The sequence below is a fragment of the Tachypleus tridentatus genome, chromosome 9 (genome assembly GCF_004210375.1).
Source record: "Tachypleus tridentatus isolate NWPU-2018 chromosome 9, ASM421037v1, whole genome shotgun sequence".
Taxonomy (NCBI): domain Eukaryota; kingdom Metazoa; phylum Arthropoda; class Merostomata; order Xiphosura; family Limulidae; genus Tachypleus; species Tachypleus tridentatus.
Genome location: NC_134833.1, coordinates 140,125,301 through 140,269,479, shown reverse-complemented (window position 1 = coordinate 140,269,479; position 144,179 = coordinate 140,125,301). Strand labels below are relative to the sequence as shown.

At 33.3% G+C, this 144,179-nt stretch overlaps 3 protein-coding genes across 12 annotated transcripts in view; 1 reads left to right on the top strand and 2 right to left on the bottom strand.

Annotated features, from left to right (window-relative positions):
- LOC143226519 (SPARC-related modular calcium-binding protein 1-like) overlaps positions 1-4,805 on the bottom strand; it is a 107,187-nt gene extending 102,382 nt beyond the window's left edge. For 5 of the 6 annotated variants that reach the window (XM_076457555.1, XM_076457558.1, XM_076457560.1 and 2 more), the window contains exon 1: positions 4,177-4,805. In XM_076457555.1, coding sequence (XP_076313670.1) covers positions 4,177-4,245 — 69 coding nt within the window. In that variant the 5' untranslated portion in view covers positions 4,246-4,805. The remainder of the gene's footprint in view (positions 1-4,176) is intronic. The other variant, XM_076457557.1, reaches the window with a different exon arrangement.
- Positions 1-42,764, top strand: part of LOC143226520 (uncharacterized) — a 142,239-nt gene extending 99,475 nt beyond the window's left edge. For 2 of the 5 annotated variants that reach the window (XM_076457563.1, XM_076457565.1), the window contains 8 exons: positions 30,527-30,681; positions 31,109-31,190; positions 32,615-32,746; positions 33,255-33,360; positions 34,583-34,640; positions 35,860-36,032; positions 36,661-36,767; positions 39,148-42,764. In XM_076457563.1, the coding sequence (XP_076313678.1) occupies positions 30,545-30,681; positions 31,109-31,190; positions 32,615-32,746; positions 33,255-33,360; positions 34,583-34,640; positions 35,860-36,032; positions 36,661-36,767; positions 39,148-39,969 (1,617 nt within the window). In that variant the 5' untranslated portion in view covers positions 30,527-30,544 and the 3' untranslated portion in view covers positions 39,970-42,764. Of the gene's footprint in view, positions 1-20,150; positions 20,314-29,569; positions 29,765-30,526; positions 30,682-31,108; positions 31,191-32,614; positions 32,747-33,254; positions 33,361-34,582; positions 34,641-35,859; positions 36,033-36,660; positions 36,768-39,147 lie in introns of those variants that run through there. The other 3 variants (XM_076457564.1, XM_076457562.1, XM_076457561.1) reach the window with 3 other exon arrangements.
- Positions 42,765-49,542: 6,778 nt separating this feature from the next.
- On the bottom strand, positions 49,543-143,900 carry LOC143226518 (sodium/potassium/calcium exchanger 4-like). Its single transcript, XM_076457554.1, has 17 exons — positions 143,629-143,900; positions 124,154-124,327; positions 109,373-109,524; positions 104,293-104,377; positions 101,168-101,271; positions 98,717-98,791; positions 97,576-97,655; positions 95,835-95,953; positions 91,358-91,454; positions 79,499-79,595; positions 77,295-77,383; positions 65,872-65,924; positions 61,963-62,132; positions 56,902-57,016; positions 55,993-56,105; positions 52,380-52,445; positions 49,543-51,667 (listed from the first exon to the last, which is right to left on the bottom strand). The coding sequence occupies exons 1-17, from the start codon at positions 143,726-143,728 to the stop codon at positions 51,521-51,523; spliced, it is 1,836 nt and encodes a 611-aa protein (XP_076313669.1). The 5' UTR covers positions 143,729-143,900; the 3' UTR covers positions 49,543-51,520.
- Between the last annotated feature and the right edge of the window lie 279 nt (positions 143,901-144,179).

Sequence of the window (144,179 nt, the reverse complement as noted above, 5' to 3'; positions counted from 1 at the left end):
CGAATATTTCTAATAATGGATTAAAATAAGCCTAGTTACATTCTGTAATTAATTATTAGCATGGTTAATAAACGCAAGAACAAGTTTCTTAACAAATGGATTTTTGGGAACTTAAGATTTGTAAAACACTTACGCTCAGTATAACGTTCTAGATGTTAAACTCTTTCAGGTAACACGTTTCCTATATACATATATATATATTTATGTATATAAAACGTATTGAGTTAATTAATGAAGCTGGTAATATCATATTCACCTGTGACCTGTAAGGGTATAAAATACTATCTCCTTTCGTACATATCAACAAAATATACTGTAGTGTCAGATCACCAAGCTTGAATAAATCTTGGATAAACAGATGAACAAATCAATCTTCAATAAACAGATCCCCCAGCTGTCTTACTGAACACAGTCGATCTTGTATAAACACATTCCCAAGCTGGTTTACTGAGCAACTCCTGGATAAACAGATGAGGGATCTGTTTACTGAAGACAGATATGCTCAACTGGTTTAATGGACACAGTCGATCTAGGATAAACACATTTCTAAGCTCGTTTGCTGAACAAATCGATTTTAAATAAACAGATCTCACAGGCTATTCACTCAACAAATCGGTCATGGTTAAACTGACCCCTCAAGTTGTTTCGTGAACAAGTTGTTCGTAAATAAACATCTTAGATATGAAGTATCGTGCAAAGTACTTCATGCAAATTTAGTATTATTATCCAGAGGAAATACTGGGACTAGCAAATCCCTTTTAATGTGAATCTACAGATAGAGAGCAAAGTATTCTATTTCATATTGTAGCAGCAAGACTGCTACACTATTGTACATTTAATTTGAAAACATACCTTTATTTTATTTTTAAACCCTAACTCCAGGTTAGCTAACAATGACCAAATTATCTAATGTAACAAAACATTCAGGTGTTCCTGATGTGAGATGGTGGGGCTTTGAAAACAGTCTCTTTAACATCCCGTGAAAACTAGGGTTAGGACTATTTCATCATGTATTGGCTTTGTCCTGTACAATTTAAAATTACCAATGCACAATCCAATTAAAATAAGCCATTTAATAAATAAACTCTAGTTATGAGCTTGTCAACTAAGCTCGGTGTACAGTGCTCCTTGTTTCTTAACACAAAAAACTGTAAAAAATATCCCGAACCAAGCACAACATTACACACACTATTGCTGCAAGATAGAGGTTAACAGTAATTTATATCAAAAAGTTAACTAAAGCATCCTTTTCGTTGAAATAAAAATACAACTATTCATAAGTAAATATAATGTGTTATATTGTGTTTAATCTTCAGGTAAACGACATGTGTAACACTTAAAATGTTTTACAGAAGTAGTTCTCTTCACGTAAACGAGCGAGTTAGCACCAACATGGACTCTAATCGATTGCTAAAATTGATTCCAAGAAATTCGTCTAGCCTAAATTAATGAGTAGGTTTCGAGTCAGCAGTACCGTTTCACTTTAGAGCTGATAGAGAAGGTAGTTGGTTTGTATTCTAGTCATTGCATAAAACTAATAATATTCTAACTGAAAAACATAAGATTAGACAGAAGGTTGTTACTTTGGTATTTCACTTATAATCTGTTGAAATTATGCAACTGAGTAACAACTATATCACTTAAAACACAATAAAACATGAGGCTAAGTACAATGGAGCATGGTGTTCTAAAGATAACATTAATGATAAATATTGTAAATACATTTTTTACCACCCTAATCGAAATTCAATTTTATTCCACAAAAAATACCACTAAGTTAATTAAGTAGTCAAACTAAAGTAAGCTAAACCTTGGGCTATGTATGAGATAATTATGAGAAGGGAATCATACGAGTTAACCAGTAAATATATATACATACACCGCCTTTGTTGTCAGATGTGGGTGGTCAGTACCCCTACTCCTCTCTTTCTAACCCTGTTTTAACTTAAAAGGGAATATCCTTGTTCTTCCTAGAACCCCCGCTAGATAATCGGGTCTTTAGAAGAGCTTTCGGTCAGTCGAATAACTTTATAGTTCTTAAGAGAGAAGTCTACAAAAGGCGTAGGTGAACAATGAAAGTAACACATGGGCGGTCGAATTGAAAGCTCACGCTGTATTATGTCGTCTTTACAGAACATTCTTTCATTGATCGTTTCTTCTATACCCAGAAGATACGCTTTTATTTTCAAACCTTCAACAACTACCAATGAATAATGGTGAAACGCTTGTCCTGTAAAAGGGATTTCTAGTTACTCTCAGGTAAACCGGTTTTTCTTCACCAAGCCTAAAGAAGCTCTGTTATTGTCAATCCGTCTATATATGAAGAAATATATAAATATATATTTATATACATTTTCGATTTTTATTGAAACAGATAAATGATAAAAAAAGAATCAATGATGATTTTCACTCAAATAAAGTTGGGAGAGAAAACACAGGAGAATTCTGAAAATGCTCACCAGGCTTATGGGCTTCAACGATCTATTTCATTAAAGTCATCAAAAGAAGACAGACATATATTGTTTTCATTCTACATCAACAAAAGTGCTATATTAGTTCATAAATCATTATTCATTTCAACAACTTAGCTCAGATGCTATATTACTTCATAAATCATTATTCATTTCAACAACTTAGCTCAGATGCTGTATTACTTCATAAATCATTATTCATTTCAACAACTTAGCTCAGATGCTGTATTACTTCATAAATCATTATTCATTTCAACAACTTAGCTCAGATGCTGTATTACTTCATAAATCATTATTCATTTCAACAACTTAGCTCAGATGCTGTATTAGTTCATAAATCATTATTCATTTCAACAACTTAGCACAAGTGCTGTACTAGTTCATAAATCATTATTCATTTCAACAACTTAGCTCAGATGCTGTATTACTTCATAAATCATTATTCATTTCAACAACTTAGCACAAGTGCTGAACTAGTTCATAAATCATTATTCATTTCAACAACTTAGCTCAGATGCTGTATTACTTCATAAATTATTATAAATTTAACGACAATGTTATATTTTAACAGATGTTATCCAACTATCTGTTGTATCCCTTAAGTATGTCCTAGCTCAAAAAAATAAAATTGTAGATAACATAAACTGAAAACACTACTGGAAATTTGTTTGTTTTGTGTGATTTATATACTCAAGGTTAGCCGTCCCTAGTTATGAAGTGTTAGATTACTCGTCACTCTTATGATACACCCATGGCCTCAAATGTACGGAGTGCGTTTTTTTCTCTTCAAGAATCCATAGTTTGGTAGCTCGCGTAGACATGGCCAAGCGTGTTAAGGCGTGCGACTCGTAATCCGAGGGTCGCGGGTTCGCATCCCCGTCGCGCTAAACATGCTCGCCCTTTCAGCCGTGGGGGCGTTATAATGTTGTGATCAATCCCACTATTCGTTGGTAAAAGAATAGCCCAAGAGTTGGCGGTGGGTGGTGATGACTAGTTGCCTTCCCTCTAGTCTTACACTGCTAAATTAGGGACGGCTAGCACAGATAGCCCTCGAGAAGCTTTGTGTGAAATTCAAAAAAAAATTCTTGGCCCTCTACTGGAAACAGAAATCATGCTACCATGTTTTACAGTAAGCTATCAGTTATATATGTTGAAGAGTGTTTTGTTGAATTCAAGTTAATAGATGTTTGAAAATGGTATTTCATGAGGCTGCAAGCAGAACTTATTAAATGCTTTATATTTCTTTGATATTTCAATGGAACACCTTTCTAATCACGCATTATTTGTTTTCATCGAAAGTGTAAACCTGCAAATATACACGAGGTCGGCGAAAACAAATTTTTATTTGTGAAGAGACGGAAGTGACAATTTGGGGGCACTTTATATGCTGTGTTGAAACAGTTACTTTTTCCTGATAATTTACAATATTCTGCATGCCACATTCAATGGAGCACTTCTCGATTGAGTCAAAAATTGGGGGCACTTGCCCCCAGTGTACCCCGGTTCTGTAGCCTATGGATAGAGATATACATATATTTTCTGTATAGGTTCATGAACAAATGCATAAGATTAAACACAAGCATATACACATATATATGAAACAATAATAAATTGCATCTTTGCCTGGTTATGTGTTACGGAGGAAAAATAAACAAACGAATAGGCTTAACACTCTACGAATAAACACCGAGTCTGGGTGTCTTACCTGACATTTGACTTCTGATCGGTGAGAATACAGAAGGAGAACCAATAAAGTCGTTCTGAAGACTATCATAGTTTTCTTCGTCAAGTGGTTAAATTCTGGTTTTAACTTCGCACTTTACGAGACACTTCGCGATCTTTGGCAGACAAACACAAACGCAAGGCCACACTGTATATTTATGTAATTTACAAAATACGTGATGACATTTCTCAAGAAGTCTAATTTTGAATAAACAGTACAGTTCTAGATATTTGAGAGCTGTTAGCTTCAATATTCTTTGTGGTTCAAATGGCCACGGCTTATATAATTGTATTTAATTTACTGGTGCACGAAGCAGAAACTGAAACATCGTTTTGAAACATTTAAAAAGAATTGCCTCATTAACATTAAAAGAGATACACTTTTTTTAAATCAAAATTAACAGAAATAAGTACAAATATACATTTTTGCTTTGAAGATTTTCTGTCAGTTGGTTATTAGTAATGTTCATTTTATGGTCATAACAAATCAAGTAGAACTCACGTGCTCTATACACGAGGTAATCATATGAACTGCTCGTTCCCCTGTACGTCGCGTGCCCCACGTTTTCAAACGCGACTGATATACTAATTTGAGACCAAACCTTGTTGTGTGAGGGGTCACCCTAAATCAGCGTCAACTATAGTACTTATTGCGCATGCTCAATTTCCTACTTTTTTCACACATGCGCATTCAGTACGCGGCTCATTGAAAGTTACTGCGATCTAAATGTTCCTATTTTTCAGGGTTATGGTATTCGACAAATTTTAAGAGTCAAACTTCGGAAAAGATAATTTCTATTAAACAAATACAGAATTTACTTAGAAACAAAAGTTATCCTTCTGAAAGGAATATAGTTAGAGTATTTACATGGATATTTAACTTAAATAGTTATAGATATCATGGTTTAAGCGCCGAAACCTGGCGAAGCGTTAAAACTCAATAGGTCTAAATTAGGCCCGGCATGGCCAGGTGGTTAAGGCATTCGACTCGTAATCTGAAGGTCGCAGGTTCGAATCCTCGTCGCACCAAACATGTTTGCCCTTTCAGCCGTAGGTCAGTACCACTATTCGTTGGTAAAAGAGTAGCCCAAGAGTTGGCGGTGGGTGATATGACTAACTGCCTTCCCTCTAGCCTTACACTGTTAAATTAGGGACAGCTAGCGAGATAGCCCTCGTGTAGCTTTGCGCAAAATTAAAAAAACATACAAACAGGTCAAAGTTTGTGATGCAATTCATGTAAGATGCAGATATTTTCGCGGTCATTTCGAACCTGACCCTCTAAAGTCATCAAGAACTAAATCCTGACGTTAAAAGAGAGATATTTTTCCACATTCTTCTTACTTTTACTGTAGTTCACATGATTTTATCACAAATTATAAATATTGCTACAATCGGGCCTAAAACAGTCTTGTGAATAATATATTGTTGAAAGTTTAACCTTGTTATTGGAGCAAAAATACGAAAGTTTAACGTTATATTATTTTTAAAACCTAAAGTTAACGTTCTAACGATTATGCTGGAACTTTCAAGCATTAATTGTAAGAAGTATTTTTATATAGGCAAGATATATTTTTAATCACAATTTAACTATAGTTTAGTAGCAGAATTATAGTCCAGAGTTCGGAGAGATTTTCTCAAAACCGTAAAGAAAATATAAAAAAAAAGTTTCCTGCAGTAACTACAATAATTTTTTGTGTCACGTGAATTGTTGTCCTGTAATTAAACACTATTTGAATAAATTTATGTATTTAAATAAAGTTAAGAAAAACTACCATAACACTCCAGATAAATATAAAATATATTATTTTTTCATTAAACTAACGTTTCGCCTTTACGACTTCTTCAAGGTCGATATATCAGGTCATCCCATAAGTAATGTCCAAAAATTTAATACAGAAAGTGCATCATCATATCTGTCTTTGTAGAAGGCTCTAATGAATAAAATGTGTAGTAGGACGTGTATAAAAATGTTCAGATTTATTCAAAAACCAGGCACAAAACTGAGGTCTATACTATGTGAAAACTACACTGACAAACACCACACCAACATTATTTATAAAATACAATGTGATAACTGCCAAGACTTCTATATTGGAGAAACAAGTAGAAAAATGGAAACCAGATTCAAAGAACATAAAAAGTCACCTTCACGCATTTTCGAACACTGCAAGTCAAATAAACACAACATAACCATAGAAAACACTCAAATACTAAATAAAGAAACAAACATAAACAAACGCAAAATTAAAGAAGCCTTACTTATACAACAATTCAAGCCCAAAATAAACCAATACAAAGGAACACCTTTATACCTATATTAAAAATAATAAAATAAATATAAAACTACATTAAACACAACATAACCATAGAAAACACTCAAATACTAAATAAAGAAACAAACATAAACAAACGCAAAATTAAAGAAGCCTTACTTATACAACAATTCAAGCCCAAAATAAACCAATACAAAGGAACACCTTTATACCTATATTAAAAATAATAAAATAAATATAAAATTATATATTCAAACATCTAAGCACGCCCTCTACATTCCGATACTCAGTTACACAGCTTCCGGTCCGTTACCTCTTTCTTTCTTTGAGAACCCTACGATGACCGAAAAACGTCGAAACGTTGTTCGCTCCTCTACGTAAAAAATTTTCTCAACCTAAACGAGCCGTTTTTACATATATATTTTTATCGACAAGTGGGTTTTCTCGACATCACTGATTAAACCATTACGAAGATAGATGTGTCTAAGGAGCACATTAGGTATATAATGATTTATTAGTTTATAAAAGCCAATAGTGCAGCAGAAACTACACGAAACATTCAAGGTGTTTATGGTGCAGAGTCTCTCAATGAAAGAAAATGTTGAAGGTGGATTTAGAAGTTCAGATCAAGTGACTACAGCTTAAGTGATGTGCCACGTTCAGGTCATCTTGTTGAGTTTAATGATGACTTGCTGCTGGCTGCACTTGATGAAGATTGTGCTGTAACAGTTGAAGAACTAGCATAGAAGCTTAATTCAACCCATTCAACAGTTTACCATCATCTGCAACAGCTTGGAAACGTGTCAAAACTTAGAAAATGTGTCTCCCATGATTTGACTGAAGCCAACTTTAGAGCAAGAGTAGATATTTGCACTTCTCTGCACTCTCGTGAATGCAAACTCACCTTTTTTGGACTGGAGATGAAAAATGGATATTTTATAAAAATGTTAAGCGCCGCAGACAATAGCTCAGTACAGGTAAACTGGCTAAAGCACAGCCCAAAATGGACCTCCATCCTGGGAAAGTCTTGTTAAGCGTTTGGTGGGATATTGTTGGTGTGATTCACTTTGAGTTGCTGCCACTCAATGTAATAATTGCATCAAACTTCTATTGTCAACAGTTAAAGCGCTTGAATGTTGCACTGAAAGAAAAGAGGCCTGCTTTGATCAATCGTAAAGATATTGTGTTACACCAGGATAATGCACGGCTCTATACAGAAAGGATCACATCTGCAAAGATTGAAGAGCTAGACTGGGAAAAACTTCCACATCCTTCTTATTCTCCAGACCTTGTCCCATCTGATTATCATCTATTTCGAAGTTTGCAGAACTATCTTGAAGGAAAAGAGCTTGGAACACATGAAGATGTCAAAACTACCCTCTCTACATTCTTTTCCTCCAAACCCCAAGAATTTTATAGAAGTGGCATTCAGAAGATCATGAATCTTTGGCAGGAAGTAATTAATAATGATGAAACATACATTATTGATTAAATAACATTAAAAGTGTTTGAAATCTCTTCTCTTTTTGTGAACCTAAAATCGGACATTATTTAAGAGATGACCTGATGCATAACTCTTTGACATTAGAGTATTCATTAAACCATAAAACTGCTTGTTATGTTCTATTCCGGCCCGACGTGGCCAGTGGTTAAGGCACTTGACTCGTAATATGAGGGTCGCGGGTTCGAATCACTGTCACACTAAACATGCTCGCCATTTCAACCGTAGGGGTGTTATTATGTGACGGTCAGTCCCACTATTCGTTGATAAAAGAGTAGCTAAAGAGTTGGCGGTGGGTGGTGATGGCTAGATACCTTCTCTGTTGTCTCACACTGCTAAATTAAAGACGGCTAGCGCAGATAGCTCTCGTGTAGCTTTGCGAGAAAATAAAAAACAATCGTTTATAAAGAGTAGTCCAAGAGTTGGCGGTAGGCAATATTGAGTCAATGACTTCTCTCCAAACTGTCAATCCAAAATTAGGGATGGTTATGGTGTAAGACTGTGTGATACTCCAGCGCATGCAAGTTTTAAACTGAAAATAGTAGTGATAAGTGTATTAGTAAAATGTGTTGTTTTATGAATGTTGGTTTAGTTACATATATCTCCCATTGTCTCTGTGAATTTCTGGATTTTTTTCGTTAATGAATATAGCTTCCATGTATTTTCTTTCTTTAAAATCTTTATTTTTTGTAAGAAAGAAATTTTAAATTGTTTTGGGCTTTCTGTGTTTGGTGCACCATGTTTGAATAGGAAGTGTTCTCTTGGACTGGTTTTGTGTTAGACATTCGTATGTAATGCACTGATGTGCTCCGAAATGTGAGTTTGAAAAGGTCTTTCGGTTTCTCCTATATATGCGTTTATATCACAGACTCGACCACCACTACTTCTTGATTTTTTAGAGGTTCCTACTTAATTTACAAACAATATGATGTTTTAGAACAGCTGTTTGTGGGATACCAAATTTATATACAGTATGTGCAATGTTTTGTCTCTAAACAGTGAGGCATGATTATATAGTACCTTAAATGTTGTACGTGATCACGTCTTCCTTTTAGAAACGAAACGTTATACAAAACTAAACATCACTACGTCTGTCGATTACGCCTAGGTATAGGGCGTATGTTGTGTGGTTGTCATACTGTAACATATTTTATAATTTATTTTTTAACTTATAAGTTTATAACGTCAAACAAGTGTTCAAATATACTTTTGAGGATGAGAGAATGGAAAAAATATTTTGTTATAGTGTCAGTGAATTGGGAAGTTGCAAAGAATTCAGAAAAGTATGAAAAAATAGAGGTACTTCAAGACCATTTTTAGAACAACAAAATTTTGTTTGATGGTTTAACAACTTCCTATTCTTCCAACGATACCCCCCTCTCGCTCCGGTGGTGCAGCAAACAGTCTAAGGAGCTCGATTACGCACGGTGGACACAGCAGATAGCCCAATGTGACTTTATTCTTACAAAAACAAACAAATCGTTCCACGATTTTTTTTTAAAAACTAGGTCGTTGTTTTTTCACTGATTCTTTCTTTGGTTATGTTATCAGGTCACAAAACTTCTATTTCGTCAGAATCCATTTGAAGAAAATTAATAATAAATATTTTATATGTCAGTTTTGCAGGAGAAATTGAATTAAACACCGTATTTATTTTAATATTAGTTTATTATTTGAACTTCATCATTATTTTGCTTATTTTATCTTCTTACAAAGTAAACATCCCAATTTTGTTTATTAAGTTTGTAAACATGCTTGTTTTTAATTTCGCTCGAAACTAAACGAAGCCTATCTGCGCTAGCCGTTCCTAATTTAGCAGTGTATGACAAGATGAGAGGAAGGCAGCTAGTCTTCTCCACCCACCGCCAACTCTTGGGCTACTCTTTTACCAACAGATAGGGGGATTGGCCGTCACATTATACCGCCCCCACGGCTGAAAGGGCGAGCATGTTTCGTGCGACAGGGATACAAACCCGCGACCCTCAGATCACGAGTCGCACGCTTTAACCCACCTGGCCATGGCGGACCTTAAATAAGTGAGCTGTAATTATTAGAACTTTTACTTACGTCATTTACATATTAAATTTTTAGGGTAAGAATTAAAAACACCATATCATTTATTGATTTTATTTGTAACATTGATCACTTATTGATTATAATTTTATTTGAATTGACTTTGCTGTAATCCAGAAGAAATGACGAATCATGAAACACATAAGTAAAACATATTAGTACATCATCACTAAAATCAACCATCCACTGTCTTTATGTAGTGATGATAAAGTTTATCGCATTACCTAATTTATTTTTCACACTTTTCTTCGGAATCATCGTCTCTTTGTAGGCCCTAGTACATGTAGGTACAAATGTGTTTCATGGATGACGCAATACTGTCTTAATTATTATATCAGCAACTTTATAAACTGTCTGGGTATCGCATCAGCTATTTTGTAACTATAAATAGAGGTTTTTACCGAGCGTTAGTTTATAACCTTGTCTGCTACAGAATGCACGTGATACTATCATGAACAAGGTTTATGAATTAGCTCCAAGTAAAAACCAGTTGTTTCTTTGAGGAAAGAGAGATTTTCGGCAAGACAGGCTGTTAGATTAAGCAAATTGAATCAGTCTACTCTGAGCCGCTGGGTGAAGAGATATAGAGAGACCAGTTGTGTGGGGTGGCGGAAGCGATGAGGTGAGAAAAAAGTGTCCACAGTAGCTGCCAATGGTCGGCTGTAACGCAGGAGCATACAGAATCGTCAACTGTCGACAACAGAACTCGAAAGAACATGACAGGAAACATCAGGGGTCATTGTCATTCCGCGCACTGTACGGTTCCGCCTCCTTCCAGTCGGTCTCCCAGCAAGAGGAAGATGAGGTTCAAATGGGTCAAAGGTCACGCTGACTGGAGTGAAAGAATGTGGAGAAAAGCGATCTTTACGGACGAATAAAAGTTCGACTTGCATCGGTTTGATGAGAAGCGCTTTGTATAACGTCGATGTGGACAATTGTGTTTTCCAGCATGTTTGAATACAACATTTGCAGGGTCATGTGGTATAAGGATACATTTCTAGCCATGGTGTGGGACGCCCGTATTCTGTCAACGCTGATAAATACCTCAAAAATTCCCAGAAGTGGCTAAAGCCAACGATTCGGGGTCACCTCAGTGTAACTGACCATTGCACACAGCAGGATGAATTTGCTCTATGCCACAGGGCCATCAAGGTTGATTTTATTCCTGAACTCTATGTAGTAGACATGAAACGAAGAGAAAACTTCACTTTGTATGCATTGGAAAACCAGGCAACAACTCAGATCTCAACCCTGTCAAAAGTTGTTGGAAGGAAAATTGATATCAAAGCGCAAAAGAAGAAACCAAGAAGCATCTTGGAAAACAGAATTACATGAATATACTCTCACGTACATTCAGTATCTCGTGCATTCTATACCACGGCGATGTCAAGCAGTTATTAAGGCCAGGGGGCACAACCAAGTATTAAAACGAGAAACAGACTCTGTGACAATTTTTTTGTTAATTACATCAGTGACATTACCTTTACATTTAGGTGTTATTACCTGGGGAACATTCTCGACTTTGCAAATTATGTATTGACCATCCGTTGTAATAGGAAAGTCACAGTTGTTTTTTAGAAGTAGTGGTACATGTAGGTGTTTTAATGACTGAAATGCGTGTCTGTTTGTTTATCTGATTGTGATTAAGCATCATGTTATACATGGGCTATTTGTGCTTTGCACACCACAAGTACTGAAACCCGGATTCAAGCGTTGTAAGTATGTAGACATGCCGCTGTGCCGGCGGGAATATAAGTCACCTTACAAAAAACAATGAATACTTTTGATAAAAATTACAGATCGAACCAAAGTCTACACAAAAAAATTGGTGGTGTAATCATTTTTCCCACGAGAGTATGTTTAAAAGAGACAAGTGTCAGCACGCGTTCTGGAACTGCATGCTCATGTGACGTAAAGGTTCAAACACGAAGTGTAACGACATACCTTTGTTCACAAAAAGTAAATAAAAATAATTTAGATATTTTCTACAATTGTCTTCTAATTCCACGGTCAAAAGACGTTTAATTTCTATTTTATTTTTCTACGAATAAACTTGTTTTAACAGAAACTGTTTGTTTTAAAGCAAATAAGTTGGGATTTCAAGCATATAAGATAATATATGCAATTAGAATTAAAAGTTAATCACTTCTCACTTCAAAATTTAACTGTATATTTAGTATATCCTACTCTGTCATCTCTCAAGACCACAGATACAGTTAGTGTTAAAATCTAATGACTGATATCTATCCCTTAAATAGATGTTTAGTATAGGCTACTCTGTTACCCCTCAAAATCAGGGATGCAGTTAGTTTTAACAACTAATAACTGATATTCAAAGCCTAACTACATATTTTGTACATATTACTCTGTAACGTCTCAAGATCAGAGATGCAGTTAATGTTAAAAAGTAGTGAGTATAATTCAAAACTTGTTTTGATATTTAGAATATGTTATTCTTCTATCTGTGAAAAACACAGGTCCAGCTAGTTCTAAAAATCTATCAACTGATATTTAAAATCTAACTAGATATTTATTATATGCTACTTTGTTACCTCTCAAGGACACAGGTGCTGTTAGTGTTAAAAATTAGTGACTAATATGTAAAACCTAACTAGAACTTTAGTACATGTTATTCTGTCATCTCTCAAGATCACAGATGCTTCTAGTTTTAAAAACTAATGACTGATATTGAAACATAACTATATATTTAGTATGTGCTACACTGTTACCTCTCATGATCAGTGATGCAGTTAGTGTTAAAAACTGATGACTTACAGTTAAAGCATAACTAGATGTTTAGTATAGGGTACTGTCTTACCTCTCATGATCAGTGATGCAATTAGTGTTCAAAACTAATGACTGATATTTAAAGCATAACTAGATGTTTAGTATAGGGTACTGTCTTACCTCTCATGATCAGTGATGCAATTAGTGTTCAAAACTAATGACTGATATTTAAAGCATAACTAGATGTTTAGTATAGGGTACTGCCTTACCTATCATGATCAGTGATGCAATTAGTGTTCAAAACTAATGACTGATATTTAAAGCATAACTAGATGTTTAGTATAGGGTACTGTCTTACCTCTCATGATCAGTGATGCAATTAGTGTTCAAAACTAATGACTGATATTTAAAGCATAACTAGATGTTTAGTATAGGGTAATTTCTTACCTCTCATGATCAGTGATGCAATTAGTGTTCAAAACTAATGACTGATATTTAAAGCATAACTAGATGTTTAGTATAGGGTACTGTCTTACCTCTCATGATCAGTGATGCAATTAGTGTTCAAAACTAATGACTGATATTTAAAGCCTATCTAGATATTTAATATATGGTACTCTCTTACCTCTCAAGGTCACAAATTCAGTTTGTGTGAAAAACTAATGACTGATATTTAACACCTAACTAGATAATTAGTATATGCTACACTGTTACCTCTTAATGTCACAGACGCAGTTAGTGTGAAAAACTAATGACGTAAATTTCAAACCTAATGACTGATATTTAAATCATAACTAGATGTTTAGTATAGGGTACTGTTACCTCTCATGATAAATAGACAATTAGTATATGCTACTCTGTTACCTCTCAATGTCACAGACACAGTTAGTGTGAAAAACTAATGACGTAACTTTCAAACCTAAATAGACAATTAGTATATGCTACTCTGTTATCTCTCAAAGCCACAGGTGCTGTTAGTGTTAGAAATTAATGACGTAAATTTCAAACCTAAATAGATAATTAGTATATGCTACTCTGTTTCCTCTCAAAGCCACAGGTGCTGTTAGTGTTAAATATTAATGACTAATATTTGAAAACTGACTAGATATTTAGTATATGTCATTCTGTTACCTTTGAAGGTCACAAATGCAATTAGTGTTAAAAACAAAGGACTCGTATTTGAAATCTATATGCTACTCTGTTATTTCTCAAAGTCACAGACGCGGTTTATGTGAAAAAGTAATAACGTAAATTTGAAACCTAACCAGATAAATAGTATATAGTACTCTGTTAACTATCAAGATCACAGATGGAATTAGTGTTAAAAATAAATTAGATATTTAAAACCTTACTAGATATTTAGTATATGTTTGTCTGTTATCTCTAAAGGTCACAAATGCAATTAGTGTGAAAAACCAGTAACTGATATTTAAATCTAACGAGATATTTAGTATGTGCTTCACTGTTACCTTTCAAGATCACAGATGCAGTTAGTATTAAAGACTAATTAGTGATATTTAAAATGTAACTAGATATTTAGTATCATCTACTTTGTTACTTCTGAGGGTCACAGATGCAGTTAGTGTTAAAAACGGATGACTGATATTTAAAGCCTATCTAGATATTTAGTATATGCTACTCTGTTACCTCTTAAGATCATAGATGCAGTTAGTGTTAAAAATTGATGACTAATATGTAAAACCTAACTAGATATTTGGTATTTGTTACTCTGTTATCTTTGAAGAACACAAATGCAGTTAGTGTTAAGACTAATGATTGATATTTATAACCTAACTATATAGTTAGTATATGTCACTTTCTCATTTCTCATGAATCACAGGTGCAGTTAGTATTAAAACTTGTGACTGATATTTAGAATTGAACTAGTTGTGTAGTATACGATACTGTGTTATCTTCCAAGGTAACAGATGGAATTAGCCTTAAAAGTAATGACAGATATTTAAAACCTAACTATATATTTAGTATATGCTATCTGCCATTTTCTAAAAAATATGTAGTTTTATTTTTCTTTATTACTTGGACACGAGTTAACCTGAGTACTTGTATTCAGACTATGTATAATAGTGGTATTCAGAACTAATAATGAAATATGATTACAGTGGTCCCTCGCTTCTGGAACGACTCCTTTCTCAAACAATTCGGTTTTTGTTTAAGAAAAAATTGTCTCGGTTGTCGAACATAAACTCGGTTCCCGAACAAAGCTGTCGTGGCTCGAACCCCCGATATAACCAGACTGTTGACCCGAACGACCATTCGACCATTTTCGTCCCACGCCAAGCTTGCCCAAAACATTTTACCTGCACCTGTCGCTCAGACCACACTCCCGCTAAAATCTGCTGTGAACGTTCTCGTTTTTTTTTCTAAATATTCTGATTAAATAAGCCACCATGGGGTCAAAGAAGGATAATGAAAGCAGCAAATTAAAAAGAAAAGTTGTTAGAGTCACAATAGAGGTGAAAATAGATCTCATAGAGAAGTATGAGAGTGGTGTTTGCGTGTCTGACTTTACTACACAGTTTGAAAAATAAAGAGGTTATCAAAGGAGCTGATGTTGCAAAAGGAGTGACAGTGCTTTACGAAACAAAGATAATAAACGATGGAAGAGGTAGAAAAACTGTTGTTGATTTGGGTAAACGAAAAACAGTTATCTGGTGATAGAATTTCTGAGACCATCATTTGTGAGAAAGCAAAGCAGTTGCATGTTTACCTCCTAAAAACACCCATGGAACGAATGCTGATACAAGTGATGCCTTTAACGCTAGTAGGGGGTGGTTTGAAAAATTTAGGAAGAGAAATGGCATACATAGTGTGGTGAGACATGGGGAGGGAGCCAGGCAGAAATAAGCCTCATTAGACAAGTTTTTAGTGAGAAATAGGTCCAATGAGTCTCAAGCAGTTGTAGCGGTGCAAAGAGACAAAAAAAAAAAAAAACCAGAAGGAGAGTTAGTTGATGTTTTTATGGAAGGTGACTTCCCGTCCAAACAATAATCCTCCTATTCTCCACGTTCCTCACCACCTTTGACTTACGCCATCAGCTTTCCTCAGCACAGGTAAAGTGCAGTTAAATTTTCATGTATTGTTTTTTTATTGTCTTTATAGTTTTTGTGGTTGACTTTATGCATGTAAGTATTATTATACAGGTATAAATAAGCAATATTTTTACTTAAAATGTTTCATAATGCGTAATTTTTGGATGTCTCTAACGGATTAATTTAATTTACAGTATTTCTTATGGGAAAAATTGATTCGGTTTTCGAACAGCCTTCTGGAACGGATTAAGTTCGAGAACCGAGGTACCACTGTATAAAGTGTCATGTTCACCGGACCTCAAAATGCTATAAGTGCACATATTCTTAATCTGTTTTAGCTGAGGAGAAGTATATAAATCAGATATGCCATCTAATCTTACAGATCATCTCATGTTACAACTCAGAACATTCCTGCTGTTTAAGGGTTAATATACAGTGTATCCTTTGTTTTTAAGTAGTTTGAAGAACAGATTAGAAAGAAGGAAAACAATCTGATTGGCTTGACGAAATAATATTTACAATGAAAATGTATATCACGTCTTTAGATTCGCTGTTTAGAACATGGGAACAAGAGATAAAAGAAATTTGTTTAGCGATTTTATTGGTTGTGATTCTCGTCGTCGTTTTGATATCTTCTTTCTTCAGCAAAAATTGGAGAAAAACTGAAAATTTCGTTCCTGAGACGTGAAAGGCTACTTTCTTAGCTCGCTCTGACTATCTTGCTGAAAGTGATATCACAGTGACAAATGAAACTTTTCCTCTCAGTAGGAAATGTATATAAATGGGACTTCTCATCTCACTAGGAGATGTACAAATCCAGGACTTCTTCCACCCAAAACTGTACAAAATTGGGACCACTTCCATCACCATAAGATGTATTAAACATAGATTTCTTCTCTTACAAGGAGATGTACAAAACCCAGACTTCTTCTCTCACCAAGAGATGTATAATATTGGGGCTTCTCTCAACAAGAAGTGTACAAAACCGAAACTTCTCATCTTACCAAAAGATGTACAAAAACGAGATGTCTTTTCTCACTAAGAGATGTAAGAAAGGACATCTAATCTCACCAGGAGACGTGAAAACCTGGATTTCAGTCAAAACTCCTTGAAGAAATTCTTAAATATATTTTACAAAAACCTAAGTGATGACAGTCAGCTTCAATCATGTGATTGTGAGTTTTAATGTAAACTTTACAAAATTTATAACCTTGAGGTTATTATTGAAAGAAAGATGTTTAATTTATTATTATGACAACTCATCCAAGAGAAGTGCAACAGACAACACTTTTTAGCTTTTACTTCATCTGAAACAGTTTGAGTGATTTGTGTTTTCATAATGTTTAATTTATAGTGTAACTTTTTGGAACCAGCTGACACAAAACTTGTTTCGGTGTTTATTTATAATGTTTTTTTTCCTTTGGAAATGGATAAGTTTTACTTGTTCTTCTTTTTTTATAAAGAAGTAACACTTCTAGAAGTTAGTTTGTTTTGAATTTCGCGCAAAGCTACACGCAGGCTATCTTCGTTGGCCGTTCCTAATTTAGCAGTGAAAGGCAGCTAGTCATCACCACCCAACGAATAGTGGAATTGGCCATAACTTTATAACACTCCCAATATTCGTTGGTAAAAGAGTAGCCCAAGTGTTGGCGGTAGGTGGTGATGAGTAGCTTTCTTCCCTCTAGCCTTAGACTGCTAAATTAGGAACGGCTAGCGCAGATAGCCCTCGTGTAGCTTTGCGTAAAATTCAAAACAAACCAAACCAATCTTTCTGGTATACCTTCTGTGATGATGTATCAGGTCATTCCATAAGTAATATTCGAAAATTTAATACAGAAAGTGCATCATCATTTCTCTCTTTGTACAAGGCTTTAGTGACTAAAATATGTTGTAGGACGTGTATAAAAATATTCAGACAAATAAAAAAACTAACCCAACTCCCCTTTTTCAGATCATTAATTAAATAAACCCTTATGAAGGTGGATGTGTCTAAGGAGCACATTAGGTATATAATGCTTTATGGGTTTAAAAAAGGCAATAGTGCAGCAGAAACTACACAAAACATTCAAGGTATTTATGGTACGGAGTCTCTCAATGAAAGAAAATGTCAAAGGTGGTTTCAGAAGTTCAAATCAGGTGACTACAGCTTAAGTGATGCGCCAGTTCAGGTCGTCCTGTTGAATTTAATGATGACTTGCTGCTAGCTACACTTGATGAAGATTGTGCTTTAACAGTTGAATAAGTAGCACAGAAGCTTAATTCAATCTAATCAACTGTTCATCATCATCTGTAACAGCTTGGAAAGGTGTCAAAACTTGGAAAATGGGTCCCCCATGATTTGACAGAACCAACTCTGGAGCAAGAGTGAATATTTGCACTTCTCTGCACTCTCGTGAATATAACTCACCTATTTTGGACAGGTTAGTGACTGGAGATGAAAATCTGATATTTTATAAATATGTTAAGAGCCGCAGACAATGGCTCAGTGCAGGTAAACTGGCTAAAGCACAGCCCAAAATTTACCTCCATCCGAGGAAAGTCTTGTTAAGCGTTTGGTGGGATATTGTTGGTGTGATGCACTTTGAGTTGCGGCCACTAAATGTAACGATTGCATGAGACTTCTATTGTTAACAGTTAGAGCGCTTGAACGTTGCACTGACAGAAAAGAGACCTGCTTTGATCAATTGTAAGGTGTTGTGTTACACCAGGATAATGCACGACCCCATACAGCAAGGATCACATCTGCAAAGATTGAAGAGCTAGACTGGGAAAAACTTCCACATCCTTATTCTCCAGATCTTGCCCCATCTGATTATCATCTATTTCGAAGTTTGCAGAACTATTTTGAAGGAAAAGAGCTTGGAACACATGAAAATGTCAAAACTACCCTCTCTACATTCTTTTCCTTCAAACCCCAATAATTTTATTTGAGGTGGCATTCGAAATATTGTGAATCGTTGGCAGGATGTAATTAATAATAATGGAACATACATTATTGATTAAATAACATTAAAAACGTTTGAAATCCTTTCTCTTTTTCTGAACCTAAAATCGGACATTAATTAAGGGATGACCTTATAATTAAATTATCTAACACATTTGTTATTCTATTATTTATTACTTCAGTAAGGATTTTCTAATCAACATCACATAATGCAGAGATGCCAACTATTTCAAATGACTGAACGTAATGATTGTAGACAGAGCCCTTTCACAGTTTTAGTCCTTTTAGATTTGCCAGAAACAAGACAATTTGGTGAACTAGGCCTCTTTTTTTCTATCTTGTGAACGATCGTATTGGTATTTTTATGTCGCTTAGAAAACCAGAAATACCCATCTACGCGAGCACTGATTGGCTGACAAGCACTGATGACGTAACTGTGGATTCCCCCACGTACCCAGTATGGAAAAGCACCGCACTCAAACTATTGGTAGACGTTGGAGATACAAATATTTTTTATTATTTCAAGCACAAACATGATTATCGCAAGTAGCCATTTGGACTATGTCATTTATTATCAAAATTTATTTGTATCTCACTAGAAATTTTCTTTTCACCCCTTTCAAGCCCTGGGGGAACAATTTATCACTTTATTGTATAGGTCTACATATTATATAATAATTTGGGAGTTGCAACAAGGCGTAATATTTGTCTGTATGAGCGTATAGTTGTAATGTATACACCAAAATCGTAATGATTACGCTCAAATCATAATGGTGGGCATCTCTGAATTAATGTAATAGGTCTATAATATTTTATCAAATCTGAATAGTCCTTTTTATAGTGGGGTCTGGCATGGCCTAGCGCGTTAAGGCATGCGCTTCGTAATCTGAGGATCGCGGGTTCGCGCCAAACATGCTCGCCCTCCCAGCCGTGAGGACGTTATAATGTGACGGTCAATCCCACTATTCGTTGGTAAAAGAGTAGCCCAAGAGTTGGCGGTGGGTGGTGATGACTATCTGCCTTCCCTCTAGTCTTACACTGCTAAATTAGGGACGGCTAGCACAGATAGCGCTCGAGTAGCTTTGTGCGAAATTCCAAAAACCTAACCTAACCTTTTTATAGCACGTTAAGATTACTCCTTCATTAAATGTTGAATTATTTAACATATTTACGAATTCTTCACTTTCATTGGTCAAAGTTTTTTATATAAAAGTCTGTTGGTAATTCATCTAGTCCCGGTGTTTTATTTAATGATAAACTGTTTATAATTTTATGTATGTTTGTTTTTGAATTCCGCTTAAAGCACATAAGGGCCGTATGCGCTAGCCGTCCCTAATTTAGCAGTGTGAGACTAGAGGGAAAGCAGCTAGTCATCACCACTTACCGTCAACTCTTTTTACCAACAAATAGTTGGATTGACTGTCACGGCTGGAAGGGCGAGCATGTTTGGTGTAGTTGGGATTCGAACTTTTGAGCCTCAGATTACGAGTCGAGTGTTTTAACCAGCTGGCCATGTGGGGACACAATTTTATGTATTTCCTCTCTATTGAAGGTACTATTTAAACTGTTACCTATTTCGAATTTTGGTAAATGCTTAGTAATCTCTGGCCACGCTTCTTTTGTTTCCAAGTTATGCGTTACCGTTTTACCTTTATCATTTATTAATTTTTAATTGTGTTCTTTTCTTATTTAATTAAATTGTTTATAAAATATTAGTATTCAATTTTTGTCGTCATTAAGCTTTTTACTCCTGCCATAATTATTATACTTTCTAATTTTTCTTTGCATAATTAATTTACTTCTAGTTTTATGATATATATGGATTCCATGAAGTTTTAATCATTATCTATTAATCTTGTTATTTTAGTTAACATTCTCTCTAGCTCTGAAAATATAGTTCTTGTTGATCTATGAAATAGATATTTTCTTTAGTTCTTAGGTTGATATTGTGTGTATTCTGAAACAATTTGAACATAAAAGAAAAACATATATACTTTTTTGCTATGCTACATGACATTAAAGTCATTGTTGGATTGCACTGTTACCAAAATGAACTGGCGTTTCTGGCTGTTAGAAGATGTTATATAAAGAACTATTTCTTTTCTATGTGGTTTTCTCTAGCTTGCCTCATTAAAAAGATGCACACGCGTATTCAGATAATTAATACCCAGATAAGCACCCTCAGGGTCCATTTAGTATGGGTGTAAAATTTCAGTCTTCTACGTTCTTTCCTCTTGGAGTTATAGCAGTCACACACATGCACACATAGAGACACGTACTGTCAAGGAACATAAAATCAAAAGGAAGTACTGTGTTAAAATCAGCAAATCCAAATCTGCGATAAACGACTTTATATCTTTTAACTCGTATAATTTATTACTGTGTCATTAATCAAGTTAAATTAGCACTTTAGTACTAGAATTGGAGCTTCAATGTCAACCTTAGAAGGTAAGTTTATCTTAATTAACCCCAACTGGTAGCATATTATTTCGTTTTTCTTTTGCTCGTTTTCATTTACTTATTCTTCTTTTACTTTGAAGAGCAGTCATCTTTCCGCAACTGTCTGCAGGCAGTAAAGGTGGTATAGATTTTGGACGTTGTGGGCTTGACATTCAAATTTCGCTCTCCTAACGTGTACTTGTTTTGATTATTTTATTTTATTTTATGAATTTCTTCATTAGAGACTGGCGAACGGAGGTTAATTAATACTGATAGACGGTGTATCCCCACTGCAATATGGGTCCTACTTCCATAGTCTCCTCCAACACCTAGGGTACATTTTATATCCCATATTATAGCCTGTGCCTTGAGGATCCTTTTAATTTATGCAGCGTTTACAATTTTATTTCGTTTTTTGTTTGAGTTTGTTTTTATTCATTTGAACACAACGTATTTGGAATGAAGCAAAGATTTAAGTGCTACTAATGCTTAGAATTATCACATCTACTTCTATTCTTACCTTAAGTATGGCTGCTGCTAATACTATTTTGATATTGTATTTAAAAATTGGAGATATAATAGTAAAATAATATTCAGTCTAACTAGGCAATAATACAGCATCATATATTAGTGGGGTATTATATAAAAGTAACAATAAAAGAATAATAGAGTACGTTTTACTTAATGAACACCAAAATATGAACTGTTGGCTTGAAGTACTGTCGCCGATTTAATATTCGTTCAACTGAGTGTGTTCGAAAATTTACAAAGTTCTCTCTACAAACTAATGGAACCTCTTTCCCAGCCCCAACAGTATAACTTAAGGGGAAGATAGGATCCTAGATAAATTACTGGAACACCATATATCTACTGTTTGTACGTATGAAAGTCCTTTTATATACATACACAAAATCCATCACGTTACAACTGACAGTTTGTTATCCTACATAAATCGAGGAAGACCAAGATACGAAATAACATGCAATGACTTTCAGTAATAAAAATAATAATTTCTTCGTACAGTTTACTCAGAGGCTAAAGTAATCTATCAGTGGACGTCAACACCCGGTGTAGACTTTCGCAACAAATGCACTTTGTAAATACAAGCATTTCACTCGTGCAAATGACACGTTTAACTTAAGAAAAGCATTGAGCAGGACAAATGTCATCAGTTAGGTTTGTGGTAAATTGAATTTCTAAAAGTTTAGAAGATGATTACTGAAAGATCCACCCACCTTTTGTTCTAAATAAATTAAATTACTGGTCAGAAGGATTTGCCTTGTTTTCAGTTTCACACAAAGCTACTCAAGAATTATCTGCGCTAGCCATCCCTAATTTTGAGGTCATAGATGAGAGGGAAGTCTTCAACACCCACCGCCAACTCGTGGGCTACTCTTTTACCAACGAAGAGTGGGATTGACCATTAAATTACAACAAACGTACTGCTGCACGTTCAGTTACAGAACTCGAACCCACAAACTGTATATTTCTCTAACCACCGGGCCATATCACACTACCAGTGATAAGATTAGGGACTCGATTCTCTGGGATGAATAGTATAGACACCCTTTGTGTATAACTTTGCACTAAAGAAACAACAACACATAATCAAGCAAGATAATACAATAAAGTGTCTAAATAGCTTTTAATATTGGTTTTCAAAAAAAAATCTTTGAATTAGTGGAAATATAGTAATCAATAATAATAATAATAACAGAATAGTATTACTGGCAAAGTGTTACATTATGATACAGTAATGGTTAACTTCATGCAACTATAAGAGATTCGAGCAGTACATTTTTATTGTTTGTTTTGTTTATTTTTTGGAAGATGTACTTTTTGTTTGTTTGAAGTTAAGCACATATCTGCACAATGGGTTATCTGGACTACGTCAGCCATGAATTTCGAAACCCCATTTTTAGTGATGTGAATCAGCAGGATTACAGTTGAGCCAGTAGAGGGCGTACTTCTTGTCTAAAAATATCTTCACACTTTTTTGTTTATTTCAAGAACTTGCTATTTTGATACATTTGACACCAAAGAACCAACACAATATTTCACAAATTACTAAATATACTTTAGGACTCGTCGTGTAAGACAAGATAATAATTACATCAATAAGAGTTCTGAGACATGATTTTAACAGAATATAGGGAAACTGGTTGATTTGTCCCTAGGTAAGAGAGTAATGAGTTCAAGTACTTACAATGCTAAAACCTGGTTTCGATTCTTTACGGTGGATAGAGCATCGTGGCTTTGCTATAAAAATGAAACAAACAAGTGAAATAAAAGTCTAGTAGATTTATGAAAGTGGCTAGGATGTATGAATATACCCATATAAAAAAAACAAATTCGTTAAATTTCGTATATTGGCTGCTGGTCATGGTAAATAAAACGCAATTACTTAAAGATACTTGAGTTTATTCGCTATATTGTCTTGATAAATGTTTTAATTGGTTAACTCCCTGGTGGGCATCACACTGACAACACATCAATGGTTAGCTCTTGCCAGAAATGTCTATCCATACATAAGGAAGTTAGACAGTTAGCCACACCAGCTGTCACAGTGTGTTTATCTTGTAACCCATCCAGCAACACATAACAGCTCAAAGTTTACAATAATTTAGCCAAAGTCAAACGAAAAACGTAAGATGTTCATAACAAATTATTTAGAAATATCGACCATTAATCGTATTTAAATGTGAACTATCTTTTACGATATTCTTTGAATTTAATGTTACATTCTATTAAGTTACTTGCGCCATGGAGCACAAGTAATACCATATAACGTAACACTTCATTGGCATCACTTAATGGAAAAGGTTATATTATTTGGTCCGATTCTTTAAAATAAAAGTAAGTTAAAACATTTTTTTTAATGTTGCTGTTGCTCGAGCACCTATTTCTGACAACTGTGATTCCTTTTATGACCTTAACAAGACCATCATCAAAGACTATTCTTTGATAATGATCAGCCAGTGTTAGGTAACATGCGAGTGTTTGTGTGACGTCACTATGACGCCAGAGGTAACGGTTTATGAACATAAGACCTTTACAACAGCTCGTTTTCAGTTTGTCTATAACTAAGCACAAAGCTACACAAAGGACTATGCCCGTCACACGCATCGAAACCTAATTTATGGCGTTATAAGTCTGTAGACATACTGTTGGACCAATAGGGGCCTCATTTTCTGTACAAGGAAAGGTATGAGCCTGCAAATGTAATGTTCCTCAAATAGCAACTTGTTAATAAAACTGATTAACAACGAATAAAAACTATCTTTACTCCATTTTTCAACGGGGAAACAGGAGATAGGATATCAAGTGCGTGGCTTTGTGTTGACAGGTGTTGTGCGCTCGATATTGCTTTTGTAAAGTTTTTTTATAGCGCAGAGCAATTCCGGAAATGCTATACAATCTTAGAGAAACAACAACGTGCTTTCGCGTTAGTTTATTTTTTAAGTCGAACATATAAACATTAGTTAGTCGTGTACTTACAGAAATTTATTTTGCTCACATATTTTAAAATAACGTTGACTAATTATACGAATAAAGAACTGCTGAATCTGTTCCAAAGTCAATACACCGTATGCTTTTAAGCTGGCTATTGATGTGAAACATTTACGCTAAAACCAAAGACTAAAAAGAGTACAATGCAACTGAACCAAGCTGTTTCGAAAAATATATAATAACGTGAAACGTCCCCTACTTTAATCTCTCTCTGTCTAACTTTAGCTTGGAATGCCGCTCCACCTACAGTTGTTATTTCCCCGAAAGTAGGCAAAGGCCGCCTGGAGGAATCACCTGTTTTAACCACTCGCTCCACCATAATGTAGTCTGTTGTCTGTTAGTCAGTCAGTAAACTCTAAAATGATTCACATAAGGCACATTGCAATTTTGCTGTTGTGCTGCCAATAAAATGTGCGCGTGCCATGAAGCACGAGAAACATTATGCACTCTGTAGGCTACATCACAGCATGACATATGAATATAAAAGTAAGAACATGTTGCTCTTAATTTTGGTTTTATTTGCTCTTGAAACAGAACACTTTCGGGGACTCTGTTGAAGTAAATCTAGTTATTATTATATTGATAGTAACTGTTTCTGGCTAGCAGACTGACACATAGCTATATCTACTGCATGTTTATTTTCTTGACTAGGAGATTAATGGGGGTCGTCAAGCGTAATTAACCAATCAGAACAAAACCAGTGTTGTAGACCAAGTGTTCTACTGTGTAATCATTCACAGGTTTCCAAGTGGTTTTTTGTGATTTGTCAAAACTATATCTTCTTCCCAAAACACAGCGTGTAATTATATTTAGTTTAAATTGTGTAGATGATACGCAATTGAGATTCCTGACACAGTTCACTTATTTGTTACATACATTTAAATTTATATATAAGCTGAAGAAAACTTTTACAACATCTTTCTGTAGAAGTTATTACACCAACTAAATAACTTATCTGTCCATATTTGTCAGAACTTATAAAATAAAATTATGTTTTATTTTTATTTATCAAAATTTCAACAAAAAAATCCAACAAAGGTTTAGTGAATCATAACAGGTGTCATAGAGAAAATATTTCTCTGTGTTTATTTATTTATTTTTATGTATCTTAGTGATATACATTAATTTCCCTGTGTTTGTTTATTTTTATGTATCTTTGTGATATACATTAATTATATTACACTTTTAATAGGTTGCAGTTGTTGCCTGAATGCAGGCCTACACAATAGGCTATTTGCACTCAGTCTACTGCAGGAAATCAAACCCTGGATTTCAGCGTTTTAACCATTTAGATAGCTTCATAATAACCAATGACAGTTTTTCTATCGTGATATATCCAATACGCTTTATTTTTCTTCGTTTCATATCAATAGAATGTCTGAGATGATTACTTTAAGCTAACAAATACTTAACACGAATATGAATTCATTGTTAAAACAAAAAGTTCATTTGTGTTCGTTTGTCGAATCTTCCGCAAAGCAACACGAGAGCGATCTGCATTAGTCGCCCCTGAAGTGATAAACCAGAGAGAGCCAATTGAACAATACCATATGTCACCAAGTGTTGGGCTACTCTTGTTGACCGACATTTTTATAACACATCTGCAGCTCCAAAGTGAGGAGTATTATTAATTTATGAATTTTATTTTTAGTATTATAAGGAGAGGAGAATCACAGATCCTTCGTTGTTTCACACTCCAGCACGCTTATCATCTGGCCAAAAGAAAACATCTTTACAAAAATATTTATGTGTTGTTGTTAGTATGTTTTTGTATTTATTCACCTTAAGTTTTAAACAGATTAAATTAAAATCACAATTTTTATATTCAATTAATGTGTTATGGTTTTTCGCTTTTGGAACAATGATATTTTCGAAGTAGTGCAAAATCAGTATTCTTTTCCACAAATTAGATCTGTCTCTCTTACCGAAGATATATCAAAGATTTGTTTGTTTTGGATATACATGCAAAATCTGTCGTTCCTAATTTTGAACTGACAGACTAGAAGAAAGGTAACTAGTCATCAGCATTTACCATCAACTCCTTGGCTACCTCAGTAGAATACTGAGATTTAGTCACCACTCGCATAATGCACTTACGACCCCAAATGGTCTGTGCCATGGCCTAGTTATATGTGGGAAAAAATAGGCTAAGAGTTGGCGGTGGGCGGTGTTGACTTGCACTCTGACTTTTAGTCTATCACTTCTAAATTAAAGACATATAATCTTCGCGGTATTAGAAAAACACTTAGGTTCAAGAAGTTTTGACAGAAATGAATAAAAGCCCCATAACCCGAGCACTTTCAAAAGGTGGACTTTTCTCCTTTGGGAGCAAATTGGAGATCTTTCGAAAGGGCTCAGGTTATACAGATAGTCTTCGGATAGCTTTCCTTAAAGTGCAATAGAACAAATAAACAGAACGAGATTTTGTGGTAATATCTTTTGTTTATTTGTTTCAGACCACAGCAGGAAATCGAACCACGAATTGTAATGTTTTAAATCCGTAGATTTATTGCTGTTCCGTCGAGGGACTTATAGCAATAGAACACGAGTCAGAGGCTCTCGAATTTACAGCCCCACTCATTAACCATAAAGGCCTAACGAAAGCTATTCTACTTCATTATCAATAATGATGATAAAACATTAAATGTCTATTTCAAGAAAATTTTTTCTGCGTGTTTTGTCAATTATAAATGCCAAATATTAACTACGCGCTGTGATCATATGAAAACTCAGTTTCACAAGTTACACAAATACAACTAAAACTACAAGTTAAAAATATTACCGTTTGTTTTTGAGCGTATCATACGAATATTCATTCATTTATTCATTCACCATTAGATTCCATCAAGGAACATAAGGCCGCAATCGCTTGCAGATACGAATATTAGAGTCTTGATATCTTTTTTGAACTTGAAAATTTTAGTAGAGACTGAAAAATGTTTTATTATTTTAAATTATTTAAGTTTTTGTTTTGTTTTATTAAAACGTCTATTGAAATTTCGAGTTCACATTTTTACAAAACAGTCTTTTTTTTAATTTCGCACAAAGCTACTCGAGGGCTATCCGCTCTAGCCGTCTCTAATTTAACAGTGTAAGACTAGAGGGAAGGCAGCTAGTCATCACCACCCACCGCCAACTCTTGGGCTACTCTTTTACCAACGAATAGTTGGATTGACCGTCACATTATAACGCCCCCACGGCTGAAAGGGCGGGCATGTTTGGTGCGACGGGGATTCGAATTCGTGACCCTCGGATTACGAGTCGAACGCCTTAAATCACCTGGCCATGCCGGGCCATCAGAACAGTCATAAGCGACTGAAAATATTTTAATTTCTGGAGAGGGCAACAACAATAGGAAGCTCTCTATTTACTATTTTAACTGTGACCACTGACTTTGTTCAAAGTTGAAACATTGGCTGTCTCTGATAATTATTCTTAAGTCTCCATTTTTAAAAGAGTCGCCAATTTTGGAGCACACATCTAGAGTCTGCCCTTTGATCGCCTACGAATACAGAATATTTTATCTTAATGAACTACGTTAAATCCATGTACACAAAACTTGGCCGTCTGTTGGAGGCATACATATATATTATTTTAAAATATAAAAATATATATTTTTAAATATATTTTATACCCGAAAAAATCAGAGTAACTTTACATTTATAATAGAATGAAAGAACAGTCCAACTTCTCCTCTCAGTAATGTGATAATCATTGTCAATCAAACGCTCTTTTCTGTTTCAGTTTACAAATTATACAGATTCATCAAAAGTTACTAACAGTGTAATGTTCAGTTTGTCAAACAACTGTAACTTACTTTACAACCGATATTCGTACTCAGAATGTTATTGAAGATAAAAGTTCTAATTTGTGATACCAAAACCCAACACATATTTTACAAAGATCGTTCAGCATGCAAACCATGCCCTCCAGATGACTTATATAAAAAAGATTCTATAAGATTAAAACTGAAAGTAATTTTGCATTATTGTTCACATAAAATTGATAATCATTCAACGAAAAGACAATAAATTCTCACTTCGTTGTACCACTGTTTGGGAAGCTAGACTTAAATTAAAATAAACATGTGTAATTTTAAAGTATTTCATTAGCTACATACAAAGTAGTTAGTAATTGCTAAATTATATTACTAGTTTAAACGACGCTGTACAGCAAATGTATGTTTTATTTGCTCTTTCAATCGTTGTTTATTACAAAAAATATAGGTTCAGCCGAACACCGGCCTGACATAGCTAAATGGTTAAGGAGTTTGACTCGTAAGCTGATGGTCAGGGGTTCAGATCCTTGTCACACCAAACATTCTTGTCTTTACAGTCTGGGAGACGTTTTATTATCACGGTCAATCCAGCTGGTTTGAATTTCACGGAAAGCCACACGAGGACTATCTGCACTAGCCGTCTCTAATTTAGCAGTGGAAAATTAGAGGGAAAGCAGCTAGTTACCACCACCCACTCTCTTTTCACGTACTTGCAAAACAATTTTCATTTAGTCTTTTTCTTTCACAGAGAAAATGACTAAATATAAATGAAATACTGGAGGGAGGGGTATATTCGGATTCCAATTCAATTATTGGAGCGACACTCCTCGATCTTCACCTCTAACGTAATGACTGTAAGACACTTATAGATTATATATTGTGAACGAAATACACTCTTTTCTTAATATGTGTCTTATGTTACACTGTAATGAATTTTGTCTCCTAGTATTTGTAACGATAAGCTTTTGATTAAATATTAAAATATTGGGCAATGAAATAACAGTTTTAATTTTACTGGAATTGCTGTTGGTCGTGACATAATCAATTAAAATTTACATATAAGTATAAGATTTTATGCAGAGGACGCTTTCCTCTTGTTTTTGCAAATATGTGTAATTCGAAAGTTGGGAAGAAGTGTTTGTTTCTAATTCTTGTAAATTTGGCTTTGTTAAGTTATAGACAGGTGTGTTAATACGGAATTTTAACTTATTCACATTTTTAATGAAAAGTAATATAATTAAGAAGTAGAACGTTTTTTGTTTGATAGGATATGATTGTGAGTATAATAATTCATAAATCACAGAAGCTAGTAATTGTTGCACTTGATTTTAAACTCAAATTATTGAAAGTTGTAAAAAAAATACTTAACACACTGGAAGATAGGAAATATACTGATATTTTCCTGTAACAGTGTAAATTTTAATATACCCTAAATATATACGGAAACATTTTGAAATTGAATAGAAGTTATAAAATCATAAAGTATTGGCAAATTATTAAATAATCGTCAATGTAGCAATAGAATTTTGAGTTGAAGTGTTTACTACGACAGTGTAACTTGTAAAAAATTAAGATAAGTGACTGATTCGAATGTGTACTTGTACTCGAAATGCATCATCATTATCATATTCTGCAAAACACACCATTAAACAATGAACAAAGGATGGAATTAATTATAAAATGTACTTGAAAAAAATTGTTTTTTAACTAATAGTATTTCAAGCTGATGTTGCTATGATGGTGACATCTTCGTATGTACCTTTTTAAATGTTTTAGAGGGTATTTAAATTAACTTTTACTAATGTTTTATCTTGCATACGGAGGTATAGCGGGAAAATACTTTTAAATATATGAAATTAGGAAAAATCTAATTTGTTTGTGGAGTACAGTTTTTCTTAAAACTTATTCAAAAAATCGTATCGCATGTTTCCTTAGGGAAAAAAAATCCCAAAATTTCTTTCAATTCACCAGAATGATGAATAGTGGGTTGCTTTTAGCCACTGTATATATGTGTATGTACGTATTTCTATTTTCACAGGATTTACAGAAGTAGAACATGCCATCATGGTATTATGACAAGAGAGATCTTCGTAACACCCCAACTGTTTTAGATGGTATCAGTATTGAGATAGAACAATGGTACAGGAAGGAAGGAGCTCGATTCATTATTAACATGGGAATTAAAATGGGACTGTATTCTTTATTTGTAACTTTCGTAAGAACGTCGCACTGTTTAGATATCAGTTTGTTTGTGTGTTTATTTACAAATAGCTACTGAACTACCGTGCTTAGTTAATGAATGTTATACAAGTTACCAGAGGTTTTAAAAAAATTAAAAGCCATGAGGGAAAAACACTTAAAATATTGAGTTTCAGCAACATCGAAACTGGCGTCACTTTAAAGTTAAAATAATGTAGTGGGGGGGGGAACCGAAATTATTTTAGGACTAATTGATTCTATGTGATTCTGTACGACGTTTACAGTGTGGTTGAAAATTGCGAGACATGTTTTTATTATTGTTTTCCCTTTGGAGTATACTTAGTAACATAGCTTAGATGGTTTTAGTTGCAAGTTTTCCATGCTTTATTTCCTTTTGAGTATTTAACGAATAATTACTCAGACGGTATGATACAATTGCAACTGGAGTGATGTACTTCCATCGTTTCTACATGATTCATTCATTTAAGACTTTCCCAAAGTATGTAAGTATAATTTCTTTATCGAGGAAAATTTTACCTTGTTTAAACTAGGGTTGTTACCCCTTTTCAAAATAGAAATACAGAATTATCTGCACATACAATTCAAATTTTAAAAAGTTCTAGATATTTTCGAGCTGTTAAATGTAAGTAATAAATCAAATACTTTAAGACACGGGAGTTTTAGTTCTACTTTGACAAGGCATTAAAAGCTAGAAGGTAAGTACAGGAAGTAGAAGATGGTTGACAGCCCTAGTTTAAAACATGTTAACTTTTTCATTACACGTTAAAACTCGTTTAATTTTTAGAATACCATATAATTAGAATTAACAAGGTACAAGAAGTCAACAAAATAGTCAAGGATCAAAAAATTTCTTAGTCTGATTTCAACTGAAAGATGTTTTTCTGTCAATAAGGAAATTTTTAATGATTGTGTATTTTCTGTTACTTCCAAATTATTTTTAACTAGTACTAACCACTAATATAAAATTCCAACATGTTGTGATATGTGTGTCATAAGAATCCATAGTTGACAGAAAGGTCACTTTGTCTATTTTTAAGAACTTTGGTCATTTTTTAACACTTTCCATCCTGTCCTATGAGCTAAAGTTAAATAACAAAAAAACTTTATTTATGTTGAAACCTTTAATTAAAATGGTGAAAGAATTCAACTTTTCAATGCCTATTAATTTGATTAGTAAAAAAAACCTTTAACAGTTAATTCATAAGAGAGTTTAAAAGTTTTTATTGAAATTTTATCATTGTGATAGTGAATTTTGCACTGTCAGGTCTGTTGTAAATGATGAATATTTAGTTATTAGTGGAATTACATTTGTGCATGCTTTAAAGATATCCATTATACCTTTTTATATTGGATACAAATATATTGAGTTGAAGAATAGAGATAACTTATTAATTAGAGGGTGTATTATAGTTTTATTATTCCTCCTTTTTTATTGTTTGCATTTAGCATTATTCTTGAGCTTTCAAAAATATCTGCTGTAAATTTATTATGTGATGTGACATCACTCTAGTATACTGTTTTAACTGTTATTCAGGTTCTTTGTGAATACATGCAGAATAAAAAAACAAAAATTTAAAATTACTTTTTGGAACACGAAGATCATCTTTGATATACATCTTTAATGATATTTAATTTAAAAGTTAGGGTTTTTGAAAGTTGGTACCAGGTTTTACAAATGCAAAAGGTTACTATTTTACAGCATTTTGGTTTATGTCAAGATAAGGAATCTGCTTGTAAGTTAAGCATTTGAAAGATTATTTTCAATGTTATTCTGATAGACATCTCCATTTCAGGTTATTTAAAGATATTTAGCTGTTAATCCTTATATTTAAGTGCAAGTTATCAATGATGCATATACCTTTTTTAATGTTGGAATGAGGTTTTTTTTCCCTAATTTTGTTTTCAGGTAACTGCTTGTAGCTGTTTATTTCTTGCTGGGAAGGTTGAGGAAACCCCCAAGAAATGTAAAGATATAATCAAAATGGCTCATAGCTTTCTAACAGAGCAACAAATTTCACAGTTTGGAGAAGACTCAAAGGTAGAATTACAAAATCTATGAATGAAAGTAACCTACAGATAACTTGAGTTTTGCTTATTTAGTGAAAGTGTGGTGGAACCAAGAATACAGAAATGCAAAATCTTGTGAATTCTGTGATATATTTGTAACATTCTGGTCTCCTATTGATGTAGATATCTTGAATGAATTGAACATGGTTGATGAAACTGATATTTAGTATTGCTCTAAATTTTAATACTTTTCCTGACATATAAAATAAGTTATAAATTCTGTATTGAGCAAACAAATAACATTAAGTCAAATAGAGATAAAATATCTATTTTACACATAAGATAAAAATTTGAAGCAATGCAATTACTGAAAGGTATGAAATAATTGTCTAGTTTGAATTTTTGAGTAAAATTGAACTTTTTACTGTAAAATGGTTTCATTATGAATAGATTAATAAGTACATTTTGCTTTATTACTCATATATATAAATACAATATGCACATGAAATACAATACAGTTTGTGTATATTTTTTTAAAGGAAGAAGTCATGACATTAGAAAGAATTCTTCTTCAGACCATAAAGTTTGATCTTCAAGTTGACCATCCATATAGACATCTTTTGAAATATGCAAAATCACTGAAAGGTAGATTATACTAAATTTTATTTTTTATTATTAGTTAGTTCTGTCATATAATGTGTTTCACATTTTGTAACTCAAAAAATAAGGGTGACTGTATATGAAAAAATACTCCATCAGGAAAAATAAAGTATTTAATAACACTATGTAACACAAATCTTGTTCCTGGATAGTATGCATTACTTCTCAATTGCTTATGTTGTAAAAGTACAGAAAATGGCCATTATTCCCTTCAAACATTGCTTTTGTGACCTGGATAATGAAATTTAGAAATGAATCTATTTTCTATGTAAAAAACAGGCAAATTTGCACATTTTCATTTACATAAAGTCTGAATAAAACAACATACGAATCAAGATTTATGTATTTTTTTTATACTAAAGTTTTACAAAAATGCTTAGAAGTGAGTAGTTTTTTGAGATTTGAGACTAATGTAAATCACTTTCACGTATCAGCCCCCAAATACAGTCTCCCATCATGTTTTCGATACATGCTTCCAGGTCACAAAAGTAAAGTTTAAAGAGAAAAATAGCTCTTTTCCATTTACTTTAAGCATGAACAATTGGGAAATAACATTTTCTGCACAGGAACAAGAAAAAGTAAAAAAATTTTTACATAGTGTAATAAGAAAAGTTAATTTAGGAACGTAACTTTTTCCCCAAATTGTTAGTATATTAGTGAATACAATGTGAAGTGGTTGTGTTTTCGTTTTAAGATAGGTACATGTTAAATTACATTTTTATAATCACCTGGACTTAGCATGTGGTAAAAAAAACTCAGAAATAAATGTTGGTTTAAGTATTTATTTTTAATTAAATAAGGGAAAGTGCTAAGCTGAGAGCATAAAACAAATATTAGTAAAGAGTGAAGTGTACCTGTGTTTCATATAAAGACTGTGTTGAGCTTTTATTTCATATTTTAAGTAAAAAAAAATAATTAAAACACCAAATTTATATTGCATAGTACAAGTCAGTGACTTGATCATAAAATTACTTAAGTCTTTCTCAACTGTGTTTTGAAAGGGCTTGCAATCACTACTGGATGTCTCAATGTTTTATTATAAATTTAAACCTAAAGAAATTATAGCTTTTATATGGATTTCAACTATCAAGAATGGATGAAATTGTATAAAAATTAGCATTAACCTCTCTAAACAGCAAATTTTTTTTTCAATTTATGGAAAAACATTTTGCTAAAAGTGCAGAGAAAGTTTTGAATTTTTACCTAGGTGACAAACAAAAATTACAAAAGGTGGTCCAGATGGCCTGGACATTTATTAATGACAGGTAAGCCTTTTATAATATTTCTTTTTAAGCATGGATAAACATCAGTATTAGTTTTTCATCCTAGTTTTTCTAGTGAAGTTTCAATATTATTTAAAAGATAATATCTTAAATAATTTGTTCAACATCAAAGGAGAAAGTTGACTATTTGTTTTAACTATACTGAGTTAGTAAAAATACCAATTTATGAAATCCAGTTAAAAGAAGTTAAAGTTGGATTGAATGAGATAATATTTGTCTTTAGTTTCTTATTCTACAGTTGTCACACTTATTACTAACAGAAACACTATTCTACTCATAACTTTATTGAAAAAAAAATTAAAACTGAACAATTCCTAAAAATGGATTTTTCTGGAAAACACTATGGAAAGAGTGTTTGGATTTTGCCAATATAAACTAATGTTTTTATAAATTAAAACTGGTAACATTTATTGAAAAAAAGTTTTTTAAGAACTCCTGTTTTTTAGTACTATAATTAAAAATTGCATCACAAAAGGTATAATCAAATCCTCACTTACAGCCCTGGTGAAAGTCGTGTTTTTGTTGTGAGGAGAGTATTTTCATTTAAATTGTTTTACAATAAAAAAATGGTTGGACATGGTTGATTTTCTAATTGTTTGAATTTATCTATATATAGGTAGAATATCCAAAAGTGTGAATTTTTTATGGAATTTTGTTTCTAGTGTTGTTCAATAAATGGTGATACATTGTATTATTTTGGTCACATACATATTCATATATTCAAGCTATGTACATTATATTAAGATTGAACTTGTTCCATCCACTTTAAAAAATATTGAATATTAGATTATATTAACTCTCTGCTTTCAAAATTACTTTCAAACTGGGTGTCTCAGATGAGGAGTGATGGTTAATTGAAATTATTTATTCAAAGCTGAGAGTAAAATCAAAATGCACACTGTACATCAGAAGCACAGAAACGTAAACAGATTTCACTATAGTTTAGGCCTAATGTTAAATATAAGTGACTGTTAATGGGCGTTTTGAATGTCATTTATTTGGAAATGTGAAATTATTTTACTTGTAGATCTTGCATACGTTTGAACTAGAAAAAAAAAGTTCATAGAAAATACTAAACATATTAGTATTATGGCCTAAATAGGCTTACTTTCTGCTTAAGAGTTTTAACCTACAATGTCATGTTTTCTCTTCTTAATATGTACTTTAAAAAATTTTGTATAAATTCTTCTTTTTTTCTCAGCTTGTGTACAACAATATGTCTGCAGTGGGAACCAGAAATAATAGCAATTGCCTTGATATTTCTTGCTGGAAAACTTTCTAAATTTGAGGTCTTGGACTGGTCTGGAAGAACATCAAAACAACAGTATTGGTGGGAGGTTTTTGTAGAGGACTTGACAATAGATGTGTTAGAAGGTCATTTAATATTTGATTGATATGCCTTTCTCTCTTTTTTTTTTTTTCTACTTCAGGAAGATTTCCATTAACTAGACAGAGTTTGATTATGAGGATGCCAATCATATATGCTCCCAACATTTTTACTAACTAGCTTAATAAACTTACATAGTTCACAGAATTAGTGGAAGGCTGCCATCTTCATTAGCAAATATCATTGTTTTTCACAGTTTAGCTAAATATTTTGTGTATTATTTTGACATTTATATTTGTCAGTTTTATTTTAACTTCAGAGCCATGTGCTTCATTTCAGTTATGAACTTGGGACAAAACAAATAAAATTGTAAGTATAATTGTCTTACCATAGAAGGCTGTATGTGAGTTATCACATACATTAATAATGTGTTGTCAGCAGTGTTACTGGTATGTACTTCGAGGAAAGAGACACTAAGATTATGAAATAGTCAATTTATGACTAATAATTGGACGTTTTTGTCAGCAACTGAGTGTATCAAAATTCGTAAGATTGTAGCATTATAAATGTAACATTTAAAGCTAACTACAAAATTCCAGGAATGAATAGCCAAGTTGCATTTTAAACCTTTTTCGATAAAATGAATGTTATTATGTAATTGGTATTTTACTCCAGATATTTGTCACCAAGTTTTGGACTTGTATTCCACACCAACACCAGCTACTCCAGAAAACTGTTTCCCCTCTACATCACCACTGAAATCTGATAAACAAGTACAACCTGTAAGTTAACTGAAATAAAAACAATAACATGTAACCTTTGTATGATCTACATTTTAAATTTAATGGTAAAATAATATTGAAAAAACAAAGCAACAGAAATTGGAATGAACAATGTGTTTTGTAAAAACATTTTTTCCCACATGTAATATTGCATATTTGTTGCATAGTTTAAAAGTTAGTGGAATATTTTCATTGAGCTGTATTTGTTAATATCAAGCCATTCAAGTGAAATCTTTAATAACTTAATCAGTAGTTACAGTAACAGTTTGATTTTTGAGGTAAGAAAACTTCTAGTTGTCAATCGAAATGTTAACATTCCAATCCTGCATGTTGTATATTGGATATATTCTTAATTCTTTCATTTTTCTATGGACTGGACATTTGATGCAAATCAAACGGAAAAATTCAAAAGCACATACAATAAGATGAAGTAATAAAATGTGGATGTTTTAAACACAACTTATAATATCGCATGTATGAACTCTTGGTTGAGATAAAAACAACAACAAAAACATTAAACCATGTTTTCAATAAATAAATAATAATGTTGTTCAGGATTAACTAAACTCCTTTCTTGTTCTTTTAAATTCCATGTTTCACTTGTACTCCAGGGTTGTGATTAGCAGGTTAAGTGTTAAACCATATATATCAGGGACTGATATGCATGATGTATCATAGTCAGAAGACTATATGTAGGGATGGCAAAAGTACTCAGTAGACATAATACAAATATACACACTAAAATATCAGCAGTGATGGGGAGTTTTACTTTAAATGATGGTTACCAGTCACTTATGTTTCATTTCTCTATCCAACAAGTCCTAAAGCAAGGCAAGAGACCATCAAAAATAAGATACCAACCCATAAAATTGTATGTTTTCTTGTTTTAGTCAAGACAACTCTGCACTGTAAAATGCATTCTTGACTTTAATACAGTATTAATGTAGTTCTATACTCCTGATTGTTGATGTACAGTTTGTTTATCATAATATCATGCATACCAGGGTAGCATCAATGTAGTGTCATTAAGAGCCTACAACTTGCATACAAGGAAAATCAAGTTGAATAAAATTGTCTCAATTCTTAGAGTCACTACAAGATCGGTCAATTTGACCTACTTCATAAACATTTTGTACTCGTAAATTTTGCAGTGTAATATAAATTTTAATATTAACCCATGTAGGATGGATAATCTGTATATAGCTGTATCATCCCTATATTTTTGTGTATTCTTTCTTGCCATTGCCATCATTATATCATTTTACATTTACAAAATATTTTTTACTTGTGTGTAAAAATGGGATACAAAATCAGTGTATGTGGTTATGGAGTGAATTGAAATTTCATTATTCCAACAAAGTTTCAACTAAATAAATAAGTGACATTTCCAGATAAATGTACAGAAAATAATGTCAGACTTTATCATTCTGTCTCTTCTAGTAAACTCTTCCATTTGGGGTCCCAGTGATTTCTTTCTTGTACCTAAAAGAATGCTAGTGTTTCTGATGAGTAGTAAATTTGAAATGGTATATGTGCACCCTATGTTTACTTTTGTTGGTTCAGAAATATATAGTTAACAAAAAGAAAACAAGTATAATAACATATTTAGATTTTATGAAGACAAGTAATGATTGATATATTTTTGTTTCTCTGGAAAGTACAGGTATTTAATGTAGATTCTTTGTTTAGGTAAAACGCAGTGTTTGAAAAATGACCTTTGTCGTCATGAGATTGGTAAATGAAATTCATAAACGAAAAGTGTGTGATATTCAAGTGTTTTCTTATATATCTGTAGTAGTGTTAATTTTAGTCAAAAGGGGACAATTTCTTTTTTGAAAATATTTTAAGTTACTCAGTTTTTGTAGTTTTAAATTTCTCGTGTCAGTAATTTTGTAGCATTAAAACTGTTACTATAGCTAGCTAGGCTAGGTATATAATGATTTCTACTTGTCTTTATAAAGTAAACAAATAAATTACTATACTTGTATTAAGTAGCAGTAATAAAGGATATAACATTCATTCACATTAATCATATAAATAATTACTGTTTATTTTGGAAATTCACAAATTCAGTAACAAAAATTCCATACTTCTTTTTTCTTTTTGCTCTGAAAAAGGAAGAACTTAACCCCTGTTTTTCCTGTTGGACAATTAAAACACTTGACATACCAGTTAGTGATTTAAAGCCATAGGTTACATATTTTGTTTTTAATTCAGTTGCTCCTTCCAATAAATATTATTTATTTTGGGTTCCCAAATTCTGACATATGCATTTTTTAAAATCTTTTGTTGGTGGATCTCTATACTATGTTATACCTAAATTTCTATAGTTTATTTTGACTCCTTAATTGACATAAGAGTATAACTTGTGCTGTTTTAGTCAACATCGCCAGCACAACTTTCACTGTCACCACCTCAACAATCTACAAGCAAAGAACGATCTTTGGGCCAGACAATTTCAAAAGTAGAAGAAACTGAGCTTAAAGATTTGAATTTACATGATTCCACTGTGACTACCATACCTCTCACTACAGTGACTGCTTCAGTCTCAACTGTCCAGACTTCTCAAGATTCTCCCTCTAAGGATAAACCTGTCACTGCAAGTATTACCACAGGTGGTAATGAAAATGTATCCACACAGCAGCAGGAGCCAGCCATGAGCGGTGAAACAACAACCAGAACTGTTTCTAATGGTGGATGTCCAGATCAGTCTGCTGTAACAAGTCACTGTTCCTACCCCACTTCTGTTTCTTCTCTTGCCCCAGGTAATACACCTTTTCCTCAAACCAAACATCAATATTATCATCATTCAGAGATCAAGTCTCACTCACAATTACAGTGTTATCCTTTCCCCACTCCTCCATCCAACCAAACACCATATAACTTTCCATGTCCCACTTTGCATGCTCACCCTTTTCTCCCACCCCCACGATTTGCTGATCATTACTCCAGCCAGCCCCAATGTCCCCCACTAACACAGTACAGTGTCCCTCCACCTCCTACAGTACATCCTCAATACCCTCCATTTTCTTCCAACCCACATCAAGTCATGCCTCGCCCGCCACAACCACCTTTACAAGCAGGTCGACCACCAGCTCCACCAACAGGCTTTAGAGGTTACCAGCCATCTATTGTTACTAACTTACAACAGCCACCACCTTCTGCAGGAATCCCTCAAGTGAGAATTACTGGAAGGTTTTAGATTTCAAGTTTTGAAACCTTGTGAATTTAGAATACTGTTATGATACTTTACAAACTAACACACTTTTTTCATTTTTTAAAGAAATTTTCATTGATTCTCTGATTTCATTGGTTAAAATTATAAAGATTAATATTAATTTTTGTTTGGATGAATAAATTAAATGTTTTGTTGGATTGACAAGATGTTTTATAACAGCATAACAAGTTTTCTTGCCAGTAAATGCAATTACATTATATGTGTTATATCTGTAGGATAAATTAAAATGTTATCTTTTGTGAATAGGACATTCACTGGGAGATTCCAGACTGTAACGGTTAATTTAGTAGATCTTGTGTCCTTTTACTGTAAGACCTAAATAAAACTTAGGATTTCTCTATTAGCCTAAGGCATAAAATGTGTCAAGTAACAGGAGGAAGAACAGCTCCTTTTTAAGTAACAGCTACACTCTATCAACGTACTAAAAGTGTTTAGAGCTTATATTCAGTTTATCGTAAAAATAACTTAAACTTTTTTTAAAGGATGTAAGATGCAATATGTACAAAGTATATAATTTATGTAGCTAGTCAAGCAGTGATATATTTTTTCATTAGATATTTTTGTTGTGGTTATTTGAGTTCCAGGTTATACCAGTAAAGTACTTTCTAAAATTTAAGAGTTTCTGGTTCTGTGGTTCTTGAAGCTATAAGAATAAATTTTGTTTGTTTGTTTGTTATGTAGTAGGACTTCTATTTTTGTAGATGTTTGTATAAATTGTTATATTTAAAAATATATAATTCATTCTTGTTTTTCAATAACAAATTATTTATATTATCCACTAAAGTAGGGGAACATGGCTTTTGCACTTCTCTGTATTAAAGTAAAGTTTAAAGTAAGAATTTGTGTACAAGTCTAAAACAAAAAATCTCAAGTTTATAATCTATTGTTATACATGTTTTCATAAACTGCCTGTGTTGGACAGATTTATCAAGTAATATCACTTAGAAGAATGGAGAAACATTTATATTTTTCTTAAAAGATAAATATTTTAACTTAAGAAATTCATAAAATTAAAAAAAAACATCTTATAAACTTTTTAAATATGTTGGAATGGCTTATTAGAAAAGTTGTTTGGATAACAACTTTGAGGTTACTTTGTGTAAAACTTTGATGGAAAATAGTTTTTTATTTTCTTACATGCCCTAAAGGGAAAATTAGTTCCAGTAAAATGTGATCTAGGTTACTTATTAAGCCTAAAAGGCTACATTATCACATCAGTTCAGGAATATATCTCTGAATTAAGCTTTTATTTTAGTTACAATTACAGCATTGTTAATACAGGTATCACATCTACCAAAAAGCTGTAATCTAGAACAATCACTTTGCAGGAATGCCAAAATGATGTACACATGTGAATCATATATGTCAAAATGTGAGCCAATACAGATCTTCCCTTGAAAATGAAACCTTATTTTAAGAAGAAAAATAAACTTGAAATTCTACATTAAAAAAGGGCATTTTACATAGTGTGATACCATAAAATATCTGTGAGTGCATTATACATTTAGTTTATTGGCCTGGACAGTAGGGTGCTGTCTGTCTTATTCCTGATCAGTAATTTAAAATTTGCAATGGGAACAATAAGTCTTAGTAGTATTTTATATTAGTTTAGGATATTAAAAGAAGCCAAACATGAGATTTTTAGAGTATGACATTATCTTTGTTGGTGCCACTGCTATTCTGCATATTAAAATTAGTTTTTATGACATACTAGGTTTACAAATTTCTAGGATTCATACATAGTGTGCTAAACAAGTATCTATGAGGATTCATTTATGTTTATTTTATATTATTGTTTGTGGATTATATAATGCTTATTTCAGTCAGTAAGTTAAAGCATATTTTATTTAATATCAAGCAAGATGTATGTCTCCCACTTATGTCAATTTCATATTAATAAGCTGTGTGTTAGTTACAGGAGTGTCAGCATAATGTTTGGTACATACAGTAGAGCATCTCTTAACGTACATGAGCAGAACCCAGTATAATTCACCGTGCTCTGGAATGATGGTTAAAACACCAGGCAAGGATGATAAACAATGCTTACATCTTAGTTCTCACCAGTTACTTGTAATATTCGTAAGCAATCCTCAATGTTTTTTACATCAGTCAGGTTAACTCATGATGCCTTGATCAGTGTGTATAGTAGGCACACAATTCTCATGTTTAGAGTAAGTCATTATTAGTAACAGATATGATCCAAAGGATGTGAACTTGAATTGCAAAAGATGTTTCCAATGTGAAGGTAGACTGAAATATTTTTGTTTAAAGTATTTTTAAATAGAGAATGTTTTCATACATGTCAAGGGCCATAGTATCCTACTTTACTTTAAGTTAAAAATTAAATAAGATAAATATAATTTTTAAATAAATTACCTGGAAGACTTGTGTACAAAGAACCTTGCAAAAGAAAATCCATTTTTTAGTACACTATACCCCAAAACTCGCAGTTAATGTTAAGATTGATAGATGTCACCCCGTCTGTTATGAGGTGGGATTAGTACAGGTAATTCAATCACTGTTTTCTTCTTTAGGCTGGTAAAAAGTACACAGAGCTCAAATGCCAGGGATAAAACTACAAATAAGATCATTTTATTTTGTTTTACATTACAGAACTGATCTTTTTTTTTGACCATTTATTAAAACTGTAATCAGTGTTTACTTAGCATCTTAAATTTTATCTATTTAATACTACAAAATTAGTACCAACAGTAAGAGACAATAAAGCACCAAGCACTGAAGCTGGATTAGTATTACAATATTTGTTTCCTTGTAATTCCTTATCTGTGGTATCCAAAACACTGAAAACATTCTGGTTTTCTAAAATATTTCTACTAGTAAGTATATTTTAAACACTGGTAATTAACTTTGTGTGACTAGCAACATTTAAAATTAATTTCCATCACTAGGCCAGTTGATTCAGAAATGTTCTTTAAGTTCACAAAAGCAGCATGAATATTTCTAAAATTACTCAAGCTTTCTTTGTCTTTTTTTGTAATATCATATCCAACAATTCATCTTAATTTCATCCAAAACAAACCTTAGGTGTGCCACCTTTTAAGAAAAACATATTTAGCTCTGCAGTGAGTTTGACAGAATAATATATACTGAACAGTTACTTAGAACAATAAATGAATCACATTTTATAAATGTTCATAAAAATAACAGGTAAATACACAATACAGTGTAAATTAATTTACAATAAAGATTAAGTCCAGACTTATGGAACAAACCAAATGTTATGTGAATAACATTTTCAATTATTGGACTAAAAAGGACATGTGAAATGTCAAGATTGACATGTGTGTAAATTTGACATTCTATGAGTGTGAGTTCATAAAAAAAACATCTGTAAACCTGAATTGGGTAAAACAATTAATTTACAATAATTTGTACCTCTAACAAATTCAGTGACAAAATTTTACAGTTGTAATAAGTAATCACCAAGAAATATTAAATTCTAAAACTTGTCTTTCAGTTTTCACTTTAACAATAACAACAAAAATAAATATGTTAATGGCAAACACAGGTTAAAAGAATTTTTGTAAGATACAATGGAGTAATTTAAATCACTTTAACAGTCTTGTGGCTGCATTCTATAACAATGTTTCATTATTCTCACAAATACTATTTTCATAAACATCAATTACATGTTAAATAATCATCCAGACATTATAGGCAACAGTTCATGAACATAACCTGCCATTCTTATAGACAACAACTTGTAACCATTATTCTATTGACAACAAATTCATGAACATAAACTACCATTTTTATAGACAACAACTTAAAACACTAGTAACAACATTTTAACTTTTTCTTGTTCCTGGGCAGAAAGTGTTATTTCCCAATTGCTTATGCTTAAAATGAATGGAAAAGACCTATTTTCTCTTCAAACTTTGCTTTTGTGACCTAGAAGTTTATAATGAAAACATGATGGAAGACGATATTTGGGGGCTGATACATGAAAGTGATTTACATTGCAGTTGCAAATCTTGAAAAACTTTTCATTTCGAAACATCTTTGTATAACTTTAGTATAAATATTAGGTTGAGGAATAATTCGTGAGCGTTTTTAAATAATTTTTCAAGCATTACATGCAAGACTATACAATACTTCAATGCATGAACACATTACACCCAAAACATTTATTATGATACTTTATTTCATGTAATACCTAGGTATATAGTATGCATTGTTTTAAACGAAATTGCAAGAAAAGCAGATGGTGTCGAAAATGCTCGATTTTGTCCACTTGACATTCCATTTAATGAGCTGAAAATGAAAGCAAAAATTAAAGACATATGAAAATCAAACACACCATCTATTAGAGCAAAAAATTATCTACCAAATGACATGAAATATTTTGCAAAAGCGTTTCATTTATGAATATATTTTTTTAACTTGAAAAAACGCTCACGAATTATTCCTCAACTCAATACATGTACATTTTGATTCATATGTTGTTTTATTCAGACCTTATGAAAATGTGCAAATTTGCTTGTTTTTACATAGAAAATAGGTTAATTTCTAAAGTTCATTATCCAGGCCACAAAAGCAAAGTTTGAAGGGAATAATGGCTGTTCTCTGTATTTTTACAAAAAGCAATTAAGAAATAACACACACTATTCAGGAACAAAATTTGTGTTACATTGTGTAATCATTATTCTATTGACAACAGTTCATGAACATGAACCACTATTCTTACAGACAACTTGTAACCATTGTTCTATTGACAACAGTTCATGAACATCAACCACTATTCTTATAGACAACTTGTAACCATTGTTCTATTGACAACAGTTCATTAACATAAACCACTATTCTTACAGACAACAACTTAGTCATTGTTCTATTTACAACAGTTCATTAACATAAACCACTATTCTTCTCGACAACTTGTAACCATTGTTCTATTGACAACAGTTCATGAACATGAACCACTATTCTTCTCGACAACTTGTAACCATTGTTCTATTGACAACAGTTCATGAACATGAACCACTATTCTTATAGACAACTTGTAACCATTGTTCTATTGACAACAGTTTATTAACATGAACCACTATTCTTATAGACAACTTGTAACCATTGTTCTATTGACAACAGTTCATGAACATGAACCACTATTCTTACAGACAACAACTTAGTCATTGTTCTTATTACAACAGTTCATTAACATAAACCACTATTCTTCTAGACAACTTGTAACCATTGTTCTATTGACAACAGTTCATTAACATGAACCACTATTCTTATAGACAACTTGTAACCATTGTTCTATTGACAACAGTTCATTAACATGAACCACTATTCTTATAGACAACTTGTAACCATTGTTCTATTGACAACAGTTCATTAACATAAACCACTATTCTTATAGACAACAACTTAGTCATTGTTCTATTGACAACAGTTCATTAACATAAACCACTATTCTTACAGACAACTTGTAACCATTGTTCTATTGACAACAGTTCATGAACATAAGTATTCTTATAAACAAAAATTTATAATCGTTGTTCTATTAACAACAGTTTGTGAACATAAACCACTATTCTTGAGACAAATTTTGACAGATTTGATTAATATTGCTATGGAAAACAGTTAACACGAATAACTATTTAACATGCACGTTGTTATATGGTGACAACACAATAAGGGTGTGAATTTCCTGTGAGAAATGTGAATTGAACACACAGAATCAATAGACAAAACCTAATTTGTACAGGTGAGGATCTCGGCTATCAATTCTTATCCAATGTGGCAAATAAAGTTGGGAGATGGTTCAAATGGTTACTGAGAGAAGCCTTTCTACAAATCTACAACATTTTGATGCGTTTATGTCATCATAAGGATGATAATATAAACTTGATATATTGTAATTTTATTTTCTATAAAAAGTGGATTCTTCATCCTCAAAATGTCATATACTGCTATTCAAAACATAATTGATATTTGCAGTTGAAAATTGTTTAATATTGATGAGAAAATGGATCCAAAAATAGCATCAAAATGCTTGAGTGTTTTCATACTTGTAAAGGACGATTAAATTTATGCAAGCTGACAATAATTCTGGCTTTGAACCAGAACTATCTGACAATAATTTTGAACACGATATGATTGTAAAAAGAAATGTTTCTGGAAGGTTAATATTCTTATAGAAAAAAGTTATTGATGTGATAACCATTTCTGCAAGCAGTTGTTTATAGATATTTGTATACAGGCCACAAATAAATATAATGTATGAACATAGCCACTTAGTTTATTTACAAAAGTTTATGGACGTGATCACTACTCTTATAGCAAACATCTTGTGGATATAATCACTATTCTTAAAGATGACAGGTTATGGATATAATTATTATTCATATAAACAATAACTGATGGACGTAATAGCTGTTCATGTTCAGGTTATAAATATAATTATTCTTATATATGATAGTTGATAAATATAATCACTATCCTGAGAGACAATAAGTTATGGATATAACTGCCATCCTGATAGAGAACAGGTCATGAACATCGTCAGTATTACTAGGGGCAACACTCAGTCAATATGATTAATATTTCTATAAACAACAGTTATCTAAATTATTTACAATCCAATATACAACATCAATAAACATTATTTTTGTAAAATAATTCAAGAATAATTATTGTTAAATAAAACATTCATCTCCATGAATCAGTGTTATTAATATATCTGTGAATAATATCCACATATTGATCACAGTTTGTGTAAATAGTAGTTTGTAGATATGATCAATATTCAAAAAGATGTTCATCTGTAGAAGTGTTAAACTGTAAACAATAGCTCATCAAGATAATTTATATAGAACATTCAGAAGCATGATTTATTACAAGCAGTTGTTACAGAGGTGGATACCTCTCATACACAAACAGCAGACATTAATATGATCACTGTTATTGTAGACAGGTGCTGTTGATAGTGATTAATATTGTTATAGAGAAAACATGTAAGTATAATCACTGTTATTGTAGTCAGGTGCTGTTGTTGGTAATTAATATTGTTATAGACAACATATAAATATAATCACTGTTATTGTAGACGCCTGTTACTGATCGAGATTAGTATTGTTATAGACAACATCTGTAAGTATAATCACTGTTGTTGTGGATAGATGTTACTGCCGGAGATTAATATTGTTTTAGACAACATCCATTAGTATGATCATTGTTACTGTACACAGCTGTGACTGACAGAGATTAATATTGTTATAGAGAATCTCCATAAGTATGATCACTGTTATTGTAGACAGCTGTTACTGATGGAGATTAATATTGTTATAGACAACACCCATAAGTATAATCACTGTTGTTGTAGACAGGTGCTGTTAATGGTGAATAATATTTTTACAGATGACACTTGTAAGTATGATCACAGTTATTCTACACAGGTCCTGTGATGGTGATTATTATTGTTATAGATAACACTTGTAAGTATGATCACTGTTATTGTAGACAGGTGCTATTGATTGCGATTAATAGCGTTATAGACATTACCCATAAATATGATCACTGTTATTGTGTACAGGTGTTGTTATTGGAGATTAATATTGTTATAGACAACATTCATATGTATGATCATTGTTATTGTATACAGGTGCTGTTGATGGTGATTAATATTGTTACAGACAACATTCATAAATATGATCACTGATATTGTCGCCAGGTGTTATTGATGGTGATTATTATTGTTATAGATAAAACTTGTAAGTATGATCACTGTTATTGTATATAGGTGCTTTTGATGGTGATAAACATTGTTATAGACAATATCCATATATATGATCAACATTGTTGAGGGCATATGTTAGTGACTGTGATTATTATTGTTAAAGATAACACTCATATATATGATCATTGTTATTGTGCACAGATGATGTTGATTGTGATTAATATTGGTATAGACAACACCAATAACCATCACAACTGTTATAGTAGACGTGCTGTTGATGGTGATTAATAGTGTTATAGACAACACTCATAAATATGGTCACTGTTTTTAGATAGCTGTTATTGATGGTGATTAGAATTGTTATAAACAACACTCATAAGTAGACAGGTGCTGTTGATGGTGATTAATATTGTTAAGGACAACACTCATAAGTATGATGACTGTTATTGTAGTCATGATTAATATTGGTATAGACAACACCAATAACCATCACAACTGTTATTATGGACAGGTGATTATAATTATTATAGCTAATACCCATCAGTATTATTACTGTTATTGTGGACAGGTGTTGTCTTGGTTATTCATATTATTATAGACAACACTCATATATATGGTCATTATTATTGAGAGAGGCGCTATTTATGGAGATTAATATTGTTATAGAAAACACTCGTGTATGATAACTGTTATAGTAGACAGGTGCTGTTAATGGTGATGAACATTGTCACAGGCAACAACCATAAGTATGTTCACTATTACTGTAGGCAGGTGTTACTGACAGTGATTAATATTGATATAGACAACTCTCATGTATGATCACTATTATTGTTGACATCTGTTATTGATCATCAGTAGTAACCTTATAGACAATACTCATAAGTAGATAGGTGTTGTTGTAGATTGGTGCTTTTTATGGTGATGAACATTGTTATGGGCAACACCCATAACTATGAGCAATGCTACTGTAGACAAGTACTGTTGATGGAGATTATTACTGTTATAGACACCAGCCATATGTCTCGTCACTGTTACTGTAGACAGTTGCTGTTGGTGGTTATTAATAATGTTATACATATCAGTCATAAGTATTATCACTGTTATTGTTGACTGGTACTGTTGGTGGTGATTAATATTGTTATAGACAACACCCATAAGTATAATCACTGTTATTGTAGATAGGTTTTAATGACGGTGTTAAATATTGTTATAGACGTTACTTATAAGTATGATCACTATTATTGTTGACTGGTACTGTTGATGGTGATTAATATTGTTGTAGACAACACACATAAGCTTGATTACTATTACTGTAGTCAGCTGCTGTTGATGGTGATTGATATAGTTTTATAAAACATTCAAAATTATGATCACTGTTATTGTAAACAGGTGTTATTGATGGTGATTAATATTGCTGTAGACAACACACATAAACTTGATCAGTATTACTGTAGATAAGCATGAATGATATTCATTCATATTATTATATTATATTATATGATATGATAGAAAACATCCATAAACGGTATGCTTATTATTGCAGACAAGTGTTAATAATGGTAATTAATATCGCTAAAATACAACACTTTAAACACGATCTCTATTACTGTAGAGAGGTGTTATAACGGTGGTTAATATTAATATAGACAACACCCCCAAACATGATCAGTATTACTGTGGACGTGTATTAATAACTGCCCATTAGTATAGACAACACACACAAAAATGATCACTATTACTTTAGTAATGTGTTAATAATGGTAATTAATATTATTATAGACAACACACACAAACATGATCACTGTTACTGCAGGAGTATGTAAACAATGGTGATTAATATTATTATAGACAACTCCCTCAAACATGATCACTGTTACTGCAGGAGTATGTAAACAATGGTGATTAATATTATTACAGACAACACACACAAACATGATCACTGTTACTGCAGGAGTATGTAAACAATGGTGATTAATATTATTATAGACAACACACACAAACATGATCACTGTTACTGGAGACGTGTGTTAATAATATTAGTATTATACAGATATTAATGATAGTGATCAATATTATTAAAATACAACACCCATAAACGTGATCACTATTATTGTAGACAGGTGTTAATAATGGCGATTAATATTATCATAGAGAATACCCCTAAACGTCATTAGTATTTCAAGAAACAGTTATTAATGCAATAACATAATTCAATATAGATAACTGTTCATGGAGGTGGTTATTATTCTTCTAAACCCATGGGGTGCACAACTATGACTATATGAACATATAAATTATGTCTGAAAGTACAAATGTAAAAAGAAGAAAGTTTAAGACTAAGATACAAATATTGCTACCTTACGTAACACAGTAATAGTAATTATTTTGGCAAGATGGAATATACAATACATTAACAAGTAGTTCATACGAAGCACGAGGTAGAAGGCGCTATATAACACGTGTTTGAAAAAGCAATGCCATAAAAATTTTGCGCACTACTGATCTGAACAACCACCACAACTATGAGCTACAATAATTTTTTTCTAAAGACTACTATATATATATATATACGTATTTTGTTTGGTATTGTTTGCGGTCATGGAAATAATTATTTTTACACATAGACATTAAAACAATAATTTACATAAGAGGCATGAATGTGATTATTATTCACCCACATTTATCCTTCTATTTTCACTTGCTTCCACCCACATTGGCTTAACAGTAAATCTTCAAGGTTACGATGCTAATACAAACTTGCTTAATTATTATAATTATCTCTTTTCATCGAATTTCGTTATAACTGTCCGAATGACAGATATTTATGCTGTAAACGAAACGCTGTTATGGCTGGGAATTACGACAAACACGGATAACAGAAAACAACAAAATCGTAATAGTTCTGTTTACAATAATCATTTCTGGATAACTTTGACTTGATAATGTTTAGTAATACTGTATAGAGGGCAAACCATGGTAACAAATTATTAACCACTTTTACACACAATTAAGTGGGTTTTAGCTCATACGAACAACTGACATCATTAGTAAGCTGAACATTTGTTAGAAAAGAGTAAAGCAAGAACATTTATTGACCTTTTTTGTTATAGTAATTTGGAAATCAAGTTAAAAATACAAAAAAAAAAAACGAACTGGTTGTCCGCATCTAGAGAATGGTCGTAGTGTTGTTTATATTGTGTTTCGGTCAGTGCTATTGATGTAATGTTACCTAACAGCATAGTTTGTCAAGAGAAAATCGTGTATCAACAACATTAAATGGCCGTTTTGTCAGAAAATTTGGAAACAAAGAACTTAAAAGAAACGTTGATGAAATAAAAAATGTTGTCCACATCTGGACAACGGTCATAGTGCTATTGATGTAATGTTACCTAACAGCATAGTTTGTTAATAGAAAAGCGTGGATTAAGAACAATTACTGGCCGTTTTGTTGGAGTAACTTGGAAACCAATTTAAAAACAAACAAACTCGATGGGATTAATAAAAGGTTGTCTACATCTGGACAATGGTCTATAGTTCTGTTTTCCGCATCTGAACAATGGTCTATAGTTCTATTGATGTAACGTCTTTTCAGAGCAGAGCTCGTCCAGAAACAATAATAACTGAATTAAGTAAGTCGGATTAATTATTCATTGAAGACAAATCCTTCCAAGAACTTGATGTTAAGAACTAAGTCATTGTAACAACTATCGAAAAATGTGACTTACATGGAAAAGAAAAAGTTTACAAGCAGTTAAACCTTGAATAAGTACAAGTAAGAATGTAAGAAAAAATGTAACTATGGTTTTACTGAGGTCACTCGGGACACATCAGTGGGTTAAATCTGCCAACAACGTTAAACTCTAACATAATGGATATAAACAAGAAAATAAAATAAACTCCCAGTGCCAACATCCCAAGTCGTCTTGTAAGCTGCCAGTTGCTCTTGTAAATTCCATAAATCTACAGATAAAACAACGAACTTTTTAAATAAAAATTCCAATGCTCACATCTGCAGTTCGATTCTCAGCGGAGGTACAGAAATCAGATAGTTCTGTGTAACTTTGTGTAAAACAAGAACAAGTAAATAAAAAGCTTGCATCTCTAAATAAACCAAATCATTCCTTCTAGAAACGTTCTTCAGATAAGTCTTAAAATTCAAAACATGAAAACGCGTGTTAAAAATACTCTGTTAATATTCGCTTAAATTATTTGCAGGCTCCACACTTGGTCAAAGGTAATCAACATTATATGCAATTGTAACATTAAACGCTTAGCCTAACCATCATAATATAAAATTAATCAATATTTCGCCTAGTTTTATACAACGAAACTGTTGAAATGGTAAGTATTCTAACTTAATGTTTAAGATTTAACTGGCTTCTTGTAGTCAACATATTATTACTATTATACAATATTGAGTAAAAGGTGTAACACACTGGAGGTGTTATTTTAGAGAAGTCGGTTATAACTCTCTTTAAAAACACAACATTTTGACAATATATTTGTGTCCAAAAGATACAGTATAATTAGAATAATTCGTTTTTAAGTTTCTAATTGAAACTAGCATGTAGAATACATCAGTTTTGTTAAAGAGTAACACTTTTTTTTAAAAAAGATAATAATATAAACTGAGCTAAAAAGTTTTACTGTTAAGGAAATAACTTTTTCTTACCGTAATAATGATCGTCAGGAATAGAAGCACTACTGAATATACCAATCCTTTGCTGTCGATTTTTGCCTGAAAGTTAAGATAGGACTATAAAGAATATTCAATACAATAATTGAAAAAATTTCAAAACTTAAGATGAATCATTTGACAAATAATATCAACCCACTTGTTGGTTTTGTTTGTTTATTTATTGTTAAGCTCAAACCTATAAATGTCCCACACCAGTCATGAAACCCAGTTTTAATATTAGAAGTCTTTAGACTGTACAACTGCCTGGCATGACGAGGTGGTTAAGGCATTCGACTCGTAATCGGAGGATCGCGGATTCGAATCCCCGTCACACCAAACATGCCCGCCCTTTCAGCGGTGGGGGCGTTATTATGTGATGGTCAATCCTACTATTCGTTGGTAAAGGAATAGCCCAAGAGTTGGTGGTGGTGACTAGCTGCCTTCTTTCTATCTAGTCTTACACTGTTAAATGAGGGACGGTTAACTCAGATAGCCCTTGAGTAGCTTTGTACGAAATTCAAAACAAACAAACAATCTTTACTGCTGCGGGACACCACTAGATGGAAGTTTAACAGTACCGTTCAAATGATTTCTTTCTACCATGACGTCAGGGAGTGTATATTTTCCTATAGAACATGAGGAAAAATAGCTATGATATGTTTGTTGTGAATACGTAAGTAAATAAGTTTATGATTTAGGACTAGAAGGCACTATAAGCGACAAGTTTCATATTATTTTTGGTTTTAACCTATCTATACTTCCCCATCTATTTTATCACCACTTTTGTCAACTTTTTATATCGTACTGTTGTTATGATTTTGATTATATTTACCATCTCATAAATATACCCACCACAATTAAGTATTTTCGTAAAGAAAACCTGATTCTGATATTTTCTAGGGCCTGGCTGAGGCACTTGACCCAGGATTAAATCACGTCACCAAAATTATTCGACCTTTCAGACGGGGATGGGGCATTTTTACCATTCTTTAGAGTAACTCAAGATTGACGGTGGATGGTGTTGATTAGCTGGCTACTATTTAGACTGTGTCCTTGAATAGCTTTATTCGAAATTCGAAAAATAAAAACGACCCCTTTGTAGATGTTTTCATACTTCCTTGTGATAGCGATAAAACAAAGATGGCGGTTTCTACATTGTAAACTCGTTAGGATTGCTTAGAAGGAATTTTGTAAAAACAAAAACAAACCTTTTCACCAATTGTTTTATAAGTTTTGTAAAAAGAAAACAATAAATTAAGCAAAAATTTCCATTTGTGATCTGGCAGAGACCAGGTTTACTTCTAGCAAGTAGATTGTGACCTCCTAACTAATGAGGTAATAAAATACCAGAAAGTGTGTGTCAATTGGTTTGGGACATGTAGTTTTATTCTGTGAACTTATCATTTGGTCATGAAGGCATTCAAAGCAATATACAGGATGTCCCAGCATTCTGGACCCATATGGAAAATAGATATTATATTCAAAAAATTTTTGCTTTGTTTGAAATTAAGTCCCAAGTTACCAAATGGGCTATCTGTGCTCTATCGAAACCCGGTTTTTAGTGATGTGAGTCCACAGACATACAGCTGTGTCACTGGGGAGCATTCATGAAGTTAAACACATTTCTCTTGATATAATACCCTTATAGTACAACATACCAAGAATTGATATGCGTGTGGCTGTTAGTGTCACGTAATCTGAGTAACAAAAAATTAATAATATATTAACCCTGTGGGTCCAGACTTCTGGGATGGCCCAACATGGCTAGGTGGTTAGGGCACTCTACTCACAATTTGAGGGTCGCGGGTTTGAATCTCTCAGTCGTGAGGGCGTTTTAAAGTTACGGTTAATCCTACTATTCGTTGGTAAAAGAGTAATCCAACAGTTGACGGTAGATGGTGATGGCTAGCTGCCTTAAATTAGATTAGGGACAGCTGGCGCAAATAATCTGTGTGTAGCTTTGCATGAAATTCAAAACAAAGAAACAAATAAACTTCTGGGACACCCTGTATAAGCAAACAGATGACAAAGACTGGATCAATTTCTAAATCATTCGATCCTTTCAACAGTTTCGTTCTATATCTAAAGGATGCCACAGACTCATTTAAAAAAAATATGTACGAAAAATACATATGGAAATAAGGGTTCACGGATTAAAAATACTAATTAGAAACATTTTAATTACAAAAAAATCAAGTCATTTAAATCATGCAATATATAAAAAGCACTTATATACTAAACCTTCTGTAACATTCAGTTAGACAGTTAGTTACCAAGGCTTTTCTTATACACCTACGCGATAGGTCGATACTACGAAACCAGTAAAACAGTCGTTATTGGACAAATGAAAAACTCTCAATGTCTCATCTGTTTACTGACGAGTGAAATAAATAGCTCGCTAGGTTTCAAGAGACCTGGCTCGTTTAAGCGTTAGTGACAAAGTGCATAATAGAAACAAAGAAAGATCCTGTAGACGTGGATGTAGCTATAATCACGAAAATCCCCTCACGTGCATGTCACCATTCTACTTTTCAGTAGTATCAGAAGAAGCAAAGCTAACCTACCCCAAAGGTTCAGTTCCTTCAAAATTCAGAAATTAATTGATTCTTCAATGAATGTGTTTGTAGATTAGCTTTGAGTAAACAACTCGAGTCCTCACATTCACTAGAGATGGCTTGAAGGTATTTTCGATTTCAACTACAAATAGCTTAAAACGATTCAAACGCTAATTACTGATAGCTTGAAGATAGTTCAAACGCCACATAGTAATAGCTTTAAAGTAGTTCAAAGATTAACTGGTAACTGCTTGAAAACAGCTCAATTTACACATAGTATAAATGTAAATTTTTGAAATTTAAAAACCCCAAAAGTATAATTATTATATAAATCTATCGTTTTTAAATAGACCACCATTATCGATAATATTGTCAGTTTAAATTGTGTACATCTTGACTTTGTTCTTTTCTTCGAATTAAAACAAAAATATACATTTAACACGTATCAGGTTACGAACATACTAATGTTCTATTTCAAACGAATTACCCAATAACCTGTTTATAATAAAGTATTAGAAACGAGACTGTAAAATGATTCAAGAATGTACCGAAAATGGAATATTATTAAATAACTTGTGTATAATAAAGCTCTGTGGCTAAATATTCAGTATTGGGTGTACAAGTATTTTAATATTCAGTGTGTATTGAACAAGTATTTTGATATTCAGAGTGTATTGGGAGTACAAGTATTTTAATATTCAGTGTGTATTGGATGTACAAGTATTTTAATATTCAGAGTGAATTGAGTGTAGAAATATTTTATATTATATATCTTAGAAATCTAATAAGATTATTCTTGAAATGGCTCTAGAAAAGTAATAATATATTACAGAAGTATGAAACCAACCATGTTATAAATCCGATAATTATATTATAAATATATTAAAACCATATTACAAAATTATATAATATTTACCTTAGGGAACGAATATTTTATCTTTGGCAAATCATAATATTTTTCGGTATTTTAAAATATGTACATAGATGAAAACATTAAACATTTACATTGACGTACTTTAAGAAAAATACACAAATTAATACAAAGTATCTACCAGAGATCCGGGTTCCACCATAGCTGTTTGAATAAACCATGGTACGGCCAGGCCAATTAAAATATCAAATACGTTACTACCCATGCTGTTTGACACTGCCATGTCACCTTGACCTGGAACAAAAGATAACCCGAAAGTCTATAAACCCAGGAATTAAGAAACATTACTAAAACATCAATATATGCTGATAAATATGTGTGACATTAAATACATCTAAATTTTGGTGAACTTTATTTCTACCAAATGACAGAAGCCACGAAGTAGGGAACACTTCTCAGCAGTGGACAAAGCTGATAGCCCAATGTGGCTTTGCTTTTAAACAAGCATAGGTTTTTTATCTTAATTTATCCATTTATTAATATGGGAAGTGCGTAATATTTGATATGTTTCATAGTGTGGAGGCATTTCCTGAAAAACTATTTTGAAAATTCTTATAAAAATCGTCTTTCGTCTGCTTTGTCATAGAGATCTTTGGTTTGTGAATCTTGCAAAAAACAAAAACAAAAGACACAATCTCACAAAATATTTTAACAATTTTTCGATGAACGTTGTTAGACGTCTGGTAGTTTGAAAGTAAACCTATTCAAACGTTTAAAAAATGTTGTTCTGCTCCATTGTTAGTGCTTTTAGTGTACGCTAGATGGCAATGTTATAAAAATTTACTCAAACCTCTCCCCGTGTTTATCAAACTGAAAATCTACAACGTTAGCGATTCCCAAGTGTCCTCTCCCACATACCAATATTTATGTTCTTTTAAACAAAAATTACCCAATCAAAAAGTTTTCAGTTATCTTCTCTTCAAATAACCAACTTACACAGAAAGAAGATAGCTTGTTTTGCAGTGCTAGCGGACAGATACAAACCGAATATTTTATTTTTAGTTTTTACTATTGGACAGCTAAAGCTCACCTTGTTTTGCTACTAGAAGACTAGCGAAAGCGTCTGGTACACTGGTTCCAGCAGCCAGGAATGTGATCCCCATAATACTGTCTGGTATTCCCATCGTGAATCCAATCAACGTTACCTAGGAAACAAGTCAATGGTCTAGTGAACGTATAAAAGTAATACACTGTGACCTCAGTTACAAATCGGTTTTGTTTACCAGAAGAAGGAGCTAGCTTTGAAGCATATAACAAAATTTGCATTATTATTCATTGAATACTGAAGTCCAAGCATTTATCGTCAAGTCGGCTAGGTGTACAGTAAACAAATAAAACGGACAATTACTTTAAATGTTGTTAATAAAGGCTTACCATTACTAATTTATCTTATCAAGTTGAAAAAGGTTTATGTCCTCGCTAACGATAGGCTAAATCCAACTTCTGTCAAAATAAGTATTTATTTAGTTGTTTCTACTCTCTGCCACAGTACAGTGTATGGGTGTATGATGAATTCACTCAAAATGCAGTGGCTCGTAGAGCAAATTGCACATAAAGTCCATTGACTTGATCCAATCTGTAAGATAGGTAGTTGCGACCTTACTAACTTAACGCATTTTCATGAAAAGAAATTTTTAGAACATCTAAGCTTCTTACGAATCTTAAGGAAAACTTAAGCTGATGTACTTCGTTCAACGCAGCGCTCTTACGTAACGTCTTATGAATGGATTAGATACGATCGCCGGCCCCTAAGTTGCACCCCCAGGTGTTTCTAAAGTATATTACAGGTTTAGTGACAACCGAACCAGCAGCTCACTAATTGTAAGAGGACACTCACAGACTTTTGTTATTTAATGGTTTAGATAAACGATACGAATCATTATACTCTAAATTAATACTAATCATCTATAGGGGGCGTTGTAAACCACAGGTCTCTGTATTGTTTGAAGGGTAAATACAAGATCAATGTGTACCACAGTTGTGTTTATTTAAACCAATAACAAAAAATAATTTGCTCACTGAAACATCTAACAAACCGTGACGTTGTTTTGAGCCCAACAATATAATAAACTTCCTAAAAACATAATGTTCACTTAAACTGCTTTATAAGCAGTTTTTAACTGTCATCTGAAGTGTTCTGTTAACACATACAAAATCGCAACGAGATATTTATATTATGTAAAACTAAAATTGCTAAAAAATAAAATGACCTAAGCTTATGAGGTTTTGTATATAAAATAAGAATAAATCAATGTAAAATAAATTAACGTCGATTATGTACACCTACCCTGTCCAGTAGTGATATAGACAATATATCCCAATTGTACATTTTTATAGACCCGGTGATTTTAAAATTTAATATTGTTGCAAGTCAATGTTATTAGGTGTCAAGGTTTTTTTTTATATATATATATAGACTTGAATTCTTTTACAGTAGGTGTCTGTGATTTTCTGACGTTAAATTTGAACAGTAAACGGACAGCAGACAATCCACTCATTTAAAAAAAAAAATCAAAACAAGTCAAACATAAGTGTAAAATTCTTTACACTATAGGATATCACAGTCGTATCTGTAACGGATATACTGTTAACATTTATTTTAATATTTATATATATTTACAAATGCATGTAACGTATTGTTAAATGTGTATTGCGAAAGTCCCGCCTGTTCTCTAAATCTGTAGAAAATTCTTGAGCGTAAGAACTAACAATGTACGCTGTGTGTGAAATACTAGTGACTACCAGTATTGTTGTCAGCTGAATTTTTGAGAATCTCGTCTTATGAGTATAAAAGGTAGTCATCGCAACACGTGGAGAGACAGTTTAATCATAGTGTTGATGTACTACAGTTGGGCTCGGCATGGCCAAGTGATATCTCTTGTAGTTAGAACAAGAAATACGCCCGGCATGGCCAAGTGTTTAGGCGCTCGACTTATAACCTGAGGGTCGCGGGTTCGAATCTCTGTCGCACCAAACCTTCTAGTCGTCGGGGCGTTAAAATGTGACGGTCAATTCCATTGTTCGTTGGTAAAAGGGTAGCCAAGAGTTGGCGATGGGTGGTGATGACTTTCCCTGTTAAATTAGGGACGGCTAACGCAGATAGCCCTCGTGTAGCTTTGCGCAAAAGTGCTAGAGTTAGTATACTATAAACTTCGGAAGCTATAATTATAATAAACGCTTAATTATCGGAAAACGACAGATATTTTACCAGGAACGTTTATAAATTGTGAACATTATGGAGGACCGTTTAACTTCGAACGTTAGTATTTTTACAAATATATCAGATATCAGTAGAAAATCACGTGTTAACAGCAAGAAATACATTACCCTTACCTAAACGATAATGTAAGGGGAAGCTTGTAAGTAGCACATTTGCACGGTGGCAGCACAATCGTCAGGTTCCTTCACCTTGTTTGTTGTTGCCTTATATGTCCTATGTAACTTATTTAGGAACATGAAATATCTAATATATAAATACACTGTGTGTATTGTATTTGTGTATTACGACAAATTTTCTTTTTCTCAAGTGAATCATGAACTTTTAAATGGGCGATAATATAGGCCTTGTTATTGATTTTAATGTCATTTAGGCCTAACAAACAAGTATAGGGAAGGTGCATGACGAAACAAAACAATGTCAGTTTTATGGTGATAATGAGCTTGTGGCATTCCTTGATTTTTATACTTACTAAAGCTAGGGTTTTGTCATAAATGAGTATTTTAATTACGAAAGTGATTAATTCATTGTAGCATGCCGGGAACAGATTATGGACAGTGGACACTGCCCTAGTTGAAAGAAAAGAGTAGCTACAAAGTCAGAACAGAAGGCAGATCTTGTGATGAGGTAAATGTATTGATGATATTGTTTTGTATCAAATATCAACCTTTTCTTCCTGTAGATAATGTACATGATAAAGTAGTCATTAATTAAAAATCAGAGGTTACACAGTTGATATGTTGATGACATATCTGAAATTAATTATGTTTTGCCTATTTGGGGCTGTTACATTATATTTAATGACGTCAGTTTTTCATGCAGAGTAATATTACATAATAATACCTATAGTTGCCTGAGATGAATGTAAGTTATTTTTGTATTACTGATAGATTGGAGTTCTATGATCAGAACAGTAACATTGACAAGACTGTACAAGATGACAAGAATCCGTACACCATCCAGACGGATGTTAATGGTTCTGTCAAGGTAAAATTTATCACTTTATATTTCCTGTTATTGTTTTTTTCTCTTCTTTATTTTATTTATTGTTCATCAGACTAAATGTTAAAGAATCCATGGACGCATTTTGTAGTTCGACGTTCATGATATTATACCAAGCTTATTGATTTAAAGATAATATGTAGTACATGTCAGTAACATGTTTTACAGGACTAAAATAGCTTTAAATGTTGCGAAAGTGTCATATTTTCAAAATATATGAAAAGAAACGTATGAATCACTATTTTCAGAATTTATTTCGGTGATGCTAAAATAAGTATAATGCAGTGTACAAAGTTACCAGTTCATGAGCTTTTAGCCACAAAATGTTTTATTTTTAGCGAAGAGAACTTACAAGATGTCTATGAAAAATTTGTGCTGCTGTTCATTAGTTTAAAGTTAAGTTTTATTTTATGTTCCTCGACTTCTGTGGTGGTTGAGGTAGTAGGGGGAAGTAGTAGGTGTCATTTTGTTTGTTTTAAAATACTGGAATGATAATTACCAAAAGATGTTTCACTGTAGTAATCTGTCCGAACGAAATGATCATGGCACACGACACAGCTTGGCCTTAGGATCAGCTCTTCTGATGGCCAGAATCCAGTGTTTTCGAACACTCTCTCTTTCCTTATTCGTATTAGACGGTAATCTTTGCCCACTACAATTTTTGCACAAAGGAACAGAATATTCTGTTTGCGACATACTGTTGCTGTTTTTTTTGTTAAGCTGACACTCTCAAACACCGAAAACAACCGGACAAATACACAGACAAGTATGGCGCTTGGGCCCTCTCGATTGTGCTGTCGCCCCGCGACAACGTCAGAACTACGATTTTACGAGTCGACCATTGTAAATACAACGTGTCATTCATACAGAGTTACGCTACAAAATTTGTCACAACTAAGACTTTTAAAACAATCCATCTTACACGGTCCTGTCTTAAAAGCTAAACAATTATTAAATGTTAAGCCTTATAAAGAGTAAACTAAGTAATAACATTTAAATTGAACAGTCTTGTATATCCAACATTAGAGCTGTATTTTCTAAGTATAATTTATTTTAAATATTGGACAAAAAACCCTTTATACTCTCAAACAAACAGCGACTAATGTATACAAGCCTAGTTTCGACATATGTAATTTATGCGCATGTATAACTATAAAATTATACCTGCTTAACGGGCTTGAGAGTTACACCCTTTGTAATATCTTTTTTAAACCGGTACTGCAGCTAAGTTGGAAACATTTCTAAAATAATTTTTGGTGACAAAAATAGAAAAAACAAATTTAACGATGCCTCATTTATTACATTATATACCTGAGTGGTATATAGGGAGACTCTTAGACAATTATGAGACAATTATCTCTGTTGAAAAAACAAAACAAAAAAAAACAACAATCGATACTTATGTGTAGAAATCTTTGGTTGGCTTTCATGTGTTTCAAAGACAAGTTCATCGAACTTAGAAAAAACCTTCAAAGAAACAGGAAAGCAGCTAACGCTTAAGAAACTACCCATTATGACTGAAATGAAAACAAACAGTTTGCCTCTAAAGAAGAAAGAGATCGGGTTATATTTCTTTACTATCAAGACTTTTTGAACCTACGTTTTTTTTCTAATATCATGAACAAACAAACAAAAAACAATGTTCGTAATTGTAATTATAATTAGATTTGAAAATACATTTTTTCATAAAAAATTAAAACCTTATTATTACACTATTAATCATCAGACTCTTGTCTGATTCTAAGATCCACCAAGTCATGTATTTTATTACTATTGTCCAAATTTAATTATGGCGATTTTACTTTAACAACCTTTACAAGATAGTCCAGTAAAGTGAGAATCTCTGTGCATGGAATATCAGGTCTAACTCACCATCCATACCATGATGTAGGAAAACACAGCTATCCAGATGACGGAAATGAAGAACCCGAGGAGGAACCATCGTTTCCACTGTGGTTTTTTACAGTCCGGTATGGTGTAGTGTAAAGCAGCTAATACCGGCACCTGGACTAACCACTGGCAGGTAAAGAACAGACCGTCCTCTACAACCAAATATTATCAATATTAAACACTGTAAATACATTCCTCGAAAACACAAGTGTATCGCGTCGTACAGACAATTGTTTTTTAATTTATAAAAAAGAATACATTGACAATTCAAGCGTAGTGCTTTCACAGTATATAATACACTACGCGAACGTATACAGGACCCGGCATGGTTAGGTGGTTAAGGCGGTCGACTACTAATGTGAGGATCGCGGGTTCGAATCCCCGTCACACCAAACATACCCATCCTTTCAGCCGTGAAGGCATTATAATATGACGCTTAATCCCACTATTTGTTGGTAAGAGTGGCTCAAGAGTTGGCGATTGGTGATGATGACTAACTGTTTATCCTCTAGTCTTACACTGCTAAATTAGGAACGGCTAGCGCAGATAGCCCCCGTGTAGCTTTGCACGAAATTAAAAAAAAACAAACAATAATGTATTTAATTGTTATATAGACACCAGCAAAAGCTAGTGTAACGTGGATTAAATATATTCTAATATAGATAATAGGGTACATTGTTACTTACGAGATGAAGCATGCCAGGACAGTATCTGTTTTCAAATCAATATCATAAGTTCCTATTTTAAAGTTTTCTTATTTCCAAACAAACTAGTTACTTCACCGACGATAAGATTCGAATTTCATTTTGTAGGTTTCTATAGGTTGCTGGTATTTATTAGTTGTTGTTCCAGAGGTTTTCATTTTGTTTCTGTTTGTTTGTTTTAGAGCAAAGCCATTGCGGGGAACCAAACCACATATTTTAGCGTTGCAAAACGGAAAACTTATTGTTGTTTCACCTGGTGGATAATCACTCCATTTTCAGTCAAGTACTTTTTATCTCTTCAGTAAACTTAGAGTCTTTACCCATACGGCATTGTTTTTATATTACCCACATCAGTTATCTTCAATAGCTATACCTAATGTACCTAATATATTTAAGCTATCCATCAGTTATGCCCAATAACTATACCTAATGTACCTAATATGATTATGTTATCCATCATTTATTCTCAATAACTATACCTAATGCACCTAATATGATTATGTAATCCATCAGTTATTCTCAATAACTATACCTAATGTACCTAATATGATTACGTTATCCATCAGTTATTCTCAATAACTATACCTAATGCAACTAATATGATTATGTAATCCATCAGTTATTTTCAATAACTATACCTAATACATTTATGTATCCCTCAGTTATTCTCAATAACTATACCTAATGCACCTAATATATTTATGTTATCCATCAGTTACCCTCATTAACTATACCTAATCTATTTATGCTATCTACATCAGTTATCTTACAATAAATTACTATAAGTAATATACTGATGATACCATATTCACATATTCTGACTAACTACGCCTAACATTTCTTTGTTAGATGAGCCCCCGCCATGATTTAGTAGTACGTCTAAGGGCTTATAATCCTAAAATTCAGACTTCGATACTTGTGATGGGCACAGCACAGATAATCCATAGTGTAGCTTTGCGCTTGATGAATTCGTGGCATTTTCATAGAATAACTATTGCTAAGAATCACTTAAGTTAACAACTTCTAATATGTAGAAAAGCTAGTGGGTTTTGGTAACACTAAGTTTTAACAAGAATGTATTTTTATATCATGTTGTTTAGCCAAAAAAGTATAACCTAATATTGTTGTTAGTTTATATACTGAAAGCTTAAACTGAAATACACAGACAACAAAAGTGTAATAAATATTTGTTGATTTCTTAACTTACAGTTACCATTTATTAAATAGGCTTGTTTTTTACTATAACATTGATGATACAACAAAAAAGAGCTCAACTTAGAAACAATTTAAGTTTAAAATTGAATCAGTATTTTTACCTTCATGATAATTTTTAGGCATTTGGCTCTTGGCTAAATGATGTCTTTATTTTATGCTGATTATGTCAACACCAACTAGACTTAAAGAGTTCAGGCTCCTCTCTTAAACCTACGTCACTAAAATCATAAATAGCAGCCAGTAATCGAATGTATCTGGATAAATATATTTTGGCTTTTATTATTCCTCCTGTAGCGAGAAATCAAGCGTAATGTGACATACACACTGACTTTTAGATGCATTTGTGTTTTTACTTAGTCTGTAACGGATTTGCCGTTATACGTTTATTTTAATATCTGCGATTGTTTCGGTTTGATGCTTGTGATGTGTATCGTTGGGTATGTATTGTGCAAGTCCCGTCTGTTTTCTAAATCTCTCGAAGATTCTCGAGCGCAAGAATCAACAATATTTGTTTTACGAAAACGTTAGTGTGCTTTCGAACGTTGTTGAAAATTTGAGAATCTCGCGTGATAGGTATATATAACCGACGCGCCGAAAGACAATTGTTATTAGTATTAGTAGCTACAATCAATATACTATAACCCGCGGAAGCTGTAATTGTGAATAACGATTATTAATAGGAGAAAACTACTTAACTGGACCATAAACACTCATAGATTACAAACCGTTCAACTTCAGTGAATTAACTTCGGACATTAGTATTTCTACGAGGACATTCAATATCTTCATCGGTAAAAAGTCAGCGGTGTGAGGCCAATCAAGTTAGCTAGTTTAGGCGAGGTGTGAGAGTATCAACTTAGAATTAATTTGCTCGTCGTGGATTTGGATCGTCGATAAAATATTCAGTTCTAGACTGGATATAAGACTCAGTATTGTCTTTGAGTATGTAAAACTGTTGTATATAAATCACTATTTTTAATAACAGTTATAATAAATTCTCTAAGTTATTTTTATATTAAAAATATATTCGTGTTATAAAGAAAATTGTAATACATATCAATATTCAATTAACTTCTACATTAAAATTAAAAATTTCGATTATTTGAAGTGGTAATGCGTAACGTACGTAACATAATACGTAACACTTCCCTAAAACTAAATATAATATTGTTTTTGTTGTTTTGTTTTATCATATATATATATACACGTATGTAATTTGACTGCTAGTCCTACTGTCAAACTAGAAGAAGATTTAAAGATTTAAAATGGAGATTTTAATCAAACGTGAAATTCAGACAAACAGGATGACATAATTCGACAATTCCACCAAGTTTATCCTATCACAACCAAAGAAGCAAAACTGAGACAGAATGACATAATTCAAGAATTTGGTCATTATAAAACCAATGAAATGAACTATGAGAGTTGCGGCGTTTAAGTGTAATATAGTTTTGTTGGAGATGTGTCCGATAAGCACAGTTGTGGGTTCGAATACCGCCTCCGATAAATTTCTAAGTTTTTGGACTGAGTATCATACTTAAATTATATTAAAGTAATAATGATCGTGTTTAATATTTTCTTGAGTGAGCCAGGTGTGAATTAGTAGATAAAGTGCTCAAACTGTAAACTTGAAGTTTTGTAGTTTGAGGCCCGTTGTCGCAGAAATGCACTCCGCACTTTCGGTCAGACAAAGTTGAATCTGCGTTCTAATGATTATAGTTTTCTTTAGTCTGTCAATTAAAAATTAGAACAGCTATATGTTGCATTCAATGAAAAATCTGGAACTAACATACTTCCCTCGACTGCTCGAACCCATTTTGAAGACACATTGAGTTACTGTTTAATATAAATTTAAAATTAAAGCTTGTGTTTAATGTAGCAATACGTTGCAAATCACATGCTTCGGATGAAGTTTTTAATGTTACAATAATAAATTGATTTCTAAGTATATTTAAAGAAAAGTTAAACCTACCTTTTCTTGGTAATCTCTTCCACGAAGTTTCGTCCATTAAGCCGATGCTCATGCTGAAAAGAAAAGAAATTTGATAAAGTAACTAATTTTCTATCTAGAAATATCAGGCTATTCATTGAGAGAAAAATCAAAGGGAAAGTCTTGTAAGAATTAAAATATCGTTATAAGGATTAAACACCATACTTAGTGTAAAATAAGGATTAAACACCATACTTAGTGTAAAATAAGGATTAAACACCAAACTTAGTGTAAAATAAGGATTAAACACCATACTTAGTGTAAAATAAGGATTAAACTCCAAACTTAGTGTAAAATAAAGATTAAACACCATACTTAGTGTAAAATAAGGATTAAACACCAAACTTAGTGTAAAATAAGGATTAAACACCATACTTAGTGTAAAATAAGGATTAAACACCATACTTAGTGTAAAATAAGGATTAAACACCATACTTAGTGTAAAATAAGGATTAAACACCATACTTAGTGTAAAATAAGAATTAAACTCCAAACTTAGTGTAAAATAAGGATTAAACACCGTACTTAGTGTAAAATAAGGATTAAATACCGTACTTAGTGTAAAATAAGGATTAAACACCATACTTAGTGTAAAATAAGGATTAAACACCATACTTAGTGTAAAATAAGGATTAAACTCCAAACTTAGTGTAAAATACGGATTAAACACCATACTTAATGTAAAATAAGGATTAAACACCATACTTAGTGTAAAATAAGGATTAAACACCATACTTAGTGTAAAATAAGGATTAAATACCATACTTAGTGTAAAATAAGGATTAAACACCATACTTAGTGTAAAATAAGAATTAAACACCATACTTAGTGTAAAATAAGAATTAAACTCCAAACTTAGTGTAAAATAAGGATTAAACACCATACTTATTGTAAAATAAGGATTAAACACCATACTTAGTGTAAAATAAGGATTAAACACCATACTTAGTGTAAAATAAGGATTAAACTCCAAACTTAGTGTAAAATAAGGATTAAACTCCAAACTTAGTGTAAAATAAGGATTAAACACCATACTTAGTGTAAAATAAGGATTAAACACCAAACTTAGTGTAAAATAAGGATTAAACACCAAACTTAGTGTAAAATAAGGATTAAATACCACACTTCTTAGTTTAAAATTTAAAATATTATCTTGTCTTTCAACTGTTATGTTATATAAACAATGTTAAGCCAGAATAGAAACTGTTACACATAACAAACCCGCTGATTGTATTTCCTTCTGGTTTTGGGGGTTATTTACGAGAACTCTATCGCAATAGATGCACCCGATGGATTCTGAAATACCGCCTCAAAAATAGAAGTTTACAGACATACAAGGGCCAGGAGTTTATAGTATAAGTTTATAGTAGAAACATATCTTATCATGTGTTTTTCATCATAGTTTTATACATACATACTGTGATAACAGTAAATCCACTTTGTAAGTCGTGACAGTTGATAAAAGTAGATTTGTCGTTATTATAATTATTATCGGTTCAATAAACGTCTGTACGTTTCGCTAAGTTATAATTATTATCGATTAAACAAGCCTAAGTTGTAATTAGTATCGGCTTAACAAGCCTATGTTATAAGAATTGTCAGTTTAAAATGTCTAACTTATAACTATTATCGATTCAACAAGCCAAGTCACAATTATAATTGGCTCAACAAGCCTAAGTTATAATTATAATCGTTTTAAAAAGCTCAACTTATAACTATTATCGATTCAACAAGCCTATGTTATAACGATTATCAGCTCAACAAGCCTACGTTATAATCATTATCGGTTCAACAAGCCTAAGTTATAACTATTATCTGCTCAACAAGCCTAAGTTATAATTATTATCGATTGAAGAAGCCTAATTTACAAGTATTATTGGTTCAACAAGCCTAAGTAATAATTGTAATCGGTTCTACAAAACTTTGTCCTTTCATCAATTCAGCGCGTTAAGGCGTGCGACTCATAATCTGAGGATCGCGGGTTCGCATCCGCGTCGCGCCAAACATGCTTGCCCTCTCAGCCATGGAGGCGTTATAATGTGACGGTCAATCCCACTATTCGTTGGTAAAAGAGTAGCCCAAGAATTGGCGGTGGGTGGTGATGACTAGCTGCCTTCCCTCTAGTCTTACACTCCTAAATTAGGGACGGCTAGCACAGATAGCCCTCGAGTAGCTTTGTGCGAAATTCCAAAAAACAAATTCATCAATTCAGTTTCTTAGGCTAGTTAAGTTTCATACAGTACAGACAATATGTACAAATTTTAAAAACACGTCACTGGTTTGTGTAGAGAGATATCAATCAGTCGCGCAATTAATAAACCACTTCTATTAATATTATAAATATATAATATCTATATGAATAAAAAGTACCGCTGATGAAGAAATAACGTTCTTAAATTTAGGAAACGAACTAGTCGTTGGTTTATAATAACTTACAACCACGACCAATAACTTCTTAAGAAAAATAAAAACGTTCCTCAAACTTATTAAGAATATGACAGATTGAAAAATTGAGATGAGCTTTTTCTGGACTTCAAGCAGATACTTCTGATATAATAGAGGTAGATACCAAAAATTTGTGTTATACCATTATCATTATAGCAAGAATATTTTACATTCTTGTTTTATCTCACGACTAAACTTGAAATCTATAACGGATACTTTAGGCCTAATTAAACAAAGGTAATAAATTTCACTAAAAGTTATAAAAATATATAAACTATACGATTTAACTGTAAGCGTAATAAACTTAACAAATGCCTGCCCTTAATGTTGCCTGTAAATGATTAGCTGTGATACAAGATTAAAAAAGGATGTGTTGTCTAAGAAGAAACGTATTCTTACATTTTCAGTATTAGTAACCTTAGGGACAGTTTAAAGGCAAGTTTATAATTTTGTAGAATATAAAATATTCTTTTTAAGCAGAAAACTATATACCGTGTTTCTCCGATAATAAGACCTACCCATAAAATAAGACCTAGTGTGATTTTTGGGGATAGTTTTAATATAAGCCCTACCCTTAAAATAAGCCCTAGTTAAGAGTGGCAGGAAGAGGAAAGAAATAAAAAAAAATAATTTATTAATTAGTTTAATAGTTAGTTTATTAGTTTGTTTAAGTATTAATCAGTTAGTTTAATAGTTTAATAATAGTTTATTTTAAATGGTTAGTTTAATAGTTTTACTTTGTAACTTCATTTTTTTAATATATCAAAATAAGACATCCCCCGAAAATAATCCCTAGTGTCATATTTTGGAGTGAAAATTAATATAAGCCCTGTCTTATTTTCGGAGAAACACGGTATATATATATATTCCTGGGGCAAATAGGCTGTAGCTCCAGGCCCGGACTTTAAAAAGATCCGTTATGAGGTTTAGCTTTTCTTACTTTAGTCCTTTGTGGCGACGTAACAGGCCAGTGTATCCTCATGCCCGTCTGACTCTTTTAATCAGCGCCGTGGTGAAGTGGTTAATCCGTCCATGATTAATAAATGCCAATAATTTTTAACATGAAGTTAATATCTCATTTGGTTTGTTTATATGGTGGTGAATTGAGCCCCGTATTTTAGCTTCAATAGTCCGTAGACTCACACTTGTCCCATCGGGTAAGAAAAAGTTAAACTGTGTTAATTATTACAAGTACAGACCTTCCAAATGAGATATTTTAATACAAAATAAGTTATACGAAGATATCTCATTAAAAGTAATTATATTAAACCACCTGGTGCCGAAAAGCACAATTGACATTACATTAATTTTTGGCAAGCTTTTGAGAATGGCAATCTCTGATCAATGAAATAGTGTGCAATTTTTTACATTATATCCTCGTGTATTTTAATATTGATGGTGACTAAAATATCGTCGTTAAAATACATTAATACTCCAGAATATGTAATAAATAATTATAAAATTAACTGAAATATTTAAATCCAGATAAATATCTAATTTAAAACAATGAATTACTTGTGTATATCTGATTAATATGAAATATATAATTAACGAAAATAAAATATCATAAGTACTAACTTAGAACACAAGGGCCTCGAAGTCTCATCGCAACTGACAAAATTGCCTCGTGCTAGCTTTTAATTCCCAATCTTCTTGTGATTATCTTCCCTGCATCCTAGGGAATAAACTCGTGCTTCGCGTGCAATGTATGTACTAAAATATTTCGACTACCAAAACATTGTTTAGGAAAAACAATAAAAAAAAAGAATATAGATGAAATAGAATCCTCAAAGTCCAGTATACGAAACGTGTGCTATGCTAAATGATTGTTTTGGAATTTTGCACAAATCTACTCGAGGGTTATCTGTGCTAGCCGTCCCTAATTTAGCTGTGTAAGACTAGAGGGAAGGCAGCTAATCATCACCACCCACCGCCAACTCTTTTACCAACGAATAGTGGGATTAACCGTCACATTATAACGCCCCCACGGCTGAAAGGGCGAGCATGTTTGGCGCGACCGGGAGGCGAACCCGGGACCCTCAGATTAGGAGTCGCACGCCTTAACACGCTGGACTATGCCAACGAATAGTGGGATTAACCGTCACATTATAACGCCCCCACGGCTGAAAGGGCGAGCATGTTTGGCGCGACCGGGAGGCGAACCGGGACCCTCAGATTAGGAGTCGCACGCCTTAACACGCTGGACTATGCCAACGAATAGTGGGATTAACCGTCACATTATAACGCCCCCACGGCTGAAAGGGCGAGCATGTTTGGCGCGACCGGGAGGCGAACCCGGGACCCTCAGATTAGAGGTCGCACGCCTTAACACGCTGGACTATGCCAACGAATAGTGGGATTAACCGTCACATTATAACGCCCCCACGGCTGAAAGGGCGAGCATGTTTGGCGCGACCGGGAGGCGAACCCGGGACCCTCAGATTACGAGTCGCACGCCTTAACACGCTGGACTATGCCAACGAATAGTGGGATTAACCGTCACATTATAACGCCCCACGGCTGAAAGGGCGAGCATGTTTGGCGCGACCGGGAGGCGAACCGGGACCCTCAGATTGGGAGTCGCACGCCTTAACACGCTGGACTATGCCAACGAATAGTGGGATTAACCGTCACATTATAACGCCCCCACGGCTGAAAGGGCGAGCATGTTTGGCGCGACCGGGAGGCGAACCCGGGACCCTCAGATTAGGAGTCGCACGCCTTAACACGCTGGACTATGCCAACGAATAGTGGGATTAACCGTCACATTATAACGCCCCCACGGCTGAAAGGGCGAGCATGTTTGGCGCGACCGGGAGGCGAACCCGGGACCCTCAGATTACGAGTCGCACGCCTTAACACGCTGGACCATGCCGGGCCTACTAAATGAACCAAGGCACAAAGACATATATTTATTCACATATGTAGCTTTATTATGTGAAATACCACATATATTTACAGGGTTGTGTAAAATTAACCTGAAATTCACGTATGCTGCCGTTAACCAGGAACATGGTTTATCCACCATAACGATAGGGAAAGGAAACTCACATCTCTAATTATAACAATATCAATCCTTTGTTTACATTTCACAATTTGTTTTTTACTTTAAAAATAGGCAACCGATAATGAAAAGATATAAAAAAAGGAGGCAGAAGGATCGCATGTGCCGTCAGTGGTTCCTCAAATAATATCCTAAAACTAAATTTATTGAAAGAACCTACAGACGATATTCACAGAGAAGTGCACGAAGAATGTGCCTGTTAAATCCCTTATAAATTTCATGCCATGCTGTCAGAAGAAGCAGATATGCTCGAATGGATGAAAGCAATAAACAGGAAAATATTACCAGGAAAAGCGCACGTGTGCTCGGGACATTTTCTTGTCGGTCCACCGAGTGAAATAAATCTCTTCCTTGAACTTAAATTGGGATATAAGAAAAAGACAACTGCCTGTTGACGGAAGCTACAGATACAAGAAAGTGAAATAAAAACACACACATACACGACAATAAAACAAAAGATAATTGACATGAATAAACAATTTGATATGGATAATGAAGATGGGTTCATGTTTTGCAAATACTTGTCGATTATTATTTAGTAGTCAATGTGCATGTAAAGAATTTAGTTGTACGTAACTCCAGTGTAAGATTGTTCCCACTTAAACACTGTTGTGTATGTGTAGGAAAATAAATAATATATACATATAAACAAACTTTCAAAATACATAATTACTGGTGCCTAAATATTCATCATTACACATTGTTAGATTGAATAAAACTTAAAGAACCATTACACCAGGAAGGTTCTGAACATTCTACTTAGAACTAAACGATCATTACTTCTTCCATAAACAATTCTGTGCATCGTTCCACGTAAAATGTTCTGAACCTATTAACCTGATCCTGTACGTACTCCTCGATATATATTATCATCTGCACTTTTTCATACAAAGGTTTACATGTTTTACGCCTGAATAGAACATAGTCAACTGTATTTGCAAATAAAAATCCCTAATTCTCTAAATTTTAAGTTAAGTTGTCCGTCTTCAATTTTTTTTTATAACATCTTAGTTACCATTTCTGATTAAACTCTTTCAAATGTGACCGATGTGTTGGAAAAGGACTTTTAATTACGAGAAAGGTGTCACAAGTTATTGTTCCACCTGGATTAACTGACAACGAATTTTCTTGCATGGACTCATACATTCCCTTTTTCTGAACTTGTAATCCCATGGATTGTAAATAACATTTTACAAACGACTCTTGTTGAAGCCCATACTTCGTATGCTTGTTTCCTATAAATTTGGGGTACGAATAAAGTTTTTACAATATGTTGTTTCTTTTATTAGAACTGTTGGTACAGAACCTAAGTCTTCGGCCTGGTATGGCCAAGTGGTTAAGGCACTCTACTCCTAATCTAAGAGTCGAGGGTTCGAATTCCCGTCATGCTCAACATGCTCGCCCTTTCAGCCGTGGGGGCGTTGTAATGTGACGGTCAATCCCACTATTCGTTGGTAAAAGAGTATCCCAAGAGTCGGCGGTGGGTGGTGATACGAGCTGCCTTCCCTCTAGTCTTACACTGCTAAATTAGGGACGGCTAGTGCAGATAGCCCTCGTGTCGCTTTGCGCGAAATTCAAAACAAACCAAACCAATCCTAAGTCTTCGTGCATCTCTCTACAAAGTACTCACACTCTGATCACAGGTATGTTGTTGTAGTTTGCTTTAACTTGACCCAGGGCCACAACATTTTACACAAGAAATCAAGGAGTCATGATGTCCATGAGCCTCGTGCAGAATTTCACTTGTGTATAATTTACAGCTGCAATTTTTGTTTACAGTTAAATCTTTAATGTTAAAAAGTACCAATAATGATGACTTAGTAACCATGTCTTTATGTTCTGCATCTGGACAGTATAAAGGTATATTTATTAGGTATGTTTCTCACCATTTACTTGCAATATGTCCATACCAGGTTTTTGCTTCTAGAACTGAATAGAAGCCTAGGTCCTATGTTTCCTTTACTTTGTCGTTTCCATGTTGCAAACTCATCAGCACACGATATACTCGTCTAATTATTTCTAACTGCGTGTTCAAGCTTTTATAGAACTGCTCGAGTGTCCTTGTCCTGCCATGACATCACCCTTACTTACACATTATTTGTTTTTGATATATTCTGTATCTATAAAATAAATATATATGTATATATATATATAAATCCTTGAAATAACGTAGTTATTGTATTATGTAGTTGGACCTGAACAAAATGAAGCAGAAACGTACTAAGGAGAACATGGAGTTGTTGTAATTAGGTTTAAAGTGAAGAAGTGTAAAAATATGGAATTACTATACAGAAATATCTCTCTCCAGACGACATTTTTATATATATATAAGCACCTTGTCTCTCCGGATAATCGCCATCTTTGATTAGGATCCTGAGATTTTATTTTAATCGAACTCTGTATAAAGTTCTTTATAAAATAGCAATTTTTTAAAAATTATGGCATCAACATTTCTTGTGCGTATATGATTCTAAATTGCATTTGTATATTATCTGAAATGTGTAATTATTTTCTTTCGCGCAATGTGAATGAGGTAGTGGCAGGACTGTACGTCTGGCTGGGCCACTGTTCGTTCGTATCAGGTGTTAGGCCTTTTCCTCCCTCATTTGCAACTTGTATGTTAACTGTTAAATGCTGTACGATTATTTCACGAGACCAGGGCTCAAACGTTAATTTCATTGCACTAATTCTTTTCTCCTCATTAGGGCCACGTCCACGAATGTTAAACTTATAGCATTCAGTGCTTTCTTACCATTTTTCTTTATTTGGTTACGTAATGGTCCTACACCAACAAACAGTTCCTTTGACAAATCACTTTTTTCACTATATTACGTTATCAGACGCGTATTCGACATGAATACACTTTTCACTGCATCTTAGATGTTTTATTGTCTAGTGTATGGACTTTTATAAATGTTTGTTTGTTTTATAATTAAGCAAAAAGCTACACAATGGGCTATCTGTGCTTTGCTAACCACGGGTATCGAAAAACCGGTTTTTAGCACTTAAGTCCGCAAACATAATGTCATACCACTGTGGGGGGAGGGTGCTACTTTTTGTAACGGTATATATTGAGTATGGAAAGATATATTTAGTGCTATCAACATGAAGTACGATATAACGAACTATATCGGTTCATATATCATTTTTATAGAAGTTTTTTATCAAAATACCTGAACCAGCAATCTAGGAGTCTGTCATCGATGATTTGTATGTTTGTGTATGTGTGGTGGTTACTGAGTTCTGTATTCTTTGTAGTTTGTTAACATGCCGAGCAGACATATTCAGTTACTGTACTTATATAATGACTAGAGATTTTAATGCTATTTTCTGGTAGTGATCCATGTAAGTGTAATTCTGGTGGATGTTTATGTGTTTTTATCGATTTCGAGAATAATACGAGATCGGGTTTTGAAACCATTATTTTAATTCCATATTTCTGGCAATATTCAACCGTTCGATTGATTATTTGTAATTAAGCACAAAGCTACACAATGGGCTATCTGTGCTCTACCCAACACGGATATCGAAACCCGGTTTCTAGCAGTGTGAGCCCGCAGACATACCGCTGTGCCACTGGAGGGCTCAATCATATGATGCAAAACTGTTTGTAAATTTGTTCCTGCTTTTGAGGAGTGGCAGGTATCTGTTAAGACTAACTGCTGTGGGTTATATATAACTGGTAGAGTTATGCTTCACGTAAGACGGTTCGGAACGTTTCCCACCACTCGAATTGGTGTTTGTTTTATTATTCTAATTTTTATTCAACTTCTTCATCCTGTTTATATTATTTTGATAACTCTTCAAAATGTTACAAAGTTTTAATTACAAGTAACAATAACATGGGTCTCTCGAGTGATTACAAATATACCTCTACAAGTTATCAGCTTATATCCCAGCTGTTAACATTATACACATGATACTGTTCGTGTAATACAAGTAAAGAAAAACGTTTCGAAAAATGAAATTAAATGTAAGGATGGCTGACATCAATCTTTTAAAATCGATGTTAACAATACAGTAAGGATGACATTTTCATCATTCCTGTTTAATACCACAATCGCACAGTGTAGTAGAATGTTAACAGACAAAAACAGGAAAACATGAATTACATTGTGATTGAATAATTATATATATTGCTTCATGTTAATTCTTGTCTGTGTTATTAAGTTGGAATGACAAAAATATTTACATTGTTTTTGAAATATTGATGTTACTCATTACTATATTTACTTTATTTTTGAAAGTTTTATTTATTTGTTGTTTTACTTCAATGTTTGAACGGAAATAGGAAGGTTTTATTTAAAACCAACTTTTAAATACAGTTAGGTTCAAACTCTGATATTTATTAATAGTTTCGTTTTGTGTTTAATTACTGATTTAAGTCAGATTGCCGAATGTTGATAAATCTTACTTATAGTAGTAGCAGTGACTTGCAATACTGTATATGCTGTTTATTGTTTATCTGTTATTGACTGCTAATTCCTGTTTCGCCCTGAACGCAAGTTTTTTAATGTAACACCAAGTGGATGTAAGAAAGCTAACTTCAAGGGGTAACGATAACATAGCTTACAGGAGAATTATATTACCTTAGTGAAAATGGCTGACACCTTGTTTTGGTTTTTGAGTTATTATCTAATAAGAAGAAATTCAAACTTTTTGCTATGATATTTACATGCATTATCAGAACTTGTGCCTCAGTCATTACAAAGATATTGTTATAAGAGGAAACACTGTAGAGTACTGTAAGGTTCTGATGACCTCTTGAGGAGATATTTAAAATATCTCATAAAATCCCAGTCATCCCTACGTAAGTAGTGTTGCCACCTGCTTGATAACAAGCTGAATGAACATTAGACCGACATGTGTAATTGATTTAAGTTCAATTTTCGGAATATTGGCCCTTTGGAAGGTCGGGCTGAAATTGCGTTCGAAGCATATTTAAATATTAGTCATAACTGCCGACTCTCAGGCTTTTGTTGGATTTTCTTTTGAGATAAAATGGTATTGCGTTACTTATAAACCGAGAATAGGTAAATAAATAACTTAATGTGTTTCTTTTCAGGTTTGTTTATGTTAATAAAGTTGTTGTCTTTAAGTAGACGGAGCAAAGCACCTTAAAGTCATTCATTTTTGCACTGGTATAAACGTAAAAGAATATAGGGTTTCCATGTGAGCTACAACGCACAAACTGAATGACGCGCATTGTTCTTTTAATTACAGAGACAGATTGACACGTTCACTGTTAGACGCTAGAACTTTGAGAATAATTAACGGCCTGTTTTTAACACTTTAAATCAGCTGGTATATATTTTTGATACCTTATGAATTTTGAAACCCAGTTGTAAGTGTTGATCTTGGTATTACAATTTACATCCATTTTTGAAGTCTGACGAAGGTTTGTTTATAGACTTTGAAAAATGTAAACTCGAGGCGTTTAGTCTCATAAAACATTAAACATACAACATTAAATACAGTTTACAGTGTTTTAGTACTAAACCTGAATATTCTGAACTTGTTAATATTACAAAAATGCTGTGACCTGTGGCGTTTGTAACACCTCGTGAGGTAAGATAACTTCAAGCCTCATTTGACAACAATAAAGATAATCTCTTGGGTCAGTGAAACACAAAGATGTACTTTTTGATTCAATTACTTGTTACCCCTTTGTAACTGCAGAAACTGAGTTGAATTCACCAGTGACCGCACTATCCCACTTACCTGATTCTGTAAAAACTGAATAGTGTCTAATAATAACTTGACTAGTTAATTTAACAGTAGGCCCAAAGAAAGTGAGTTAGATCTATCAATGTCATGACAAACCACCTTACCTGATACTCCTCTGGGCCCGAAGAAAGTGAGTTAGATCTATCAATGTCATGACAAACCACCTTACCTGATACTCCTCTGGGCCCGAAGAAAGTGGGTGAAGTCTACAGATGACTGGGAAACCAGTTTTGTTGACTCCTGTTTAATTCGTCGTTGCTACGAAGTTTCAAACAAAAAAGGAAGTCAGTTAACTTTTTATAACTGGAGAACATATATAATGTTCTCCAACATTTTAACTGAAATTGTCATGATCTAATCAAACAAATAGCAGTTTAACTAACTTCTGACATTTTAACTGATTTTTTCGCGTTGTAATTTGACGTATCACATTTGTCTTAACTCATAATATTTTAATAGAACTCGGAACATTTTTTTATCGATTGTATTACATTTTATCTTAACTTGGATATTTAAACCGAATTCAGTGAAATATTTTACACGGGGTTAAAATAGACTGACAGTCAACGTAAAAAAAAGAGATTTTTTAAAGCATTTATGAATTTTTTTAATAGCAAAGCAACATTGGACTATCAACTGAGCCCCCCCCCCGCGGGGAATAGAACCCCCTGACTTTACCGTTGTAAATCCGTAGACTTACCGCCGTACTAGCGGGGCACTATAAAGAAAGAGTGAAAGCAAATTGTTGTTGTTTTGAATTAAGCACAAAGTTACACAAGGAGCTATCTGTGCTCTGCCCACCACGGGTATCAAAATCCGGTTTTTAGCGTTTTAAGTCCACAGACATACCTTAAAGCATTTAACTGGAACTTTAACCGGATCTCAGTTTTTCTGTTTATGGCTTTCAGTGGATAGGAGCGAAAGTCAGATAAGTTCATACTCTTCTGAAGTTCTTTTTGTATATATTCGTTTTATGTCATGTAATTTTGTGATCACATGGGTCAGTACTTTTACTGAAATTGCTAATAATTGTAACAAACGATAGGTTACAATTGTAAGATTGTGCATAATGTACTTTTATTTGTGAAATGTATAAATAAAACTAGTACATGTTATAAAATATGAAGCATTACGTAAAGCACCACTCTAACGTTTGTCTTTCTCATGCATCATCCTCAAAATCTTGGTACAAAAATAATGTTTTCGGGTCGTTTTTCATCTCCAATTCGACTCTGCTTATACAGACATAAAATAGCACAAATATAAAATACGTTTTCTGTGTGGGAGTAAAACAACAAAAGGTGAAGCAGACACAGTGGTACAAAGGGTTGAGTTCGTTATGTTAAAACAAATTTAGAGCCTCACCACGCCATTACCTTCTATGTCGCCACGTCTGTTCATACATTATTTGGCGATCGTGCACGACGACAATAGCCACGGAGCGTAGTTTCCATTACAGGAGGCTCCGTCGTAAGTTTGTCAAGGCTATAGTGCACAATCCTCCTTACTTGCTTTTTCTAATACAGTCATAGTATGAAGAATATAATTTCCCACTGCATAGAATAGATGATTATCTATTTAACTCTCCGAGTGCTTGAAGTATGTGATGGTTGAACTGAAGGTATCACTGGAAGTCTTACCTTGGTAAAACCATAGCATGTTGGTCCCGTTCACAGACGATCCTTGATTCTATTGTCCAGATAACGTGGACAGATTTTGTTATTAACATTTATGTTCATGGATTCTCATTTATTACAAGGACGCTGCTCTTTGCTAACCACTTCTAGTGTTTGCTAACCTGTTTCATTTTCTTTTTTTGGGCAGTCCTGGTACCCAAAGTTGATCCACGCTCCTTTGTTTTCCAATGCCATTAAGTACAAGGGATATTCTCGTTTTAGAAATGCTAAATTTACGATTTGAACCCGATCTGATTACGTGAATATTTTGCCTCTGAAAAAGTTGTTACATATCCTTCCTAAAAGCGCTTAATTTCCGATAGTATTACACTATATCGGTGTAACGCTAAACAATGTCAAAATCTGATTAATACATTCTGTTCTAACTAAACGTTATATTCACATTTTTTTGTCATGCAACTTGCTGACTTCCATGTTCACAATCGTTTTATTACAATGTACTCAACCGTAAAAGTGTTAATGCACCAATCTAATACGTGGATTGACAAAAAGTCAATCAGAACTGTAATAACTGCTTGGAATATTATTAAAAACATTTTTCTTTCCACAGAAATTAACTGTATAATAATGATGAATGTGATATTCGAAAAATGTATTTTAATATATAATACATATTATCAAAAATCAGATAATGTGAACGAATAAATACAACCAGTCTTGAAAGAAAGAATCTTACTTCCAACAAAATTCTACGAAAGGCGCACCGGAAGCGAGTACTAGGGCGGAAATGACGTGTCATCATAATCATCAAGGCAGCTTCATACATGGAAATCCTTAAAAAAAGTATTATTGTAGAATTTGATAAGAATATATCAAAATATTCATAAGATAACAATGGTTGAGATTACGACATCAACTAAATACAAATATACATTGTTACAATATCCCACATCATATCACATCTACTAAATACAAATACAGATTGTTATAATATCACACATCGTATCACATCTACTAAATACAAGTATAGATTGTTACAATATCCCACATCGTATCACATCTACTAAATACAAATATAGATTGTTACAATATCCCACATCGTATCACATCTACTAAATACAAGTACAGATTGTTATAATATCCCACATCGTATCACATCTACTAAACACAAATATAGATTGTTACAATATCCCACATCGTATTATATCTACTAAATACAAGTACAGATTGTTATAATATCCCACATCGTATCACATCTACTAAACACAAATATAGATTGTTACAATATCCCACATCGTATCACATCTACTAAATACAAGTACAGATTGTTATAATATCCCACATCGTATCACATCTACTAAATACAAGTATAGATTGTTACAATATCCCACATCGTATCACATCTACTAAATACAAGTACAGATTGTTACAATATCCCACATCGTATTACATCTACTAAATACAAATATAGATTGTTATAATATCCCACATCGTATCACATCTACTAAATACAAGTATAGATTGTTACAATATCCGACATCGTATCACATCTACTAAATACAAGTACAGATTGTTATAATATCCCACATCGTATCACATCTACTAAATACAAATATAGATTGTTACAATATCCCACATCGTATCACATCTACTAAATACAAATATAGATTGTTATAATATCCCACATCGTATCACATCTACTAAATACAAGTACAGATTGTTATAATAATTCACATTGTATCACATCTACTAAATACAAGTATAGATTGTTACAATATCCCACATCGTATCACATCTACTAAATACAAGTATAGATTGTTATAATATCTCACATCGTATTACATCTACTAAATACAAGTATAGATTGTTATAATATCTCACATTATATCACATCTACTAAATACAAATATGGATTGTTATAACATCCCACATCGTATCACATCTACTAAATACAAGTATAGATTGTTACAATATCCCACATCGTATCACATCTACTAAATACAAGTACAGATTGTTATAATATCTCACATCGTATTACATCTACTAAATACAAGTATAGATTGTTATAATATCTCACATTATATCACATCTACTAAATACAAATATAGATTGTTACAATATCCCACATCGTATCACATCTACTAAATACAAGTATAGATTGTCACAATATCCCACATCGTATCACATCTACTAAATACAAGTACAGATTGTTATAATATCTCACATCGTATCACATCTACTAAATACAAATATAGATTGTCACAATATCCCACATCGTATCACATCTACTAAATACAAGTACAGATTGTTATAATATCTCACATCGTATCACATCTACTAAATACAAATATAGATTGTTACAATATCCCACATCGTATCACATCTACTAAATACAAGTATACATTGTCACAATATCTCACATCGTATCACATCTACTAAATACAAGTACAGATTGTTACAATATCTCACATCGTATCACATCTACTAAATACAAGTACAGATTGTTACAATATTTCACATCGTATCACATCTACTAAATACAAGTACAGATTGTTACAATATCTCACATCGTATCACATCTACTAAATACAAGTATAGATTGTTACAATATCTCACATCGTATCACATCTACTAAATACAAGTATAGATTGTTACAATATCTCACATCGTATCACACCTACTAAATACAAATATAGATTGTTATAATATCCCACATCGTATCACATCTACTAAATACAAATATGGATTGTTATAATATCCCACATCGTATCACATCTGCTAAATACAAGTACAGATTGTTATAATATCTCACATTGTATCACATCTACTAAATACAAGTATAGATTGTTACAATATCCCACATCGTATCACATCTACTAAATACAAGTACAGATTGTTATAATATCTCACATCGTATTACATCTACTAAATACAAGTATAGATTGTTATAATATCTCACATTATATCACATCTACTAAATACAAATATAGATTGTCACAATATCCCACATCGTATTACATCTACTAAATACAAGTATAGATTGTCACAATATCTCACATTATATCACATCTACTAAATACAAATATAAATTGTCACAATATTCCACATCGTATTACATCTACTAAATACAAGTATAGATTGTTACAATATCCCACATCGTATCACATCTACTAAATACAAGTACAGATTGTTATAATATCTCACATCGTATCACATCTACTAAATACAAGTACAGATTGTTACAATATCCCACATCGTATTACATCTACTAAATACAAATATAGATTGTTATAATATCCCACATCGTATCACATCTACTAAATACAAATATAGATTGTTACAATATCCCACATCGTATCACATCTACTAAATACAAATATAGATAGTTATAATATCCCACATCGTATCACATCTACTAAATACAAGTACAGATTGTTATAATATCTCACATTGTATCACATCTACTAAATACAAGTATAGATTGTTACAATATCCCACATCGTATCACATCTACTAAATACAAATATGGATTGTTATAATATCTCACATCGTATTACATCTACTAAATACAAGTATAGATTGTTATAATATCTCACATTATATCACATCTACTAAATACAAATATGGATTGTTATAACATCCCACATCGTATCACATCTACTAAATACAAATATAGATTGTTACAATATCCCACATCGTATCACATCTACTAAATACAAATATAGATAGTTATAATATCCCACATCGTATTACATCTACTAAATACAAGTATAGATTGTTACAATATCTCACATCGTATCACATCTACTAAATACAAGTACAGATTGTTACAATATCTCACATCGTATCACATCTACTAAATACAAGTACAGATTGTTACAATATCTCACATCGTATCACATCTACTAAATACAAGTATAGATTGTTACAATATCCCACATCGTATCACACCTACTAAATACAAATATAGATTGTTATAATATCCCACATCGTATCACATCTACTAAATACAAGTACAGATTGTTACAATATCCCACATCGTATTACATCTACTAAATACAAATATAGATTGTTATAATATCCCACATCGTATCACATCTACTAAATACAAATATAGATTGTTACAATATCCCACATCGTATCACATCTACTAAATACAAATATAGATAGTTATAATATCCCACATCGTATCACATCTACTAAATACAAGTACAGATTGTTATAATATCTCACATTGTATCACATCTACTAAATGCAAGAAAAGATTGTTACAATATCCCACATCGTATCACATCTACTAAATACAAATATGGATTGTTATAATATCCCACATCGTATCACATCTACTAAATACAAGTATAGATTGTTACAATATCCCACATCGTATCACATCTACTAAATACAAATATAGATTGTTATAATATCTCACATTGTATCACATCTACTAAATACAAATATAGATTGTTATAATATCCCACATCGTATCATATCTACTAAATACAAGTATAGATTGTTACAATATCCCACATCGTATTACATCTACTAAATACAAATATAGATTGTTATAATATCTCACATTGTATCACATCTACTAAATACAAATATAGATTGTCACAATATCCCACATCGTATCACATCTACTAAATACAAATATAGATTGTTATAATATCCCACATCGTATCATATCTACTAAATACAAGTATAGATTGTTACAATATCCCACATCGTATCACATCTACTAAATACAAATATAGATAGTTATAATATCCCACATCGTATTACATCTACTAAATACAAGTATAGATTGTTACAATATTTCACATCGTATCACATCTACTAAATACAAGTACAGATTGTTACAATATCTCACATCGTATCACATCTACTAAATACAAGTACAGATTGTTACAATATCTCACATCGTATCACATCTACTAAATACAAGTATAGATTGTTACAATATCCCACATCGTATCACACCTACTAAATACAAATATAGATTGTTATAATATCCCACATCGTATCACATCTACTAAATACAAGTACAGATTGTTACAATATCCCACATCGTATTACATCTACTAAATACAAATATAGATTGTTATAATATCCCACATCGTATCACATCTACTAAATACAAATATAGATTGTTACAATATCCCACATCGTATCACATCTACTAAATACAAATATAGATAGTTATAATATCCCACATCGTATCACATCTACTAAATACAAGTACAGATTGTTATAATATCTCACATTGTATCACATCTACTAAATACAAGTATAGATTGTTACAATATCCCACATCGTATCACATCTACTAAATACAAATATGGATTGTTATAATATCCCACATCGTATCACATCTACTAAATACAAGTATAGATTGTTACAATATCCCACATCGTATCACATCTACTAAATACAAATATGGATTGTTATAATATCTCACATTGTATCACATCTACTAAATACAAATATAGATTGTTATAATATCCCACATCGTATCATATCTACTAAATACAAGTATTGATTGTTACAATATCCCACATCGTATTACATCTACTAAATACAAATATAGATTGTTATAATATCTCACATTGTATCACATCTACTAAATACAAATATAGATTGTCACAATATCCCACATCGTATCACATCTACTAAATACAAATATAGATTGTTATAATATCCCACATCGTATCATATCTACTAAATACAAGTATAGATTGTTACAATATCCCACATCGTATTACATCTACTAAATACAAGTACAGATTGTTATAATATCTCACATTGTATCACATCTACTAAATACAAATATAGATTGTTATAATATCCCACATCGTATCACATCTACTAAATACAAGTACAGATTGTTATAATATCTCACATTGTATCACATCTACTAAATACAAGTATAGATTGTTACAATATCCCACATCGTATCACATCTACTAAATACAAATATGGATTGTTATAATATCTCACATCGTATTACATCTACTAAATACAAGTATAGATTGTTATAATATCTCACATTATATCACATCTACTAAATACAAATATGGATTATTATAACATCCCACATCGTATTACATCTACTAAATACAAGTATAGATTGTTATAATATCTCACATTATATCACATCTACTAAATACAAATATAGATTGTCACAATATCCCACATCGTATTACATCTACTAAATACAAGTATAGATTGTCACAATATCCCACATCGTATCACATCTACTAAATACAAGTACAGATTGTTATAATATCTCACATCGTATCACATCTACTAAATACAAGTATAGATTGTCACAATATCCCACATCTACTAAATACAAGTACAGATTGTTATAATATCTCACATCGTATCACATCTACTAAATACAAATATAGATTGTCACAATATCCCACATTGTATCACATCTACTAAATACAAGTATAGATTGTTACAATATCTCACATCGTATCACATCTACTAAATACAAGTATAGATTGTTACAATATCTCACATCGTATCACATCTACTAAATACAAGTACAGATTGTTACAATATTTCACATCGTATCACATCTACTAAATACAAGTACAGATTGTTACAATATCTCACATCGTATCACATCTACTAAATACAAGTACAGATTGTTACAATATCTCACATCGTATCACATCTACTAAATACAAGTATAGATTGTTACAATATCCCACATCGTATCACACCTACTAAATACAAATATAGATTGTTATAATATCCCACATCGTATCACATCTACTAAATACAAGTACAGATTGTTACAATATCCCACATCGTATTACATCTGCTAAATACAAATATAGATTGTTATAATATCCCACATCGTATCACATCTACTAAATACAAATATAGATTGTTACAATATCCCACATCGTATCACATCTACTAAATACAAATATAGATAGTTATAATATCCCACATCGTATCACATCTACTAAATACAAGTACAGATTGTTATAATATCTCACATTGTATCACATCTACTAAATACAAGTATAGATTGTTACAATATCCCACATCGTATCACATCTACTAAATACAAATATGGATTGTTATAATATCCCACATCGTATCACATCTACTAAATACAAGTATAGATTGTTACAATATCCCACATCGTATCACATCTACTAAATACAAATATAGATTGTTATAATATCCCACATCGTATCACATCTACTAAATACAAGTATAGATTGTTACAATATCCCACATCGTATCACATCTACTAAATACAAGTACAGATTGTTATAATATCTCACATTGTATCACATCTACTAAATACAAATATAGATTGTTATAATATCCCACATCGTATCATATCTACTAAATACAAGTATTGATTGTTACAATATCCCACATCGTATCACATCTACTAAATACAAGTACAGATTGTTATAATATCTCACATCGTATCACATCTACTAAATACAAGTATAGATTGTTACAATATCCCACATCGTATCACATCTACTAAATACAAATATAGATTGTTATAATATCCCACATCGTATCACATCTACTAAATACAAGTATAGATTGTTACAATATCCCACATCGTATCACATCTACTAAATACAAATATAGATTGTTATAATATCCCACATCGTATCACATCTACTAAATACAAGTATAGATTGTTACAATATCCCACATCGTATCACATCTACTAAATACAAGTACAGATTGTTATAATATCTCACATCGTATCACATCTACTAAATACAAATATAGATTGTTATAATATCCCACATCGTATCATATCTACTAAATACAAGTATAGATTGTTACAATATCCCACATCGTATCACATCTACTAAATACAAATATAGATTGTTATAATATCTCACATCGTATCACATCTACTAAATACAAATATAGATTGTCACAATATCCCACATCGTATCACATCTACTAAATACAAATATAGATTGTTATAATATCCCACATCGTATCATATCTACTAAATACAAGTATAGATTGTTACAATATCCCACATCGTATACATCTACTAAATACAAGTATAGATTGTTATAATATCTCACATCGTATCACATCTACTAAATACAAATATAGATTGTTATAATATCCCACATCGTATCACATCTACTAAATACAAGTACAGATTGTTATAATATCTCACATTGTATCACATCTACTAAATACAAGTATAGATTGTTACAATATCCCACATCGTATCACATCTACTAAATACAAATATGGATTGTTATAATATCTCACATCGTATTACATCTACTAAATACAAGTATAGATTGTTATAATATCTCACATCGTATCACATCTACTAAATACAAATATAGATTGTTATAATATCCCACATCGTATCACATCTACTAAATACAAGTATAGATTGTTACAATATCCCACATCGTATCACATCTACTAAATACAAGTACAGATTGTTATAATATCTCACATCGTATTACATCTACTAAATACAAGTATAGATTGTTATAATATCTCACATTGTATCACATCTACTAAATACAAATATAGATTGTCACAATATCCCACATCGTATTACATCTACTAAATACAAGTATAGATTGTCACAATATCCCACATCGTATCACATCTACTAAATACAAGTACAGATTGTTATAATATCTCACATCGTATCACATCTACTAAATACAAGTATAGATTGTTACAATATCCCACATCGTATCACATCTACTAAATACAAGTATAGATTGTTATAATATCTCACATCGTATCACATCTACTAAATACAAGTATAGATTGTTACAATATCCCACATCGTATCACATCTACTAAATACAAGTATAGATTGTTACAATATCTCACATCGTATCACATCTACTAAATACAAGTATAGATTGTTACAATATCTCACATCGTATCACATCTACTAAATACAAGTATAGATTGTTATAATATCTCACATCGTATCACATCTACTAAATACAAGTATAGATTGTTACAATATCTCACATCGTATCACATCTACTAAATACAAGTATAGATTGTTACAATATCTCACATCGTATCACATCTACTAAATACAAGTATAGATTGTTACAATATCCCACATCGTATCACATCTACTAAATACAAATATAGATTGTTATAATATCCCACATCGTATCACATCTACTAAATACAAGTATAGATTGTTACAATATCCCACATCGTATCACATCTACTAAATACAAATATAGATTGTTATAATATCCCACATCGTATCACATCTACTAAATACAAATATAGATTGTTACAATATCCCACATCGTATCACATCTACTAAATACAAATATAGATAGTTATAATATCCCACATCGTATCACATCTGCTAAATACAAGTATAGATTGTTATAATATCTCACATCGTATCACATCTACTAAATACAAGTATAGATTGTTACAATATCCCACATCGTATCACATCTACTAAATACAAATATAGATTGTTATAATATCTCACATCGTATCACATCTACTAAATACAAGTATAGATTGTTATAATATCTCACATCGTATCACATCTACTAAATACAAATATAGATTGTTATAATATCTCACATCGTATCACATCTACTAAATACAAGTATAGATTGTTACAATATCCCACATCGTATCACATCTACTAAATACAAGTATAGATTGTTATAATATCTCACATCGTATCACATCTACTAAATACAAATATAGATTGTTATAATATCCCACATCGTATCATATCTACTAAATACAAGTATAGATTGTTACAATATCTCACATCGTATTACATCTACTAAATACAAATATAGATTGTTATAATATCTCACATTGTATCACATCTACTAAATACAAGTATAGATTGTTATAATATCTCACATCGTATCACATCTACTAAATACAAGTATAGATTGTTATAATATCTCACATCGTATCACATCTACTAAATACAAGTATAGATTGTTACAATATCCCACATCGTATTACATCTACTAAATACAAGTATAGATTGTTATAATATCTCACATTGTATCACATCTACTAAATACAAATATAGATTGTTATAATATCTCACATCGTATTATATCTACTAAATACAAGTATAGATTGTTATAATATCTCACATCGTATTACATCTACTAAATACAAGTATAGATTGTTATAATATCTCACATCGTATCACATCTACTAAATACAAGTATAGATTGTTACAATATCTCACATCGTATTACATCTACTAAATACAAGTATAGATTGTTATAATATCTCACATCGTATCACATCTACTAAATACAAGTATAGATTGTTATAATATCTCACATCGTATCACATCTACTAAATACAAGTATAGATTGTTATAATATCTCACATCGTATCACATCTACTAAATACAAGTATAGATTGTTATAATATCTCACATCGTATCACATCTACTAAATACAAATATAGATTGTTACAATATCCCACATCGTATCACATCTACTAAATACAAGTATAGATTGTTATAATATCTCACATCGTATCACATCTACTAAATACAAGTATAGATTGTTACAATATCTCACATCGTATTATATCTACTAAATACAAATATAGATTGTTACAATATCTCACATCGTATCACATCTACTAAATACAAGTACAGATTGTTATAATATCTCACATCGTATCACATCTACTAAATACAAGTATAGATTGTTATAATATCTCACATCGTATCACATCTACTAAATACAAGTATAGATTGTTATAATATCTCACATCGTATCACATCTACTAAATACAAGTATAGATTGTTATAAAATCTCACATCGTATTATATCTACTAAATACAAAGTATAGATTGTTATAATATCTCACATCGTATCACATCTACTAAATACAAGTATAGATTGTCATAATATCTCACATCGTATTATATCTACTAAATACAAGTATAGATTGTTATAATATCTCACATCGTATTATATCTACTAAATACAAGTATAGATTGTTATAATATCTCACATCGTATCACATCTACTAAATACAAGTACAGATTGTTATAATATCTCACATCGTATCACATCTACTAAATACAAGTATAGATTGTTATAATACCTCACATTGTATCACATCTACTAAATGCAAGTATAGATTGTGATAATATTCCACATCGTATTATATCTACTAAATACTTTGACGTTATGGTGTTCCCGTACTATTTAGTGCAAACCGTGAAGGTCTAAATTCAGAAGTTATTATAAGAACGTATGTAGTAGATGGGGAAAAATTAACTGTTTAGTCATATCATATATTTATTGTTACTGAATATATCAGATAAGGTTTATATATGTCTAAAAGTAGATGAAGAGCTTTTAGTGAACTAACTAGAACATTGAAATCATTCTTCATATAAACAGGTAGTGTTCGTTTGTTTATGACTTCCTGATTGTTGATGTTGTGTAAACAGTTGATCAGTTATTAGTATTTTCAAGCTTCGTGTACTGTTAAAACGTGTGGATATCAGAAGTACACACCACATTTTTACGTACCTTGTAAGTAATGACGTACTGTATTTTTATAGTTAGCTTTCCTGGAGTTAATTGTTATTTGGTTTGTTTTTGTTTTGAATTTCGCGCAAAGCTATACGAAGGCTATCTGCGCTAGCCGTCCCCAATTTAGCAGTGTAAGGCTAGAGGGAAGGCAGCTAGTCACCACCCACCGCCAACTCTTGGGCTACTCTTTTACCAATGAATAGTGGGATTGACCGTCACTGTATAATGCCCCCACGGCTGAAAGGGCGAGCATGTTTGGTGTGACTGGGATTTGAACCCGCAACCCTCGGATTACGAGTCGAGTGCCTTAATCACCTGGCCATGCGAGGTCATCAACAGTGATCAAAATATTTTTTTAAATGTTTTATTCTTACCGATTTTACACTTGTAAAAATTATTTTGCATTTTATCTTAGGATATGACTTTATAAACAGCATACGTCTGAAAATACCTGTGACAACTATTGTAACCAGCTGACAATTTAATGTATTCTATTTATTATAGGTTTTAATTTTTGTATACTGATTAATAAATGATGTACGCTTTTATTTTATTTTACATAACTGGTTTATTAATTCCTAGGTTAAGATTTTCTTCTGTTCCATACACTCGACTCCAAATCTGCAAGTCGAGGGTTCAAATCTCGTCACCTTACATGGTCGCCCTTCCAGTCATAGGGAAGTTATAATGTGACGATTAATTCCACTATTTGTAGGTAAGGAGTAACCCATGGATTGACAGTGGACGAAGTGGACTGTCTTCCCTCGAGTCTATCAGGGATAGTTAGTTCAGAAAGCCCTTGGATAGCTTCACGGGAAATTAAAGAAACCAACAAATATTCATATTGTATTCAAGTTTGATCAGAAGTTATTAAATAGTAAAACGGCAGCTACTTAGGTAACTTCATTACTAACTCGATAACGTTTGAGCTAGCCAGTTTATCCTGATATTTGGCCTGAGTCTTGAATATTATAGATATTTCCAAATAAGTATCGCTATGCAATAAGAAAAAAATTAAAATAGACCATCACCGTCTGTGACAGTCCCGGATACTTTCATCTATTGGAAGAAAGGGTTGTGATTTCACTGTAGTTTGGGCACATTCGTCTATGTCATCATTGAATGGCACTGAAATATAGAAAAAGATACAATTTAAATACTAAGAAATTATTAGTGAAGGTAAACAATAATTTGTAACAGCATGTAATGCACGCTATATCTAATATATTCAGGGCCGACAAGATATTTCGTCCAACATAAATGACATGCTATTTTTGTCGTGTAAATACCATGGAACATAAACATAAATTATGTATAAATTATAAGCAGCCTTATGATATAGTAGTATTTATAGTAAAAACATAGTGTAACGTAAACATAATATCTTATATTAGTAGCCTTACCACGATATGTTAGTATTTAGTGTGAAAATATAGTGTAACATAAACATAAATTCTGATATTAGTAGCCTTACCACGACGTGCTGATATTTATGGTTGAAATCAAGACACACGCTAGTCTGTCGTGCGCCCAAAATAACTGGTTGCAGGACATAGGACGAATAGTTTAGAGATTTTCCACCTACTGTACCTCGAACTGTGTAAATCCAAACTAACACATATTTTCAGTGGATGTACTTTATCTGACTCTTACTTCAGATAACAAATTTTAAGACAATCCATTAAGAAATACCTAAGATATAACATTTCCAACTTTGATTGAGTGACTCCCGTTTTTTCTTCTTTGCACCAAATGTACAGAAACTTTACTTGAGAGAAAAACATACTTAGCTTTTTATGAATGTTTTTGTTCAGATTTGTTACACTCATAAATCTTTTCAACCTACAGTTAGGTGCCTATTTTGATGACGCAATATAAGCCACCTGTACAAAGTTATTCAAAAACACCGCTCAAATTTGTCGAAAATATTAGTGCACGCTCGCGCAAAAAGCCACATAAGCTATCGATCTAACATTTTTATTAAAGCTTCATTTATAAGTAGAAGTGGACAGATTTTTAGCTTTTGCCATTCGGATTACAGACAGGTGATTTAGAGTAGCTAAATTATAAAGTGAGATGACTTGCAGATAAATATATACTAGTCAGGAAATCAAACTAGATGAGATGTTTCTGACTCAAAGTTTCCAAAGGAATCATTCGAGTGGACAGTTATTACTGATTTTTCATTGTAAACTATTCAGCACAGATTTGCCAAAATTTATGCAATTGAGTTAATTAAATAACGTTTAGCGTCACGTGATATTAGCTAAAGCAATTAGCTTAAATAATGGCGCTTGACACTGATGTACTTATTACATGCAGTTGATGACACTGGAAGTTATAAACACTGTCTTAAAGAAGAAAACCACCACCAAATATTTTAAAGAATCTGGTCGGTTCTGTAAAATATAGTTTCGTTCTGAATAATAAGGTTGCAATTATAAAGTTAATGTTGATTACTAATCACATTCTTACTTCCTGTGATTTGTTGGTGTGTATTGACAAAAGTTATGATATCTAATCAAAAACATCTAATGTGTGAAGACAAAGTGTGTCCAAGAAAGGATGAATGAGTGAGTTAAAGAAACGAAATAAAGTTATTAATGCCAGACAAACTGGTAACTACACTTATATTACTAATAATAATTGTAACTGGTAACTACACTTATATTACTAATAATAATTGTAACTGGTAACTACACTTATATTACTAATAATAATTGTAACTGGTAGCTACACTTATATTACTAATAATAATTGTAACTGGTAGCTACACTTATATTACTAATAATAATTGTAACTGGTAGCTACACTCATAGTACTAATAATAATTGTAACTGGTAGCTACACTCATAGTACTAATAATGATTGTAACTGGTAGCTACACTCATAGTACTAATAATGATTGTAACTGGTAGCTACACTTATAGTACTAATAATGATTGTAACTAGTAGCTACACTCATAGTACTAATAATGATTGTAACTGGTAGCTACACTCATAGTACTATAATGATTGTAACTAGTAGCTACACTTATAGTACTAATAATGATTGTAACTGGTAGCTACACTCATAGTACTAATAATGATTGTAACTGGTAGCTACACTCATAGTACTAATAATGATTGTAACTGGTAGCTACACTCATAGTACTAATAATGATTGTAACTGGTAGCTACACTCATAGTACTAATAATGATTGTAACTGGTAGCTACACTTATAGTACTAATAATGATTGTAACTGGTAGTTACACTTATAGTACTATAATGATTGTAACTGGTAGTTACACTTATAGTACTATAATGATTGTAACTGGTAGCTACACTTATAGTACTAATAATAATTGTAACTGGTAGTTACACTTATAGTACTATAATGATTGTAACTGGTAGCTACACTTATAGTACTAATAATAATTGTAACTGGTAGCTATACTGATAGTACTAATAATAATTGTAACCGGTAGCTACACTCATAGTACTAATAATAATTGTAACCGGTAGCTACACTCATAGTACTAATAATGATTGTAACTGGTAGCTACACTCATAGTACTAATAATGATTGTAACCGGTAGCTACACTTATAGTACTAATAATAATTGTAACTGGTAGCTACACTCATAGTACTAATAATGATTGTAACTGGTAGCTACACTCATAGTACTAATAATGATTGTAACTGGTAGCTACACTTATAGTACTAATAATGATTGTAACTGGTAGCTACACTTATAGTACTAATAATAATTGTAACTGGTAGCTACACTCATAGTACTAATAATAATTGTAACTGGTAGCTACACTTATAGTACTAATAATAATTGTAACTGGTAGCTACACTTATAGTACTAATAATGGTTGTAACTGGTAGCTACACTTATAGTACTAATAATAATTGTAACTGGTAGCTACACTTATAGTACTAATAATAATTGTAACTGGTAGCTACACTTATAGTACTAATAATAATTGTAACTGGTAGCTACACTTATAGTATTAATAATAATTAATAATAATTGTAACTGGTAGCTACACTTATAGTACTAATAATAATTGTAACTGGTAGCTACACTCATAGTACTAATAATGATTGTAACTGGTAGCTACACTTATAGTACTAATAATAATTGTAACCGGTAGCTACACTTATAGTACTAATAATAATTGTAACTGGTAGCTACACTTATAATACTAATAATAATTGTAACTGGTAGCTACACTCATAGTACTAATAATGATTGTAACTGGTAGCTACACTCATAGTACTAATAATGATTGTAACTGGTAGCTACACTCATAGTACTAATAATGATTGTAACTGGTAGCTACACTCATAGTACTAATAATGATTGTAACTGGTAGCTACACTTATAGTACTAATAATGATTGTAACTGGTAGTTACACTTATAGTACTAATAATGATTGTAACTGGTAGCTACACTTATAGTACTAATAATAATTGTAACTGGTAGCTACACTTATAGTACTAATAATAATTGTAACTGGTAGCTACACTTATAGTACTAATAATAATTGTAACTGGTAGCTACACTCATAGTACTAATAATAATTGTAACTGGTAGCTACACTCATAGTACTAATAATAATTGTAACTGGTAGCTACACTTATAGTACTAATAATTATACAGTAAATATGATATCGTTCCGTTACGGTGTTTTTATCAGATGTTAGTAGGCTTAACGTGACATGTCAGTATTTATAGTTGAAATATAGTGTAACACAAATATAAACTAAGGTAATAGTACACTTACTGCACGTGTAACATTGACTCAAATATTAGTAGAATTACAAAGACATTAATATTATATGGTAAAAACTCAATGTAACATTAAACATAAACTCAGATATTAGTAGATTTTGTGTTGATATACCACAACAAAGTATATAATTTAAGACATCTAAAATATAATTTCTACTAATATGTATATATATATATATATTTGTATTTTATTTTTCTTATTCTTAGCTAGAAAAACTTAGTTTGTGCTAAAGACTCTTTATTTTTCAAATTCTAATACGGATAATTTTCAAATGTAATGGATTGGCAGTATTCACGTTTTACAATAACCTCTATATTTTTGTGAAAGAATTTTTTGAGGCTGTTGACTTTGTTCTTTCAGTTGCATATGTATCAACACACGTACTCTGTCCAGTTGAGAACAACATTTTCATATATTGTCAGCTAGATAAAAGAGTTTACCAAAAATGACATCTAAGTGTTTTCATAAAGAAGAGTTTGACGTAGATGTAACACAGTATATAAGTTGGTACTTTATTTACCATATGAAAATACGTTGGTGCTTTATTTACCATATGACGATATTTAAGTTGGTACTTTGTTTACCATATAGCAATGCTTACGTTAGTGTTTTATTTGCCATATGACAATATTTAAGTTGGTACTTTATTTGCCATATAACAATATTTAAGTTGGTACTTTATTTGCCATATAACAATATTTAAGTTGGTACTTTATTTACCATATGAAGTGTAGCATTTCGTGTTGTTCGTCTTCGACATGATGTTTATAGCAACAGTTTCGTCTTCCTGCAAGGACGAAACCTTGGTAGACACCAATTGTTTTAATTCGGTGTTAAACCTGAAGAAGTCCAGGAAAACGTAATTAGAACTTATACTCCAAATTTATGAATTTATTTAAAAAACAACTGTAATATAGCGTGAAAGACAAAGCTTTTGTCGAGCGACTCCTATTGGCCGTGACGTCAAACAAGTTTTAACCCTACCTCAGTTGTTAGAATATTTTCTATTTCCAGATTTTTAATGTACATCGTGGCTTTGTTGCATAGAAAGGGTATTACTATTGTAGATACAGGGTATGATACTGGTATACTTGAGCAGCATCAAAGCAGTTTGGTACTGGCAGGACTGGCTCTTTTTTCATGATCCCATAAATTAGCCCACTAGCACGAGTTACAACAGTTGAGAAACGCCTATAAACTGAAACTGTTTGTTTGTCGTTCAGTGCAAAACTTCACAATGGGCTATTTCTGTTGTGCCTATCGCGAGTTTCGAAACACGATTTTTAGCGTTATAATTTCCCAGATTGAACTCTTAGCCACCGAGTGGGTAACATTGTAATTACAATAGATCCATGAAACCATCCTTCATAGCAGTATTCTAAATATGTTGTTTAAATTCGTAATGTCAGTGAGACGAGTATGTTAAATAAATCATTTTCACACAAAAAAAAAAAAACGATACGAGCATTTTCGAAAGCGCTCACGTTACATGGAATGATGTCCTTGTATGTTTAATTAAACGTATTCTAAAAATTTACAATTCTTACAAAACTTCCAAATTTAATTGGTTTCAACAAGCGTGCTACAATGGATTGTGTAAACTTAGAACGCTATATAAAAATTAACAACAAAACTGTGTAATGAGACTGGTTGCTAAGTAACAATTTTTGTGCATTCCCGCCAGAATTAAGCTATGGTTGGTCATTTTGTGTTGACTTGGCATTCATATATGTATACAAGCATACAGTCACTCCACGAGAGACTCCTAAATCGTTCAAATACTTCGAGAAAAAGATGAAGAAGGATGATATACTCAGCTTCATAGATCGCTACATCATACATTATGATGATAACTCTAAATAGAGAAAGAGCCACTTATAGATATCACTTAAATATATCACTTATAGTAAGATATCAAAAGTGTAGTTAATGGGCATTTATATAAAATACGCATCTAACAAGTCAATCAAGTAAAAAGTGTTTATTTCGCCAATGGAGCTGTTTGGGAATCCATTTCTTTGTGTAATAACTTTAAGCGCAACTAATTTTATTCTTCACGGAAGGTCTTATTTTGATATATATATTCGAAAGTGCTGAACCAATGTCGATGTCAAATTAGAAATTTCTAGTAATCGTGTTATTGGTGTGAACACTTGTCTCAAGCTGGCAAAGCATGATTGTAATTAATTAAACTTATCATAAAACATCAATATAAGGCCTATTGCATTTTTAGAACTTCATTCTTTATGTAGTTTTTTAAGGATTTTCAAAGATTGGAAGAGTGTGTAATAACAGTATTCCAACCACGCTCTCTTCGCCATATCCACTGTGGACGACGCGTTTCGCTCAACCTAAAGCTCATCAGGCTGAGTGTGATACACACACACATACAAATAACATACAACATAAAATGTATAAACTTACAACAATACAACATATATCGTTCTTTCACGAAACTTACTTCAACAGCAAAATATAGATGACGTAAAAAATCAACATGACAAGAGACTCGTACCAACTCACTGTGTTGTCATATATGATCTGTAAAAAAAAAACAGAAACCACGATGACTAACTAGGCTTAAAATAAAGTGTATTGAATTCTATTTGATTACAGTTACAAACTAATGTTTCAAAACACTGTAGATTTCCACACTTTACATGATCAACACAAATTACAGAAAAGCATAATTATTCATATCTTGAATTCAAAACATAGCCGATCGAAATATTCAAATAATCTGTAAATAGAGATTTAAATAGCTTATCAAAACCCATACAGAATATATACAGATAAAGAACTGCATAGCCACTAAAAATCTTCAACAAAATTTGTAGATAAAGTTACGCAGCTTGTAAAAGTCTGTACTGAAAATCTGTAGATCGAGAAAGACAAATAGACAGATAGACGTAGAAGTGGTTTCCGACTTCTGTTCCATTTGAAGCGACGTAAAGATGTCGAGAACGTTTCTATTTTTTACTTCTTGCAAACAGCTGAATTCGGGCTTTGTTATCACATAAAATACATTTGATGTCTCTTATTTCACCATTCTGAGGAAAGCTGCCTTTTAGCTTCGTTATTTCATATATCATATTCTCTTTTTTTTCTCTTTTAAATTTTCTATGTTAGTTACAACGTTATTACTTGATATTAGTTATATATTGCATTTACCGTCGATTCTTCTGAAATTACACGTGAGCTCGAACCCAAGCATCAGGTACCAGAGGCTGTCATCTAATCTGTACTATATCAAATATTCGAAGTTACCGAAACACGAGGATTAATTTTTCGGCACGTGTGCTCGTGTGGTAAATTGCTGTTCAAATGAAAACTGATTCTACCATTGAGCTGAGAACGAAATATGTGTTTGAGCTTGTTACCTAGCAACAAACAACTAATATGGAATTTGTTACCGAGTAAAATATTATTAATTAACCTTACGTTCAGTCACATCAACCTTATGAAACAAAAGTTTTATTACGATCTATCTTTAAAGACAGTTACGAAATAATCACACACACACACACACACACACACACATACTTACAATAATTAAAAGACACCTAAGAAATAATCACACATATATATGTTAATATACATACAATAATTAACACAACGACAGTTAGAGCGTAGTAGGATGAGTCTCGGAACAATGGCCACCAGCTCAATATGATGACCTGTAAGTCACAAAAAAATTACCTGTTGAACAGAAATAAATTTGTTATCAGTCAATAATATTGTAGGTGAAATAAACGACAAACATTATTGTCTCTAGGGGTATTATCTTGCAAAAAATCTGAAGAAGGTATTACTTCACGTCTGAGGGTATTATCTTACATAACTCTGAAAGTATTACTTTACGTAAGTCTGAGGGTAGTACTTTAAAAATTTTGAGGACATTATTTTAAGTACGTCTGAGGGTAGTACCTTAAAAATATGAAGGTATTATCTAACGTAAGTCCGAAGGTATTACCTTACGCCTGAGGATATTATTTTACAAAAGCAAAGTCGACTCTAGTACTGAAAGTATTAATCATTTTACATACAAATTAGTTTTATCTCGTCATGTACATATCTAGTTAGGCTTGTATATAAAGAAATAATTATACTCTACAAGAAGACATTAAACACTGACAGCATCATTAAATTAATGGGTGACGTCATATATGCCAATAACGATTACTTCTATTCATTCTTCTCATCTTTAGATATTTTATTGGTTGGATGTAAACAGTTTGTTTTGTTTATGAAATAGTTGAAGGAACGCGCACGTTCAGCTTGATGGATGTCGACTATCATTTGCCACACGGAATCACTTATTGACCATTTTGGCAACATACTAGCCTACAGGTTATTAAATTATATCCGACGCTAATCAATATATATGTTACGTAGAATTTCAAAGTATTAGGTTGTCCAGAAATAAATGTCGTTTTTAAACTGCAAAGTTTGAAAAAGTATAAACCAGTGTTGTAAAACATGCTTTAATCAAAGTAAGCACCATTTGCTTCAACGCACTTTTGCCAATCTGTAACGATGCTGTTTATGGCCCTGCTGTAGAAATCAGAGTTTCTGTGGTCAATGAACTCCCTGTAAGCTTCTTCTGCAGCTGTCTGGTTTTGAAAGCGTTTATTGTTGAAAAAGTACTTGGAAAAATTAAAATTTGTAGGGGAAAGGTCTGGGGAATAAGGTGGATGAGGCAAAGCCTCGATTCTCAATTCGTTCAATTTTGGGAGCGTCATCCTTGACAGGTCACACAACGCCGATTTTGTTGATCTTCAGTCAGCTCACGCGGAACCTACTTGTCCAACTTTTTTGTCTTTCCAAGCACTCAGGTAGTTAGCAATGCATGATTTGCTTGTGCCTAGCTTTTTCTGCAAGCTCACGTACTGCTGTGCGAGGGTCTATTTCAACTGCTTCCCTTAATGTACTTTCATCTAAAGATGGCTTCCTTCCACGACCTTCATGGTCTTCAAGACTTTCAACTCCATGTCGAAACCTTTGGAATCAACACTGAACTGTACATTCAGTAACAGATCCATGGCAGAATGCCTGGTTGATGTTCCGTGTAGTTTCGGTAGCTTTTTGTCCAAGTTTAAAGTTGTAAAAGAAATTCAGACGAATGTCCTTGTCCATGCTGCCTTGAGGGTTGCAAAACTTACTCTGAATAGAGTTGAAACAGCAGACAATTAAGACACCTTGTAAGCGACAAACGCTGGATTAAACCAACTCAACATTCAGCTTCTAAATGTCATCGTGAGAATTTCGACATTTATTTCTGGACAACCTAATAACTTACCATTAACCAATACAAGTTTTAACATACTTGAAATTCCTAGTACAGAATAAAAAAATGTTTAAATGGACTGATATAAATATATGTTTTTGAATACTGATATAAATTTATTTTAAAACAAAGTTACATTGGGCTATTCTCTCAATTTACTGCAGGAAATCGAAACCCAGAATTCAGCGTTGGAAATATATAGATTTACCGGGGGCTACTAATGTAAATCAGTAATATTACAAGATTAGTTGTGCGATTTATGTACTGGCTGGTCGACATCTTGTGGATGTTAAACACCAATAAAAAACGCCTGATAGGTTTAAATTTATCAGGTGAAATGTTATAACTCTATTCTGTAACTTCTTTTTATTTTATTTTTAAAATTATCCTATAGATAATACTATCAATTTTAACTACTAACACTCATATTTGATCCGAACCAATGAGGACAATTTGCGATATTTATTAAAAGCAAGAGAGAATTTTTAATAACTGCGGCTGTAATTAGATCTAAAATTAGTCAAGAGATGTGGCTATGAGCTAAAAGTCTGTACTTGAAAAATTTAGAGCCATTATTTGAGCTGCTATGCTACGGCTAAAAACTGTGGTACAGCTTACTATAGTAATAGTTTGACGCGTCGAAAGTGAGTATATACGTAACAAATGATCACGAACTTGAATCTCTTCGAAGAGGAGAAATCACAGAAATTACAAAGATTCCATCATTAGCTTAATATGTTATTATCTTCACTAAATGACCACTTACCCGACCTGCAAAAACTCCGCAAATTCCAATAACAAAGAGAACATTAAAGACAGCTGAGCCCACAATTGTCGCTGTTCCAACATCTCCTTTAGTAATAAACACCCCTGAAATCAAAGTTAAGCAGTCTCAAATCACCATTCTGGAGGTTAGTTTATACAACATACAATTCGAAACATCACGAAGTTCCTTCATTTTTATAAATACACCATAACGAGACTACCTCTTAGAGAAACATTGTAGTTTAAACGTAATGTCCAGAATCTGTATTGGTTTGTTTTGTTTTGAATTCTACGCTAAGCTACCTGAGGACTATCTGCGATACCTATTCTTAACTAGACAGACTAGATGAAAGGCAGTTAGCAAACATAGTGTATTCGTATTTTAACACAACTTTGAAAGTATTTCTTTTTGTATTCAAATACCATGGTTAGAAAAATTAACGTATTTGAATTCAGTGGCATTGCATTTTATTCAATGACATAGAATTCGTATTTGATTCCAAGTTGATGTTGTTGCACCTCATTTAAGATAGCCAGACTTGATTGACCTCGCATCGCTACAAGTGCATTTCTTACCAATGAAGATATTTAATGTCTTCGTGTAAGTATTAATTAGTTGAGGTTAAACGATTTGCAATGTTAGAAATCTATAAACATTCTTTGTCCAGTTCTGTAGTTTTCCGGTTAATAGGCGTTAATCACAATTGTAGCCTCCTAGGCCTATAGAGTACTGACTGTAGCTGTCCAATAATATTCTCCTTTGCGCGTTGCATTTATACAAGTCACGGACTCTCTAGAATCTTCACCAATATTCTCGCGCGTTTTCATCATAAAGTATTGTTTGTTTTTGTACTTCCATGAATTCCCTACAAATTTCGAGAATAGGCAAGACTTGCGCAATATATAGACAACATATGCGTCACATACAAAAGGAACACCATACAGAAATAAGGGTAGGCACTTTCTTATCACAAAGCGATATCGAGCTATCTGCTGAGTCCACAGAGGGAAATCAAACCTCTGATTTTAGTGTTGTAAATCCATAGACTTACAACTGTACTAGCAGGAGAGCCCATTTTCATTCAATGACGATACTTTAATATATCGAGTGAGTTCAGACTTGTCATTTTGCCTTGGTTTATCGGGGTTGAGTCTAATTTCTTTCAGCCTAATTTCCTTTCCGGTTTCAATATGGACGTGCTTTTCTGGGTTTCGATACGGTTTTATTCAGCCTCGAGACGTTTACTTTATCTTTCCGCTTCGATACGGGATTTTTCAAATTCGATTTCTTTGAGTCTTAACTGCATTTCTAACTTATCTTTATCACTCAGCTCTGATTTGTTAGTATTCCGCTATTGCTTCCTCAGACAACAAATCATTATCGACTAATATCTCAATAATACGCCTTTGTAGTTCATTTTTTCTCATTGATTTTTTTATCCTCTATTTAAAAAATTTTGGGATTTCAAGCAATTCAATTTTATTATATTTTTCTAGTTGTTCGAGGAAGAATTATACAATAAAACTTTGATAATCGTACATGATCAAATCTTGTTGGCAGTGATAATAATAAATCGATTTAAGATTTATGTTGTAACCTAGAACACATTTTGTTTTTGATTAAGATACTGGACAAGCCACCCATTTATTATGTTACATATTATTGTTTATTTCGGATGAGTTTGTTTGTTTTTGAATTTTGCGCAAAGCTACTCGAGGGCTATCTGTGCTATTCGTCCCTAATTTAGCAGTAAAAGATTAGAGGGAAGGCTAGTCATCATCACTCATCGCCAACTTTTAGATATTCTTTTACGAATGAATAGTGGAATTGACCGTATAATCATAACGCCCCCACGGCTGAAAGGGCGAGCATGTTTGGTGTGACGAGGGATTCGAACCCGCAACTCTCTGATTACAGGTCGAGAACCTTAACTACCTGGCCATGCCGGGACCAAGATTGAATGGAGCCTCCATAAAAAAGGTGTTTTTTATTAACAAACTGAGGCTTTTAAGAGCAATATATTTAGTCCTGCAAAAAAATTTTGATTTAGAGTATGGGCACGCTCTTTAGGCTACATCCGACCCCTTAAGTTCGAACTTGAGTCAACAGTCCATTGTGGATGGGCACTAGGGCAAACAAATATTTCGAATTTTTACTAAGGCTAGGTACCGTCTTCCCTAATTTCAGAGCAAAGGAAAGACAGCCACTCAGCAGTGAACTACTATCCATCATCCTGCAATGGGATTAAATGTCACCCTTATAAATCATCCACAACTTAAAGTATGAGGAATATTTTGTAATATCGCTTGGATTCAAACCCAGGTCGTTAGCTTCGAAAACCAGAGCTAATGAACATTGAAAGCTACTATATGCATGCATGTTATATTGATTTACCTTTAAATATTATGCAGTGTATAAATACGAATTTGACAGAGATGATCAATACACACCTTGCTTCACGTTAAATAAAACACGCTTTCCTTTATTTTTATAATTGAAATAAATATTATACACATCTCCAGTTATTTCCAAGAGTAGGTTTATACTTTATCGCTTAAGTAACCTTACACATTATCGAAGCTTTTACTGTTAATATAATTTCTATAAAATATTCGATCGTATTTTCTTCCTGCTTTTTCAACTATCTCGAGGAAACGTGAAGCAGCCACGTAAGTTCTAAACACCTTCCTTGGGACTTCTTTGCATGTGAGATATATATAAAAAGTAAAGTGTGTATATATATATTTATTTTTAAACTTTGGAAACGTTATATTTTGAAACGTTCTAAGGAATGTGTGTGTCATAAAACAATATTTAGCAAATGCTTCCTCTCGGTTGCAAACGGAGTTAAAGTCTATTGTTTAATACGTGAAGGGATTAACATTTCATGAATAGAAAATTACTAAACTAGTAACTGTTTTCCAGTAGATAATTGTCAGTGCTTCTTAATAAAACTTTCCTAAATTTGGAAACATCTTGTTTAATAACAGAAATATTCAAAACAGATATCGTTTTTTTATACAGTTATAACATCCGAGTCCTAAGTCAGTTAGTCCTAAGAATAGCAATAATAATCAAACGAGTCGATTTAACCTCAACAGAAGTTATTACATTTAGTTACCTACCAAGGATAGCTGTAAAAAGCTCCGGCGCAGAACTTCCAGCAGCCATGAAAGTAGCCCCAGCTACGTCATCACTGAGATTTAGTCGCTATCGAAATAAAAAGTGAAATTAGGTATTTAAAGTGGAAGGTATTAGGCCTAAGCCAATATACAGTGAAAGAAAACCAACAAAAAACACACAATATAATTTCTCTTACTATCTAGATTTTATAATTATTTTAGATTTCTCGTATGACTACGGCGCGAATAAATTATGTTTATTCGTTCTGTTGCTAAACTGAAAAAGTAAATTACACGTAGTTGAAGAACGTTCACAGACCCTGAAATGTATTAAATGTGAACAACTTGAGGTTACGTACTACATTTATATTACAGACTTTTAGTTTACTGTAACGAAAATATAATTTTCAATTTTGTAAGCTGTTTCTAATATACAGAAAAAATGTTATTTCATTAAACAGATTTATTTTCTGTTGGTAATTTAAAACTCAAGACACAACTAGAATTACAGTCAGTAACATAAATAGCGTCACAGTTAATTTCCCTTAATATCAATAAAACATGAAACACAACTAGAGCTACAGTCAGTAACACAGATAGCGTCACAGTTAGTTTCCCTTAATATCAATAAAACACAACTAGAACTACAGTCAGTAACACAGATAGCGTCACAGTAAGTTTCCCTTAATATCAATAAAACACAACTAGAACTACAGTCAGTAACACAGCGCTTAGTATAATTAAAATCCAAAACACAGCTAGAACCTTAGTCAAGTATCACTGAAAACAAAATCACAGATAACACCACTGTTAGCTTCTTTTAATGCCATTAAAATGCAAAACACGGAACGACAGTCAAATATTGGTATCACTAAAACACAAAACATAACTAACATCTCAGTTAATGATAGTATCACTAAAACACAAAACATAACTAACATCTCAGTTAATGATAGTATCACTAAAACACAAAACATAACTAACATATTTCTATTACTATCAGTGAAACAACATAAAAGTATTTTGTTTAAATATGGTTTAACGTGTAACGAACTTTACTGAAACACAGAAACTATTGTCATGTTGCTTCTTATTAGCAAAAATGTGCATGAAAGCAGTTTCGTTTTGATGCAAAAATCAATTGTGTTTTAAAAATCAGAATCAGTAGTGAGTGTATTTGTGTTTTACCTAAACCTGAAAAACTGTCTAATGCTTTACCATCAGCATCGTACTTACGAACATGTGACTTTAGCTACTAGAACTGAAAGTCAATGTAGTAAAACTCAGGGATGACATTTAGCATGGAATATTGTTTTTAAATCATATATTTAAGATTTAAGATAAAAACTAGGTTATTAAAGTTAACTAAGTCTTGTGATAAAGTTATGTGGCTGTCTAGTAAAAATACAGCAAATTAATGTTTGTCTAGTCATTGTAAACACAAATTAATACAGGTAACGAACTCATCAACATCAGCCAACCAAAATGTTTTTTAAATTGGGTTTAGGTAACGCTTCAGTGTGAATAACATATTTTATTCATTGAATTAGGTTTAATTTACAACTTTTCACAGCTTATGGAATTCATTTTAAGGCACAACTGTCACAGGTCAGCAACTGGAACGACTTCCATGTGCGTCACAGGCTCTACAATGGGGACACATAGGTATGGACTAGAATATCTAGCCAAGTAACAAGGACATCCTAGTGAAAATAAACCACGTTGTTAAGCTAACAAAACATATTGTTGAGAAATGGCGTGACCTGTGTGCAGAGGTTTCCCGTCTGGTTCAGATCTGGTAATAAGCTGAAGACACCATGTGCTACAACTATTGTCCTTTGAACAAATTCAGAATTATCTAGCCACTCTGTCGTCTGGCGTTGCCATCTTGGAAAACAAACTTTTTCTGAAAGCCTCCTCTAGCAAACTGAATCAATTTTTTCTGGTTTGTACTGGTTTTGATGCAGTTTTCTATCACTGATTCAGGTCATTCTTACATCTAAAGAGGAATGTACCCCAAACTCTCAAATTACCACCTCCAGCTGGCACTTTTGATTGGATATAATAATCACTGTATATATCGTAAACTTGTGGTCACGTTCTGACATTCCCAAATAACGCGAAAGACTCCAAAGCTGACTTCGCCACTGAATATCGCACATTGCCACTTCGAAAGATGCTATCTTAAGTGTTAACTGAAAACGGCTCTGCTGATTATCTTGGGTTAATTTGGATTTTCTTGAGGGGGTGTCTTGCATGATAAGCAGCCTTAAGCAATTGATCATTACTTAAAATTCTTGATAGGGGCACAGTAAAGACCTCCTGCCTTTCAGTTCCTAGGATACTAATATATTTTTTGCAACTATTTTTTCATAACCGGTTACCACTGACGGTTATCACTTTGGGTAGGCCTTCCGATTGCACTATTTATTTTGGTAATTTAAGAGTCAGTGTCTTGGCTTATACACTGCTGGCCAAAATCTTAAGGCCAATGAACATTTTGAAAAAATATGCATTTTGCGTTGTTAGACTCAACCACTTATTTGAATAGAGCTTCGAAAGATGAAAATAAGAAAAGATAAAATAAAAATAAAATACTATTTTAGCATTTATTATGGAAAATGTGAACATTATGAAATTAGCCTAAATACTAGCTGGTCAAAAGTTTGAGACCATGCTGAAACGAAGCGTCAATCGGTAAACACGTAACGAAATTTAGTCATTTCTGTTCAAGCGTTAGCGTTGTCAACATCTACTGACATCTCCTGTGTTATATTGGGTAAAAACATGGCAACGGCTAGAAAGTTGACAGAGTTTGAACATGGCAGAATTGTCGAGCTGCAAAAACAAAGTCTCTCTCAACGTGCCATCGCTAGTGAGATTGGGCGTAGTAAAACTGCTGTTGCAAATTTCTTAGAAGACCCTGAGGGATATGGAACGAGAATTTCAAGCGGTTGGCCCAAGAAAATTTCGCCGGCGTTGAGCAGAAGGATTCGACGGGTTGTCCGGCAAGACATCAGTTGATCGTTGAACCAGATTAAGGCCCTTACGGACGCAAAATGCAGCTCAAGAACAACAAGACGGCAAGGGAAGTCTATAAATATGGACGCCAATTCCAAACAGTGCATGATCTTCATGAAGCCATCTTCACCACTTTGAATAACATTCCAGCCAGCCTTCTGTGAACACTTATATCGACCATGCCGAAGCGAATGTTTACAGTTATTCGCAATGACGACCGTGCAACTCACTACTGAGACCTCTTGTTGGGCATTTCCTACCCTGTTTAGGACTTCTTTTTTGTATGGTCTTAAACTTTTGACCATCTAGTATTTAGGCTAATTTCATAGTGTACACATTTTCCCTATTAAATGCTGACAAAGTTTTTTTTTTTTATTTTCACTTTTCTTATTTTCATTTTTCGAAGCTCTTCTCAAATAAGTGGTTGAGTCTAGCAATGCAAAATGCATATTTTTTCTTTATGTTCATTGGCCTTAAGATTTTGTCCAGCAGTATAAGTAACTGTCTGGCAATTTGATATTGTTTGATAACATTATTTCATAGTACAACGACTCTGTAGTAAACTCCACTATTCACCTGACAAAGTGTATTTCGCAAGACGTGTTATAACGTACAAAAGTCTATATAACGACACGTTGAAGAGATACATTGAATCCAAGAAGTTATCACCATTGCTCAGCAAGAGTAGAGACGTCATCTGTTACTTGGGTATCGCACATGTCTATTAGCTTGTATTTATGTCACCTGCTAGCTCACATGCACTTGCATGGGCTGGAATTCGCAAGAGGGTCGTAACAAATTCAGAAGCTGAGGAATGTAAAAGTGTCCTCACACACGCCAACAAATATTCCTTACTAAATATCATTATATTAATGTTAACATTGTATTTCTGAACATGTGTTTCTAACTACTAAAGTTCAAACTTAAGTACCCTAAAATGTACTGTGTGTGTGTTTTCTTACAGCCAAAGCCACATCGAGCTATCTGCTGAGTCCACCGAAGGGAATCGAACTTCTGAGTTTACCGTTTTAAATCCGTAGACTTACAACTGTACCAGCGGGGGACTGAAAATGTATTATTCTAAATATTGCACCTCTAAAAATGTGACTTGAGCAACTTAAACTGAAATTTAAGTGTGGTAAAATACAGTTTTGAAATTTATTATTTTCCGAACCACAAAGTGTAACATTTAAGATAGAGAAACGGAATTATTACAACTCATTTAATCTTGTGGTAGAGTTACATGATTACCCAGTAAACATATATCAAATTAATGTCGGACTAATTACTACGGCACGTGACTTCAACAACTAAAAGCGAGGCTTAAGTCTGGTAAAATAATGTTACAAATGGACGTCCTTTTATTGGAAGTAATTTATAAAACAGATTCAAAATTAAATACTCATTCTGAATTTAAAAATTACAACCAGATATATCACATATTTGACATTCATTTACAGCATTGTTGGTCCCTAGTGGCCAGTTTGGTCTTGTATAGTAAAATTTTCGCTTCTTAAAGTGCATCAGGTAAGTTTGTTGTTTTCTTTTACAGTCAATACAAAGCATTTAAAGTGACACTACATTTCAGTAGGGGAGTTACGTTTTACTTTCTTTTCGTGTGTGAAAACCGTTATTGAAACTTTATATTGGCACATTTGCGGGAGTTACTTTTAGAACCCCCTGTACGTATACCCCGTGATGAAATATTAAAATTATGCGAAATTTCGGGTGTGTGTGAAAGGTATAAATTAGAGGAGCTCTGTGTTACTTTTTGTGTAAGTTATTGATAAAAGTTTCAAATGAGTTAAGCTGTTAGGAGGGGCATTCATATTACAATACTTGTTATCTGTGAGAGTAAACTTCTCTGTATTCGAATAAAGAATATTTGTATATGAATATGTTGTATTAATAGGAGTTATATGACAAAGAAATAGCCTGATATTCGACATTACTAAATTACTAAACTGGAATTTGAACAAAACGTTATGAAAACAAAATTTCCAAATCGAAAATCAAACCGAAAATACTTTAAGGTTAGAAACAAAATGTACAAAATGCTCACCACGGAACATTCTTGTAACGAAGCTATAAAATAATCATCGCATACGACGGCCAAAGCATAAAACATGTAGATCGTCACTAGTACATGAATAATGATTGCTCCATTACTTCTTTGCTGATTGGTGAAGAAGTCAGGTGGAAACTCGTGATAGGCTGAAATACATTCAAAATCATTAAATATAATTGGGTGACTGGGCAATTATTTATCACCCAGACTCGAAACTCACAAAGGTTATATATTTAAAGTAATACATGTACATCAATTAAATTTTTATCTATTGTTGTTGGTCATTATTGTAAATATCAGGTCATCCCACCAGTAATGTCCGAAAATTTAATACAGAAAGTGTATCATCATTTCTGTCTTTGTAGAAGGCTTTAATGATTAAAATATGCAGAAGGACGTACATAAAAATGTTCAGACAAATAATAGAAACTAATCCAACTCTACTTTTACAGATCATTAATCAAATAAACCCTCAAGAAGATGGATGTGTTTGAGGAGCACATTAGGTATATAATGCTTTATGAGTTTAAAAAAGGCAATAATGTAACAGAAACTACATGAAACATTCAAGGTGTTTATGGTGTGGAGTCTCTCAATGAAAGAAAATGTCAAAGGTGGTTTCAGAAGTTCAGATCAAGTGACTACAGCTTAAGTGATGTGCCACGTTCAGGTCATCTTGTTGAGTTTAATAATGATTTGCTGCTGGCTGCACTTGATGAAGATTGTGCTGTAACAGTTGAATAACTAGCACAGAAGCTTAATTCAACCCATTCAACAGTTTACCATCATCTGTAAAGCTTGGAAAGGTGTCAAAACTTGGAAAATGGGTCCCCCCATGATTTGACAGAACCAACTTTAGAGCAAGAGTGGACATTTGCACTTCTCTGCACTCTCGTGAATGTATCTCACCTATTTTGGACAGGTTAGTGACTGGAGATGAAAAACTGATATTTTATAAATATGTTAAGAGCCGCAGACAATGGCTCAGTGCAGGTAAACTGGCTAAAGCACAGCCCAAAATGGACCTCCACCCTAGGAAAGTCTTGTTAAGTGTTTGGTGGGATATTGTTGGTGTGATCCACTTTGAGTTGCGGCCACTAAATGTAACGATTGCAACAGACTTCTATTGTCAACAGTTAGAGCGCTTGAATGTTGCACTGACAGAAAATAGGCCTGATTTGATCAATTGTAAGGTGTTGTGTTACACCAGGATAATGCACGGTCACATATAGCAAGGATCACATCTGCAAAGATTGAAGAGCTAGACTGGGATAAACTTCCACATCCTCCTTATTCTCCAGACCTTGCCCCATCTGATTATTATATATTCCGAAGTTTGCAGAACTATTTTGGTGGAAAAGAACTTGGAACACACGAAGATGTCAAAACTACCCTATCTTCTTTCTTTTCCTCCAAATCCCAAGAATTTTATAGAAGTGGCATTCAGAAGATCATGAATCGTTGGCAGGAAGTAATTAATAATAGAACATATATCATTGATTAAATAACATTAAAAGTGTTTGGAATCCTTTCTCTTTTCCTGAACCTTATGGGATGGTCTGATAGTTAAAAAACAGTTGTTTATTATTATGCTCATAGCTATATATTTTGCGGCTACCAAAAGGATCGAACTCTGGATTTTAGCGATTTCAGCACTCAAAAGTCACCACAAAGCTGCATAATGGGTTATCTGTGCTTATCCCACCACGACTACTAGTGTTGTAAGTCCGTAGACATATCACTGTACCACAAATAGGCACCATTTGGTTATAGGGGTCAAAAAGAAAAACACACTAAAATATTTATATATTCTATTCTATCATTTTTATTGCAAAATAATAAAAAGGTGGCTTCTTCATAAATAATATCATATCAGAATATTGTATCACATCCACTCAAATTTCTGATAAAAGATGTTTCAACTTTTCAAGTGCACTGTGAGGACTTTGATAAGTTAAGAGTAACTGTCAAATCCCACTAGTTGGTAAGAGAAGGCTTAAAACTGGCAAAAGGTGCAATTTACTAGCTGCCTTCCTTCTATTCTGTGGCAAGACATGGCCAGGTGGGTTAAAGCGTTCGACTCGTCATCTGAGGGTCGCGGGTTCCAATCTCGGTCGCAACAAACATACTCACACCTATAGCCGTGGGGGCGTTATAATGTAATGGTCAATCCCACTATTCGTTGGTAAGAGAGTAGCCCAAGAATTGGCGGTGGGTGGTGATGACTAGCTGCCTTCCCTCTAGTCTTACACTGCTAAATTAGGGACGGCTAGCGTAGATAGCCCTCGTGTAGCTTTACGCGAAATTCAAAACAAACAAACAAACCTATTCTGTAAGCTACAGTTACGACAGAAAGTGTTCGTACTCCTGCGTCCAGAGTAGTTTTTTGTTCATAACTATATAAAGTATCACGATTAGGCTAATAGACGTATAATATATTATAAATATTATACTAACACACATCTACATAATTTTTTATGTAAATTAAACGACAAATAAACTGTTTATAAACAAATAACCAAAAATACGAGGAGCAGAAAGTGTTCGTACATCTCAAAACTGATATTCCCGTAAAACGTGTGTTTTTTAGTTTGGCGAATAAACTACATTATACCATTCCAGAACTAGACATTGGGTTTATAATTATTGGAATTTAGCCAGCAAAAAATGTACTTCCGGCAATTTAGCGCCGTCTCCGTCATTATCTGCTTGGTCATCATGGCGAACAGGAAACTACTGTCCAGTGTTTTAAAAAACCGAATTATTGTAAAATACAAATCTCGTGTGTCTCTTTCGGTATTGCTACACAACTTAATGTGCCGAAATCTACTGTTCAAAGCATAATTACCAAGTTTAAGCTTATAGGATCAACTGCTAACCTCCCTCGTTCCGGACACCCCACCAAAATTACAGAGAGATCCAAGAGGAAGGTTCTCAGAGAAGTTAGTAGGAACCCTCGTTTAACACGTAATGACATACAGAAACTGGTAAGGGAAACTGGGGTTGAAATAAGCACCTCCTTAGTTACAAACATGCTACGCTCTTCTGGATTTAAAGCATGCCGTCCTTGTAGAACACCATATTTAAAGCCTGTTCATTTAGAAGCATGATTGAGGTATGCAAGAAAGCATGTATATAAACCCTTTACCTATTGGAAGAGTATTTTTTGGTCAGACGAGAAAAAAATCGAGCTTTTGGGCTACAATGATGTTCGCAATACTTTCCGTAAGAAGGAGAAACGAAATTTTCCAAAGAACACCGTCCCTACAGTTAAACATGGAGGTGGCTCGATCATGCTATGGGGTTCCTTCAGCTCTTCTGGTGTAGGCAGCCTTCACCGCGTCAACGAAATCATGAAAAAAGAAAAGTACGTTGATATATTAGGCACTTGTATCAAGAATGATGCTCGGAACTTGCGGTTTGGGCGTCGTTGGATCTTCCAGCACGACAATGACTCTAAGCACACATCGAAATATGTGCAATCCTGGTTGCAGAGGAACCATATAAGCATTCTGAAGTGGCCATCGCAGTCACCCGATCTCAACCCAATTGAAAACGTTTGGCATGAGTTGAAGACCAGGGTTCATCAGCGTCATCTGGAAAACTTGCAAGAGTTGGAGTCCTTCTGTAAAGAATAATGGAAGAAAATACCAATCGAGTACTGTCAAACGGTCATGGAGGGCTGTGAGGAGAGATTGCGCCAAGTAATTCACCTGAAAGGCTGCACAACTAACCATTAAAATAGACGCACGAACACTTTCTGCCCCTCCTATGTTTGGTTATTTGTTTATAAACAGTTTATTTGTCTTTCAATTTACATAAAAATTTATGTAGATGTGTGTTAGTATAGTATTTGTGATATACAATACTTTCATTACCCTACTCATGGTACTTTTTAAGTTATGAGGAAAAAAAGTACTCACGACGCAGGAGTACGAACACTGTCGTAACTGTAAGTATTAGGAACAGCTAACCAGAGGGGCTTAGCGCAGATTTGTGAAAATATGTGAAACAAACAACAAACGTGTTAAATTTCATAAAAATATGTTTACAAAAATATACCAGAAAAACAGTTACAACCATTCTACTACGCGCAAGAAGATTCTAAAAAATAAAAAAACGATTTTGAAGTTAAAGCAAGTTGAATCTGTCGTTTCACTGGAGAGTTTCTACTGTATCATTTACTCTTACCTCTTCATCACGAATTTCACATTTAGGGTTGAAATAAAGTTGAAACGTAATTTATTTACCTGTGTTTTCAACTTTGATACAGGAATCAATTAGATTAAAATTTTTTATACAATTTAACTTTTTATTTACTAAAACTTAGGCAGTTGTGCCGTGAAGTTCCTCATGGTTCAGTGGTACTTTACAATAATGCTATAATTCAGTGTTCCATCCCCACTGTGAGACACAACGTTGGATAACCTACTATGCATGATTGCCATATAAAACCAGTTTATGCAAAAGTTTAGCTTTAAATCGCTCGGCATCGCGAGGTGGCTTAAGGCATTCGACTCGTAATATGAGGGTAGCAGGTTCGAATCCCCCTCGGACCAAACATGCTCGCCCTTTCAGCCGTGGGGGCGTTATAATGTGACGGTCAATCACACTATTCGTTGGTAAAAGAGTAGCCCAAGAGTTAGCGGTGGGTGGTGATGACTAGCTGCCTTCCCTCTAGTCTCACACTGCTAAATTGGGGAATGCTAGCGCAGATAGCCCTCGTGTAGCTTTGCGCGGAATTCAAAAACAAACAAACACTTAGATTTAAATTGCCTTTTTTATGTACGTACTTAACTTTATATTTAGAAAAAACAAACAAACGGAGTTTAAAATAATGAAAATACGTAGCAGAAAAAAATTCTACGTATACGCGAGCAGCGAAGAACTTATTTCTTTGATGATCCGCGCCTCTTAGTGATTACTTCGGCAACATGAAGCCTAACTCTAGCAGAAGCTCAACTCGCACGCTCGAACGTGATCTGCAAGACTACAACGTTGTAACTTTACACATCTCTAGCACATAGAATCAACAAATAACTTTTGTATACTTTTATACGAATTATTCATGAGAATATTTCGTTCGTCCTTACGCAGATAGCTCTCCTGTCGCTTTGTGCGAAATTCAAAAACAAATGTTTGTCCTTAGCTAAGTTTAATTGATTACATGAGCATGTGCTGGAGGGAAGGTACTTCAAGAACGGTTTTGTTCTTGAAAGTTTTTCTTTTTGTCTTTCACCACTTGTAATAATAAAATTTTACGAGATCATATCTAAGAAATACGTAATACATGTATGTTTTACCAATGTCGATCTTTTTTTTCAAGTTATGACCACCAGGTTCGTCCGCGGTTATGTGTGTGCACATACATAAGCTTTACTATGTACGTGTGACTTTAATTACCTGAGCTATTGGTCACCTTGGTTAAAACTTAGATTACGCTAGATTTTAATAATTTAGGAGTCGGACGGCCCGACATGACATAGAGGTTAATGTGTCGATATATGAAACGAAAGGTCAAAGGTCTGAGTCACGCTATGCCACTGTACTTTCAGATGTGGGGGAATTATAACTGTAATAGTCCAGATATTTGGATCAGTTTCCCCTTGTTTGTAATCCACAGTATTTTAAATCATGCATGACTCTCATTGGATCATAAGAGTCTCTGACCTGGCCGTTGGACTCAAGTGTCGCTTGATTGGTTGTTACCAGGGAGACGGGTTCCGAAAAATGTGATAGGATAAAATCAAGTTTCCACATGTAATTTGAAAAGCTTAGACTTACAAGGAGATTTCAAATTAAGTTATATGGACAGTATGTCACTCAGATCAGATGTCTGGTTTCAAGTTTTATCAAAACTACTTTCATCTATCAGAACGCGTAAGTCAGCGAATAAATATTAATATTTTCAAATACTCTTTCTTTCACCCCACTTATATAATTCCATTGCTCTACCATCTTGATAACGCTGTAGGTAAAGTTACATAAAAACATCTGTTACTATAACATCTTGATAAGTTTACATAGAAACATCTGTTACAAAAACATCTTGATAACGCTGTAGGTAAAATTGTCCTCACAACACCTTCAGTGTCTGTATTAAAATGAAGCTTTTGTGATTAATTTTGTGATGACGTAATAAATAAATGGCATCAGATCAATGTTTTCAATAACATATATAGGACGAAATAATGTTCGAAATAAATTGGTTTTTGTTTTAGTAGTATTATACTCTTCTGAGATTTTACTTGCATCACCAATAGTATAAGGTCGTGTACATTCAAGTTTTTTGTGTCTACTGCTTACATAGATAGATGAAGACGTGTCAGGACAGTTGCTGTTGTTTCATATTAAACACAAAGCTACACAGAGGCTATCTGTGCTCTGCCCACCACGGGTATCGAAACCCGGCTTTTAGTGGACTAAGTCCGCAGACATACCACTCTGCCAATAGAGGCACTGTTTGTGTATCTAATATTGATATAGTTAGGTCATTTAATTACCTAAACTTCAGTTCAGAAGAAAAGAAAAGGTTTACATTACATCAAAAATGTCATCCTTACGGTCTAGATAATCAATACAAAATGCTGACAGCTATCTAGTGTTACTCAAGTAGAACAAGAGAGAAGATCTGATATTTCTTTTTTAAAGTTTATTAAATGGGTGTCGTTTTTTTATCACTTAGATTCAGCCCTGGTGCACTAGGTTTTAGAATAGTAGGATAATCAGATCAAACTGTCCACTGAAGACAAGATGGCTAACTGTTTGTTTGCTTGTTTTTGAATTTCTCGCAAAGCTACAAGAGGGCTACCTGCATTAGGCGTGCCTAGTTTAGCAGTGTAAAACTAGAGGGAAGGCAGATAATCATCACCACCCACCGCAAAATCTTGGGCTACTCTTTTACCAACGAATAGTGGGACTGACCGTCACATTACAACGCCCTCACGGCTGAAAGGGAGAGCATGTCTGGTGTGACGGAGATTCGAATTCGCGACCCTCAGACTACGAGTCGAGTGTCGTAACCATCTGGCCATGCCGAGCCCGACTAACTGCTCTATGAAAATATTAAAAAGTTGCGAATCATGATTATATGAAGTTTTAAAACGGCTGTTTGTGAGATAAATTATTTCTTTCTTTTACAACTTTTGTTTTCTCATTTCTAACAGTGAGACAAAGATAAACTTATTATTCAACAAACAGTTATTTAAAACTTCATATTTTTTGTGAACTCAGTGGACATCTCTTTAAAAGCAAGCACGACTACATTACAGATTTCTTTTCTTTTCAGCAAGAGAAAAATCGAAAATATTATTTGTGATGTAGAGGCCTAATGTATTCTTTGATTGGCTACAACCTCTGATGTGGACTACAGTTTCGCTTATTCAAAGTTCAAAGGCGCAGCTGTGGTCAGAAAAACCATAGAAATAAAGTAAGGTTTCTTATATCGGTGATATTATTATATGTATGGGGTTTTAGCATGTTTGTTTTTGTTTGGAATATCGTTCAAATTGTTTCTTATTTTGCTTGTAGTTACTGTCAGCATTAACTAGAGTTAACAAGGTTAAAGTCAACTTAACTGCAATTGTACAAAAATGTTTCGACACTACTGATATATAGCTATGACATCATAAGAAAGGCTACGAATGACAGGAAGGTAAATATTAAGGAACGTAATGAATAACTGTGGCCTTGATGAAACTTATAGAATGGATGACAACTGCTTGTTGTGGACACACAAGTGGCAGTTGCCGTCCATTCTACAAAGTTTCAACAAGAATACTCTGCCTAAACAATCTGTCGAAGAATTGTGGCCTTATTCTGTGTCAGTGCCATTGAAATTCTTCAAGGTCATATTAATAAGAAATTCAACTAACATGAGTCGAACACCCAAAATATCAATGGAAAATCGCGGAAAATAACAAATTAAACGTTTTAAACATGGCTTCTCATAAACAAGTTACAGACATAAATACATACGTAGCTGTGATATACAATGTCAGAAACATGGCTTTTCATAAACAAGTTACAGACATAAAGAGAAGAATCTAACCCCCGATTTTAGCTTTGTAAATCCAAAGATTTACTGTTGTCCCAGCGGGATACTGAAATGAATGAATTTTAAATTTAAGTTTTATTCGATATTAGCTCTTACGCAATTGTTTGTTGAATTTCGCTCAAAGCTACACGAGGGTTATGCGTTTCTAATATTCGAGTGACACATTAGAAATACGACGGCTTGTCTAAAAACTTCCGCCAACTTTTGAGCTACCCTTCTCAAAGTGAATAGTGAGATTTGACAGTCATTCTTGTAATGCACTTACGACCCCAAAGTGCGGATTGAAGTTTTCATTTTGGTGAGAACATTAAACACTGGGCTATACTAGGTCTCCCTACACAATACTTGTTTATAAATACGATTATAATTCTGATATGTTTGAAATATAATTGTTCTTGACCAAACAATTCTTAAAATACTAGAAACCATTTTTTAAAATTTTATGTTATTGCCATGGGAGAGAAAAGACATGTGGAAGATGTTTTCCTTCAGCAAATAGGCTTATGCTGCTAGCAATGATACTGACAGATTTAAAAGTAACGTAAGAAACCTGCCAGGCCTAACTAAGTGATCAACAACCGCATCTTTCTCGCCAAGGTTTAACAAACATCTAACGGAAGAAAACATTGTATAAATACAAAACAGGGAAAATATTATTTAAAAGTACATTATACATGAAACTTTACAGTTAACAAAAATGTGAAATAGCAAGTACAGTGTTACTATAATCTGTTTTATATTTATATGGTAATATTCCAATGGAGTAAAATATTTCGAATATACAATGTGTATATATATATATATATATGTAATGGTTATTCCATTAAAATATATTTATATATACTGGTACTCCCATAATAATACAAAATTAAAAAGTTTATTTGTTTGAAGTTAAGCACAAAGCTACACAAAGAGATATCTGTGCTCTGCTTACCACGGATATCGAAACCCGGTTTTTAAAGCAAGTTGGTAGTTGTTTTAAGACCTGACGACATTCTTATAAATGTTTTTACATTAGGCTTTAAATACTTCAGTTCTAAACTGTTTCTCGCTATGAATATTATAAACTAAACATTTTTATCAAAAGTGAAACCAACCTGCTGGGGGACACAGAACTGTAAAGTATTATGATGTGTTTCGGACGAATCGCTGATTTATTATGGTTTTGGTTTCTTTCAAATTTCGTGCAAAGCTACACTAGGGCTATCTGCGTTAACCGCCCCTAATTTAGCAGCGTAAGACTAGAAGGAAGGCAGCTAGTCATCACCACCCACCGCCAACTGTTGGACTACTCTTTTACCAACGAATTGTTGGGCTGATCGTAACATTACAACGCCCTCACGGCTGAAAGGGAGAGCATGTTTGGTGTAACGGAGATTCGAAACCGAGTTCTTCAGATTGCCTTATCCATTAGGCCCTGCCGGGCCATAATTTATTATGTAACGTACATTAACGTATTACTATTTCAAATAACTGGAAATTTTAATTTTAATTTAGAACTTAATTAAATGTTAATATGACATTTACTAACAAGACTGATACACACAGTTTGCTTTTTTAACATAAATATATTTTAATATACAAACAAGAAAACAAAACAATTTATAATACTGGTTATTACTAATAGTTATTACAAATGATGGTTTATATACAACAGTTTTATTCATTTATAGACAATATTGAGTCTTATATCTGGTCTAAAACTAAATATTTTATCTACGACCCAGGCCCATGACCAGCAAATTAATTCTGAGTTGATACTTAAGCTAGCTTTCTTGTTTCTTTGTTTGGCCTAACGCCTTTCACAAGTTCACTTCTTACTGAGGAAGACGTTTCGTGCCATCGTAGGAATTCTAACGTATGAAATAATCCACTGAAGCTGAGCCGTTTGTAATGTCCGAAATCTATAACATTCTCAGTCAAATTCTGTAGTTTTCCGATTAATAGGTGTTAATCACAGTTATAGCTTCCTAGGCCTATAGCATACCGACTGTAACTAACAAATAATGATACTGCTCCTTGTCTCTCTTCATAAAAATCACAACGTCTCAGCAATATTCTAACGCTTTTTCTTAAAACAAATATTGTTTATTCTCACTTTCAAGAGTCTTCTAAAAATTCCGAGGACAGGCAGGACTTGTGCAATACACGGTCAAGAATATACGTCACATGCACAAAAAAAACTGTATAGAAACAATTGTAGGAACTAAAATAAATGTGCAACAGCAAATCTGTTACACCTCCCTATGTATAGAATTAAAATTTGGCATTAAACAATTATAAACTAAGATATTTACACATACACACACACACACAGATAACACTTTATTCAATACAATGAGTTGTCAAAAAATTATATAATTTCAAAAATCATGACAATACATAACACAATTAATACAAATAACCTTTTGATAATAAAATTACATAGCACACAAAAGCACTTTACATAAATATTATTTTTTTGGCTTAACACCATAAAAAATTACATGCCTGAGGTGTTGTTGGAAAGTTGGGAATTAACGGGAATTTTCTGGTTAAGTTTTCTAACCAACTGACAGGTATGGCAGGTTTTACAAAAGTGAGAAACATTTTCCCTAATTTTTGACCAAAAGAAATGCCTCGTAATTTTATCATATGTCCATATGTCGTGTTCACACTTAAATGACTTCCAATGGGAAGTTCATGGCAACTTTCAATATTTCCAAATGATATGCTTTTGGAACAACGATTTGATAAACTACAGTCCTGTCCTCTGAAGCTGGTGCATTTGGTGGTTTCCATTGTTTCATGAGCACACCATTTTTGCAAAAGTAACCATTTGGAACGTTTTGCAATTTATCATTCGGAAGTGCATATTTAAATAGTAAAGAGATCTGTGGATCCTTTCCTTGATTATGGATCAGTTTGCTTTTAGCAAACAGAACTTCACCAGTTGAGTCAGATCCCTCATGTCCGTCATTACTACTCATGAAAGACATGTCAGTAGGACAATCATTCACAAGATCCATGTCGGACCCAAAAAAGGTCTGTGACAAATCTATAATGTCGTTCTCTGAATATATGTCTATCATTACTTTTTGGCAAGATTTTTTAGCTTGAGCTCAAATTACAGCACCAGAAAGAAACTCTTCTGGATTCTTCTCAACATTACCATCAATGACTGAGCCACCCTAGTATAACATAAACTATTTTGAGTATGGGATTAGCAGTGTCTATTGAAGATTCAAGTCCACGAGGTGCACAACATCAATTCGAGATTAATTCTAGCGTCCGAAGTAGTTCACTGAAGCTGAGCGGTTTGTAATGTTCGAAAACTCGTCATATTCTGTAGTTTTTCCAAATTAACAGGCGTTTATCACAATTATAGCTTCCTAGGAATATAGCACACTGAATGTAGCTAACCAATAATCATACTCATTGTCTCTCAGCGCGTCGGTTTCCATATTACAATCACGCGAGATTTTCGACGCTTCAACAATATTCTAGCGCGTTTTTTAAAACAAATATTGTTAATTCTCACTTTCAAGAATCTGTTACAAATCCCGAGAACCAAATTTCATGAACAAATTAAGGCTGAGATTATTTTTCACACTATAAGAAAACTGATCCAATTCATTGGTCATTCTGGATCTGAGAAGGAGTTTCTTATTTTTACGAAATGAAATTTGACGTTGTCTTATACAAACGTATATAATCTCGAAAAGGAATGTTACTGCCAAAGATAACCACCCTCTTTGAAAAGCAATACTGTATAAACTGCAGACAGCACCTACGCTGCCAAAGTGAAATTTATGCCCACTTGTCTTATTGTTTTCAATTTTAAACACAAAAAGTTTGATTGTTCTATATTATTAATACCTTTAATAATTTAAACATATCAATCAAATCCCCTCTGACCTTTCTCTTCTCCAGAGAAAGAAGCTCCAAGCTGTACACAGTACTCTAAACAAAGCCTTACAAGTGATCTGTACAGTGAAACAATAATACTCCTTGTATTGTATTCAATATTTCTATAGATGCCTTCAAAATTCTATTAGCGCTATTGCTAGCTATAATACATTGTTTAGATGACTTGATTGCTTTTTTATCACAACACTAAGATCTTTTTTCTTTAATCATACTATTTAATGTATTACCATTTAAATTGTGAAAACTTATGTGCATCACCTTACATTTTGTATAGTTAAACGTCATCTGCCACGTATTTGTTCAATGCATCAAATGATCTAACTCTCCCTGTAAGTCTGTAACATCTATGATACTGTTAGTCACCATAAAAAATCTTAATGTCTGCAAACTTATTTGTGTTAGTCAATATCATTAATATAAATCACAAACAGTGGATAACCCAGCATAGAGCCATGCGATACATCACTTGTAACTGTCATTCAGTCACATCTAACTCTGTTTATTACTACTCTCAGTTTTCTACTCTCCAGTCAATTTTGCTATCCAATTTAATTATAAATATATTTCCCACTTCCACAGATTTAATTTTTGCAACAAGTCTTTGGTGAGGCAACCTATCAAATAATTTCCAAAAATTAAAGTAAACCAAATCCACAGTATTTCCTTCATCAACTATTACTATAACATTTTCAAAGAATGTCAGAATATTTGTCAAACAAGACTTTCCCTTAGTGAAACCTTGCTGGCTCTTTGACACTATATCACACTGATTTAAGTGATTCTGAAATCCGTCTTTAATCACACTTTCCAAAACTTTTCCAACTACCGACGTAAGACTAACTGGTTTATAACTGCCTGGACAATGTTTATCACCTCCTCTCAATGTTGAACTAACTTTAGCCAACTTCCAGTCCTCTAATACTCTTCCACTACTCAATTACCTATAAAGGTATTAGCTAGCAGTTCACAAATAAAATCTTTAAGTTTCTTTAAAACTCGAGGATAAAAATTATTTGGGAATTTATCAAGTTTTAGGATTCTTAACTTTTCTCTTACGATTTAAGAACTTACAACGATATTTTTACTTCAATATTTTCACCATACATTAAATGCTCTGGTTGAGGCATCATACTTGTATCTTCCTTGTCAAAAATCAAGTGAACGTATAATTTAATAACTTTACGATCTCAAACTCTTCTGAGATCGGCTCCCTACAATCATTTTTAAAAGGCCCAATTTCCATCCTGATATTTTGTTTATTCATCATATATGTTTAATTCTTTCAACCAACCTTCTTCCATACTCAGTTGTTGCCCTCGTAACTTCCTTTTTAACCAACTCTCTTGATTTCCTGTAGTTTTCCAAGCTCTTATTATTTACAGTATGTATACATTTCTTGAATTTTTAATGTTTATCCTACTATGATCTTTAACGTTTACTTAATGACGCTGGCTTATTTCACTCCGTTCCTCTATTTCTGTAGGAAATATGTAGGTTCTGTATGCATATAACTTTTTCCATAGCTATTCAAGATTCCCTCACAACTCTTTAGTCCAATCTACAGAAACCAGATTACGTCTCAATCCAGCAAAATTGACTTTCTTAAAATTTGAAACCAGGGAACTATTCTTTAATTCTACATGTAGTAAAATTTCAAACTTAATAGCGCAATGGTCACTTGTACTAAAATGCTCACCAACCACATCTCTGTCTATTATATCCATATTTAATAATAATAGTAAATCTAATATAGTTTCTTCTGTTGTAGATTCCGTCACCAGTTGGTGTATAAAAGTATCCTGAAAAATGTTCAAACTCTATCCCCATCACTGTCAGACTCAAAACTTCAACAGTTAATATCCCTAAAATTAAAATCTCTCATAACAACATCTTTTTCAGCTACCATTCTGGTTTCATTATACAGTTTCTCATTAACTTTCACATTCTAACCTGGTGGTCTATAATAAATACCAATTACAAGACTTCCTTTTATTTCCACTAACACTAACCTAAACTGATTCAATCTCAGTGCTATCTTCTTTAACATGCTCTAAATCAACAGGATACAATTAGCTCCTGATATATAAAGCTACCCCTTCCACTTTTTTCGACACTATCTGTAATAAATAATCTGTAGTCTGGTGCTTCAAAATATTTTCTCTCATCAAATTTGTTCAAATCCAACCAAGTCTCGGTGATACCCATAATATCAAAATCCCCAGTTTCCACAACTGCTTCGAACCCATCAGGTTTATTTTTAATACTGCTAGCATTACAATAATAACAATTAATAGATTTTTAAAATACGTACACGTTTTTTGCCTGTTGCACACCTTATTTCTCTCTGGCCCTAGTTTAAACCTACCAGTACAGTTGAGTTAAAAGTTCTTGCTAATCATAAAAAGAATAGTTTCGCTTTCTTTTGCATGATAGATGCTTAACACATTAAGAATGATTGAAATAATAATTTGGGTAATAATTAATATATATATATATACTACTTTATAGATTTAACAGATATTTGTTGTTGCTTTATTAACGTTTTAAGGATTATATCGTGAACTAAAAATAGCTGCTGCTACGATTTTGCCTTTTATGATTTTTTTTATGATTAGGAACATTTTGCTATCTTAATTTTTAATCTTTCTTTCTATTTTAATAAGTCCTTTAAAATGTTCCAAAAGAGAGAGAAAGGTTGTATGCCCTAAACCCATGCTGGCTCTCTCGACACTTCTGTATATATCTGTGATGCTTGAGATACTCAAACCTTTTCATAATGAAAACATATAGTATAATTAGTTACTACTTACCAGCAGGCTTACACTGTGGAACTGTTGCAACGCTTGACGATATCAATGTGGTGTTTGTTGAACTTTGGTTTAAATCGATAGATGTCTCTGTCGTACCAGTTGACAAAACATGGCGTCCAGATGCTGCTGTTAAGGTTTCTGTTTGAGCCATTCTACTCGCAATTTTTGTGGAACCTGTGGTTGATTAAATTATGTTTTACATCATTCTGGATTGAATTATATACCACTAAGATGTCATGTAGCAGTGTTAACTCATACACACTTATTCATTGAGGCTATTCAAAGTTTTATTTTCTTTTGGAAATAAATGAAGTTAGGAAGTAATATGTTCAAGTTACAATAAAGGATGACAAAATTAATCGATTTTTTATTTTGTAAATACAACTTGTTAACTATGGATTATTCATACTGCTCTAATAAAACTTTGAAATGTTCTGATACATCTTTGAGCATACAGTTCAAAGAAAATCAAAGTGAAATAGCTAGCTACTTTTTTCTAGAGTCTAATATGATCATAGTCCATTACATCCACAGATAAAAAAGTGTGATTTCAGCATTCATACCCTAAGTTCGTAAACGTGTTGAAAAATTCATACTCTTAAATATGTAAGTGAAGTCCCTCGGTGGGACAGCGGTAATACTATACACTTACAATGATAAAATCTGGGGCTCGATTCCTTGTGGTGGACACAGCAGATAAACAAATGTGGCTTTGCTCTCAAACACACAGACACATAATGTAAGTAAAAAGAAACAAAATTTATGAAAGTAAACATTTTTATGTGTGTATATTTATTTTAGAACGAAAAACGTTGTCATTCCAATAATTATAATTAATCTGGTTCAATTTATGTACTAAAAAGATTTAAATTAATAATTTCCAGGGCAGAAGTTATCAAAGGTTATCTTAGGACATAAAAAGTTGTTTCTCTCATATGTAGGCCCGGCATGGCCAGGTGGTTAAGACACTCGACTCGTAATCCGAGGGTCGCGGGGTCGAATCCCCGTCACACCAAAACTGCTCGCCCTTTCAGCCGTGGGGGCATTATAATCCCATTACTCGTTGGTAAAAGATTAGCCCAAGAGTTGGCGGTGGGTGGTAACGACTAGTTATCTTTCTTCTAGTCTTATACTGCTAAATTAGGGACAGCCAATACAGATAGCCCTCGTGTAGCTTTGCGCAAAATTAAAAAACAAACAATCCCTCATATGTAATTATAAAAAACGCTAATAAAAACTGCAGAATACAATGTGTAAAACTCTAAATGTGCTTGTATTTCCGCATGGACCCATCAAACATAAGCACCAAATTTATTGAAGATCCATCAACAGTGACGAAGAAGTAGTTAAAAATGCCTATAATTACCACACAGTGTAAAATTCACCAAATTTGGTGAAGGTCCATTTACAGGGAGTAAAGTACTAGTGAAAAAGGTGTAAACGCCCATAAATCCGAAAAACACAAAATGACAAACTGTAAACTTGTACGTATCCCCGCATGGCTCTTATAAACCACTACACTCTACACAGTAGTTACATGGACATACAACAGACAGTACTATTATATTTATACAGAAGCCAATCTGAATAGATGTGAAATCATTATAATTCCAGAAGTAAAGAAAAAAATATCAGACTGGAGGTTACGCATTAAATAAATGTGTATAATCTGTGTTTTGTCCAGTAGATGTGTGAAAAACATAAAATAATTGAGTCTTTCACGATGAAAGCTTGAAATATGGCTCACAAGGAGAGCATGCTCTCATAAAGAGTTTTGGGTATAGCGCCATTGCATATTTATCCTATGACGGCTATGGCAGCCATTTTAAAACATGGACGTCAATGACCACTTCGAGCTTCTGCATATCACATATTTTTATTACTTTCAGTGAATGCTACAATTTCATTTATCTGCATGTCACCTATGGGGTAGTAAACCTACTATATGTGGATTTTAGTGTGCAAATTTCATCTGGGCTACTAATATTACAACTAATGACAAAATATGCTTGATGTTAAAATTACTAACTTCTAACCCCATTTTCGTTTTGTTTGCTTTCATATCACATCTAAGCCTTTTTTATAACTTAAGACGACTAAAGAATAACCGATAGTAGCCTCTCAAAAGCCTAGTAACTCAGATATGTGCTGCACTGATTAACTTCACAGTTCTGTGCCACACCCAGCTCGAACAGATTGGGACTGACATGACTTGACACGTTCACTCTACCAAAGAAAAAAAATGAAATCCTGATATGATTTTTTTTTGTTTGAAACGAAGAAAACAAGATGGAGCTGTTCGTTTAATGAGTGTATACAGAGTCATCTGGTGAAAACAATAATTACAGGGATATTTGTTTGTTATATGCATGTATATAATTATTGAAAGTAATAATATAGTTACAATACTATCAGATCATCCCTTAAGTAATGTCCGATTTTAGGTTTAGAAAAAGAGAAAGGATTTCAAACGCTTTTAATGTTGTTTAATCAATGATATATGTTCTATTATTAATTACTTCCTGCCAACGATTCATGATCTTCTGAATGCCACTTCTATAAAATTCTTGAGATTTGGAGGAAAAGAAAGAAGATAGGGTAGTTTTGACATCTTCATGTGTTCCAAGTTCTTTTCCACCAAAATAGTTCTGCAAACTTCGGAATAGATGGTAATCAGATGGGGCAAGGTCGGGAAAATAAGTAGAACGTGGAAGTTTTTCCCAGTTTAGCTCTTCAATCTTTGCAGATGTGATCCTTGCTGTATGGGGCCGTGCATTATCCTGGTGTAACACAACACCTTTACAATTGATCAAAGCAGGCCTCTTTTCTGTCAGTGCAACATTCAAGCGCTCTAACTGTTAACAATAGAAGTCTCATGCAATCGTTACATTTAGTGGCCGCAACTCAAAGTGGATCACACCAACAATATCCCACCAAACGCTTAACAAGACTTTCCTCGGATGGAGGTCCATTTTGGGCTGTGCTTTAGCCAGTTTACCTGCACTGAGCCATTGTCTGCGGTTCTTAACATATTTATAAAATATCAGATTTTCATCTCCAGTCACTAACCTGTCCAAAATAGGTGAGTTACATTCACGAGAGTGCAGAGAAGTGCAAATGTCCACTCTTGCTCTAAAGTTGGTTCTGTCAAATCATGGGGGACCCATTTTCCAAGTTTTGACACCTTTCCAAGATTTACAGATGATGGTAAACTGTTGAATGGGTTGAATTAAGCTTCTGTACTAGTTATTCAACTGTTATAGTACAATCTTCATCAAGTGCAGCAGCAGCAAGTCATCATTAAACTCAACAGGATGACCTGAACGTGGCACATCACTTAAGCTGTAGTCACCTGATCTGAACTTCTGAAACCACCTTCAACATTTTTTTTTATTGAGAGACTCCACACCATAAACACCTTGAATGTTTCGTGTTGTTTCTGCTACATTATTGCCTTTTTTTAAACTCATAAAGCATTATATACCTAATGTGCTCTTCAAACACATCCATCTTCTTGAGGGTTTATTTGATTAATGATCTGAAAAAGTTGAGTTGAGTGAGTTTCATTTATTTGTCTGAACATTTTTATACACGTTCTACTGCATATATTAATCATTAAAGCCTTCTACAGAGACAGAAATGATGATGCACTTTCTGTATTACATTTTTGGACATTATTTATGGGATGATCTGATACGATGATATTCGGGTAGTGTGTGTCTTTAGAACCACACAGTGAGCTGATGACTTTCTAAAATGTATGTTTAATGTGTGTTTAGTGTTGTTTAAAAGTCAGGAACTACAAATATGTTTATTTGATAAGTGTGTAGAGGCTAGTTACTCAAAACAACTAAAGAATAAACAACAGTTTCTGTTTAACGTTTATGTATTAAGCGTTTTCTAAATGTCAAGAGTTACAAATATGCCTGTTTGATAAGCGGGTATGTAGAGATCATATGGAGAAAAGATCCCGGCGTGGCCAGGTGGTTGGGGCACTCAGCTCGTAATATGAGGGTTAGAATTTCTGTCTCACCATATACGTTCGCTCTTTTAGTCGTGGGGACGTTAAAAAGTGACAGTCCATCTCACTTTTTGATGAAACATAGTAGCGCAAGAGTTGGCGCTGGGTGGTGATGACTAGCTGCTTTCCCTTTAGCCTTTAACTGTTAAATTAGGGACGGCTAGCGCAGATAGCCTTTATGTAGCTTACACGAAGTGCACAACAAACTGAACCAAATCGAAAATAGCCGAAGTACAACAATGCCTATTTTATGTGTGTATGTTTAGTGTTGTCTAAAAGTGAAGAAGTACATATATGTTTAATTATCAAACATGTTGAGGTTAAATACTGAAAATAATTGAAGAATTAAAACAATGTTTGATGAATACACGTGTGAGAAGCGATGAGTTATAATGATGTTATTTTAATGTGCGTGTTCAGAGTATTCTAAAGAACCGAAGAATTACAAAGATGTTTGTTTGGTAAGTGTGAACAGATTAGCTGACCAAAACAATCGAATTACAATAATTTTTTTTAGCAAGTGTGGCCAGCGTTATCCAATAACTGAAGAATTATAAAGATGTTTATTTAATGATATGTATAATATATAGAGTTATCCAAAAACTAAAGAATTAGAATGACGTTTATTTAATAACGTGTACAGAGTTATCCAAAAACTGAGAAATTAGAATAATGTTTGTTTAATGACTTGTATAGAGTTATCCAAGAAGTAAAGTATTAGAATGTTATTTGTTTAATGACGTGTACAGAGTTATCCAAAAACTGAGAAATTAGAATAATGTTTGTTTAATGACATGTATAGAGTTATCCAAGAAGTAAAGTATTAGAATGTTATTTGTTTAATGACGTGTACAGAGTTATCCATGGAACTGAAGTATTAGAATGATGTACCTTTAATGTAAGTGTTTAGGGTTATTCCAAGAACAGAGACTCATAACGATGTTTGTTTAAGTGTTTATTTCCTACAAAGTAAATTTACTTGAATGTATTATTACATAGAATGTTGTTGATTATATTAATATTCCAAATAAAATGTGGAATTCATGTATTTATTTCTCATGCAGGTTCATAAGCTTATGAGTATATATTTTTTCAGTTTGTCTCCTGTATAGATATAATTTATGAACGCTAACCGCTTGTTTTTCTCGAAACAAAGCAAGCTACACTGTTTCCATCTCTTCGTATCGATTTTACTCGTTTTTATTTCCTGTCAGTTGTTGAGTCGTACGTAATTAGTAAACAAAAGTACGTTGTTTTTACGATGGTTTAGAAACAGATTACAAAAAAAAAACTGATAAATTCCGGATGATAACCCTTAAAGTAACAACAGGTCTGAAAAACAACTTCGCTTATAGAATAAAGTAATGTCTTCTGGTGTAAGGTTGCCATGGTAGTAAACCGATACCTCAAGAACGATCAGGAATCAAAGTTGTAACCGCGTTCCTATGGTTACAGGTATCAGAATCCAATGCAGAGCCAGAGCTCAATATCGCTTGTTTGTGTGTTAGGTAAACATGGTTGGAAAGGAGTTCAAATATTTGCTTTGTTCATTTTATGAAATGAATTATTTATTTGCAATAAGAAAATCATGCTTAACAATTATATATATATGTGTGTATTTGAATAATATTGATTTCGTGAGTACTTGAGTGATCGTTTTTGGTAACAGATTTGCGAAACTAAAGAAACCATTTAGGTAATTCTCAAATCTTATTGCCTCTGGAATATCTTCCGCGACATAACTTGATATCTAACCCACACCGAGTAACTTACAACAGTGGGTTTCATCCGTTTTAATGCCAGGACTCTTTCTGGAGCCGCGGAATCCGACATAATATTCGTTACAAGAAAACATTACTACAATACTGGCAGTGACTTGTTATTGTATCAATATAAAACTCGCTAGGCTACACCGATAAAGAGATATGATGTAATTACGTGACTAGTATGTATTTACACATTACAATATGCGTAAGTGTTGCATTCCGCGAAACCCCTCTGTTTGTCGAGAAACCCTAGGGTTCCGTGAACTCCAGTTAAGAAGCACTGACTTATAATATGCAAATCAACACCTAACTCACGTAGAGCAAAGAGCTTTAACTCCATCACTCACCACATGACTAAACATGTTATCCAGGACAGCTGAGTGAAAAGCTAAACTTGCATTTAACGTTGAACATAATCCAACCACTTTTTTTCTATATCAGAACATTTTGTCACAGTTGGACTGCCTGTAAATAAAATATTTATTTTTCAGCTCAACTAGGCATTTCAGACATTGAATATTATAAAGTTGAACATGAAATGACGTCATTTAGAGTTGTGTGACGTTTCGTCAGTTGCACTGGAAACTTCTTCACATCAAAGTTAAAGTTTTTAACTATACAGTGTGGTTCTGGGTTAGAGATTCTTACTGTGTATCCATGCCAGTAAACACAGTATGTACCAAAGGGAGGAGAGGGAAGATATAATAAGTGTAAATTATTTGTGTATATTTTAGGTAGGCCTGTTTAGTAAAGTTCTGCAAAAGTGGTGTCAAGATATGAGTTTACATTTCTTACAGTAGATTAAGGTCCATTGCAGATTTTTACCCTAGTGTTTTATCATCACCACTATTAAGGAATTTGATAATATTGTCATTTAAAAGTTCTTCGATTTTCGAGACTTAATCAAAATTGTTTCCCATAAGTTTCCGTTCCGGATTTACCGAAAATACGCAATAATGTTTAACTCCAAGATCTATTGCGTCATACCCCACAATGGCACACCAGTACGTTCATAGACTTACAACGTTAGAACCAAGTTTCGATGTCTGTTGTGGGCAGAGCACAGATAGTAGTTTGTGTAACTTTAAACAAATAAAATATGCTTTGTCTACTCTCGGTTCATAAAGTCGCCAATTATCTTTTACCCGCACAAAGCTCACTAAATGAAGATGAATATACTATTTAAAGACTCCTTTTAATTAGCTCAAGAAATATCCAAATTTCCTAATGCAGACCAATTCACTGTGGCCAGTTTTGGTATTTGGTATTGAAGTCTTTACTTCACTAACATCCTGAGGAGACAATTATTAAATAGTTATCTCCAATACTTATAACTTTAACAAACATCTTAATTTTACTCTCAAGCAATGTTCTCTCTAATTCGTTCCTCGCTGGTGCAGTGGTACGTCTGTGAATTAACAACGCTATGTAGGTTTGTTTCTTTGTAATTAAGCACAAAGCTATACAATGGGCTATTTTTGTTCTGCCCACCATCGTTATCGAAACTCGTTATAATGTGACGCTCAATTCCACTATTCGTTAGTAAGAGAGTAGCCCAAGAGTTGGCGGTGAGTGGTGATGACACTGATCTTACACTACTAAATTAGGGACGGCTAGCGCGGATGGCCCTCGAGTAGCTTTGCGCGAAAATTCAAAGTCAGGCTTTTGACTCCCTGTTCCCATTTTAGTTGACTTTAATCGATAGCCGAGACATAAATATCTCGTACAATTCAGCATTTTTCCTGCTATTGTAAAAGCTTGTCAAGGGGTGAAGAGTTCCAAGGACCAGATCAGACGTTATGTACGTGTGTGACACCACATCATTATGACGTCGAGCTAGGTTGGATTCGAATTCGAAATCCCAGAAGACTCCCGTTATAGAAGACACGAAAGTGAATTCGCACACTATGAACGCTTGTGAAATATAAATAAAAAGTTATGGTAAATCTATGCTGGGAAATTATTACAAAAAGTCTTTGTTAAAACAGACTGAAGATATCAATTGTCTGTAATAAAGAAGATGAATTTTTCTCGGAACAATAACAGGTGTGTATGTAATCATATAGTCACTGTATGTTGTAATTTTTTTATCCAAAGGGACCAATATGTAGCATGTTTGCTCAGTTATATGTAGAATGTTCCTGAAAAAGGAAGATTTTATATTTCTTTTATTTATTTCTCATGTGTATTGCCAGTTTTATATAGAATAGTTTTGGTTTCCGGTGGTTCCTGTCAATTTAACGGATATTTACTCTAGTAACTCATAAATGTCCCCAAATCTGAAACACAGCAATTTCAAATACAAAACATGATATTTATTTCATCTTTTAGAATATATGTTATATTTTTTGGTGCACTTATTATTTATTATACAGTAGAAACCACTATGTTACGTAGGAAATTTACGCCTTTATGTAGGAGTTGTGTAATGGATACACGATATTCTCTGTGAGCACTGATTCTACTAATTCTTATAATATTAGAATCAATGCTGGCAGAGAACACCACAAAATCAAACACAGACAAATTAGTGAATTTCAGGTTCTGTTATTGTTATTTAAGTGTGACAGGGAAATAAATAAGCATACGTTCGTAACCTTGAGCCACGAACATCTTAATGATGTAAAGGTACTATCTTATGAACTCGGTTTCGCGCTTATCCCACTAACATTATTACTCCCTCTTAAGAAGTCGCTAATACATTGAATATCACAAGAGCTAATGGGTTGTGCCACCAAGTTCGAAAAGTTCTAAAATCATGTACGATTAAGCCTTGAAGCAAACTGACGACTAAAGTGAGCCACCAAATTATCAGTAATTTAAAATAGAGACACTGTTACTTTACCTTCCGACAAGGGAAACGGTACATTTGTCTTAAACAGACGCGAAAAGTACCAAACGACAGAAGTATAAACGGATGCAATTTATTAAAAACTATCTTTGGATCTAACTTAACGTATAAAAATAAATAAATAAAAACATAACAAATAAACAGGATGTAAGTATAATACTGTACAACAGGATGTAAGTATAATACTGTACATGATACAGTCTCCCCACAGCTTCGTGGTTTGCCAAAAATACCTGAACCTAAAGAACTCATGTGATTTATTGTATCTGACGTAGATTTGCCAACTTACAAATCAACCAAATTAATTTGTAGTATGCTAAAACCTCTAACAATAGATCCGGCTTATCCAATTAGAGACTCACGAGAATTCGTTAAGCATGTTTTTGACCAAATAATATCTGAAGACGATATTATGGCTAGCCTCGACGTAGTTTCACTTTTCACCAAGATACATGATAAAGATTCCATGACGTAGTTTCACTTTTCACCAAGATATATGGTAAAGATTCCATGACGTAGTTTCACTTTTCACCAAGATATATGGTAAAGATTCCATGGAAATGATACAGGAACGATTAAGTAATAACTTCTCACTTCTAACAAGAATGTCCACCAGCATCTCAAGTATCTTCCTGAACATCTCTCTCCACGCAAAGTACTGGCAATAGAATGGCCAGTTTTACAATACGTTTGATAGGACTAAGATACAGAAATATTCATGCACCAGTTTGAACGCATTATTTTAACAACATTAACCTTATATATGAAAAAGGTATGTTGACGATACTTTCATTTTATGAAGAGGTTTCGCTTTGGTTTGTTTTGAATTTCGCGCAAAGCTATTCGAGGGCTACCTTCGTTGGCCGTTCCTAATTTAGTAGTGAGAGGCAGCTAGTCATCACCACCCACCGTTACCTCTTGGGCTACTCTTTTTACCAACGAATAGTGGAATTGACCATAACATTATAACACCCCACACAAGGCTGAAAGGGCGAGTATGTCTGGTGTGACAGGGATTCGAACCTTCGACACTCAAAATACGAGTCGGGCGCTATAACCACCTTGCCATGCGGGAAAACAGACCCAAATTAACCAGCGAGACTGAAAAGTTAGAGAATAGAGACGACAGGTCGCGAATTCGAATCCCCGTCACACCATACATGCTCGTCCTTTCAGCTGAAGGGGAGTTATAATGTTACGGTCAATCCCATTATTCGTTGATAAAAGAATAAAAAGCCCAAGAATTGGCAGTGGATGGTGATGACTACCTGCATTCCCTGTAGTCTCACACTGCTAAATAAGGGACTGCTAGCACAGATAGCCCTCGTAAAGCTTTGCGCAAAATTCACAACAAACCAAACCAAAAACCACAAGTTTAGAAAAGTTTACAATAGCTGCCAAAGCTGGAATTATTAACATACTAACATTCAGAGCTGCAAGTACGCACTCGTTTTGCCTTGAGAGGATTTTCGAGAGTAACTGTTATCCAGTTAAAACAATTCAACTTATTTTATATAGTTTATCTGTCTCAACTACTAATGAACCACAATCTGACAATCACAATGAAAGGGAGTAAAAACAATATTTATTCCTTGTATACCAACTCTAGACGAAAATTTGTAGGATAATGAATAACCTTAACATTACCACAGTGTTCTTAAGTCCCCCTGCACTATGTAACAGTCCTACGATGGAAGAATCTCTACTTTACCAGCCTTCTCACAAAGAACGTGGCTTATAGCATTTGGTGTGACTATAATGAACGAAATGTCGAGGAAACACGACGCCCGATGTCAAACGAACACTAATGAGATATTAAGAACTGTGCTATACACACTTCAGCTATAGCTTTTCATAGAGAGTAAAACATCAAACGGAGAAAATTACAGAGGCTATTGCAATCCGAACTCAAGACAAGGTATTAATCAAAACAACAACCAACAACTACATGGACCCCAGTTATCAAAGATATAAAGCATGTTACTTGTCTGGTTTTGATGCAATTAAGTTTTTAGCTTTACAATGTGTTGTTGGAAATATAAAAAAATATTGTTTTTGTTTCTCTATACAGTTGTAATACTTTATCTGTTACAACAGAAATTCTTTGCCGAAACAGACAGCAGGAAAGGTTAGACAAATCAGTGTCCTAATAGAAATACAACACGTATTCCATATGTCACAATGAACAGAATCCGGCATGGCCAGGTGGTTGGGCACTCTACTAGTAATACGAGGGTTGAAGGTTCGAATCCCGTCACACCAAACATGCTCACCCTTTCAGCCGTGGGGAAGTTATAAAGTGACGGTCAATTCCACTATTCGTTGGTAAAATAGTAGCCCAAGAGTTGGCGGTGGGTGGTGATGACTAGCTGCCTTCCATCTAGTCTTATAGTGCTAAATTAGGGACAGCTAAGGCAGATAGTCCTCATGTAACTTTACGTGAAATTCAAAACAAAACAAACCACAATGAACAGTCTCTCTTGTCATCAGAAAGTTTTTAACGTAGAATTACATACAGAATTTTTTCTACAGTAAAATACCTTTATTTCCAAACGTTTGGCCTTCTTATACTGCTTTCCGGTGAAGGCTTCGGTAAGAAGGCTGAAGGTTCTTAAATAAAAGAATTTTAACGCAGAGAAAAGTTCCGTGTCTACATGTTAATTTATCTGTTATACTTCTCAAAGAACATGACGTTTTTTTCACATATATTATTATTAATTATCTGCATTATACGTATTGTTTGCTTTGGAATTTCGCACAAAGCTACTCGAGGGCTATCTGTGCTAGCCGTCCCTAATTTAGCAGTGTAATACTAGAGGGAAGGCAGCTAGTCATCACCAACCACCGCCAACTCTTGGGCTACTCTTTTACCAACGAATAATGGGATTGACCGTCACATAATAACGCCCCCCACGGCTGAAAGGGCGAGCATGTTTGGCGCGACGGAGATGCGAACCCGTGACCCTCAACGCGCTTGGCCATGCCGGGCCGATTTAGAAGTTAAAGTGTGCAGTGAAATATTTGATACAATAGTTTGAGGTCAAGTCACGCAGTGTGGGGGTTATATTTTACGTTCTGCAGTGTAGGATGCTCTACAGTTAGGTATTGAATCTCACAGTGAAATATACTGCAAAGGGACTAGTTCTGGACTCGCTTGTTGAAAGCTGTTCTACTGAGGTAAAATGAGGTGTGGTGTAGTTTTTCCAAAGGAATCAGGTGATAAAAGGCTTAGTGAGAGATGCTCCACAAGAGTAAATAAATGTTTAGACTCGTAGCTACTTAACAGAGATTTGATGTTGAGTTTCATAGTTAAAATTATTCTGCTTGAAATAGATAATGAATTGATTGACTATTTATTAAGCGGTAGATGTTCAGTCATGTATTGAAGCACAGACTACAAAGTTGGATGTTGAATCATGTAAGGTAAGCTGCTATACAGGGGTTAGATGTTGAAATGTTTAACGACCGTAGCTGTATAGGAAGTTTGATCTTGAGAGTACAGGAATGGGCAATACACAGGGTGTAGGAGTTAAGCAAAGCAGAGAATGATGTTTTACAGGGGAAAGATTTTGCGTCAACCAATAAACTGCTTTATGGAATAAAAATGATTGTGTAAAGAAAGCTTTTCTGTGGGGCTGATTGTTAAGTAACACAGAAAAATAAACTGTACAATGGTTTTGATGTATACGTATGAAAGGCTGGATGGTGAGAGTGGTAGGGAAAGCTATTCTTCAAGGGCAAGATTTTGAGTAATAGGAAATTTTACGACATTTCTGTTTCGAGTAACAAAGACGGTCTAATTAGTAAAAAACTTAAATTCTCCTTACCATAGTTGGGCTTAGGGCTAGGATCACTTTTTTGGTCACCACGTACATTTTATTTCCTTTAATGAAAGCTGTAGTTTCATTCGTGATGCCCCAAAACAGAAAGTTGTGTTTTTCCATATGTGAAACGAGTAATAGCTCAATATTCACAATCTCTGTAGTGAAGTGAGATTGGTCCTGAGTCACGTGAGTGGTGATGCGAATAGTGAGCAGCCTGGTTTTGTTTACGCTGTTTTATTTTGAATATGAGGCCACGTTCTTTCCAAGACAGAATTAAACTGAGGTTTTACAGGCATTTTCAGATTCAGAGCAAGATAAAGATTTCGATACTTAGATAAACAGAAGATTCCTTGTTAGTGTTGATTCTAGCTTGACAGTTTCTTTTATGACGTCGATTATTTTTTGCATCACTTTATTTCTGAAAGTTTGACTTTAAATTTCACTTCCAACTTTATTTTGGTAATGGGGTCGCACAAGGAAATGATTAAAGAGAGTTTAAAATATTAACACATTCTCTCTCTCTTCAATTAAACATATGCAATACAAATACATGCTTACATTCTGTTTCTCTTTCACTCTGTTAACCTGATTAAATATTGTAACATGTATATTTTTTCGTTTACTGTCGCTTTCTTTGAGACTAACACAGTCAAACTGAGGGAAGGATCGTCCCATACTTTGTATCATATTATCCATTGCATCTCCTGTTTCTGCGGACCATTCCTATTTACCCTAATGGAAATAAATGTACCTTAGAATAGAGTAGGAACAACACACGAATCAGATAGGTTGGATCGCAATATCCAAAATCTTAGATGAAACACTATTTGTATCATTATTAACTGGTGGAATATGACTTGTAGTAATATGATATATTAATAACTATTGAACTACATTGAAAATGTAGAATTATGAAAACAGTTTATCAAATATTCTATGACAAGAATTCTATCGCAAACTGCTAAACCTTATTTTTTACTTGTATTTTCTTCTAGCAGGACTAACTCAGATCACTTCTTCATACTAGTTGTGTATTTTATGTTCGGTTAATTTATGTTAATTAGGCTGTTGAAATAATAAGATTCGTGATCAAAGATTGTCATATTAAGGTTTAAGCTCGATCTTAGAAATAAAAGCTATGAACTTTGACCATAACAGTTGATTTAAGAATGGACGTAGAGGTTGAAGTATAGAATAGTAGAAGCTTTTATGACGTCAAATACCCTATTTTGATTAAAATCTTTGTTATAAGATAAAGTTTAGACGGTTGCCTTTGTAAATGTTGGATTTATTCCATCAAAGCATATAATATTTGAAAACAAGCAGTGATTAAAATTGCCCAAAATAATCAACAGAATGTTTAACGTTATAGCTAAACATATTTATTCAAAATCGTTGAAATGAAATTGAAATCTTTGTTTCTCACACAACTGAGGAAAACAGACGAAAGTTTACGTTTCACAGACACTTCACTGCACAGAAATCATCATATTGTTTTTTTTTTCTTTCCTTAGAACATTTATATTCATTTTCAAGCTTTAAAATTTTACCAAATTGATATTTATTTTATTTGTGCCTCCCTGTAGGACTAAAATACTGGGGATCAATTCCCCGCAGTGGACACAACAGATAGTCCAATGTGGCTTTGTTCTAAAACAAACGAATCATTTATTTATCTATCCTTCATTTGAAACTACTCAGAGTTACCAGGGTCGGCATTGGCGGGGTGGTTAGGGAATTCAACTCGCACTCTGAGGATCTCGGGTTTGAATCCCCGTTACCCCAAACATACTCACCCTTCCATCCATGGGGGCGTTATAATGTGACTTTTACGCCCATTAATCGCAGGTGGTGATGACTAGCTACCTTCCATTTAGTCTTACACTGCTAAATTACGGACGGCTAGCGGATATAACCCTTGTGTAGCCTTGCGCGAAATTAAAAGTCAAATAGATTTATGATCTTTCTTACACTACTTAAATATTATAGCGCCCTCTGAAGTGATTATGATATTTTGTTAATTCATAAAGTTAACTAGCAGTAAGAGCTCATTATTTTATTTGAATTTAAGAGCGTTTGTTTATTTATATCTAAATTTAGTTTACGTAGTGCTAAAAACAAAAGTACTCTCAAATATTAAAATATACATTTCGGTTTGTGTTTTGTTAACTTTTCGAACATTTCCTCTACATAATTTGTCGAACTATAATTAAGTTCCCACTTCTAATTGGTGTGTCTCCATAACGTAAATCCCCCAGTGGCACAGTCGTATGTCTGCAGACTCACACCGCTAGAAACCGGATTTCAGTACCGTTGGTGAGCAGAGCACTGATAGCCCATTGTTTAGCTTCGTGCTTAATTTCAAAAACAAACTATAAATTAATAGGGTTAATTACTAGTTTGTGAGCTTTTACAAAGTGTTATAAACACGTATAAATGTTATAAACAGCCATAGGTAACACAATGAACAAGGGATTGTCAAGGCTATGGTCCTTATAACCCTCGTTTACAAGCGCACCGTGTCAAACACACTTCTTATATTTTCTTACGTGATCTGTAGTAATGGAAGGAATCATATAGCGTTGCAGCTATTTAGTTGGTTGGATGTCAGAAATAAACAATGTTAAAGCTGTCACTTATACCTAAGTAATACCGACAGTGAAATGACGATCGATCAGGTTATCTATAGACAGCAGCAGATGATCAATAGGAGTAGCCATTTTGTGGCAGCACGTGCATGATCGCTCGTGAAATATCAGTAAAGTAGTATTAGTGATAAAACATTTCTTGTTTCTCTTTTGCTGTTTCTGTTTCTAATTTTAGTTGTTCTTAAAAATATATAAAAGTAGATATTTTCTAAGAGAGAATCGCTAGTCTTGGGTCTCTCTCTCTAAAGTAACAGAATGTTGCAATCGTACCAAGCACCGTTCTGCATTTAAAATGAGTTCTGCTGAAACGGCGATAAAAAATCAAACAACATCAAAACGAATTTTAGATATACTTGGGTCGTTAATCTTTTTGTGTGGTTTAAATGTCAGCCTAAGATCAATAGAAACGTTATAAAAATATTGAATATCTTGAACAATCAGTAACCAATAGTTGCAAGAATGATTTATAAAAGCTATCACGGACGGCGCTAAGATATTGCAAGATTGATTGTCTGATCGTGATTGGATGAATGTAAATGAAGTCATGATTCGATTATTAACAGTCATACAATTTCACAAATGTGTTATTTACCACTCCAAATTTTTCCTGCAAGAAAAATAAAAAGTAGTATTAATAGCCAACACAAACATTTGTAATCCATTTATTTCTCATTGTTCTTTCCCATCACTTAAGGCGTGCGACTCGTAATCTGAGGGTCGCGGGTTCGCATCCCCGTCGAGCCAAACATGCTCGCCCTTTCAGCCGTGGAGGCGTTATAATGTTACGGTCAGTCCCACTATTCGTTGGTAAAAGAATAGCCCAATAATTGACGGTGGGTGGTGATGACTAGCTGCCTTCCCTCTAATCTTACACTGCTAAATTAGGGACGGCTAGCGCAGATAGCCCTCGAGTAGCTTTGTGCGAAATTCAAAAACAAACAAACTATCACTTAATTACATTCTGAATAAACTGTTATATTTCTTATGTGTATATTTTCATTTAAGTCAAGTCACAGTCATAAATAATAATAAAAGGATATTTTTTGACTGCTTTTATCACTCTCAAAAATATTTTTATTGTATAACGTTTCGAACACTGGCAGAAAGACCATTTATATCTAAGATGATCCTTATGAACGTTTCTGATTGCTTGAGAAAATAATTGTTATCATTTTAAAATTAACCTCCATTTTCACAGCGAAATGTGTGTGTGGATTTACAAAGCTAAAAACCGGTTTTCGATATATTAATATGAATTTCGTAACAAAGTCACGATAAAACTAACTCTGGACTCATAAGGTTTTTTCCCAATTATTTATAATTTAAATGAAGTATCTGTTTGTTTCTTTAAAGTTAAGCATAAAACTACACAATGGGCTATCTGGTATCGAAACTCGTTTTCTAATGTTGTAAGTCCGCAAACTGCTGTGCGACTAGTAAGCATCAAACATGTGCACAAATATTTCAGGTCTGTCCTTTATTGTGAATGAAATCCCAAAATTCGTATACTAATTGGACTTCCCAACTTCCTGGATTTATACAAGATAATCCCCGGATTCTCATAATTATATTTATATTAAGATATTTAAATTCCAATGTTTGTTTCTTCTCGCAATGAAGAAAATTTAGCAAACTGCACGAAGCTTTAAATAAACTTACTAAACGGTATTTGGTTTTGTTTATTAAACAATTGTTTAGTTTGATTTAATATTTGTACCATTTTGTAGATTACGAAATTTCCAAAACGTTGTTGAGAGGCATTGTTTGAAAAACAACAACAAACAATCATTTTTTGGTATTAAAACTCAAAGTTTTTACCTTTGATCAGAAAGTTTCATTTTACGTATCCAGTCATTTCCAACTAGATTAATATCTGTCAATACATTTATTTTGATATTTTACTTTGCTGTTTACAACAGCTACCACTTTTCCCTGTGAGAAAACTTTTCAGATCTATTCTTTGTCTGTCATAAATCACTGTCCAGGAGTCCATACTTTAACACCAGATTATGAAGTCCACTTCATATCTAAAACGCAATTCACATAAACAGTACAAAAACGCCGTAGTATATTTCTACAAGGCCCGGCATGGCCAAGCGTGTTAAGGCGTTCGACTCGTAATCCGAGCGTCCGGGTTCGAATCCCAGTCGCACCAAACAGGCTCGCCCTCCCGACCGTGGGGGCGTTATAATGTGACGGTCAATCCCACTATTCGTTGGTAAAAGAGAAGCCGAAGAGTTAGCGGTGGGTGGTGATAAATAGCTGTCTTTCCTCTACTCTTACACTGTTAAATTAGGGACGCCTAGCGCAGATAGCTCTCGAGTAGCTTTACGCGAAATTCAAAAACAACAACATATTTTTACAACAGTATTGTTTATCTTAATAGTATACCTAATTTGCACCTGTCACGTTACCACTACAAGATTAATTTGGTTTGTATTAGTGATATTTTTGGCGCCGTCTGGTGAAGAGTCGACGTAATGAGCTTCTTTAGCGATAAACTTCATTCAACATCTTGATTTTACTTCCTATTAACGTTATTCATCTGTTAGGCTATCTGCGTTGTTTTTAAAGCAAGACAGTTTATTTTTCGTCTTACAGTATACATTTGAGTTATAATTAATAAAAACAAACAATCCCTAAAATAATAAAAAACATATTTGAAGGATTGTTGAATCTAGTCCAGATAACTATGACTTTTTTTTACTACAAACTTGGGGACACGCGCGAAAGCACACGGATACATATGGAAGGAGAGAGAATCACAAAGGTCTTTGTTCCTAATTAATCACAAAGTTACACAGTGGACATTCTGTGTTATGCAAATTGCGAGTATCGAAACACGATCTTCAGTGTTACAAGTCCTCACCACTTTTTGCTGATCCACCGATGAGCTTTCATATAGATTTTAAACAAAATCTAAACTAAATAGAAAATAACTATCTGCGTTTTCACTAAGTCATTCTTCTAAAGACTAAATGAGTAGAGTCAGAATTGTATTTATTAGACACGGTATTAAACCATATATAAGTCGAAGAGTACAAAATTATCTATTTAAACATGGATTTTTGAGTTGTCTGATAGCTACTATGCCAATTGTATAACGTATCGTTAAACGGTGAAATATGTAGCTTTATTTCGAAATAAATTATGTCTTTGTCTTTCGCTAATCACCTTCAAAACTTTAACTTTGAATGAATATAAGAACTGAAGATTTACGAAAATGTTTAAAAAATTTAACTAAAAAAAATGGAAATCTAATGCTTGATAAACCTCCAGTGGTGGGCAGAGCACAGATAGCCCATCGTGTAGCTTTGTGATTAATTACAAGTTTGTTTGTTTGTTTGTTTTGGAATTTCGCACAAAGCTACTCGAGGGCTATCTGTGCTAGCCGTCCCTAATTTAGCAGTGTAAGACAAGAGGGAAGGCAGCTAGTCATCACCACCCACCGCCAACTCTTGGGCTACTCTTTAATTAACGAATAGTGGGATTAACCGTCACATTATAACGCCCCCACAGCTGGGAGGGCGAGCATGTTTAGCGCGACGCGGGCGCGAGATTAATTACAAACAAATTGTGAAAGGCAATGTATTTTCGTTATTTTTTTAAACTTCTATAAACAAATCCTGTCAATGCCAGAAACTGTTATCATAGAACGGATATATATAATAAAACTTGCGAAGGCAACACTTATATCAACAAACTGTAAATGCAGACTTGGTGCACTGTTATGATAGTACGGATACACTAACACCAGATGGCTGAAGATTCAATACAAATACGATATGTTGTTTGTTGGCGAAGTTGGTAATTCAGTAAAAAAAAAATCTGGAATTTAAATAATTTAGGAATTATAAAATAAGTATTAATTTTTACACAAAATGTTTTACCCTGAAAAACAAAACAACAACAACAACAAACAAATACGTAAGCTGCAAAGTTGGTTAAATAAAAAACAAAATTCTGGAGCTTAAGCCCATATTTTAAACTTTTACAGATTTTGGAAAGAAACCATCGAATCAGGGATGCAATTCGGCATATAAATACCAGTTCTTTGTATGAATTCCAAGTAGAGTATCCATTCATCCTTAAAAGTCAGTGTTCGGTTTCTTTTGTTGTTTGTTATTTTTATGGATTTTTTGTTCAATTTCAACTTAGTTTTCAGAAAACTTGCCTCTCTATACACTATGATGCCCTTCAAATATGAATACCTGTACTTTTTAAACAATAATTTTATCTCTTGGTTACACACTGATACACACACACACATACATATATATATACATACATTTACTTATTTGTTGCTACTTCAAGCCTAGACTTATCCTGTAAAAGTAGCCTAGAAACAGGTTTAAGCATAACTACCTTGGTTGAAGAGCCACAAAGATATTAAAGTTGAGACAACCAAGATGACGGCTTTTCTGGCAACTCTGGAAAAGCTGGTTGTGGTAGTTTGTCGAACCATTTTTGGGTCTTTAGCAGCCTGCTAGTATAAATTTTCTTCACAAAACTTTACATAAAGTAAGTTAATAACGGAAAGGAAAGTATTCCTCATTTAAAGGTTCGTGTCTACGAACTTCATCAAAAGGAAGAAAGATGCACGAGCGGCAAGCTATAACTACCTCACGTGTATCCCACGCGTGTTGACGCAGACTGTTTCGTATAACACAAGCAAAACATACTAAACCTTCAGTGATACTCTCGTTCTCGGATGTGGTTGTTAAAGGTGATTGATTAAGTAAATTTACTGTGATCGCAGCATCATTAGTAAAACATAATAAGTGCGAATTTAAAACTTATAAATTAAGTAAAATGTTCCTTTTATTTCTTTAAAAAATCTACAAGTATTTATTTTAATCTACAGATTAGAATAACACCATGAATATTTCAATTTGGTACTTGAATATTTCTGTTTG

Bases quoted from the DNA above. Each gene is read 5' to 3' on its own strand.
- LOC143226518 (XM_076457554.1), bottom strand. From the start codon at position 143,728: ATGGTTCGACAAACTACCACAACCAGCTTTTCCAGAGTTGCCAGAAAA. The intron at 124,328-143,628 runs GTAGTTATGCTT...AATCAACCACAG, and splicing joins TTTGTGGCTCTTCAACCAAG to GTTCCACAAAAATTGCGAGT. The intron at 91,455-95,834 runs GTAAATAAAGTA...TCTATATTTCAG, and splicing joins GAAATGCTACACTTCATATG to TGCCATTCAATGATGACATA.